At 40.6% G+C, this 122,453-nt stretch overlaps 5 protein-coding genes and 1 long non-coding RNA gene across 10 annotated transcripts; 3 read left to right on the top strand and 3 right to left on the bottom strand.

The window, feature by feature from the left end:
• Positions 1-3,220: 3,220 nt before the first annotated feature.
• Positions 3,221-10,144, bottom strand: KCTD18 (potassium channel tetramerization domain containing 18). 2 transcript variants are annotated; one of them, XM_072341985.1, is made up of 7 exons: positions 10,034-10,144; positions 9,374-9,571; positions 7,925-8,136; positions 7,538-7,731; positions 6,289-6,383; positions 5,764-5,866; positions 3,221-3,951 (listed from the first exon to the last, which is right to left on the bottom strand). In XM_072341985.1, exons 2-7 carry the CDS (start codon positions 9,528-9,530, stop codon positions 3,420-3,422), a joined length of 1,293 nt encoding a protein of 430 aa, XP_072198086.1. In that variant the 5' UTR covers positions 9,531-9,571; positions 10,034-10,144; the 3' UTR covers positions 3,221-3,419. The 2 variants fall into 2 exon arrangements, with proteins under 2 accessions (XP_072198086.1, XP_072198087.1); XM_072341986.1 differs by having other exon boundaries at positions 9,982-10,065.
• Positions 10,145-25,360: 15,216 nt separating this feature from the next.
• LOC140254583 (aldehyde oxidase-like) lies at positions 25,361-60,592 on the top strand. 4 transcript variants are annotated; one of them, XM_072341223.1, is made up of 35 exons: positions 25,361-25,488; positions 26,502-26,559; positions 28,115-28,211; positions 29,211-29,319; positions 29,833-29,959; positions 30,770-30,831; positions 31,556-31,636; positions 32,436-32,516; positions 33,930-34,074; positions 34,229-34,321; positions 36,039-36,190; positions 36,418-36,511; positions 38,418-38,527; positions 39,348-39,532; positions 40,062-40,224; positions 40,942-41,034; positions 42,859-43,028; positions 44,646-44,772; positions 45,779-45,901; positions 46,718-46,814; positions 47,741-47,865; positions 48,825-48,958; positions 49,621-49,708; positions 50,366-50,452; positions 52,090-52,281; positions 52,569-52,796; positions 53,743-53,838; positions 54,521-54,649; positions 54,996-55,070; positions 56,406-56,458; positions 57,040-57,154; positions 57,793-57,858; positions 58,391-58,579; positions 59,225-59,403; positions 60,410-60,592. In XM_072341223.1, the coding sequence occupies exons 1-35, from the start codon at positions 25,429-25,431 to the stop codon at positions 60,411-60,413; spliced, it is 3,987 nt and encodes a 1,328-aa protein (XP_072197324.1). In that variant the 5' UTR covers positions 25,361-25,428; the 3' UTR covers positions 60,414-60,592. The 4 variants fall into 4 exon arrangements, with proteins under 4 accessions (XP_072197324.1, XP_072197323.1, XP_072197322.1 ...); XM_072341222.1 differs by having other exon boundaries at positions 59,225-59,392; positions 60,410-60,589; XM_072341221.1 differs by lacking the exon at positions 60,410-60,592 and having other exon boundaries at positions 59,225-59,434.
• Positions 60,593-71,509: 10,917 nt separating this feature from the next.
• LOC140254863 (aldehyde oxidase 1-like) lies at positions 71,510-75,133 on the top strand. The gene is made up of 5 exons (XM_072341949.1): positions 71,510-71,625; positions 72,073-72,186; positions 72,739-72,858; positions 74,307-74,474; positions 75,067-75,133. Exons 3-5 carry the CDS (start codon positions 72,787-72,789, stop codon positions 75,118-75,120), a joined length of 294 nt encoding a protein of 97 aa, XP_072198050.1. The 5' UTR covers positions 71,510-71,625; positions 72,073-72,186; positions 72,739-72,786; the 3' UTR covers positions 75,121-75,133.
• A 5,794-nt stretch (positions 75,134-80,927) lies between these two features.
• On the top strand, positions 80,928-91,471 carry BZW1 (basic leucine zipper and W2 domains 1). The gene is made up of 12 exons (XM_072342098.1): positions 80,928-81,065; positions 81,344-81,414; positions 84,002-84,178; positions 86,362-86,456; positions 86,709-86,774; positions 87,000-87,135; positions 87,697-87,806; positions 87,924-88,094; positions 88,394-88,540; positions 88,901-89,039; positions 89,880-90,002; positions 90,227-91,471. Exons 2-12 carry the CDS (start codon positions 81,354-81,356, stop codon positions 90,256-90,258), a joined length of 1,257 nt encoding a protein of 418 aa, XP_072198199.1. The 5' UTR covers positions 80,928-81,065; positions 81,344-81,353; the 3' UTR covers positions 90,259-91,471.
• A 176-nt stretch (positions 91,472-91,647) lies between these two features.
• On the bottom strand, positions 91,648-99,609 carry CLK1 (CDC like kinase 1). Its single transcript, XM_072342097.1, has 13 exons — positions 99,498-99,609; positions 99,022-99,161; positions 96,741-96,978; positions 95,585-95,675; positions 95,094-95,160; positions 94,565-94,681; positions 93,635-93,801; positions 93,457-93,551; positions 93,241-93,370; positions 92,864-92,946; positions 92,363-92,442; positions 92,052-92,142; positions 91,648-91,970 (listed from the first exon to the last, which is right to left on the bottom strand). The coding sequence occupies exons 2-13, from the start codon at positions 99,159-99,161 to the stop codon at positions 91,755-91,757; spliced, it is 1,515 nt and encodes a 504-aa protein (XP_072198198.1). The 5' UTR covers positions 99,498-99,609; the 3' UTR covers positions 91,648-91,754.
• A 14,188-nt stretch (positions 99,610-113,797) lies between these two features.
• Positions 113,798-116,627, bottom strand: LOC140254931 (uncharacterized). The gene is made up of 4 exons (XR_011904339.1): positions 116,371-116,627; positions 115,450-115,570; positions 114,668-114,767; positions 113,798-114,342 (listed from the first exon to the last, which is right to left on the bottom strand). It is a non-coding gene; the product is annotated as an uncharacterized lncRNA (long non-coding RNA).
• Positions 116,628-122,453: the final 5,826 nt, after the last annotated feature.

The raw sequence follows: 122,453 nt of genomic DNA, 5'->3' as shown, positions 1-122,453 counted from the left end.
ACTTTAAAAGACTTGAAGATGTTTGAAAAAAAGGTGTTTGGTTTTTTTGTTTTTTTTTTTTCCTTTTTGAATTATCTAAAGTCATGGGAAATGTTGCTGTAGAACTGAAGCTAATAATACTGGAAAGGATAAGTTTGTACTCTGGATTATATATACCACTTTCCTGGATCCTGCTGTTGTAGGAGAGCAACCTGATCTGAGCTTGGATGGATGGCATTTCTTATGGTGAGTCTTTTTCCCCGTGCAGTGACTGGGATGTATCAAGAATTTATAAATCAGCCTTACCTTTAGCTTTCATGTACTTATTGCTATAGTGGAGATATGGTGAGCTCCAAAGGCCAGATGCTCCAGAAGCACTGCCAGTTACCTACCTGAGCATATAACAGAAATTTGCCAGAAACTTGAGATTATGCAGCTATTTTAGTATATCGAACAACTAAACAAACTGTACTAATATGTTCATGGATGTTGTACCAGAAACTAGAATGAGCTCAGAGATGCATATGGGAAAGGGACAGCTTTGAAAATGGTCAAATTCTTGATGTGTGTGGCCTGGTGAATTTGCAAAGTGTTACTCAGCTAAGTGATAAATGCTGGTATAAGCAGGCACATTTTGATTTGATTTGATTTGACTTTTCCTGCAAAATAAATTTCTGCAGGAAGTACTGAGAAACTCAGAAAAGAGCAAAGGTCTGTGACAGCAGCTGTGCCTGTTCTTGCTGCTTGACATTCTGATACAATCTGTTGCCCAAAATGAATCTAGATATCTAGGGAGCTTTGCCTCCACTTATTTACAGAGCTTTACCTCTAGCCATACTTTCACTATAAGTGCAGCTATGGAATAGACAGCTTCACTCAAGTTTTTGATGGTACAACTGGCCTCCCATTGTTGACAGGTGAGAATTTGTCCTTCGTGGATTGAGAGTTAAACAGACAAAATCTTACCTCCTGGATCATGCATTTCCTTTTGGTCATAGTAAGATTTGTACTACGTAATGTTTCTTATCTAAAAAATTTAAGTGGGTTTAAAGGAGTGAATTAGCAGCTTGAAGGAAAGAGGTAGCTTCGTTAGGAGTAGTCAGTGTATGAACAGGCAGCACAGTCTTGAGAGAATCATCAGTTGTTTTACTTGCAAGTAACTTGAACTGTATTTCATTGAATCAGTGCCTAGTCCACAGAAGCTCATCTGGTTGCATTGTATTTCCATGGCTCTTTAGCTGAAAACAAGCCTGATGAAAAGTCTCCCTGAGGAATCAGTGTTAACATGTGCCCCTAGCAGATGAAATAATGTCTGCTTAGTTATAGCAAGTATGAGTTCTCCATACTCTGAAGCATACAGATAGAATTACATCTATTTGAAACACATCCTGGTGATAACAGGCACACATAATCACAGAGAAGTAATTTTCTAGGAATTAATTTGGAATGGTACTTTTCTACATTATGCCATGTCATGGATGGTTTGGAAATAGTGTGAAAGTGAGGACTAACCAACTGGAAAATTGACTGTGTTTGTGAGGGGAAAGAGAAAAGCATCAAAGTTCACTGGTGTGATGCATGTTACTCTTTAGAGCAGGGCTATTAAATGACAAGGGCAAAGAAACCTTCTCACTGTGGTCTTTTATAATGAGTGACAATTGTACAGAGATGCAAAATAAGCCAGAATCACTTGAATTGACTGTACTGGCTGGTAACTCTGAGTTGGGTGAGTGTAAAATCAAAAACACTGTGAAGAAACTTGGGATCGTACAGACATGAGGAAAGTTTCACCTGCAGGAATCTCTCAGACGTGCAGAATTTCTGCTCTTTGTTCCAGGCCTCATAAGAACAGCCTGTTAGCCAGGTTAAGAGCAGACAAGTCCAACGGGATCAGTCTTACTCTTTACAAGTCTGTGAGAATCCACACATGTGAGCTTTTGTACGATGTCAAAAGAAGCCTACAAGTTCATCCAAAGTTGAAGAGGAATCATTGTAAAAGGACCTAAATGTATGCAGTAAGGGACTCGGCTATTCAGTAAGTACTGAAATAAAAGTCATACAGATGATAGTTATTTAAAAACAGCTTCTCAATCAGACTGTTTGGTATACATAGTGTCGATGAATTGCGTGCTGAAAGAACAAGTTTCGTTGTTAGTATCTCCCTTAATTTTTGCCTTTTCTGGTCTTAAGTGAATCTCTTCTGTGGGATATGGAGAGCCTTGGCAGTGTGGCTTTTTAGACTTATTGCAGTAGTTTAAAGATTTTTAAAGATAGGCTGGTCTTCAATACACATGTGAATAGCAGAAAATTACAGAACTGCTCACCTTTACGTAACTATCATTCATGGCAAAGTGTCTCTCTAAAGAGTACGTTAGTACATGAAGTTTTGCTGTTTCTCTGTTTTACCTTGCAAATGAAATTTCAGATCCTTGCAGTTATGATGAAAAGCCTAAAAATGGGATTTCTTCTAAATAACCCAGAAAATTAAAGACTTAAGCAAATTCTAAGAACGTTTCATTTGGGCAATGTGATAGGACTCCTCTACATGTAAGGCCAGCACTATTTACTATGTTGCAAAAGCATGAGCAACAACAAACCAGTACCCAACCATATGCAAACAATTGCACAAAATGAAGTCAAATCAGGGAAACTTAAACAGCATTGGTTTAAATAACCCGAAGGGCTTTTTAAAAGGTGAGTCTTCTTTGCTGTTAGAAACGTACAGGAGGACAAGAAATCCCACAGCAGTGTAACACCGAATACAAAAGCTGTACCACTGCCTTCACTTTAGTGGCACACAGCACCCCAGTAGGGTGTTTCCCCACTAGGAAACTAGTGTACATATGTCCCAGGTCTAAGGAAAAACTGCCTTATTACTCCCTAGCCATGCTTGTCCTTCCTGTTTATTAATTTTCTGTGTAAATATGGTCCCTTTAATTGCTACAAATAATAAAATGGCAGCTTCTCCTCACTGAAAGTACCAGTATTTGTGCATGCAATTTAAAATAAAATCTTCACAGTACTCAGTATATTGCACGCTTGTGACAAACTCGAATCTAATAACTGGTACTCATTGTTACTATTTTTCCCCTACTTGAAATACAAGGGAATTAATTTAAGGGAATTAAGTGTAATTAAATTTGATAAGCATGTTGTCTCTTACACTGTGCATGTATTCCTTTTAAAAGGTCAGTAGTACAGCCTGCCGCAAATATGAATGAGACACCATAGGGGTTTTTTTAGTCATATTTCTTTCTCACAACTTCTAAAAAATACTTAGAAATAAAATCAGAAAATACCCTTAATTTCTCCCTCTGCTCTTCACTGACTTTCTCACCATGATTTTCTACCAAATCCTTGAATAACTGACGATATGAGTTGATGAGCTGTTCTTAGGCCAGATGTTCCCAACTGCACAGCCTATCAGGCTGAGTCCAGTGTTATCCATCCACTTTATTACTCTTAAGCTTAATACTCTCTGCTAACATGGCTGCTTCTTTCTTGTTCAGTACCATCGAAGTAGTAGGAATTTCTGCAGCAGCTCTGTCCTGTTCACTTGTTTTACTGGACACAGGTGATGACTGAGATGGTGTCACAAGAAAAAGTGGAGTTCGCTTCAGCTTTACTGCAGGGCTGCTTACGGGCTTTCTAGACAATGAGATGTTGAAAGTCATTTGACATGATCCTTCATCATCAGCACTGTGCTTTCCATGAGGCACCTGGGAATTGCTGGGCTCTGGCATGCATGCTGTGGACACAGTTTTAGAAGCTGCTTTGTGCAGTATCAAACTTTCATTATTCGGTCGTTTAAGAGTTACTGCAGAATGTGAAGTGTTGCACGCAGCTACCTTTAATGAAGCTGAATTCTTGACTTTGATATGTGTACTCGTTGAGGGACCTGTGAACCTAATTGGCTTGGGACCCACTTTGCATGGTATGTAGTCTTCCTCTTCAGAGAAATCAATTAAGCGTCTGTAAAACAAAGGATCTTAATTGAAGAAACAGAGTATGTGTTTTAGTTATTTTTCTTATAATTACAAAATCAACAATGCACAAATCTGACGTTCTATTAATTTTTGCTGGTTATGGTATCACGTATTGTTCTCAGCTGTTGATCACAGCAGTAAGACTTGCCTCTGCATCAGTAGTACCACCAGTATCTCCTACCTCCATAAGTCATGTTACATGCTAAAATTGGTAAGAAATGGTGCACAAACTGCTATGTGAAAATGAATAAGGGAAAAGGTAGAAGGAGTTACAAAAAGAAAATATTAAAGTACTACAGATTTCATCAGATACAAAATCAATAAAAATTAATATAAGTTATCTACTATATCTCAAACACCCAGCTGCACAGAAGCAAAAGATATATAATTCTACATTATGTAATTTGAGAGAAGAATATCCCTTCCTCCCTTCCCGCTCCTGCCCCACTTCCAATATAAACAAAGATAACCCGTTTTTCCAACAGAAATGATTAAAAAATCTATATAAGAAAGCCTGTGGAATCTCATGGCATCTCTGACAAAAGTAGAGAGTAATTTTTAAGTAACTTAGAGAAACATTATAAAGAACAGAGTAAAGTACACTACTGCTACTATAGCACTGACATTCTTCATTCTTCATGCTTGTATATTGGATTTCAAATATCTGTGACATCCTGCAGGAATCCATACCAAGAGAGCAAAAAATGTAGAAGTGTAATATTTCTGATTACTCTTACAAAAGTGGTATATAGTGGCACTTCAAGCAGAAAGCCTGCAAATAACCAAGTGTTTGTAAGTGAGGAAGGCTTTCCTCAGAGCTCTAAGGTAAGCATGTATTCTTGAAATCTGTACATCCTCGACCAAAAGAACCACCAAAATGAAAAGCATTCAAAGACTTGGTGTTTTAACAGCTGCAGTGTAGCACAGGTAAAATAGAGTCAGTAACTAGATTAACTTACAATATTATTTCAAGATGGTATATGTTCTCACCAGGATTACTGCAGGTAATTAATACAACTGGGTACAGGGTACAGAAAAAATAGAGAAGACAAAGCAGAGAAATGGGAGATAAAAAGGCAAAGGTTGTAGTGGAGCATTCACGAATGTATGTGGCAGTTGGTCCAGTGGTCACACTTCTTCCTTTATGAGATATGAAAAGCAAAGAATACAGTATCCCAAAGTCATGGGGAGATGGAGATTTTCAATGGGATTGTTGTGCTGACATGGCTCTGTGGCTGCTGCTGAAATGACAGCATGGCCAGAGAGTTAAGGTAAGCAGGGTCCTCTTCCCTAGGTAGCAGTAAGATGGCAGTGGAGTGCCTCAGATACCTGTGTAGATGCATCTGTGAATGCTGCTTTTAGATAATGTATTGAGAATGGAAGTGTTGTCAGCAGTACGACCATAGAACTGGAAAGAAAATATTCTAATGTAAAAGTAGAGCATTTTAGAAACATGAAAATCACTTAACCTTTTAAAATCCTCAGGTTTCTTTAATCAGTCCATTTAGCTAATGCTGTTCTCTGCTTTTTGAAATGACTCCTTTCTGCTCTTAAATGATGCTTTAAAGGCTGTAGAATAGAATTTCAGCAGCCTAGAAAAGATAACTTATAGCAAGGTCAATTCTGCATGTGAGCTCTCAGTGAATATAAGACAGTACATGAAAATGTTAATAGGAACAACAGTGAAAATATAACAATTCAAAGCACCTGAAATTACACGCACACACACACCAAAAATAAAATAAATCCTTGTGCTGTTTTCCATTTCATCCTAAGCCACCTGTGCAGGTCAACATACCTTTTATGAACTGGAGGCATATGATGCAAACTGCCTTTCAGAGAGCGCTCCTCAAGGGTCCAGCATTCAATGAGCTCCTGGGGCACTCTCCAGTAGCTGACACCTGCATTTCAAAGGACATCCTATTACTGAGCTGAAAGAACACAGGATTGCGTTTACCTTCACCAGACTAAATGAATACCTGTATTTTATTATGTAGGATTTCAGCTTTGAAACTATGCTGACAAGTCCCTGTGCTTACAACCAGCATGCCTTTGGGGTTTCTATCAGAGAGTTCTGGTCCCTATCACCTCTTGCAAGCAGTGGCTCTCACTACATCTATTCATGTGTGTTCATTCACATCAGCTCATTAGAACATCAATCATGACTTTTTTGTTTTCCCTTCAAATAATTGGAGCCTTTATGTGTCACATACTGAGTTAGTGCAAACATCCACAGATGTTATTATTGTATAATTATTTGGCAATTTATTTTTTCTTTTCTGTAGAAAAATACTAAAATAGATGCAAAGAATTAATGCTGTACCTCTTCCTTCCCAGGTGCCGAAAGCATCCATCATCTTTTTCAGTTCAGCTTCAGAGTAGTAGCTCCAGATGTATTGGACATTATTTCCAGCTTCTCTAGAAATATTGTTTGTAAGGTAACAGTTATATGGTAAATCTATCTAGGTCCCCAGAAATGTAACACTAATGAAATAGAGTTACAGCTATGATAGCTATTATTCTTTCACCAAATTCCAACTATGAAAGGACTTAGTAGTAAATGTTTTGTAAAGTAGATAAGAAAACGTTACTTAGATTTCACTGTCATTTCTATAAGAGTTCCAAATTGCCACTCTCCTATTATTATCTGTGAGCCTGTGAATGCCTATTGTTGGAAAAGGTATTCAGGAAAGAATGGATGCCCAAGAAATAATTTCAAACCTAATTGTGTAAAATGTATTCTTCTAAAGATGAATCGTATCTTCAAAACGAAAACACGGTTTGAGGATAAATACCTGAATTACTGTGTATCCAAACATCTCAGAGTAGACAATCATTTTCCCAGCCTAAATTTAGGAGAATATGCATCTTAATTATAGACGTGATGCAGTATCAAAAGCTCTATCTTATTCATTTTTTTAGAAGGTATACAGTAAATTGCACTTCTGACCCTGTACTGCAGGACCAAGGGAAAGACAAATAGCTTCCAGACACTTGGAAGTACAGGTCTACTAACATCTTAAAATTACTACTGTAAACATGCATTAATATTTGTTGAAGTGTACACATCCTTTATGGAATTACAATAACTTCATCTTCAGAAAATCTGTGTTACATATTTTTAACTGCTGTCATAGCAGGCTGCAAAGTAGAAGCCCATTAATCACTACCAGCTTTGTGAATATTTGGGGGCACTTATTCAGGATTCAGTGATAATTCTTGGCGTAAATATCACAGGTAACACTTGATGTAATTGTCATCCTAAATTACAATGTAATTTTAAATGGTTGGGACATTTTAAAAATAGCAACTGAGATCTCAGAGCAACTGCTTGCTGCTGGCCTTCTGTAGACTCTTGAATTCTTTTCCTTTACACTTAGTCTTTATTTTGTTAAACAAGAATATTATATCAGCTGCGTGTTCTCAAAGCAAGAAATAATCTCATTCCTGTCAGTGATTTATAGTGTAATAATGCTATATTAGCCACATAAAGTAATACTTAGTTATTATTATGATATGTAAATGTTCACAGCCTCTCCACAGTGCTTTTGTGAGTTTGAAAGTCAGCTTACCTTCTGTAGATGCTTTTACTATGAATTTTTGTTCCTAGCTCCTTATTAATTGCATCGGTCCCATCAGCTCTTGTGGCATACACACCAATAATTTTACTCTCGCAGCTTGCCCCAGAAGTGCTGAGATAGTGCAGGACCCAAACTGTAGGCTTGGTGCAGACTAAATCATAAGAATCACAGAAATCTAACAAAGCCTGGGAAAAAATAATTAGAAAGCAAAAATGTTGATAATCCCTAAGTTCAGTTTTACAAGCTTTCATCCTGAAATTTTCTTAACTGTAATGGTGACCTCTTCTAAGTATATCAAGGATGTAGTTTAGCATCTAACAAATGGTGTGATGTATTCTTTTAAAGATATATCTTTAAAAATATAAGAAATATACAGACCTTTTTAAGCTCTACATTTGACCTTAAAGAATATGTCTCCATTTCATTGGCCAAATGGTCAGACAGACTGTATGGATAAGGGATGCCAAAATAATCTGCTTCCTCCTGCAATGCAATTCGAATCTGTTTATCTTCAGGAATCCGAACTTCTCCATGAAGATAATCCAAAAGGTATTTAAACAAGCTTCCATCTCGATCAATCAGACAGGCTCCTGAAAACATACACACGATGAACTGAAGATACTGCTTCCAACAAGTGAATATACAGATTTCTCACATTATGCCAAATCACCAAGTAGAGCTTTTATATAAAACCTTTTCTGTTTTACTTACTTCGGAGAAGTAGCTAAGTATATTTTCTCTGTTATTTTCAACCTGCTGCTTTGTTTCCCTGCAGTAATAGTTATTTGAAGATAAAATTCACAGTGAAGAATGTTTTGCTTGTTTGGAATGTCAGTGATAGCACTAACATGCACAGGACCATGTCAGCCTAAAACATCAGCTGTACTGCACTTAAGTGCTTTACATGCTAAAATCTTATCCTAGGAGCACCTCTAGATTTTTTATTAATTATTATTTATTTGTTGCTATTAGAGAGGTGGTTTTTTTTTTTCCAGTTTTGGATCCAGGAGTTAAAGGTGTACAAAGTAGCACCAGCTGTTGTAGGTATCCAGTCTCAACTTCTCTGGATCTTGCTCAGGTTTTGTTTCTTTCTTTCTCTTTTGATGCTGGGATCAATGACCACACAAAATCACCACTCAGTCTGTACGCTGCTATATATAATATGCTGCTCACTGCAGCTGAAGGATGACAGCAAAACCTCACTTGTACAAAGTTTCAAACATTTTGGAGATTTTAAACTGCCAGAAGTGAGCAACAAGAAGCCACTGCTGTCCATCCACCATAGTTTTAGAACTGGGCATACTTTGGCAGAACTTCCAAGTCACAAACGTGATGAAATCTGACTCATGAATAGTTTTATTCAAGCTTTCATATCAAACCACGCTGGTCAAAAATGCAGTACTTCACTGGGTACTGAGGCATTCTGAAACAAAGATAAAACTCCAGTCTCCTTACATAATGAACAGAGTCGGATGCCTTGGGAGAATATAGGAAGGCATAAACAGGACCCAAGTTAACACTCGTATGCAGTAGTGTATTCAACAATTAAATAATAAAGAGAAGCTATATATTTATTGCTATATAAATGCAGTAAAGAGGAGCTAAGTGCCATACAAACATGTATGTCTGCAAACAGGACCAGTCCTGTGGAATTACAGCGAATTACTCATAAGACACACATGTAATTGTTTAACATCCTGCTATACAGGAACCAACTGATGCTCAGCAAATTGGAAGAAGAGGGACACAATGAAATGGATATGCAAAAGCATGTATTTACTGAGCTCCCAAGGCAGAATGCTTTAGGTGCAGCTTTAATATATTTACCAGACTCATCCACTTTTAGAGGAAAGCGTCCACTAAACATAGAAGCTAGCATGGAATCCTTGAAGCGGCACAGGGACTGGCGCCTGGCGGTGTACAGGCATCCTCGCACGTTCAGCCGTAGGATACCCTGCTCCTCTGCAGCCTTGTCCTCTCCCATTGCATTTGCAAATGAGAATGTTAATTACGAGCTATTCCACACTGAAACAAAGAAAGGATCAATCAATCTAACGCTAAGAACGAAATATTACACAGGGATCTAAGTGCTAGCTGTAGCTAAGTGCTCAGCTATTAAGTGTATGTTGCACAGGACTGTAAATCAGATGTTACAATGTATCAATGCAAACCGCAAAATTCGAAGTGCTGCGTACACCTTTCCTGCAAACAACGACGGCGTTTATTTTGCTGGGAAACACAAAGTTTCTCTTTCGAGGCACACGGAGAGGCAGATTTGTGGTTAGCTCGTGCGAAAGGCACGCTGGAAGGACAGCAACAAAACGCATCCTAGGAACACTCGGAGAGCCCCCCCGCGCAGGCCCGAGCTCTCCCTCCTGCGCCGCAGCCGCTCCGCGGTACAGGCGCAGCCCACCCAGCCCTCCTCGGGCGCGCACCCGCCGGCACGGCGCTTCCCGGCCGCGCGCGGGGCGGCCGCCATCGCGTTACCTCCGCGGCCGGAGCGGGCCGGGTGCCTCCGGGCCTCCTCGGCTCCGCAAAATGGCGGCAGGAAGGGCCGGGCCGGGGGCGTGCGAGCGGAGATACCGCGGCATCTCCCGGCTTGGGCATCGCCGGCAGCCCCGAGACGAGCCCAGCCAGGGACGGCGTCGGTGCCTTCGTCCTCCGAAGGGAGGCAGGCATGCATAAAGCCGGCTGCTCAATAAAGCAGAAGCTTCTTTTCTTTTTCCTTTTTTAAATCTTAGAGCACGTTATTAATGCTTTACTGTATTTAAAATATACTGGGCAAGTGCAGGCTGCTGGGTGCTTCCCGTGCATTCACATGTGTAACGACCTACAGAGAGTGTCCTGCTAAAAGCAGCTCATGGCTGTGCTGACCGTAATGCACAGTGTCAGGTTCTCGTGATGAGAGCCTGATACTTGCAAATGGCAGATGATGACTATAGTAATAGTGCCTGAGAAATTCTTCTAAATCTCATTGGAAACTAGGGGGAAAAAAAAACAAAACCATGGTATATTATTGTTATTCTTATTACTGATTCAACTTTCCCCATCTCTGTAAACCTTCAAATAAATTAAAACAGTAACCTTTTTGATTTTTTTTTTTCCCCTTTATGTTTTCACAGTGCTATGTATGCACTAATCCTTAGGGCAGCTGCAGCAATCAGTGTGTCTGCCTGAACTGATGGCAGAACCAGGCACAGGTGTGGAAACAATACACCTGAATGGAGTGTCAGAGCACATGGGCTGTGCTTTTGGGATCATGCTTTGGAGGAAAGCGTTTTGCTGGGCTGAAGTGCTTCTTTGCATCTGCCAAAGCAAACAGTACCTGAAATGGCTGAGATCAGCCTTGCTCCACTTCTAACACAAGAGCCTCCCGTGCACGCGGGCAGTGTGCACACTCACTGTCATCTTTTGTTTGCAAAGTTAGCAATGCCATTTTGATACCTGCCTCGTTGGCTCGCTCTGTGCATACATGCTTCGATATCATATCTAAAAGCCGTGACGGGTAGGAATGGGAGCTCCGTTTGTCCTGTTCATGCGCTCCGTCCGTGCAGAATCAGACGGCGGTGGCTGTTTGCTTTCCCGAGCTGGCTGCCTCAGCCCGCGGCCGCTCTGGTTACCCGCCGACGGCCGTTGGGCTCGCGCAGCCGTTGGCGGCCTCTGAGGTGAGGCGGGAGCGCTGCCCCCTGGCGGCGAGGACGAGAGCGGCGGGACAACGCCTCGGGGCATCGTTCGCCGCTTGCAGCCTGGTCTTTGTTGCAGTGTACTTCAGCGTTTAACCTCCGTAACGCGGTTTGTCTTAAAAACTTGCTTTTAATTGACCTGTCGAAGCTGATTCGGCTGTATTGCCAAGTGACGTCAACTTCTGCCTTCCACCCCCCACCCGCTCCCCCCCCTTCACTTTTAAGGGTAGACCTGAGGAACTAACTTAGTGGAGTGTATAAAAGTACAATCTGTCATCCTTTTAGTCTTCATATTTGTTAGTAAAATGTGATAACGTGACCTAAATGTTGGATAATCTCCTCATAAAGAGATAATATGACCTAGGCTCAAAATTTATGAGTGAAATCGCATATCATTTGCAGATTCCTCTTGCTGGTGTGCATTCCCCCTGACAGGGTTCATTTTGATGATGGATAAACAAGCAGCTGCTAAACTATCCACTGCTTTTACTTCGGATGCTGTCAGGGGATGCAGGAAGAGGGACAGAGCGTTACAAACTGCAAAACTGAATGCTTCCCTGGCATCTAAAATCAAATCTAAATTAATAAGTAAGTCTCGTTAAAGTAAAACTGAAGCCATTTACTGTACTTAGAATGTGTGACTTCAAAGAAGGAGCTGTTGTATTCTGTGTGATTTGCTGAATGGCTGCTGTTAAAGAAAATAAATCAGGTGTATTCAGTACTTTTGGAGAGTCATAAGGTTAAAACTCGTGGTTCTAATTTGATTATTTATCCAGTTCTCTACATAGTTCCAGTGCTTTCTCTTTGGTGTGCTGGTGTTTTTAAAAAACATGCTCAAAACCATTTCTAACATCCATGCTCTATTCTGAGCATCCAAAACCTGAGGTACCAAAAGGAGCTAAATGCAGTTTACGACATAGTTGTCATAGTATGAAGTGTTCAATTCCCATTTATAAAATGGCATTTGTAACAAATCTTCATTGAGACACTTAGTATCTGTGGTATTCTTTGATTCTCTAACTGGCTCATTTAAGCATTTCTCAGAACATACTTTGCTTTCCCGGTCAGCCAGGGCTAAGTTAAAACACTCTTTCTTTTTCATGCTAAATGTTTAAGTCCCCAACACTATGGATATCTCAAATCCGCTCCTGCAGAAGATAAAGTGTAGATATAGCAAAACACCACTATTTCAGAGCTATTTTAGAGATCTCTGGTTCATGCAGCACAACTAACTAAGTGTTGATCTCTGCTTTTCTTCCTGTGCATGATGCAGTAAGAATTTCAATGTGATTTATGCCAAGACTATTAATTTCAGTGAAAAATAAACAGCATAGATGCATAATATTCATCTCCATTAGAGATCTCCAAGTTGCAGAAATGCAGATAGCTCACAGAGCCAAGTGGTAGTTTCAAAGCATCATGTTTGGATCCACAAGGTGTCGCTGTTGTTGCATATTTGCCTAAGCAAAGAAATGAAGCCTTGCTGATTTTTGGGCGACAGGTCACAGAAGCTTGGGTCAATGAATAAATGTAGCAATAGCACTTCACACTAACATTGCTCCTTCTGGCATAGCAGAGGAGTATGGCCAGGCTCTTCTGAGTTCAAGGCTAGCTCTGTGCATACTATGAATGCGAGGTAAAATGTTTATTTGGTAATACTCTGTGTCACTGGGGAAAAAGAGGAATAGTAGTTTTAAAATGTTCAGTAGCAGGCAGTGAGCAGGCAAGTTTTCACTACGACAGTCAGAGGTGTATTTCTAAGCTTCTTTCATTTGCTGAAATGTACATTCTTGCACAAAGTGTTTAAACTTTCTATTTGCAAAATGCATTTTATTTGTACTTGGTTAGAAGGCAGGGACGATCGCTATGCCTACAAAGCCATACAGTTTAAAATGATACACTTAAAATTCTTAAAATGTCTTTGTTTAATAAATGAACAAACAAAAAAAGCCAGTTAAAATCCAGACAAGAGCAGACTCCTTGCACGAGACTCCAAGCTAACTTCAGAATGGCATACAACAAAGAACAGTTTTATGTCAGACTATACAACTGCTCTACCAAAAAGTATAAAGATATTATTATGTAGTGAGAGTACATATAGAGATGGCCTGGAAGTGGAGCTGTTGAAAATCAAATGGTATGATTTTTGTCTCCTATAGATAATTCATCAATGTTGAAAGTATCTTTAAAACAAAATAATAAAGCGTTAGCTCTGGCTTTGAGCGTGGAGAAAGAAAGTTCTCGGAAGCTGAAGAATGAGAAGATTTTTCTTCAGAAAGAAGTAGAAAAGCTGCAGCTTCATAATATCCTGCTTCGTCAAAAGCTGAGCTGTTTGGTATCCTGCCAGTAATGTTTAATCCTAGATCAGATAAATAGAGCTTTTGTCTTTTGTTGAAAAATTACATTGCTTCTCAAAGTGGTGATTTCAGACACTTGCATCTAAGATTTTTGGAGCTGTCATCTCATAGAGAATCATTGTTTGTTTGTTTGTTTTTTATTTTCCTTTCTTAGGAGTTTTTACACTAACCAGTTTGTTCATCTTGTATGTGTATAACCATGGTTATTTCAGTGGCAGCTTCATTTCTGTGTTAAAATGTACTGAAAATTTAGTTTGTCCTCAGCTGAGTGAAAAATTACAACATATATTCACCATTTTATCTTGTCTTTCTTAGGAAAAAAAAAAAGTAATTTAAAAGACATACATATATGTATATAATTATTATCATTAATCTTTTACCTTTGTATGCAGAATAAAACTCTTAGAGAAATAGGAGCATTTTTGAGTGATAACCTCTTAACTGCAATAGAACTAAGCGGTCATTCTGAGGTAAGATGGTGTTGTTGTTTTTTAACTATTGCCATATTGAAAACTATGCAATAGCTGCAGGGTAATATTTTCAAAATATCTAAATGACTAAAATGTTGAAATCAAATATCACTTAAAAACATCTATCCCTGTTGTTTAAGTAGAGGTGAATCCTTAGTCCAGTGAAGTCAGTGGCATTTCACCGCTACAGGCAGTAAAGATATGGGTTTAAATCTTGTTTACAAAAACTCTGAAAGTTATGTATCAGACAAATTAAGTTAAATTACTTTAAAAAAAATAATAATTATTTCCCACTGTTCTTCTTTTGAAAGAATCTTCAGAGCTCTTTTCCTCTGTCAGACAGCCCAAGTAGCTGTACTGATGACCAACTGAGGAGTACATGTCAGTCAGCAAGGTAAGATATATTATATCTGGAGGCTTCTACGTGTGTGTAGATTTTTTTTTTTTTTTTTTTTTTTTTTTTTTTTTACAATTCATCTTTTTATGATCTAGATATTTTTGAAGTAACTAGAAACAGTTTCCTATCTAATTCAGAAACTATCTGCAAATTGTAATGATTAGGGAGATAATGGGAGGAAATGTGTGTTTTAATAAGTTGCTTCTTTCTACATAAGATCTCACCAGCACAGAGTGGATGTAGTGTCATAAATATCATTGCCCCTAGGACAGAAGTAGAAGTAAAGTGCATTTCATACCAGAGTTCCTGATTTCTGCTTTTGTATATTACTAAGGAAATGTTTTAGACAGATGATTATTATGGTATAAAACAAAAAATCTTCACAGTGAACTTTTCTCTTTTCAGACCTGTAGAATTGCCATTGAAGCTTGCTCTACTTGAAGCATCTGCTGGAAAACAGCAAGGTAGCCCTTCTGTGTGTGAAATAGCAAATTAGTTTAGAAGTACCACTACTTTGTCAAAGGAAACATGTTCAGATCAAGTCAAGTTTGCATCATCATTGCCTTCTGACAAAAGTACTCATAAATTAAATGAAATAGATCTGGTGGAAGCAACCATTGATAGAATTTTATTTTTAGGATGCAAGGTGTGTTTTCTGTACGGATTACCTGTTTTTCAGAGCTAGATGAGAGATGGTATGAAATAGTTCATTATTTGATGTGTAATACAGAAAATATAGTAAGACTCCTAAACTGCAATGCAGTCTGGAGTGATCACTCATAAGCAGAGGTGTCTCAGCTATAACTTGTGGACTAGTGTTCATTCAAATAACACACATGAAAGTGTAACAAAGTTAATGCAAACAGTATAGCACTGTGGTAGCTAAATAATAGCTGCAGAGGTCATAGAAAACAAATAGATTTTTATTCCATAGAATCCTTAGAGTTGGAAGGGACCTCTGAAGGCCATCTAGTCCAACTCCCTTGCAATGCACAGGGACATGCACAGCTAGATCAGTTTGCCCTGGGCCCAATCCAGCCTTGCCTTGAAAGTCTCCAGGGACAGGGCATCAACCACTTCACTAGGCAACCTGTTCTCACCACCCTCACAGTAAAAGAATGCAGTTTGCCATTTTCCAAGCTTCTCATCCAACTTTCAGGAAGTCATCTTATTCTGACAAGCTGCTGAAATTTGTCCTTTTTTTTTTTATTCCAGAAGATCAGTTGTGCACAGAATTAAGCAGTAATAGTGTGTTCCCAAGTCGTGTCGATAAAGTACAACCTGAAAAACAGTCTGAGGAGTTTACAAGACAAGATGATGTTTCGTTGCCATTCTGTGGAAATGTGACTGAAAGGAAGAAATATGCAACACATTACAGGTCAAAACCACAGCTTAATATAAAGGATTTTGATAATAAATGTAGCTCAAATCTGCCTCATCATGGTAGCAGCAGCAGTGAGGTGAAGGAAAGTCCAAGTGACTTGTCTCACGTTGTTCCTTCTCAACTTGATTTTAGCAGTGAATGTAAGGAGATGCTTCCTATTGACACAATTAAATCTGAAGAAACTGTTTATGATGCTGATATGGAGTTGACTGCCAGCGATGCAGGTGAACTGCTCACAGTTGCATCAAAAGACAAATTACGTAAAAGTAACAATGCCAGTTCTGATAAAGTACTTGCAAATTTCAGAAAAGTGAGATATTCTAGAAGTGAGAAAGAGAAAAACAAAAACAAGACTGAAGTCAGTTCAAATTGTTATGCAGAAGAAAAGCACGCTAGGACTGACAATAACAACATTTCAAAAACTACTGACCCACAAACTCAGCTATTCCAAAGTCAGACACAACAGCTACTTACACAGAATTCTACAGAGAAACAGAATTTACCAAATACCAGTGACTGTAATCAAGACCAAAACTGTCTAAGTAAGGATACTAGAAGAACATATTTAGTTAGCCTAGCGCATCAAAAACAAGAACACGAAGCAAACGAAGAAAATTCCTCAGAAACACTGGAAGATGGGGAAAACAAAATAATAAAAGCATACTCATGCTTATCTGGTAGTGAGATCCCACCTCAAGTTTGTTGTGCTGAAAGCTTGGTGTTCCAGGATAACACCTCTTCTGTACCACCTCTACAGCAGGACTTTCTACATGAAAACGAGAATGGTTTCAGGCTGCTAAGAAATGGGAGAACCCTTCAAAACCCTTCAAAAATGAACACAGATAAATACAGTGAAGTTGATAATGGGAAGTATGAAGAATATGGTTCACAAAAATCTCAAACAGATGGATCCCAGTGTGATAGCAAGAGAAAACAAGACCAGAAGAATATTATAAAGGGTAAATGCAACAAAAAAGGTAGTTACAGACAAAGAGAAGCTGAAATTGACAGTGTTAATAAAAGTATTCAAAAAGTAGATCAAAAGAGTGGTAATTTTTCACCAGGCAGATTAAAACGTACGTTGGCAAAGGCTGCCCGTAAAACATATGTAATACCAACTACAGACCTTCCTAAGTTCTCACTTGGCAAAAGTGAGGAATTAAAAAATAAGGATGCATTGCGCACACTGTCTGTTTGTGGAAATAAAGAAACTGAAACTCAGCAAACTCAAGGAGCTTTAGTTGCCCAGAATGATATGGCTATGAACATACCTCAGGCTAAATCCTCCACACAAAATGTTGGCAGCAATGCTGATACATTAAAGAGAGTAGGTTCCTCACCAGCAGCATATGAAGAATCTAGCATTAGTAATTCTTGTGACAATCAGGTAAAAGAAAAAGGGAGCCTTAGTTCTGGTATTATGGAGAGTAGAAAAAAGAATTATTTCAGACATATTGATCAGAGACGGCTGCATTTTTTGGATGACCAGGAAGTCTCTCATGAGATGGATCCCTTCATGAATAAGTCAAAACCCACGATGCAAAAATTAGAGATTTTAGAATCCTTACCTGTTGATTGTTCTAAGAATAAGACACTGAGTTCAGGCAGCTTTTTCCAGAGAGGTTTTTCTGAAAAGGAGCCCACAGCTCTTGATAACCTTGATGCTCCCATGAACTCTATTCTGAAACATACAGAAATTCCTGGGAAAACTGATCAAGACAAAGCACTGGATTCTGGAAAAGCAAAGCAAAAATCAGATCATATTTCTAAAGAGATTTGTGAAAAGACTTTGACACATCGTCATGGTAAGTGTGTAACTTTGGGATAAAAACATTTTAAATTAGTTTCTGCATGGAGTAATAATAATAAAAATATCTTTTCTCAATACTATTCCACTAATTCCTTGCTTACAGTGGATGAAATAGAAGTGAAAAAGGTAAGGATGAAAATCACTAAAATGATTCATGTATCAGTCTCAAGATATTTAAAAAAACTGTGATAACTTATATATCTGCTAGTTTGTAACGTGTCCCAAAAAGACATTTTGCCATGCAGGTTAAGCAGTCCCTGTTCTTGAGGAGAAGTTATAATTGGAACCTCTATTCATTCTGCACAAGAATGTTGTAGGATTCAGAAAAAGATAAAGTAACTTGAAGTTTTATACAGGAGAAATGAGAGTGTACACTGTTCCCTTTATAGACGGGGAACAGAAACAAGGGTAGTTGTCATAAAGCAGGCTTACAAATTCCATATTCAGTGTTACAATGTAGCAGTCTCAAAACAGGTGCAAGAGAAAAACCATCATTTATCTGGCACATGTTTGAGCTTCCTCCTGTGATCAATAGCAAGTACTTTCTGCCTCAGACAACTTAAGATGGAAAAAGATTTCATTCTCAAAATGTGAAAATAGTGGTGTTTTAATTTCTGTTCTACTGAAAAACTGCATCCCGTATGTCCTCATTTGGATGCAGTAAATCTAAGACTTGACCTGAATCAGCAGGGAATGTACACTCCTGGAAGAAACTGTCAGGAATACAGATTAAGACTGTTTATTTTATCGTGGATTGGTGCCTGAATTAAATCTCTGTGCTTTCCAGTGAATTTTTTCCCCACTGAATACCTTAGAATTTTTTTGGAACTTGGGGCAATGTAATAATTTCATTATTTCTCACACATTATCGCAATATTTGTCTCCAAACTAAGTACTGAAGTTTAGTCTGACATTCTGCTCTTGATCTTAAAACATTGTGCAGTGTTGATAGGGTTTCTTCTGAGGCTGGTTGCTTCTTAGTAGGGTATTTAACTTTCATATTTTCAGCAACTGAAAATACAAGGCATCTCAAATAGCTCTGTACTATGTAGTTTTGAAGATAAGGAGGTTCACTTAACCACCTTGTGCACTGTTTATTCATGCATGCTCACAGACCATGTGTAAAGTTGAAAGATGTTATTAGTTGTAGACAGTTCTTGTACAGTTTGATCCCTCCACATTACACATGTGTGCCATTCTCCTCCATTTAAGGCCACGATCCGTCTGCAGTTTTGGGTTTTTTTTACTGTATGTAACATTATATCTGCTAGCTGCAGATTAGGGCACATCTGGTGTTTGATTGTGTCCCAAGAGCATGGTAGACCTCAAATAGTTTCAAACTAGGTTAGGTTAACAGCTGTTGTAATAACCTTCCCTTTGATCGCATTCTATTAATTGCGGAGCACCTAGAGCATTGAAATAACATCCAGAGTACCTGAATTATGAGAAATACAAGGCCTGCTATGAAAGTAGTATTTTATTATTTCAGCACATGACATCAGAGGCAGATGCTGGTTGTATGTTCTGACAAAATGGCATCAGACATAGGTGTGCACGTGTAAAGCAAAGGTATGTCACTGAATTCGTCCGTGCAGAAAAAATGGCACCCACTGACCTTCATTAACACTTGCTGAATTCTTATAGAGACCAAATAGTGGACTTGAGCACAGTGAGGTGATAGGTGGTAGGTTTCAGAAGTGGTGACCGTGGATGTGAAAGACAAGCCACATTCCAGATGGCCACGCACAGCGGTTGCGTCACAAAATGAAGACTGTCTCAATCAACTCATCTGTGCAAATCAGCTAATAGTGACAACTAGTTTGAAAAACAGCATTTTGTTGCTGAGAATTTGCTCTATCAAATAGTGTTATTGTGCTCTTTGTATCTGTTGTAGTTTCCATGGAAATAAATAGGAAGCATTACTTTTGGAGTGACATATATACTAATGACGGATAATTATGAACTGAAATTTTACTTAGCAGTTCAGAAAACATTTAAAAAGAATCATGTAAAATATTTTTTTTCCACAGGGAGCACAGCTTTGCAAGATGTGACAAATACTAGTGAGTCTTCTCACACTTCCTTACCTAAATCCCCCCAGATTTTGGAAGGAAACTCAGCAGAACCAGTTAGACGAGGAAGAGCTGCTGTATGCTACAAAGAACCCCCTCTAAACCGGTGGGTGTCACATGGGGAGGGGTGGTTTTGTCTGTCCTACATAATAAATATTTGCTATTAAATCCCCCGAATTCCTAAAATATTGAACTATCTATTTTGAAAACTGGAGTGGAATGATACATCTGTGCTCGTGTCAAATGTTTTCTGTTAGTGTGGCAGGATTTCCAGATGCCAGAGTAGGACACATTTAGCTTACAGTTAAACTTTTTATACCAATAGAAAATAAAGATGAGTTTTTAATATTTATCATGACATAAACTCCTTTGGAGGTGTATAATTGTAAACATTATACTTAAATGTTGTACTTTTGGCATAAAAATACCCTTGCAATATTGCTAAGTGACAAGACAATTCCTGTATTGATATTACAGAATTCTGTGATCTTCCTTTAGCTAGATATATCTAACATAAGAAATCATTTAAGATATGTTAATTTAGTAATTAGTTATCCAGCTCAGTGCTGCATTTCTCAATTAAGTAGCAGAAGATTTCCAAGATTTGTTAAAGATATGGCATAGATTGTCATAGCTATTAAAAATCAAAAGAGGATTTTAAACATCCATTAATAAAATTAGTGTATTTGTACAAACTGTGCTCCTGTAGGCCTAAATCTCAGTGGACTGTCAAGTTGAAAATAACTCCTGAACATATTCAGACAGCTTTAGCCACCACTTTTTGATTGTTGTTTTATTTAAATGCTAATTTAAGCAAAAAATATCTTCCATTATGTGTGTATCGATAGGCTGCATACTCATGAGCTAAAGATAGTACTGAGATTTTCCCATTATACTCTGGAAAATTAAAGGGTGAAAATAAGGGGAAAAGAAAATAAAGCCACAAAGTGAAAATTTCAGATGGTGTTTCCATACACCCGCAAAATATTTTTGTTTGCTTCTGTAAGCAAGCAAATAATTAAAGCAAGCAAGGCACTGAGACTGAGGACAAATAGAAGCTGAAAGCAAAGTAAGAACTGTATAATTTTACCACTGTTTGTTTTTCAGAAGTATTTATGAAGTGGTGTGTGTAAAATTAAAATAAATAAATAAAGGGATACAATTGCATTTTTGTTTTACTAACTTTAATGGGTTGCTAAATTGCTGCTGTGATCTTAAGCCATTGACACATTCTCCTACTGGATGATAAGGTTTTGTAGTTCTGGAGAGAGACATTAAAGCAAAAATAGAAAAAAAAACAATTGGAATTCACTTGAGAATTTAGATTACGTGACTGTGTTTTTCAGCATTGTTTTCAAAAACAGTATTATCTATGCCTTGCTATTTCAAACATGTTTGTTTTCCATAAAATTAATTTCTTTGGTGTATCTAATTTTCAGTAGGATTATTTACCATTTGCAATTGTTATCATGATTGCGTAGACATACAGTGACACTCATGTGATATTTTTCTATTTCTTTTGTTCACAGAAAATTAAGACGTGGGGATCAGTTTACAGATACACAGTTTCTGAATTCCCCAGTCTATAAAGTGAAAAAGAAAAGAAGCTTTAAAAGTAAATCAAAGTTTATTTGAAGACAAGAGAATTGCCTTCATGAACAGTACTTCTGAAATGGTACCTTTTTTTTTTCTTATAGTTTAGTAGTAATGGATGCTTATTGTTCTGCAATAGATAAATGGAAAACAAAGATTTCAAAGTGGAATTTATTGAAAAAGACCCACAACATAAACATAAAGAACCAGAATTCTTCACCAAAGAAGGCAAATTTAGGTTAGGATCCAGTCTTGTGTTCTGAATTTTTGATCAGTAATTTATAATTTGTTCAAAGTATTTACAGCACTTCTTAATTTGTAAGAAAAGTGTAAGTTTCAATGAGAATAATAATAAAAAAAATCACGTTTGGGAATTTTACTGTCATTTCTTTGTATATACTATGAGCAGAAAAAATTATCAGTACCAGCTGGAACAGATATAAGCATCCCAAATATTGGTGCAGTGAGCCTTGTGTTTCTTTCATTGTTTGTTTGTTTGTTTGTTTTGGTTTTGTTTTTTGCTATTTGTTGTTGTTGTTATTTGACAGAATCATACTGAAATCTGAATGAGGAGATCTCATTTTTAGGAACTGTAGACAAAAACCCAGTGTCCTGCGTATGTGTCATAGACAACCAGAAATAAAATAGCACTGTGTTAGACACTCAGCATTAAATAGGATCCAGACAAAGCAATGCTTTGAGTTTCCAGTTGAGACTGTACTGGTATGACAAATACTACAACCATACCATATCGCTCAGCTATTTTGGTAATGGTTTTTAGACCATTTCCCCCCTGGACCCTCATCAGTCACTTCTGCATTCTGTGCTATGCCTTGGCATGAGACAAGCAACTTTTGGGAGATATCTAAGTTATAAATGCTGGCAGCTGTAGGCTGTAGCTCACAACCTCCACAACTTCTGTGGACTATTTTGGATAAGGTTCATACTCACTTTGGAACCAAGATCACTGGATCTCATTTCTATTGAGATACAAATACATTACTTGGTTACAGAAGGTGGTTCTTCACATGGTATTTATCAGGCAAATCAATGAAAGAAAAATCTGTGAGGAATTCCTGGAAATGCTGTTTAATACTTTATTTAAGGTTATTCACTCTTGAAACCTCCACAGACTGAGCAGTTCTTCAGTAAGCTAGACCTTTGATCTAATCTGGTAACCTTTTATATGTAACTGTTACATTTGTAAAGTTTACAAAACAAACAAACAAAAATCATTACTCTTTGTACTTCATTGTAGCTTTTGTAGCATTGTAACCTGGGTAAGTGAGAAAATCCTGGTTTCTGTCTGCTTGAAAGACGAGGTGTTTGAGAATATTTAGCATGGGTTTATGAAGGGAAGATCATACCTGACTGGCCTGATAATATTCTGCAATGATTAGCTTGATGAGTGAGGGGACAGCAGTGGATGTTTTTTACCTCAACTTCAGTAAGGCTCTTGCCAGGATTCTCAGCAGTCTTTTTCTTTCTGAAATGTACTGCGCATGTTGCTACATTGGCAAAATCATTATGAAGAGGTGCGGCAATGGATGGAAACATAGATTCTATCCTTATCCAATATTAGTAAAGAAATAATTGTATACACTGCTATACACTTCTCTGTGTATCAGCGTCTCTAGTTGCATCATTAGAAATCCAAAAGAAGCGTCTGTTACAACTTGTACTTCCTGTGCTGGCACTGCAGCAACAAAACACAGTGATTCCGTTTGCTTATTTGTTCTAATTGGTTATTTTTCTCCATTGCCTATGGTTTGAAAGCTAGAAACAGAACTCCAGGTGTCTCTTGGAGGTAGTCTCAGTTATTTTTTTAGTGAAGGTCCTGCTGTTCAACACTTCTTTCTTTTCTACAGGTTAGGCTGCTGTTGTGTTTCATGCAATTTTAAATCAAACCATAAGACCTGGGCTTTATTCCTTACCTTCTTCAACCTGTGTTAGTACAGATATCTTTCAGAGGAAGAAAGGATAAAGAAAGTGACCTGAAAGAGAGCGGAAGTTACTTTATGTACCTCTGAAATCCCACCACTGTTATTACAGAACTTTTCATTGTTTTCCATCCTTAGTTTTGTTGCTCCAGCTGCTCAAGTTGATGCTACACACAGAGATAACATTTACTCCGTATGATGTAGTTATTTTATTTATTCTACAATATGGCCACTCTAGGCGCTGCATAAGTAATGCTGGATTACCTGATGAATCTTCACTAAATGTGATTTGTTTTGTTCGTTTTTTTTACCAGATCCAATGGTAGATTAGAAGCTCTTGCAAGGAAAAACTTATGTAAAAAAGAGCTCAGAATATTCCAGATAAAACTGCATCTGTGGCTGTCACTGGGATTTTTAAATTTAATTTAATCTAATTTTTATTTATTTATTCATGTTTTGCTGAGGATAAGGTACTTTGGACTTCTTTTTGTAGCATCAAACTTGGGTTTTCTTCTTCATATTTATGCAATTACTTTTAAACATATATTTAATATTTTAGTTTACCACTGAAAGATTTTGTCTGTTTTAAATATTTTAAGAAAATTACTTCAATATACTTAAAGAGGAAGAGGGAACAGTGATTCTATAACCCATAGCTGTGCAAGTGGCCCTTACAAATGCTTAGAATACCTTGAAGTTAATGAAGAATATTTTGTGAGTACAAATTTATGCAAAGTTTCCACAGGGCTTACAATCACTGATTGCTGGGTTTAATCACAATTTAAAATTACTTTGGAGACTAAACTGTTTCACAGGCGGCTTCAAAAGTAATAACTCCTGTTTATTTCCTTGGGAACTCTAACAAAGAGCACAATAATCCTATTTGATGGAGAAAATCCCCAGCTGCAAAACACTATTTTCCAGCAAGAGCCTGCACACTGTGCTTGTGAAAGCTTGCATCAGCAGGGGTTACCCACTGTTGCCACCACTGAAATACACCTTCCACTGCCTCACTGTGCTCACATCCACTGCTTGGTCTCCATAAACTTTCAGCAAGCATCGGTGAATTTGGGTGGGTGCCATTTTCTCCACATGGAGGATCCCATTGACACACCCTGGCTTCATCCACACTTCCATGTCAGACACCATTCTGTCAGACTGCCCCTCTGATGCCATCTGTCACACACAACAGCTTGTAATGGGATACTGGTGGGGAGGTTCGACCTCTACTGCCATACCACCAATATTCACCTCTGACACTGTGGGCCATCATAAGAAAATAGGAGGCATTTTTCAGAGCAGCCCTCATAGAAAGTACTAGCAGTTCACTTAGTTCATTTTGCTCTATGGCAGCATGTCCTTTGAGAAAGTGGGAGGTGTGCCTTAATATTTTAAGCTACCTTAACATAATGAAGCGAAAAAATTATATGCAGCTCACATAGTAAGAAAAAAAGTGTCTTGTTACTTTCAGGGCCACATAAACAACACTAATGAAGTAAAGCTACATAGCTCTTCTGTCACTCATAGATGAATATGTCGACTCAGAGCAATCAGTAAGCTCTCCTACCCTGAAAAGAGTTGTACTTCTCATATCAGACTGAAATATTTGAATTTTCCAGCGATATTTTGTTCTATTAAACAACAAAGCTTTGTACTTCAACAAAAGGTACAACAGGTACAATAACTGCAACAGCCATCTCTTATCTGACCAATATATAAATAATGTGTCCTGAACCCAGACTGCCGTGGGTGCATATATTGCAACTCAGAAGGACCCTGAACATGTCAGGGAAGAAGAATCTGGCTGCAGTTGCAGCCTTAGAATGTGTAGCCTTAGAACCTTTTCTGTGTCCTATATGTGAGTGTGTTTTTTGTTGTTGTTTTGTTTTTTAATATATAAATAACACAACACATTGAAATTAATCAGGATAAAGTATTCCGGAGCTTGCGTTTGAGTTGCATTGCTGCAGGGCATTTAAAACAAACCTCACACTAACGCGCTGGGCACCCGCCCGGTTCTGTTTGAGTTCGGCAGAGCACACCTCCCCAGGGCGCCTCCCACGCCGCCCGCTGCGGCCCGGCCCGGCCCGGCCCCGCCCTCTACGCCCAGGGGTTTTCCGGCTGCTGCTGCGTCTGCCTTGGATTTGCTGCCTTAAAGGGTCCGGGCTGGGACGCGATGTCTTTGCAAGGGGCGGTGGGGGCTGCGGAGTTGATTTTCTATGTGAATGGGAGAAAGGTAAGTGCCGCTGGGAGGGAGTCTGGAGAAATGGCAACTGCTGTTTCTAAAGTAACCCCGAAAGGCGTGGGTATAGATGGGATCCAGTTTTCTCGGATTTCATCCTCAGGAGAGCATAACTGAATCCTTCCAAAGCCTTTGGAAAGCGAATCAGTCAGCTAGCGTTACTATGGTTAGCTAGTTCTCTTGCATCTAACAAGTGCTCTAAGAAGGGGAGAAACGCCAGAGGGAGGGCAGCTGTTGCTTAAAACATTCAGTTTTAGTTAGTTCTGCTGAGCTGGGGGGAAGGGGAATTGGACTTTCAGTTGACTGTCAAATCTGGCAGATGAACGAACCAGGCCTGGCTTCTGATTTTTGATGGTTATTGGAGAAGAAATTTACACAGGTGCAAAAGCTAGTCAGCAAGGCTCTAGTGCCAAAATCTGGACTGCTGGCCATTAGCAAGAGCAGATCAAGAGCTTGTTATTGATTAAATGCAACTGCAAGGAACTAGCTGATTCAAAGCAGTGGAATAAGAAATATTGCCTCTAATGGAGGCAAGAATGCAGGTATTTTTATTACTCCCAGTTGTTAGCCTAGTAAAATAAGTGAAAGTTGATATAAACAAAGCTAGAAAAAATTATTCCTGCTGACAGCCTCAGAGGTTTCCTCTGGTGTTCATCCTAGTAGGTTAAAGTGCCAGAGAGACTCTAAAATCTGCAAATGATTAATTCTTTATGCTATGCTACCTCTGTTGTGGCAAAGTCCTGTTGCATTTTTATTTCTAGTGTGATTGAAGGTTAGTTCCCTCAGTATGACCTTTCAGTGAGCAGCATTTATTTTTAGTAGATCCTGGAAACATATCTGTCTGTGAAGGAATTTTCACAAGTCCAAACTCTCTTTGGCAATACAAATAGTCCTATGAGAGTGAACTCGAGGATGTTTTTGTTCTGGCTTTGTAGGAATGTAGCCCGCGTACTGAATTTTAAAAAGCTCTACTTTATTACAGTTTATTTTTGCTTTTCTTATTGCAGATAATAGAGAAAAATGCCGATCCTGAACAGATGCTGCTGTTCTATCTGCGAAAGAGACGTATCCTTTTCTTGATTATTTTTCCTTGCTGTCACTCAGCTGAAAGCCTCCTTCAGGTAGAATTCTCATAAGTGATAATTGAAAGGCCATTTTCCAGTTTAAAGAAGCTGTGAATTTCTTAAGATAAAATAGCTGTATTAAACAGTATGATGTACTTAAGTCAAATGCTCTTCAATGAGCTGCTGTTTTAAGCCTAGTTTCCTAAACACACAAGTTATCTCATCAGGCACTATTTGCATGTGTGAATTTATCTGTCTGTTCCTGAGAACTTTTTGGCCAGTATGAATAAAACTTAACAGCATAGTTGTCTCCAAGTTTTGTAAAAAGTCTCTCTCTGGAAAGAAGAAAGACCTTGTGATGATGGCCTAAATCTGTTGGAATTTTGTAATGTTGTTTTCTTCTAAGTGTTCCAAACAGTTTTCTTAACTCAAAACAAACAAACAAAAAACACATAGGTTTTAATAGTAAGTAAATGTGCACGAGTATGTTTTTAAAACTGAAAAAATGTAATAATTAACAAAATAGAATTTGAAAGGACTAGAACTCACACTTGCCAGTTTTCTTTTTGCAGAGAGTTTCATCTTCTGTCCTGGTTTTAGTCCACAGGCTTTCTGTATTAGAAATTCTGCAGTTCTTGTTCTAATCTTTCCCTCTCTTTCTATTCACCTTTTCAGAGGTTTGACTGTGTGTCTGCTCTCAGCTGCTAGTAATTTTCTGGAATCTAGTGCACCAAGAACCCAGTGTTCATACAGCTGTTGTGCAATACTGTTGAGTAACGTGTTATGCTTGGGGACCCTGAGCCAGGATCAGGGAGCAGATGTGAAGAGCAGAATCTCCCCTGTTTGACAGCTTCATAGGCTGTCTTATCAAACATATCCCTGAAGGACTAAGTGACAGGTACCATACACTAGAGAATTCACACAACAGAGAGTTTTTATAAACGCCTCAAAAGAAAAACTTGAATTGGAACATTTTGTTACTGGTTAGTCATGAGGAAGAGGCTGAAGAAGAGTAACTTTCTGTAATTTGAGTACTTAGGAAAATACTCTTTGGTAGTCTGAACAAGTTCAGACTCCATTTGATCATACTACCTTTACCGGAGGAGTTGTACTTGATTGGTTAAAGCTCATTGGTGAGTGGTCCCATTCATAATATTGCGCTGTCTTGATCTAGTACCTCGAAGAACCATTTAAATTTGCTATATCTTTGTCTCTAAAATGGGGATAAGATTAGTTTGCTTTCAGGAGCCAGCTGATGGTTTTACTTTGCATTCTTGCATTTTGTTGCTTTTGTCTGTGTGATAGTGTACCATCCTGTGTGCCTGCACATTTTCATCCAAAACCACTCAGCCAGACTGAGGTACTGATTCTTTTCATAACAGATTTCAATACACAGGTGAGATAAAATAGCTAGGAGGATGGCTAATTATGACTATAAATGGGCCTTACTTTTCCAGTGGCACTTCTGGGAAAAAACTGAAAAAAGGTGGCCCTCAATCTTTATAACAATAAACACAGAAATATATATATATTTTTCCCTAATAGTGGAATTTCAGTCCGTCTTACAGGGACTAAGTATGGCTGTGGAGGAGGCGGCTGTGGTGCCTGCACGGTGATGATATCAACTTATGAGCCAGCTTCAAAGAAGATACGGTATCCTTAACATGAAATCTGAAAAGCTCTATGTTGTATTTTGTGACTGTGGATACAGTTTCCAGGTATGAATGTATGAAGCTGTAAAAATACAGTTGTAATGTCTGCACTAATTAGTGAAATACTTCAAAGGAAGAGTTGATTTAATCTGAAGAAGGATACCATTAAAAATTCTGTTAATTCAAGGGTACTATGGATTTGCTGCTTTGTGATGCTGAAATGCTTTAATTGCTAATATATACTGACAGCTGCAGTGGGGAGTTCTCTCTTTAGGAGACATTAATTTAACATCCTTTGTACTGACCACTGGAACATTGCTTCCCTCAGCAGTTTTGTCTCATGACTGGTGTGAGGATAGGGCAGCCAAAATTATGAGGTGAATTAATCCAGCCTTCTAATACTGAACTCTCTCAAATGAAATGTTTAATGTTAAGAGTTGACATTAAAAGAATCAGAATGACTCTGCCAAAATTAAACTTTTAAACTCTGGCAAAATGAAACATTTTGTTATTGATGATGAGAAGCTTTCCAGAATGTTCATTTTGGTACATTGTTCCAAATTGGAATGATACTGATATATATATATATATATATATATAATAATTAATTTTTTCATTAGAATTTCCTTTGGATCAGAAATCTGAATTTCAGAGTATCAGCAGAGGACTTGGTTCCTGCAGAGAACTACACCAACTTTCCCCACTTTCCTCCTCCAAAGCACATTTGAAAGATGCTTGTGGGCAAGGTTGATGAGAGAACAGTTGGAAAAGAATGAAGTATTAAGGAAGATATAAATTCTCCACAACTGTCAATATTATGCCCTTGTTTATAGTCTGGGGACAAGTGACATAGCTATTAAGTAAACTCTTCTATAAGGCCTTAGTCTCCTCTCTTTCCAAATGATGGCAGTGACTGTTTTATAAGTATAAAATGTCTTGATTTACCTCAAAATAATATTCACCTGTGTTTAAGTTCTGTTTTCACCTTAATGTTCCAAAGACACTACTCAGCAAATGCATGCTTGCTTCCCATTTGTTCCTTGTATGGTATGGCAGTCACCACAGTGGAAGGCGTTGGAAGTACAAGAACCAGAATTCATCCAGTTCAGGTGAGCATACAGCATCACTATATAGGAAGAGTACTGATTTCTTCCTTTGTATGCACTATCTGAAGCAACAGTGTTTTTAGGGCATGGCACTTTCGTATTTTGTTTATTCTTCCTGCTAAATGATAACAGAAGGCAAAGCAAGTTTCTAATTGTTGGTTGGTTCAACCAACATCAATGGTGTGTGGCTTGTGATAGCCCTTGTTGTAATACTGACATCTGATCAAATAGTTAGTACTTAAGATTTGTGCCATTTGGGCTAGTAGCACATCTTGGACTATGTCCTTTCTGTGATGTAAAAGAGATGAAAGACTGCTGAAGGTTAGTTAATTTCCTTGGTAATATGTGCTAGGGCATCACACCCAAAATAATTATTTGACAATGTTTACATTGGTTTTCCTTAGTAGTTCAGAATTTCTTTCAAGACAGCTTTTAGTATGGCTTTCTTATTTATGAAAGCTTATTAGAAAGGCAAAGTACACTGAAAAAAGTGCTGTTCATAGCATTTCATTTCAGGAGAGGCTTGCCAAGTGCCATGGCTCCCAGTGTGGTTTCTGTACACCTGGAATGGTGATGTCCATATACAGTTTGTTAAGAAACCATCCAGAACCCACTTCAGAGCAGATGATGGCAGCTCTGGCTGGTAAGTGTTCTCTCTTTTAATTTGCAGTTACTTAATCAGACCATTTTCTCCTGATGCTTTGTGTATGTGAGTGCAAGTCTGTGTAAGCACACATGCATGTATGTACTCTAAATTAAGTTTACCCTGTCATTCTTTTCTCTTGAAAAATTGACTATGGATCTGTGGATTGTTCAGGAGAAGGTGTTAAAAATGTCCTCGTTTGCATCTTTTGAAGTGTTTTAAATCCAGTTTGCCAAAAATAACAGTAGGTTGGATGTGTAGCTGTACCTGGAAGTTTCTGAGATCCTGTTGCATCTGGAGTTGAGAGTGTCATAAGCCTTACAGGAGGAAGGCCCCCTTGTGGTAGGAATTAAACAATCAAGTGAGGTGAAGACACGCGAAGGTAAAAATATCCTCTGTTATCTGTTATGCCATAGAGGCATTGTGGAGACAAAGGTCTTTCTGGTTAAGATGAGATGAACTAGGTGAAGGCGCAATGCTCAGATCCTCACTATTACTTACAGATTGAAGGGTTGGAAAAAACCTTCTAAAATCTTTTATCTCCTGAATACTCAGCTGTAGTTAGCATTTCCTCTAGTGAAGCTCTGAAATATTTCATATTCCGCTTTGAAACAAAAGCCTTTTTTTTTTTTTTTTTTTTTTCTCAGAAGCTGCAAGATCATGTCTAGTGATATTGCGATGTTTTTATGTCTTTCAGAGGGTTGATGCTTTCTCTTGAGCTTCAAAAACATAAGTCTCACATAAAAGCATTTTAAATCAATGTACTTTAGGAAAAAAGAAAAATGTTTCTTAATTATTTTCTTTTTCCAGGGAACTTGTGCCGCTGTACTGGATACAGGCCCATCCTAGATGCCTGTAAAACCTTTTGTAAGGTAAAAAACTAGTGATTACAGGAGCACTTACATCACTGTGTTGCCTTTACAGTATTAATAGATTATGCCTGTGTTGTAGTTCTATCACTGTGTTTTGGAACTAATGTTTTTCCTGTTGAGATAAGTGTATGAGGAGCATGAATTACTCTGAAATACAGTACCATGCATATACAAGTCATGAAGATTTGTATTAATATCATATCTACCTTCTCTTAAGTGTTTTAAGTCTGAGTAAGGTGTCTAGTCAATTAACCTGTTTAAAAATAAAGGGTTTTTTGGGATTGCCTCAAATGAAGTTGGTGTCTAGCCTAGATTATGAAGGGTAATCCAGAGTAACTACCTGATGTTTTGTTTTGTTTTACCATTAGTCAGTACTGGCAAAAATAACACATCAAAGCAAAAAAAAGTAGGAGTCTGAACTGACTATGGATAAAGAAAATAACACAGAATGTGTGCTCTCAAATTCCACCAAATTTGATATAGTATAAAATATTTTCTGCTAATGACTTCGATACCATTGGATTTTAAGATATTGTTGGGTATTGTTTCTTTAACACTTATATACTTCCAATTTAGTTCATTATTAAATGTCACCCAGAACTTCATTGAAATATTAGGAGATATTCTTAAAAGAAATGTAATATAAAGAGAGAATGGCTTAAAATAGGCTTTAAATCATTGCCATTAAAGGAAGTATTTTAGTGATGGAAATTTCCTACTTTAGGATTCTGTTTGTTGTCGAAGTAAAGTAAATGGAAGGTGTTGCTTGGATCAAGAAGAGGATTTATTTGACAGAGAAGAGAAGGTAATGTTTTAAGAACTGTAACTGTCCTGTTGATTGAATGTGAAACTTAGAGAAAGTATTTTGTTCTTACTGTTAAAGTATTCAAGACATATATATCCTCTATCATTTTTATCTACCTCATTCCTTCCTGTGAAATCAGATATTTTGTTATTCTTCACAATTAATTTGGAAACACTTGTAAACATTAAGAGTTCTTTGTGTATTTTTATGTAGAGGAGATGATGTAGCAGATATTCTCAGCTTTACTTACATTGTAATCATTACATTGTATGAAATATCAGGGCATGTGTGGAACTGCCTAAAAGCAATGCCAAGTAATGAATTGAATATAACTGAATGTAGTGATCTGAATGTAACTTAAGAATCTATTTACTTGAGTGCAAAGAACTGTTACATTCAAAACAATAATAATTATTATTATGGTATTATAGGAGATAGGAGAGAGTATCAGGAAAAAAAAAAAGGTAAAACCTGTGGATTGTGATAAAGACAGTTTAATAGAATAGAAAAAGGGTTAGTACTAATGATGATGATAAAAGAATATTCAAAACAAGTGATACACAACACAATTGTTCACCACTTGCTCACTGATGCCCAACCATACCACATAGCAAACAGTGTCCGGTCTCTCCCTCTGCAGCCTTCTCCCCACTTTTTAGGCAATTTAGCATTAAATCCATGAGGTAATAGAGCTACTGATTTTATACTGACCTCAGTGGAACCCTTTCAGTTTCTTTTTGGTTTTGTGTGGAGCTAATAATAAGAAAAAGTCTTGGTCTTGTTTTCTTTGTCTTTTAAGGAATCTGTCGGACTATTTTCACCAGATGAATTCCAGCCCTTAGATCCCACCCAAGAGTTTATATTTCCTCCAGAACTGATGGTAATTTTTGTGGCTTATAGTCTACTCTTAAGCTCTGTCTTTTCTCTTATAGTAAGTAGTCCATAGTTCAAGACTCATTTTGAATCCCTAATTAGCAATGATTCATCGGGAGAAAAGTCGTATCATCTTAAATATCATTCTGGATTGATCTTATTGTGTTCCAGTGATCTCCTTGGTTAATTTTTTAAAAAATAAAACATTTTAAAAAATCATAGTGGGTGAAACTGAAAATGCAGAATTAATCATTGGGTGAAAATACTAAGAAGTAACCTAAAGCAGGTGTTCAGAGCAGCACATGAATGTACAAATGTTCCCAGCAATCTGAATGACAAATTAATGCCTTTTTCCCATTTTGTCATTTAATAGATATTTTTTTCTGGTCTTTTCTGTCAAAGTGTCAGCCTCAGCTGGCCACTGTGACTGATGAATGTTTAGCCCCAGTGGCTAAAGTGTGACAAAGACACAAGTGTCTGAAATAAGGGCACTAGGATAGGAACTGCTAATAATGTTTTATTATTGACAGCAGAATTTGGCCTAGAAAATTCAAATTCATCAACTCACTGCTTTGCATTATTGTTATGGATCGATAGCCAAATTCTATATAACTAGTTGTCTGCTTACAGAGAGAAGTTGTGAACGGCGAGGTAGGTGTTTCTGACTATGTATTTGTACCAACACTAATTCACAAACTATACTGAAGTGATCAGTGCCAGTCCAGGCATCCATATTTATGTATAAAGGAGCTGCTGGTATCATTGGTAGTCTCCAAACAAAGTGTGCAAGCACCTCCCTAAATATTTTAAATCACTTTCCTATTGATTTCAACAACTGCAGACCCTATTTGTACATTTATTTATTTATTTATTTGGGGGCTATTTCACATATTTCTTATTAATCTGGTCTATTAGCACATTGAATGAACCGTCTTCAGTTCATTCCATGAATTCTAAAAATTCACCACTGTTCAGAGAATCAGCCTGGCAGTTCAATTTTTGTGCAGTTTGGAATGATTAAGTAGAACTGACATATTTTAAGACCTTTTTTACTTCTGGTCACACAGCTGTCTGTTAGACCCTGCCAACTGAATCATAGAATGGTTCGGATTGGAATGGAGCTTTAAGATCATCTGGATCCAACCCCCTGCTACAGGCAGAGACACCTCCCTCTAGATCAAGTTGCTCATAGCCCATTCACTACCTCTCTGGGCAACCTGTTCCAGCATCTCCCCACCCTCACAGTAAAGAATTCCTAATAACTAGTCTAAATCTATTCTCTTCCAGTTAAAATCCATTTCCCCTCATCCTGTTACTACCTGCCCTTATAAAAATTATCTCCCCAGCTTTCCTGGAGGGTCCCCTTCAGGTACTGGAAAGCCATGTTTAAATGTGTAAATCTGCTGTGTTTCCACATCAGAGAATGGCTGAAAATCAACTGCAAAGGACTCTGGTTTTTCGTGGGGAGCGGATGATGTGGATTTCTCCTGTAAGCTTAGATGAATTACAGAATCTGAAAGCTGCCCACCCTGAAGCACCTCTTGTTGTTGGAAACACTGGTGTGGGTATGTGCAGTCAGAATATCTTCTATTACCATGTTGTCAGTGTGCATGCATGCAGTGAGGCTACCTTTCTAGTTCATTTTGAGTTTTTGTCACTGTGTTGGAATTGCGATTATGGAATGTGTCTTATTATCTAAAGTGTTTTTTTGTTTGACAGGACCTGATATGAAATTTAGAGGTGTGTTCCATCCAATTGTCATTGCTCCTGCCAGGATCCCAGATCTGAATGTGGTGAAATGCACAAGTGATGGTCAGTAGACTTTTCTTCATTCAGACTTGAGAGATTTCTCTGCAGCAAGGGATATTACTGTTTTCCATGGCATTGAAGGTGTAAAATTGCTGTACAACAATCCTGGTTTTACAGCTATGCCAAGGCATGCTTGGTTATTTCCTCTATCAAGGTGGCTGTGGCTACTGTTCGTGATACAGATGTCTGTCTTCATAACATAGCAGAGTACTGATCAGAAATATTTTATATAATAATGCAGGGTTATGTTGGTAATACCAGTTCTGGGTGCTAATTCATGCAGCATTTGATTTTTGATCTCTGTACTGCAGTACGTTGTGTAGCACAGATAACCATGGAGAGTTGAATCAAAATTGTGCAGCTACACATAGATTTTTTTCATATGCTAGAAAAAAAAATGTTTCCTATGTGATTCAACAGGGATGACAATATGCATTAACTAGTCCTGATGTCAAACATAGGAACGTTAAATATCGCTAATTGTGATAATCTTGTACCTCAATGTATGTATTTAAGATCAGCACAGAGATTTATTTTTTTTAATTGAAGTAAACTAGGTTTTAGTTTCAAAATAAGCTCTTTTGAAATTTGAAATAGCAACTAGAAATAGATTTAAAAGTGATATAATAACATAATTAAATTTAAATTATGTTGTGCATGTTTCAAGGAAAATTAGACTCTATAGATAGATATAGGCCCCTATGTCTAATGTCAGTCACTTCCTAAATGCCCAAAGCAGCTTTCTTTGAAGTAGTAAAGTATATCTGACATTTCCAGCACTGCATCTAGAATGAGTATCTTTTTCAGTTCATTTTAGTCAGCTGGCTCAAGTTGATGATTGATTTGTTCTTAGCTGGGAATTGGGAAAACATAGAGAGAATGTATGCTGTATCTTTTACTCAGGAAAAAGAAAAAGATCTAGTTATGAGAGAGTGAGACTTAATGGTTCTAACATCATAGAGGTGCAGTTTAGTTTGGAGACAAGAAGCATCGTTTTCTCTTTTTAATTAGATTTCAATGCAAAGGCTATTTTGATTAATTTTATGTTGTTTTAAATACACAATATAGTTTTACTTAATTAATAAAAAGTAATTTTGAAAAGATATGTCCTTTGACCTATATTTTTGATTGAATTCTAGAGCCTATTCAGAGAGTTCTGACTTTTCATAACTGAAACCTGTTAGTAATTGTGAATTTCAAAGCAATTTCTACCATTTTATAGTATTGAAAAAATTAAGAAGTATAATCTTGATATTTTGATTCACTACTTTAATTAATGTATTTAGCTATAGGTTATCTTTCTAGTGCGAAAAAGAGTAATGCCATATTCAGTGTTAGCATTACTTATTTTATTGCAAATGATACCTTAGGACAGGTACTATAATATAGATATAGAAAGTGTTTGCAAAGAGAAAAAGCCTGTTGAAGTTGCCTCACCTTTGGGTGAAACCTCGCCCAGGCACTTATGTAGTCAAAGATGGTGCAAAAAAAGCAGGTGGAAGGAGAGAACAGTATTTTCTTTTAGTATGAGAGTTGAATAATTAGCTCAGTTTCATCATTTCATGAAACTCTATCCTCAGTTTCCTAAACTGAATCCGTCTAACAGGCAAAAACTTAGCCTTAAGTCTATGTGTACTGCATGTGAGCAGTTTGAACGTAGCTTAAAATGCTGATAGTAAAGCAATTATTACATCATGCTTTCATAATATTTTGGTTACAGGATTAACTATAGGAGCTGCCTGCAGCCTCTCTCTAATGAAAGACATCTTGACAAATGCAATTTCGGAGTTACCTGAAGAGAAGACAAAGATTTTCTATGCAGTCTTGCAGCAGTTAAGAACACTGGGTGGAGAACAGATAAGAAATGTTGCTGTACGTTGTGTATTACTTCCAGTAACAGCTGCATTTGTGGAACAGTAACTATGTGAAATTACTTCTGACCACATGTAAAACTTGCATTTTAAGTTTTTTAGCTGTTATTTTTCTCTCAGCGCTTCTTTTAGAGTGGCACCTAAATTTATGGGTGATCTTTTTGCTGTATTGTTGGTATAAATGTGAAGATGATGGAGAGAAATAACTTTGATTTTATTTTTCTCAAGTCAATAGGTGGAAACATTATTAGTCGAAAATCAACCTCAGACTTGAATCCTATTCTGGCAGCTGGCAATTGTATGCTTAATCTGGCTTCACAAGGTAAGGGATATTCTTTCTCTGTACTAGTGTCAGAAGCACAGGATGATATTGAACAGAGTGCAAGGTTGGGTAGTAAATGGCTGTTGAGTGTTTGTTAAGGAGCCCTTTTCAGATCCCTTAGAGGAGAAATTTACAAACTAAGAATGTCAGAGATTTTCATGTCAAGGTGTTTTAACCAACTGGATCTTATGTCATTTTGTGGGCAATGAATTGCCAAAAGCATTTCTTAAACCTCACTATTTGAGAAGCCCACTGTACTGGTAGTTTTCCCTGTAGCTGGTACTTTGTGCTAGCCTTAAAATTATCCCCTGGCCCTGACAGGAACCTCCAGCTTTTTGTTCCTTACATGAACTTTCAGTACAGGAGCTTCTAATCCAGCACTTTCCTTTCATGTCCTTTTCATCATTTTCCTTCCATCACTGTATACTTCCCTCTGTTAGCTCATGTCCCTGTGTACTCCTTAACATTAAAAGAGTGATGAAATTATTGGTTAGCATTACCTGTCTTGTGGTTTGAAACTGTATGCACTCCTCCTTTCCAGATGTCTTATGTCTGGTGTTTTTTTTGTTTGTTTGTTTTTATTCTGTGATTTTAAGACCTGTTTTTGCCTATTTCAGATCATGTAATACATCATTCAGCACCATGAAATAAATATCTTTAATGGTTTTGCTTCTGTGCCAGGGTTTGTTGGAACAGGTGCACAAAAAAATTATGCTCTATGATTTCCATGACTTCTTCCTGCATAGTTTACCATTGGAAGTTAAAGCACAAATATTTGCATCCCCTTGTTCAAGAACTCTAATGATATGCCTATTTATTTGAGTGACAAACAGGATCACTGACACGCACCTCTGTTAGCCTGGCAGAAAGTTACTGCTGGGAAAAGTTTTGAGGCATTTTTGTGGATTTTTAACATATTTTTTCACCAAGTGGTAGTCAGCGAAACCTAGGAAAATTGGATTGCTCAGGAAAATGAGGTTACAGAAGCACTCTTTATTCTTATTACTCACCTTAGTTTGCAGTGCAACACAAAATGTCTTCCCACATCCTGGCAGGCTTGAAGAGGAATTGGACAATATGTCTATACATATTCAAAGTCTGTTCTGTATGAAATTGCAAAGGCAAAACGCTAAAAACTTCAGTGCCGCTATTTTGACAGTGTTGCTTTCAGATTCGAAACTCAGAAAAATAACCTTTCTTTACTAAAACTTTAACTGTAAAGTTAAGTTTACTTTACTAGTTACTGTTACTAAAGTTTTGACTTGTTACTAAACTTTACTAGTTATGTTTTAGGAATGCAGATTGAATGCTAAATGATATTCTACAGTGAATAGGCTACTGTGTTGCCATTACATGTAGGATAGAAAAACGTGAGGAAAGTAGTCTTGCTGAAAAGCAACCAGTGTTGCAGTGTCAGGCTCATTGAATATTAGAGGGGATACATGAAACTCTTAAAAATGACAAAGAACATTATCTGGGTCTAGAAAGTTTTGAGATGGCTCAAATAGATAATAAAAAAAAAAAAGTCAGCTCTACATTTTTATAGCAGTTCTCTCTCATTCACAGTAGCCTTGCTCCTGTTTAGCAGAAAAGGTAGTGACAGCAGCCGCTACAGAGATTTGGTGGAACACATTGACAGGAGCAGGAGAAGAGAAGCAGCAGCATTGGTAGAGAAGATTACAGAACAGGGATAGTTTTCTGTTTTTCAGAACTCCGGTATCATGAGACTCTGGAATATGAAGCACTCATACATTTACAGAACATACCACTAGTAAGATGTTAAGTAAACTCTAAAGTTGTTATTTACATAGAAAAATTTGCATGTATATGCCAACCAAAACTGTTTAATGTGTGTTTTTAGCACAATTGTACAAAAGCTTATGTTACTTGTTTGTTTGCTTTTTAGGAGGAAAGAGATCGTTTCCTTTGAGTGATATTTTTGCGGATGGAGTTGGTAACAATACTATTATGCCAGAAGAGATTTTAGTCTCTGTCCATATTCCTCATTCTAGGAAGGTGAGTCACTAATGTGTTTAGATTTGCTTCATGAAGATTTAGAGACTTACATAAACAGCAGGAGTGGGGCACAATACCTGTGTTTAAGGTAATACTGTTACTGCCTACTTTCTGGATTTTTTTATGTTTGATCCTATTAGCGTCATACATACTCTCAGTCCCAGCCAAAAGCAACTCAGCAAGTATTTGGTGTTATACCGAGTGTGATATTTAGGCAAACATGATGAGGGCAATAACAACTGGTATTTAACTACAGGAGTGGGTTCTTGGAGAAGCTCTCATAGTCTTCATTAACACAGCCTACTCAGCTGTGAAATGGTAAGCACTAGGCAAAAAAGAGTTGTCACCTCTTGATAATTTTTCCTAAAATTATTTGAGATTGGATGTGTGCGTGGTGCTTCTTTAAATGTTTCTGAACTGAATGGTATTTAAATGATGTTGTTTGCAGTGGTGGATATGACATCTTTGAAGAGAATTAGGGGTGATTTTACCTGAGTTAGCCAGTACCTTGAACCTTTAAGCTTTTGGTCCCATTCTCCTCCTCCTTCCCTCTGCATGATCCCTATTTTTCGACTATCATGAGAAAGTTTAGTCATCTGAACTATGTGGGCAACAGACGATCGAGAGAGAGCTGCTAGAAGATCAGAGAAGCATAAAGCAAGTGAAAGGTCAACAGAAGGAAGCATGTGATAGTGAATGCTCAGGGGGTTGAATTTGTGCTTTGTGTTTCTATTCACTTGCTCTTGTAGTGCCAAACTATGTTCTGCTTTCCGATCCTTACATGTCTGGCAGTTATTCACTTTTGTCTGATCTTGTTCAGGGAGAGTATATCTCTGCATTCAGACAAGCACCAAGAAGAGAAAATGCTCTTCCAATAATTAGTGCTGGAATGAGAGTCCTTTTTGAAGAAGGTACAGACAAAATTAAGGATTTGAGCATTTTCTATGGAGGTGCTGCGTCAACAACAATCTCTGCAAAGCAAACTTGTCAGGCACTTATTGGAAGGTAAAATTGCTCAGTGTTTTCTACATCTGAGAATGAAGGGATTTTGATAACCTTTTTGGACTCTTTATGTGCTTAAATTTATTGTAATATATTTATACCCTGATATCAAGCATTGTGTAACTATGTGGCATTCTGTTTGGGATATTTCAAAGAAAGCCTTATCAGAAAATGTGGAGCAACAATCGAACGCTAACCAGATCCCTTAAAAGCATCTCCAGTTTGCAACACTATTGTTGTTTTCTTTCCTCGAAATATGGGACAGTATCTTCAGATTAATTATAATCCATAAGTGTTAAATCCACTCACTTCTGACAGAGGGCTCATTGACTTTCATTGACTTAAGATACCTTACTTCTGTGAACAATATTGGCAAACACTATTTTAAAAATTGAAGGCCATCATTAAAATCAATATCTTGGTTTTGCTGTAGGCAAAATGGTATATAGATATTACTGAAATACATACGTATTTAATTACTTATTCATCTTGAGCCCTAGTCTGATAATATCTGTGTGATTCCTTCTGACAGATACTGGAATGAACAGATGTTGGATGAAGCTTCCAGGTTAATCCTCAATGAAATAGTTCTCCCGGACTCAGCCTGGGATGGGAAAGTAGAATATAAAAAGACTTTGATAGTTAGTTTCTTCTACAGTTTTTTCCTGGAAGTATTGCAGTCATTGAAGACAATGGTAAATTGATTCTCCATGTTTCCTTTTGTCAAGTCAAATGAAAGGTTTTTTTCCTGTATGTTGATGTTTGTGGTTTGTACAGTGTGCAAAATATTTTCTTACAGAGTTTAGATCTGAAGAGAAGAATAAGCACTTAAATCCCAAAGAGACGTATGGAGAGGTGCCTGCTTAACTTTTAGATGCCCAAATATCTTTGTCTTTGACATTGGGCTATTAAAAAAAACAAAAACAAAACAAACAAACAAACAAAACCAACAAAATAGCAAGGATAATGCGAAAGTATATCAGTATTAAGATCTTCTTATTCCATCTGTCTGCAGTTAAAAAAAATCAAACAAAAAACAAACAAACAAAAAAAAACACAAACACACACACACACACACAAAAACAAACACCAAACAACAACAAAATTAATGTAAAGAATTTGGAAAGCAACTGTGCGTGTGAAACCAATGCTCCTTGTTCTGTAAGTTGTTGAGTGGGAGAGGTCGACTCTAAAATTTCACTGGCCTAAAACATTTTAGCTGTGATTTATCTATTTTTGTCTGATCTGTTCTGAGGAAAATTGAAATCTTAAAGCTCTGAATTCTTTTCACGTTGTCATTTTAGAGCCTAAACTGTGGGAATCTTGAAAGAATTTTGTGTAGAGAGAGCTTGAAATGACTCATTTCTGTTGTTTAAAATGTGAGCTTTAATAGTAATTTGTTTCCTTTTCAGGACCCTTGTCGCTATCCTGGCATCCCTATGGAATATGGGAGTGTTCTAGAACACTTCCAAACCAAAATGCCCCAGAGCATCCAACAATACCAGGCAAGTGATTTTGTTCTAAGATTATTCTGTGCTTTGTGAGCCTTGGTTAAAAATTAAGGTTCAAGCAAGGACTGAGAGCAACAGGCACTGAGTGCTTGGTTTTAAGTGTATCTAAGTTATAGAAACCTTGCCTTCTGGATATACTGAATTATGAACAGTTCACCAAAGATAAATATTTCAGGTAAACCCTGTTGTCAGCCCACTTAAAGCTGGTACATGGCTGTGCTCAACCTAATTTGAAAAGTCTTAGACAGAAATAAAAGGCATTGACAAGTCCAAGGATATAGTAATATTCTTGTCTCAAGTTGCACTTTTCCTAGGCTTTAAGAGGGTTCTTAGTTTTTAATATCGATTTAGGACTCGAGATGAGGTTTGTGATCTGCTCAGTGTGTTAAAGGAGAAGTCAGCAGTAGATGGCAGCAGAGAACAGATCTTAGATTTCCTGAGCTCTTTGAGTCCTAGTATCTAGATCTGGGTGGGAAATGCAGCAGGGAAAGGGGTTTGATCTTTTCGTGTCGTTAATAAGAATACTGTTTTTTGTTTTATGTTTTTTTTTCTTAAAAAAAAAATAAATCAAGTTGTTAGAAACCTAAAGAAAATTCAGATGAAGTCTTGGAAAACGTTTTTGTTTAAATTTTAGATATTCCTTAGAACAACTTGTTAGCTTTAAATGCTTCAAATTTAAGTCATTGTCTACACCTTCTGCAGACTAACCTTAAAAGTAATGGCAGTACAAAATTAACAAAAGATCCAGGATTAAGGAAATCAGTTTTCTGTGGCTTCCTACATTTTTTTTCCTGAGCTGCCAGAGAGTAACTTAACAAGAGAAATGGACACCATTTATTTTTCTGATCAGCCAGCACTGATAAACACAGAAGATACAGAAACCCAGAATGTCTGTTTGTCACTTTAAATTTCTGACTTTTGCAAATTCTCCTACCTGGAATTTTTTATATGAACCTGTTATTTTTTATTTTTAAATTAGGGTAAAAAAAGAATATATATCTTTCAAGATAAATATGAGGTAAGGTTTAGGTGGACTTGCTGAGTAACTTTAGTCAATCAAGTGAAAATTGCCTTTGGTCTAATAGCAAAGAATGTACCAGAAAGTGCAAGAGAGAGAAATGCATAGCGAGAACAGTTGTGTGCTGGAGGCCGTAGGAGAAAAAACACTTTAAGACCTGAGCAAATCAGTAGCTCTAAAGGCAGAAAGTGAGAAAGTGTGATCACTGACCCAGAAACTAGAAAACCGGTTTGGAAATTGACATCAACTAGTTGTTTTGGCAGAATTATCTAGCAACGCTAAATTGACTTCGAGGAAAACCTAGAAAAATAAGGTCTGTAAAGCATTACATTCATACACTGTTGTAAGGGAATAAAATTGAGAAGGAAATATTTAAACATTTTATGTTTGATTTACACTGATTGCAGTCTTTCACTGAGGGAGATAAACCATTGCAAATTGTTGAAAACAGAACACCACAGAGTGGCAGAATACAGAACAGCAAAATGTGAGAATAATTCAGAAAACGATCAGATCCTCATGACACCAATCAGTACGGGAGAAATGTGGCCTTCTAAAAAATAGCTGCTCTTTTTATGACTTTGATGTAAGTGATTATGAAAAACATACATTTAGGTGAACCTGTACAAGTCTCCTTGGGAGAAGTGATGGGAAGAAATCTCAGAAGCAGCAGTCTAGTTCTGCATCTGTTTTCATTATAGAATCAGAAGATTATAATAGGGACAGTTAATCTTTATCTGATTTTTCTAATTAATGTAACATAGCATTTTTTTAAATGTTTTTATTTTTTAATGATACAGGATGTAGAGCTGAGTCAGTCTCCCCAGGATCCTGTGGGACGGCCTATTATGCACCAGTCTGGAATTAAGCATGCCACTGGTGAAGCAGTTTACATCGATGATATTCCTTCTGTGGATGGGGAGCTCTCCCTGGCTGTTGTCACTAGTTCCAGAGCTCATGCTAAGATTGTGTAAGTGTTCCAAGTGTATCTGAAGAAAGCGTTACTATGAAGTCTGATGAACAGACTAATGAAGTTGAATTGTGTGTATACACAATAACACAGCTAATACCCACAATGGCTCAGCTGTTGGAAGCAATATTATCATAAAATCACTGAGTGTTTTGAGTTGGCAGGGACCTTTAAGATCATCTGGATCCAAGCCCTGCTATAGGCAGGAGCACCTCTCACTAAACCAGATTGCTTAAAGCTTGGTCTTGAATGTTTCCACAGAGGAGGTGTTCACAACTTCTCTGGGCAACCTGTTCCAGTGTCTCCCCACCCTCACAGTAAAGAGTTTGCTTCTAATATCTAGTCTAACTCTACCCTCTTCCAGTTTAAAGCCATTTCCTCTCATCCTGTTGTTACCTACCCTTATAAAAGTCTCTCCCCAGCTTTCCAGTAGGACCTCTATTGTCTCCCTAGTAAAAGGCTCTGATTGGATTTACGTATATCACTTCCTATCTCTGTCCTATGGAGGATGAACTATTTCTGTTCAGTGAGCCTGTGTACTTAAATCTAACCTAGGTACCTACACACAGTGCTGAACTGTGCACTGCAGAGAGGCAGCTAAACGTTTCTGAACATAGTTTTGAAATCTCAACTCTATTATGAAAAGAGAGACCTGTTCCAAATGTAGGAAATAACATTGCCGCATTGCAGCAATGTAGCAAAGCTCATATGAGGCCTTGTAAGAGAGGAAGATGGGAAGGTGATCTTATTTTGAAAGGAAACTATTTTCTCTTTTGCTTTAGTGCTGATATATGAATAGTTTTCCTATCATAAATATATAGAAATACACATACACAAGTTGTATGCCCAATGTTCAAGCATCAAGACATACATTCACATGCTCTGGTGAAGATTACTTGTGAAGACAGAGAGAACTGGTGTTGCTAGCTATAGAGTCTTTGTCATACATCCTGGCTTAATCTTAAGTTGGCAATAGTATGCTGAGTTTGGATATGTTTTTTTTTTTTGTTACCTGACATCCCCTCTATCCCCTAAATTTGCAGGAGTCAGTAGGATTTATTCACTCTTCTTTGTGTTTTGATTTCAGTATTCAGGAAAGTTGCTTGTAGGTATGCTGGAATCTTGATGACCTGCTAAAATAGATGCTGTGAACATGCCATTCTTACAGACCTTCCACAATTTGTTCTAGTCTTTCCACACACATATTCTCATTCAGTCTCTGTTTATGCCTGTCTTTCCAATTCTGTCATAATTCTTTATGTGAACTCTTCATTTGTAGGATGCTTATTTGTGTATTTGATATCTGTGTAAGCTGTAAAGTCTGTAAAGTTGCAGTTATATAGATTTTTATGAAATCAATGCAGTTTAGGCAGCCTAATGAGCAGATAATTTCCCTGTCATATTTAGAGCATTTTCTAAAATCACGGCAAGTTACTAGAATTTAATTCCCTTTGATCATTTCTTTGCATACCAGAGATAGAAGAAAGAGGCTTGTCAGTTTCTGGCAGTATGTGCAGATTCTTACTGTACAAGAAATATACCTCTGATTGTGTTCACTTCCTATGTGCAGCTATAGAACTAATGAATTACATTTCTATTTTTCCACGTACCAATTAGATCTGTAGATACCTCAGAGGCTCTGCAGGAACCAGGTGTGTTTGATGTCATAACAGCTAATGATGTACCAGCTACAAATGAGTTTCACTACTCTGATGATCCAGAGATTATATTTGCAAGAAACAAGGTTTGAAAACAATCTTTTTTGAAATTTTTTAAATTATTTCTTTAATTTCTTCTATTTTTTCTTGAAGTCTTTATAATGAAATTTTGCCTGCTAACTCTTGGATTTCTGTATCGTGAATCATGTTAGGCATATGACACAGATTCAAAGAGTGTCTAGAGTTGGAAGGTAGCCAATAAGCCCATAGCTCTGCATAAGATTACCTAAAAATTAAATCATGAAGGTGTTCTCCAAATGTTTGTTGATCTCAAGCAGTCTTGGTGCTGTGACTACAGCCCTGGGGAGCCTGTTCCAGAACCCAGATGCCCACTTGGTGCAGAACGTTTTCTTAAGACCCTGCCTAAACCTTCCCTCTTGCAGTTCCATGCTATTCCCATGTGTCCTGCTGCTGCCTCCAGAGAGAAGTGCCTGCCTCTCTGCTACCCCTCATGAAGAAGCTGTAGGTCATGACAAGGTCTCCCCTTGTTCTCATCTTCTCTAAGATGAAGAAACCAAGTGACCTCAGTTGTTTTCACATCTAAACCTTTCACCATTTTATTTGCCCTCCTTTGGATGCAGTCTAATAGTTTTGTTCTTTAAGTTGTGTCACACAAAGTTGTATGCTGTATTGAGGTGAGAGTGCAATCACAGTGGGTAGAGAAGAGTGGGACCAGTATGACAAATTCTTATATTTCCTCACTCCTTGTTTGACTCTTAAAACAGCTGATGTGTGTTATAATCTACCAAGAGAAATACATATACATCAGAGGAAGACATAATCATCTGAGTTGGGAGGGTGTATTCCTTTTAGACTACCAAATCACTTGCAGATTTCTGAAAACCATCTTTTTTGGTTGCCCAGCAATACAAGTCTTCCTTATAATTTATTAGCTTCACGAGCGATCTAAAAAGTGAAAACCAAATTCAAAAAAAGTAAACATTAGTAACTGCTGTGTGAAAGAGGAATTCTAGAAGCACATACAGGAATACTTTTGATCCACTCTCCTATTATATGATACGTATTTTACAGGTAATCTGTGTGGGTCAGATTGTATGTGCTGTAGCTGCAGATTCATATGCTCATGCCAAACAAGCTGCTGCAAAAGTGAAGATAGAGTATGAAGCATTGGAGCCTGTGATTTTGACAATTGAGGTACTAATCTCTTCTCATGCTTTTTCACTGTTTTACCTATTTAGATAATGGGAACAGCAGTCTATGCTTCTCACTTGCTTTTTTTTAATATGTTTTTCTAAGCATAGAAGGTGAAGCTGGACATCCAATTAACTAGTTTGTCAGTAACTCTATAAGTAACTTTTGATTAATTTTGGCCACTTGTAATATATAGATGATAGTATCAAAAGTATTAATATCTCGCAAGTTGTCTTGTAATAATAAACATAAGAGTAGGAGCAAATCTTTTTTCTTATTGTTCCTAGGGAGTAAAAAGTAATGAACACTGTGGTTATTTCTAATTTTTTTGATAGCTATCAACTTGACAACCAGCATATGTGTATAGGCTGAACAGTCAATTTCTTCTTATTTGTAACACTTTCTATCCATTGACTAGTTAGAAAGCTGTCAAAGTTAGGCTGGACGTATAGGAACTGTTAGAGGAATGAGTGGGAAAATATATTAGGGATAAGGAACATGTTGAAAATGTGATGTGAAACTCACAGGGGTAGGTGGAAATAAGGAGCAAAAGACAGGTTCACAGGGAGCTGGAATTAGTTCTGTCAATCACTTTATGATTTGTTTACATAATGTGTATGGAGTATAACAGAATACTCATTCTGATATAAAAATAGAAGTAATTTCCTTTTAAAGGCTGGTAAAGTATTGTGTCTCTGAAGAGAATGGTATTCTTCCTGAGAGTAAAATTTCATGACAAATGGTGAACCTTCAAATTACTTTAAAAAATGAACAAACAAAAAAAACCCACACAGCTGTTTCTGTTTTTCTTTACTGCAGGATGCTGTAAAGCACAACTCATTCTTTGAGCCAAAAAGAAAATTAGAGCATGGAAATGTTGATAAGGCATTTGGAACTGTTGATCATATACTTGAAGGTACATTGCAGAATATGTTTGATAAGAAGTTGTCAGTATTTGGTCTTCCCTGTTTGTTCGTCAAGTATCAATTTGGCCTTTTTTTCAGTGATGTCGTGTGGCCATAAAGCCTGAGAAACCTCTTGGCTGTCTGGAATAAAAGTGTGATCAAATCTAGTAGTTTTGAGGTCCTGCTTCATTCAAGTTTTCTGAGTCCTCTGCCCTTGAGATAGAATCACAGGATAATTTAGGTTGAATGGGAGTTGTCTAGTCCATCCTCACCCTCAAACAGTTCTAGTTGGAGCAGTGTATCCAGGGCTATGTCCAACCAAATTTTAAAAATCTAGGATGAAAATTCTACAGTTTCTACATGTTTCAGTGTTTGACCATCTTCATTGTGATTTATTTTTTTTTTTCTCCTTTATATGTCAAATTGTGGTTTCCTGTGTACACCGACTTTCATTCTTTCACTTCACACCTCTGAGAACAGTCTGGGTCTGTCTCTCCCCCTTCTCATTAGGTAGTTGTAGACAGACAGTAAAATTTAACCTTAGCTGCCTTCTTCTTATGCCTGAGTAAATTGTTTTCTCAGTCTCTTGTTATACATTCTGTTCTCCAACGCCCTCACCTTCTTGATGGCCTCCAGCATGTCTGTGCATTGCTTAATTAATCTGTGTTTTACTTAATGTTGCCAACATTTGTAGGTAATATCAGTGTGTTATTGACCAAGTTCTGTTGATGTCACTGGAACAGGACCAGTTCAAATCTGTGAAAAGTTTGGATTATGTTTTTATTTTAAATGTTGCTCCATTTGTACAAGGTACATCAGAAGATGTGACGTTGACTACCATGATGATGAGCAGTATTTTTTTCCTGGTTCACTTTTTCCTGTCCTTCTCCTTCAGTAATTGTTGCTTTTTTTTTTTTTTTTTTTTCCTTTGGAACAGGGGAGATTCACATTGGAGGACAGGAGCACTTTTATATGGAGACTCAGAGTGTGCTTGCTATTCCAAAAGGAGAGGATAAAGAAATGGATGTGTTTGTTTCAACACAACATCCAGCATTTATCCAGGTAGTACAGAGCATTCTCAAAGAATGTGGTTGAATTTGTAACAATAGGGCTCTTTAAGTGTGGTTTACAAATCCATCTTAGCAATTTAGAAACAGTGTGAATATGAATTTTCACATCTAGATTACCCAGTGGTATCTGCTTTGTAGTCTCTTATTCTACTTGTTTCAAAGTACGTTCTGCCCCACTAATGTGTTTGAGAGAAACTCTGTGTGGGGTTTCTCCATTAGCTTCTGTTGAGGTGAAGAGCAATCATCACTCTGTGATCATTGTGCTGAGGTACAGAGCACCTCTTACTAGCTGTAGGGGAGGCTGCTGCTCCATATCATAATGGTAAAGCAAACTCTGATGCAACGTATGGTCTGCATAGCAATGGCTATGGTACGTGAGACTGATACTGTTTCACAACAAATGCTGGCATTTTGTGTTCAGTGCCCAGTTCAGCTGGGCTTTTCAGTTTCCTTTACCTTATTGGCAAGAGCTAATAAACGTGAGAAACTTTGAGAAAATGATGAATATTACAGATTTGAAGCAAGCATATACTTGATATTAACAAGAATTTAGATTATTAAAAAACAAATTTTTCATTAAAAGTTAAAATAATACAGGTGCCCTAAGTAATAAAAAAAAATATACTGTATTCTAATATTTTGTTGTTGTTGTTATAAATGAAGCTTCTCAGTTTTTCATCCATAAATTATTTACTTTTTGGTGTATATATTCTTCTGTCTGTGACCCTTCGTCAGGCTCCATGACAGACGTATTGAATGAAAACACTGCTGAGTTTTTCTTGTTCTCTTTTGCTTGCTCTTTAAGTTGAGGCAAAGGAAAATAATCTTGTCAGCCAATTTAAAAACAAACAGAACATCTTTGTAGCTGTTTTCTACAAAAGATTCTTAATTCAAATGCTAACTTTAGAGCTAAAAGCAGGCCCTGATACTGGTATAAAACTATTTCTGCAGGAGATGGTAGCTGCAAGTCTGGGTGTTCCAGCAAACAGGATCATGTGCCATGTTAAACGAGTTGGTGGAGCTTTTGGTGGGAAACTGCTGAAAGCTGGCTTACTGGCATCAGTTGCTTCAGTGGCAGCAAACAAGTAAGTGTGATGTGTGTAAACTGGAATATGAAGAAAAAATTGATTGAAAAAGTTTTATATCTTGCCTAAAATGTCATTCCTGAAGGTTGCTAGCCAAAATGATGTAAAATCCTGACTTTTTTTTACAGACTTTTCAGTGAGTTTCTTTGTTCACTTTGTTAAACTGCTTAAATTGCATTAAGCAGCTTCACCTCACCTGAATTGAAGGGATTTGTAGAAATTGTGAGTAGTATAAGTTCAAAGTAGTCTTGAAATGATTGGCCATTCCAGAAAGACCAGTCCCTAAACACTGATGCTTTGTATATGCATTCAAACCATGATGTTAGCTGTCCAGAAGTGAACTGGATCCTGTTGTAACAGTGGATGAGCACATGAGTGGAACTGCTCTTAGCACACTTAACACAGTTCAGTCTTAAAATTGAGATTTTAATTTCACCTCCTGAAAGTTAATGAAAAATTGTGACATAATTATAGCTGCAAAAGAAAATGAACTCTGGATATAGCTTTATGCACGTATTTAAGCCTATTAACGTTCAGCTTATAACAAAACTCAATACATACTTTTATACATTGCTAGATCTGTATTCCTAATTAATAGAACACACTAATACTGTTAATAATATCTCTTAGTTTATCTGAAATTCTTACTTCTGTTGATTTAGAACCAACAGAGCAGTCCGTCTCATTCTGAGCCGGGGAGATGATATGTTAATCACTGGTGGCAGACATCCTTTCACTGGCAAATATAAAGTGAGTACCACAAGAATTTAATGAAAAAACGTCTGCTCATAGTCCTTGAATAAGGCGTTCAGCATCACTGGTTAATACATTTTCCATTAATTTCTGGAGGAAACTTCTAGCTTCCTTGTTCATGCGTTGTCATTACTCGTAACAGTTTATTAGGGAAAATTATGTCTACATTTCGATCTTGAATACATAGATAAAGCAGAAGGAATTGTCAAAGATGCATCCGTGAAGAAGAAAAACATTTGTAGCTCATGTTGAGAACTCAGCAACTGTCTCTAATGGCAACAGGTGAAAAGAGATGAAAGACATAACATTTCTTCATTAATACGAGCAAATGTCATGCTGCATCTGCCATCTGTTCTTAGAAAAGGAATTTGACTCTGCCTCCTGTAGGCATTCATAGATGACACTGAGGCTGTCTGTTGGGCAGCACATAAAAAGCCACCAGGCACCCTGTTTCTTTCTTTACCAATAGGCTTCTTGTTTCCTGTATCTATACTTCTTTTTTCTCTCTTGTCCTTTTTACAGTTTCAGTAATGCTGCTCAGCAATTAACAGTGCAGTGTGAGCCTTATGTGGCTTGCGTTCATTTGCAAAATATACAAACAGTGAAGAAATAAATGCATGTCAAAAATCTAAGGTAATTGGTGATTCGTTGTAGGTTGGCTTCATGAATGATGGTAGGATCAGAGCTGTGGATGCCAAATACTACATTAATGGAGGATGTACCCCTGATGAATCTGTCCTGGTAAGGATTTTGTAAGCTGACAAATCTTATAACATGGAGAAATCATTTGCTGGAAAATGATGAATGTCAAGTGAGTTTGTACAGGTATTGTATTAGTCATATGATCATGCAATGTAAGGACTGTGGTGTTACTGAAAAATCTGTACCTAGTAATTTACCTTTCCTTACTTAGGTCAACTTCTTGATGTTTTCCTTACACATTTGTTTCGTTTCTGGACTCTCGGGCTTGTTTTCCCATTACAAACATGTGAACAGTGTGTTCATTTAAAAATACATAGTATTTGTGCCTGCATAAAGCTTTGTGTCTGCAAAGCTGAGCAGATCTTCCCTAGCCTTCAGAATATAAACATAGTGATAATTGTTCTGGTACCAGCTCTGTGCGTTTCTGTCCCAGGTCTGCACTTACTGTGCTGTGTGAAACAGTTTCTTGCTTTATAGGTCTACCAAGTACAAAATATCATTAGTTCTTTGCATTTGCATGGGTTATTCTAACTGTAAGTGAAATATTTTTTGAGGTTACTGCCTATATGGCTTACTATCCTGTGTGAAGGTATTTTTTGTATACTGAAATCTGTCAGTGGAATTGTCTGTACTATTGCTACCCAACCTGTATCTGAAAATTGCCTTGGCTTTGAGATTAAAACAGACATTTCTAGGGATACACTTGAGCATAACTTAGCATTGTGGCATAACTATGTTGTATTCACTCTGATTTATCAATAACCCTCTTGAGACTGTTGAATTTCCAACACACATTTTCTCTGAAGTCCGTAAAAGTTGTGATTGTAATGAGAAAAATACGTCCCCTGTTTTCATCCTACAAATACCACTTCAACTTACATTTCCTAAGTGGAAGGTAGCATTATATGGCATTATCCGTATACAGCTATGACAGCAATACTCTGTGTATATACATAAATGTTTTTAAGTTTGTTGTTTAAAGCACAGTAGAAATTGTAGGAATTTAAGGTTAAAATTTATCATTCTGAGAAATCTACTTAACACTGAAGAGAGCCAATCACTTGACCATGAGACATCAAAAAAAATGTTTAGCTTATTTATTTTGATATTGAATCCCAAAGTCGAACTAGAGATACCTACTGTGGGATTTTCCTTTTCTTGTGTTTTTATGTCATGCAAAACCTCTAAGAAACAAACAAACCCAACAACAACAAAAATCACATAATAATCAGAAGACAGCAGTATATAGGTTTTCTACGGGAACCCAGTCTTAACTGTGAATTTTGATAGAATGTGATTATTCAGAATTCTTTCATCAGTTCCTTTCACAGCTTCTGTTGCTTTAAATCTGTTCTATCTGTTTTTCAGTTCTGTAGGGGTTTTGATATTGACACAGTATCTAAACCAAAATGAAAATGAACTATCAGTTACATCTTTATCTAATGACTAGCTACTGACACTCAGCTACTAGTTACATCATCTGTTCTTTGTGAATATCAGGTGAAAAGAACTGAAATCTAATATGTTCCTTGAGAAACGACTGAAAAGATTTGCATGTGTGCTTAATGATTGTCAGAAAACTGAAGGTCTTTCTATGAGATGAGGAAGATTTAAATGCGAATCTGAAAGAGTTGCTGTTCTGAAATTTAACTCTCCCTGTTTGTTCCCAACTTCAGGTAGCAGAAGTATCTTTATTAAAAATGGACAATGCGTATAAGATTCCCAACTTGAGATGTTGGGCTTATGCTTGCAAAACAAACTTGCCATCAAACACAGCATTTCGAGGATTTGGTTTTCCTCAGTCAGGATTGGTGACAGAAACTTGGATAACAGGAGTTGCAGAGAAAACTGGTTTATCTCCAGAAAAGGTGAGAATACAAAGTCATCTCTCTTGAAATGAAATCTATGAAGTTAAAATTATTTGGACTAGCTCAAATGTTTGAACAAATCTTGTTAAAGTCAAACATGATTTGTACTGTAGTTGTTTCTTTTAACAGTGTCTGATTATTGAAGAGTAGCATGCTGTTTAAAACTGAACCAAACCGGTGATTGTTCAAAACATATATAATAAACTAGACTAGTTGTCTACTAGTTCTCCCATGCAGTCAGTCTATCTTTAATGTGATTGTGGTGTCTGCTAATTTTGTTGATTCAGGTTAGGGAAATAAATATGTATAAGGAGGATGAGCAAACACACTTCAAACAAAAGCTTGATCCACAAAACTTAATACGTTGTTGGAATGAATGTTTGGAGAAATCTGCCTACTACAGTAGGAAAACAGCTATCAAGGAATTTAACAAACAAAATTACTGGAAGAAAAAAGGAATTGCCATTGTTCCAATGAAGTTTCCATTTGGGCTGGGCTCACGTTACCTTTCTCAGGTTAGTTTTTCTAAAGAATAAACCAGCTGAACTTTTCATTTGTAGAAGATTATAGTTACTCTAACCTATAATAAAAAGTTATCTTTCAGCTTCTGGAAAGTTATCATTCTTCTAACAGTTTTTCCTGGGAGATTATACTAGTTTCCAGCTATCTGCAAGTTGAGATCTCAGCTTAGACTCTGCCTATTTATAAGTCAACTTTGTCTCTTAAGATGTGATATACATGAGGTAGCGATTAAGAGTGCTTTAGGAGTAATTTCAAAGTATTATTGGATAAGTTGTTAATTTTAGAAATAGTTCTGGACTTACTCTTTGTGACCATGGGTTCATATGGGAGGCATTTCTTAGACTTAACTCTCTGAAGTCATCAAAGAATAAATTCAAGGAAGAAAAGGAGGACAGCAGTATTTTTGTTCAGTACGTTTGTTTTACATCGGGGTGTTCAGTAATTTGAAGATTGAATAACCTTTTATCAGTTGAAAATCAGTCATTTGACTTCACTGAATCAGATTGAAATGGCCTGTTTCTATACAGAGCCTTTGTAGTCTACAGCACCTACTTCCCACTGAGTCCATGAGGAAAATCTCATTCGGAGCCTTCTTACTGTGTCTAGTGCTGACAGCCTGTCAAAACTCCTGTGTCCGAAGGCACTCAGATATCAGTTGGAACCACTAATGATGGAGGTTCTTAGCTTTTTTTGGAAATGATTGAGTTTTTGTTGCTAAATCTGGCTACATTTCAGGATCCAGCGACAGCAAAGAGCAGACCTCCAAGGATTTGTATCATTTTCTTTTGAAGCTTGTTAAGGGACTAGCATTCAAAATGTCACCTTCTGTTCAAAAACATTAAGCAGAAAATTCCCTTTTTTTTTTTTTTTTTTTTGATCCATCACCATATATAACAATTTTTCACTTGAGTAATCTTTATTTATTTATTTTTCTTTTAGGCTGCTGCGCTGGTTCATATTTATACAGATGGGTCTGTGCTTTTGACACATGGTGGTATTGAACTGGGACAGGGTATTCATACAAAAATGATCCAGGTAACAAATGATTTAAATATTAACTTATGCTTTGCCTACTATACAGATAAACAACGGGAAAATTGTATTCTTGCTTATTTAGTGTACCAGATTAACAGTTTCTTCATTATCATTGTTCCTGCTGCTTTGCATTGATAGAGTTGGAAAGCAAAGGTGATAGGGGCAGCATAAAGAGAGAAAATAAAGAAAATATGTTTGTTTTTCCAGTGGTATGTGAGGAGGCTCATTAGAAATGAGATCTTTTGATCTTTAGGAGATAGTTCCATAATCCCTATTCTATTACAAAAAAAAGTCAGAATCACTTCAGTGTACTGCCCAAAGAGATGATATTACCATCATCTTCTTTGTTTACTGGGTAATTGGAATAATTGAGACATAATTTCTGAAGTTAATTAGTGTGCTGATGAAAGCTTGGGATCTGGGCATACATAGTTTATTCTCCATCAGTATCAACAAAATCAGGATTTGAATGTTGGACTCCAGAGTTTCTGTGCAGCTAAAACATTATTCTTCTGTGCTATCTCTTTGTACTGACAAACTCAGAAGAATGACTGGAGGTTAGAAAAGGACTTGCTAAAACAGCATCTTTCCTAGTAATACTGACTTCTAGCAAGTACTGGGGAACAGCTGAAATGTTTGGAATGTTTCTGAAATGAAGAATATGTTCTGCTTCATGAAACAGGTTGCTAGTCGGGAATTAAACATCCCAATGTCATATATTCACTTCTGTGAAACAAGCACAACAACTGTTCCTAATGCATGTGCTTCAGTAGGATCTGCAGGGACAGATGTCAGCGGCATGGCTGTGAAGGTAAAGTTTTTTAGCTTAACAAAACATTGTTCCTTGTGGTATTTGATGCCTGCCAAACCTCAGGTACTGTGTCTCCATGGAAATTATTTGAGATTATTAGCAATACCATTGAAGATTGCCAAGAAAAAAATACTAATTGTTGATAGTATCTCAGTAATGGTGCTTATGAAATTTTAGAATATGATCTCAGCTTTCCTGAAGAAGGCTTACATTTGACCAAACCCTTGCCTCTTCAGACAGAAGCAAATTAAGCCCTAACTAGAATGTATCTTGAGTAGTACTTTAATTGCCAAACTTCTGTTTGTTAATTTTGCATTGCTTTTTTCTGATTTCTCACCATAACCAGGATGCCTGCCAAACTCTTCTGAAACGCCTCCAGCCTATCATTAACAAGAACCCAAAAGGCAACTGGAATGATTGGGTAAGAGATGTGAAGCATCCTAAATGTGTTTGTGTGCTTGCAGAACCTGTGACACATATATTGTCATCGGTTTGTCTTCTAAGCCTGATAATCTTAAAGCTAGAAGCTTTAAAACGTGGTGATAAACAGAATATTTGGCATGTAGATGCTTTGTTTAGATGCATGCAAAATAATCTCTAGGTCACATCTAGGTTAAATGTAACGAAAGCTATCTGTGGAGTTGCTTTTGGAGATTCTGGTGTTTTTAATGCAGATAAAATGTTGGCTTGTGCAATAGTTTGACTGTCCTCAACTTACACTTAAACTGGCTGTTGCAAGAAGATTTTCAAGGTTATTTGTACAATGCCTGTTTTCCTACAAGGTGTTCCTTTGTTTTTCATTAATCAGAAATTCACGAATAAATGGAAGCCTTCTCAACCTCATACCTCTATCTGCTACGTGCAGTGTATTACAGAACTGCAAAAAAGTTAGCAGGAATGCTTGCTTCCATTGTTCTGATATGTAATTAGTTATAATACTAGTTACATTTGCTGTAAGGTAGTACAGAATTAGTGCTATGGCTATTCAAATTATTGGCCTGTATCTGGAGTCTACTTGAAGTGGTAACAGAATTTTAGGCAAGACATTGTCTTAACTTAATTTCTTCTTCTACATCAGCTATTTCTATGAAGATATGTCTGTGAACCTAGTTGTATTATTATGTTAAAGGAAAGGAGCATGTTCACTATTTCTGATGACCCAAGATTACTTGTTATCTACAGCCTAATGAAAATGACAGTCACTACACTGAGGCATTTACAGATCAGAACACAAGGGGTTTTCTTCTCATGGGATTAAATACTGTCATAACTGCAAATTAATAAAAATATGTTCTTGTCAGTATTAATTCCTGGCAACAGCAATTAATGTTGGGATATATGTGGTAAGTTGATAAATGACAGCTATCTATGCAAAAAATAACATATAGTGCCAAATCTAGGTGCCAAATCAGTGTGTTAATGAGATAATTCAGACACACCTAAGGCAGTAGCAGCAGTAACTAACCTAATAAATAATGTTAAACCACACAGAGAAACAATTGTATGACTTGCAAAGTAAGTAAATTTAATATATTAAGAAATCAAAAACTTCTGACTTGTGATGTACATAAGTCTCCAGGTCCATTCCCTATTGTATTACCAAAAGAGTTCAGGTTGTTCCTTCAAATGTAGTGAAGTACTAAGGCACCATGTGCAGCTAAGCATGCTTATGGTTTCTTTTTAAGCAAATGGATGCATGCTGTGTTCCTTCCTTACTCATTTCTTGCTTTACAACAAAACTTGCTGTATTTTACAGATTAAAGAAGCCTTTGAACAAAGTGTGAGTCTTTCAGCTACTGGCTACTTCAGGTGAAGTATTTTTGTTCCTTTAAAATGCATGGTCTTAAACAGCACGACTGATTTCTGACACTGCCAGTTCAGAGGGTGTGAAACCCCGTCCAATTGTTCTTAATGGCTCAGTTCATATTTTATGTAAGTTTTTGACATGTAAGGAGGTTGGAATATAATGTTCAAGTGCTAGGTTGTGGCTGGCTCTGTGAAGTCTCTCTGCAACACATCAAGATAATATTTCAACTCATATTTGCTCCATGATGCTTCCATTAGAAAATCAGGAAACACTGAGAAAGTGACTCCTGCTCATAACAGCAAATATGCAAAGCAGGATATAGTTTATTTTCTGGAAGCTATATTACCATATGCTACAAGCTGTGCTATATTTTCTTCACATATTTCCCCTCAAACATGATTACTCTGCATTTGACAAAAGGAAAAAAAAAACATATGGCAGCTATAGAGCACGCTTCTGGAATTGGTGACCAAGTGCACTTGTTATTTTAGATTTCACTTCAAGTATTTTCAAACTTTTTTGTGCTTATGTGCTTTGTCATTATACATTCAGCGTTCATTGTGGCCTTTGCTTCTTCCATCAGAGGTTACGATGCAGATATGGACTGGGAGAAAGGGGAAGGACAGCCGTTCACATACTTTCTTTATGGAACTGCTTGTTCAGAGGTTGAAGTTAACTGTTTAACAGGAGATCACAAGGTAATAACTGAATATCATGTTAGCTTTGTAAATAATGTGGATGACTTTCCATTAGATTTTTTTGTGTCATTCAACATTCCAACAGCTTTTCCAATTTTGCATAAAATAGTGACCTGTTTTCAAATGATACTAAGCATATTCATAGAGTGAATGCAAATTGGAGGAGAACAGAATGACATCTGTGCAGTCTTGACTGGCTTCTGGCACATCTGTATCAATGTCATATCAATTCACTTTTGGATTATGGCAGACATATGACATATTCTTTGCCTGTCCTCTCCCTGTTAGTCAGCAAACAAATTACAGTAAAATTAAATATTCTATTTCCAGTTCCTTACCTTTTGGACAGGTAGGTGTCATAGTCTACTGATCATACACCTGCTATGTGTACTTATTTCCTTGTGTAAATGGAAAAGATTTGTGACTGCTAGCTCTGGTTAAAATTCCATCAAAGCTGAGACAAGCTCATTTTGCTTGTAGTGAGGTGTGGGAAATTGCTTTTAAATTGTGTCTGTGTGGAAGAACGTGCGTTTTAGCATATATTATTCCACTGAATACCAACTCTAACCCATATTGTGTTCTTATGCCTCTACCCTATCCATCCCTGTTGGTGAAATGACACTGAATTTTATTAACAGAACCTCAGAACAGACATAGTTATGGACATTGGATGCAGCATAAATCCAGCTGTGGATATAGGACAGGTATGTTCCAAGAATATCCTGCTGTCTGATTTCTATTAAACTGATAGTCTTATCTGAGCTGAATATTTCTCTACTAATTCAGAAAACAGGAATATGTCATACGTGATATTAGTAAGTTCTTTACTTGCAGCCTTTCCTTGTTTGTGTCAGAGAGGCTTGAATTTTACCCATGATCTCTGATGTCAACCTGTAGTACTTCCTTCACATACATGAAGCTCACTATCTGCTGGACTTATATCTTGTTTGCGATCTGCATTCTCTGATTTCTCACGTTGTTTAATATGCCTTCCTGCCTGTTAGCAGGGAAACGCCTTTCTTCATTGCGGGCTTGTCCACAGACTTCATCATTCACTATGAATGCACTTGAAAGCTTTTCCCATCATGGTAGCCACAAAATGTTGAAAAATCCCCCTACACAAAAAGGAAATGAATTGATCTTCTAAGAGCCCGTGATACAAATCAGTTCTTGCCACAGTTTTACCCATCTTAACAAACATGAGTACGTAAATGTTATGTCTTTTCTTATTTAAAGATTGAAGGTGCTTTTGTTCAAGGCATTGGACTTTACACAATGGAAGAATTAAAGTACACTCCAGAAGGAGTCCTACGTACTCGAGGTCCAGATCAGTATAAGATCCCTGCTGTTTGTGATATTCCAGAACAGTTTAATGTTTCCCTGCTGTCATCTTCGCAGAATCCATATGCCATCTATTCATCCAAGGTAAGCAAAACCATCACAGGACTTGAGTCTTAGATCCCAGGACAATCAGAGAAATTAATATATAACGAGTGTATCTTCTTAAGCATTGAAAATAAGTCTCCATGCACTCCATGTTTTACTTTTTTGACATCAAGGACACTAGGAAGCTAGGATGGAAAAGGCATAATGCAAGATCTGAAGCTGGATAGACATGTATTCCAGGATCCTAGGAGAGCTGGCTTGTGTGATTGCTGAGCCTTTCTCCGTCATACCTGAAAAGTCATGGCTATTAGATAAATTCCCCAGTGACTAGAAGACAGGAAACAATCACTCCCATTTATAAGAAAGGGAGGAAAGAGAACTCAGGGAATGACAGGCTGGTGATTCTCACCTCTGTGCCTGGGAAGATCATGCAACAGATCCTCCTGGAAGACACGTTGAAGCCAGTATCTGAAGCCTATCTTTTTACGTTTCTGGAAGCATTCAGCAGCAGCAGACGGTGTCGCCTAAGCCTGCTTCTGCTAAGTTGAAGAAAAGCATACTGAGGAATGAAATGCTTTTGAAATGCTTTGAGTCACTATCATCTGAGCTTTTCAGTTGGTACTGCTACGGCATCATATTTCTCTCATTTGCGCAACCTCTTTTTTCTTTTTCTTTTTTTTTCAGGGGTTGGGCGAGGCGGGACTTTTCTTGGGATGCTCTGTGTTCTTCGCATTGAGGGATGCAATAACTTGTGTGAGGAATGAAAGAGGGCTAAAAAAGACCATTACACTGAACAGCCCTCTGACTGCTGAACAAATACGAGCAGCCTGCACAGATGACTTTACTAAGATGGTAATAGGAAGGTGGGGGAATGGTGTGTTTAATTATCTCTAGGTAAATAGTACAAAATAAGCTTTTGGTACCCTTGAATGGTGAAGTACCTAATGATGTTTCCAGCTGGGAATGCTTTATATAAAGCAGTATCATGCAGCCCCTTCCACTGAAGGCTCCTTGAGATATCTGGTAGCAGGTCTCACTCAAATTATTCCAACAAATTCCTTGCATGTGGTGTTCTGGAATTATCTGATTTTGCATAATATTTTTTTCCCTTTAAAACACTTTTTTTCAACCCCTCCTTTTCCTGAAGCTTTTTCTTTTCTTCTGCATGGCAAATTCCATAGAGATTTAAATAACTAGTATTACCAATGTGTGCTAGATACTAGATCACTCTCCGAGCTTCAGCCTCCCTCAGTGTTAATCTCTCCCACCAGCTTCCACTCTGGCACTGTCACCTCTTTGTGGTACTTGTTGCTATGTTCAGAGCTCTTTGGGAGAAAAGCAGAGCTAACAAAAGAATACAGAAGAAAAACAACTGAACTTTCAATAATTCTAACCCTTCAGATTCTTTGTTTTCTGCACCTGTTCACTGTTGTCTTATTTCCACTGTTATGGCTATTCTTTTGCTACTTAAGTTTAGATTTAGTCTATAAAGTCTGTGAAGCAAAGTTCTGGACAGTCTATGTGTCCAGACTGTGCCTCTTTGTGGCTTTGGCATGGAAACTTCTGAGCTCTCACTTAAAAAATACTTTCTTAGTATTTATTTGGTTGTGGTAGATGTCAGTGACCCTCAGATCAGTAGATACACAGAGTTGCTTTCACTACAAGAATTTGCAGGAGGTGAGGCGCACAAATGCAGAAACTATGCTTTTCTTTTCCTGTTTCACCCTGAGCCATGTTTTACCTTCCTTCCAGACATGATCTGTGCTCCCACTGGGAAACTTAGAAGCACCTGTTAAGGACAGTATTTGGAGTTTGTCAGTCAAATAATATTAACATGTAATTCTTTTCGTATCTTGTTTGTTTTATTAGATGACAAATGATGAATCCACTTCCTCCACTCCTTGAGCCAGAGTGCGTGAGACCTGAACGGAATTCCAACTACTGATTTCCTGCCCCAAAACACACTAATCAACTCACATAAAATAAAGTATTTTCTCATTTTCAGAATAGAAACACATATATGTATATATATGTATGTATGTATATATATATATATATATATATATATATATAAAGCACAATACTCTTCTATCAGTCTTCATTCTCTGTCTGATATACTTACTACACCACTTGAGTTATAACATTTAATTATTATAAATACATATCCAAACATACATATTCCACTAGAAGAGTCCGCTGAATTGCTCTGTTGCAGAGCAGCCCCAGAAAGATCAGATATATGCTGCAGGAGAAGAAAGTTAGGACGTATTATAAAGGTATGTTAGATTCCTTCCTACCGTTTATTACATTTAGGTACTTCATGACGTGACTTTTGAGAAACTTCAGTAAATATTCCTAAGAGTTAAGTCATGCAGTGTGGGGTTTTTGCAGACATCTTTGTTGAAAAATTGTTTATTAAGTTAGATCTTTTTTTGATAGCAAGTGATGCTCTGATTTGTAGCAAAGTCAGTTTAGATTTGTCTTGGTACAGACATCTTTGTGTTAACACTAGTTTCCTGTATGTCCTAATGATTTTCTTTTGCTATGCCAGGCAATTTGGTATGGCTGACCTGTACAGATAGGAGATGAATTTCTGAAAGAATTGCTTAGATGTAGTTTCCCATTAAGGCTTTCCATTTGTCATGGAGAGGTTCAAAAGCCTCTGAACTTAGTGGGAAAGTTCACGTGGAGTTCAGCTTTTAAATAGAGGCCTGGATGAATCTGTCTCTGGAAAGGATTCTTAAAAAGTGTTTAATCCTGTTCTCTGCACTCTACTGAGTTGTGAGAGTACAGTTAAGAGCTTTTCTTTCACAATTGAGCGTTACTGTGATAAAAAAGATAAGAACAAAATAACAACAACAACAGAAAACAATTTAAAAACAGCAAAAGATATCTGCAAATATTGATCATCTGGTGCTGCCTAGGCAGCAGACAAGTATTAGCAGCTGGAGACAGGAAAATATAAAGCAGCACTGTTTAGAATGGTAACAGAAATTCTGTTGTTATTAAATCTGAAGAATGTATTTATTTGTAATGTAAGACAAGAATGAGAAATTACACATTATATATCAAAATTAATATATTATGGCAGTTCCAGTCTCAGTTTTCTGATTTCAACATTAGAATCTGTAGAACTGAACTCATGGAAAACTTCAGCCTTTCGTCTTATCAAAGTGCAAACTTGAAAGTTCAGTTCTGAATGTGCTCACACATACCCACAAATATTCAGTAGTCTCTGGCCTTTGGATTTGGGGCTTTGATGTAAGATGCATCACAGAAAAATTGTTACTCTGTCAGTGTATGTCAGTGTATGTTACAAAAAGTAACACTTGGAAAAAAATAGTAGGTTCTTTCCTGAAGATGAGCAGTCGCACATTTAACATGTGATTTCAGTGAACATCTGCATCATCTATTCCTTGCTGCTGTTTGTAATGAAGATCAGTGGCTCAAATTAGTTGACACATTGGTCTGCAGCCTCTCATTTCAATTCTTAGTTTACCACCGACTATTTTCTTCCCTTTCAAGCTTCTTATGAGCTGGTATTGTATTTGTGAGGGAAACCATGTTAGCTGGTTGGACTTATTTTGTTTTGGCTATTAAAATTCAAAATATTTATTGTTGCAATTTGTGATTCTGTAATCTCTGTGTGGGTGAAATTCATCTGCTTAATCTTAGGGATCAAGTGCCATTTTAGACGTGGTAAGACATCAGAGACATAGGAGATCCTACAACTGGAAGATATGACATTGTAACTGAAAGCTAAAAAGCTTATAGTAGGTCATCTGAAAGGACACTAAAAGTGTGTGTTATGTGGCTGAAGCCTTGTTGGTTTGAACTTCTTCATTTTTCATTGTACTTCTTTGGGTCTTACATATTTTAAGAAAAAGCAATAAAAATAAATAAATGTATGTGCTGCTGATATTATTAGTGTTTCTGATTAGAGTATGGGCTTGTTAGTGACAGTTTACAGCCCCATGTGTCAGTAATAGCTCCAAACTAAGGGTAGATCCTAGGATGTGCTGAAACAGGGAGCATGTGGGATTCATGAACTGGGGAAAGTCTGTGACTCTTGTACTACGTACCTATGTGTCATGCATGTTGGTAAATTCCAGGCATGTCAATTATTGTCCAAATTATGGCCCTACTCTTACAGGCAAAGTTGTCACCCCAGCTGCCATGCTGAGCTGTTTATACTCCTGGGATTCACTGTGTTCTAGACCTGTGCTTTGCTATCTGCAGCACAGATCACATCTGCTTATCAGTATTTCTCAACTATTAGCAATAGAAGCAATGCTATTTTCTGTTTGTTTCAGTGAAATTTAACTATATACTAAACATGTTTTTGTAGGGTATTTTTTCTCAATGGAAAGATGTTAATCTCTTGGCTTTAAGATTTTGAAAGCCTGCATGGAAGCTGGAAATGTCAGCTATTAAACATCCCCATATATATCCACTATACCTATGAGGGAAATTGTGAAATGAATTTTCATGGAATAGAGAAGTGTTAAGGAGGTGGGTCTTTTTGTGTTTTTGTTGTTATGTTTTTAGTATTAGAGATTTGCAGGCTCAGGGAGCTACACAAGCAAACATTAGGTCTCCAAAGGCACGGTACATTGGATGGCTATTGACATGTTTACATTATGCAGAAATACCCAAACTGGAAATGGCAGATAGAATCTTTTTTCTTGTTTTTGGGATAAATAATTATTTCTATAAATATTTGCTTTCATCACTCCCAAACTATGTCTGGAGAATCTTAAACACCTAGAATATATGTACTAAATTCTGATTTGCAGTCTGTTGCTCTGAAAGGCAGATATTGGATGGCCAAAGTCCAGTATTAGATCTGTTTATTTCTCTTCTTGTCCTTTAATCCTACATATTGTGCATGCAATGCATGAGGAATACCTCGGTAGTGTTGCAGTTTTCATTACAGAAAATTCATTAGGGCTTTTGCCTGAAGTACCTTATGACTGCAGTTTTTCATTGTGATAATTCTCATTACATACTTGAGGGACTAAAACACTAAAGAATCAGCATGTAGATCTGTTAAGAATAACTTCCTTCTAATGGGAAAAAAGGCAGGGAACTGACTACTTCATCTTGCAATCCTAAGCTACTTCTAAATGATAGAGACATCTTTGCCATTTAACATAAAAAGGTGACTTATGCATTAGAAAATATTTTGAAAGTCATGCACATAAATTATTTAAAAAAAAAAAAAAAAAAAAAAAAAGGCCATAGTAAAGCATTTTGAGATTAACGACCTTGTTCACTAAACATGAATCTAGAGTAAATAGTTGAGATTCTCAGATTGAGATTTAGAGTATCTTTCTTTACAAACTTAATGGATGTGGTATATCATATAGAGCACGATCAACTCATCACAGCAACTGCAGCAGTCAGACTACTGAGCTGGAGTGACATAAAGTTAATCAGTAGGACGTTTTGACGTTTGTGAAGTAGTAATTCTGATTCTGTTGAAACCCAGTTACAGGAAAACTCTATCTATAACTCCCATCAGCAATAGACTAAATGAGAAGCACATGTTTTAGCTTTAGGCATTCTCACCTATTCAACTGTTCATATATTAAAGAGTGGCCAGGAGCTTCCTCCAACAGGTAGCTTATCGCTTAGGTTACAAAGTTAGAATGAGAAGGAATCCTATTCTTTTAAAAGTATTCCAGCTCACCCGAGTTAGAGTGAAGGGTGCAAGTAGAAAGTCTTGTGCACTAGCACCTTAAAATGCATTATGTGCTGTGAAAGTTCATAGTTTACACTGACTCCTCCCTATCTACTTGATTTGATGTTCAGTCTGAAACTAAGTTCTTTGTGTGCATCTGGAGCTATCTGGTTCAAAGATCCCTCCAATTTTGCTCATGTACATAAAACAAAGGAAACTCAGCAGAACATAAATAAAAGGTGACTTCTGCATCTTGTATTTTATTTCTTTAAAAGTTTCCTTTTGCAGTCCATCTCTCAGGAACTAAATATGGCTGTGGAGTAGGAGGCTGCGGTGCATGCACTGTGATGTTATCTACGTATGACCCAGAAGCCAAGAAGATACGGTATCCTCATACTGATATTTGAGAAAACTTGGGTTCACTTGGAAATACTTGGTTTCTTTTAATTTAGGCAGATCTTGGGGAATTCTGGTACATATTTAAAAGCCTTACGTATCGCCTTTTTCTATAAAAGGGATTCCAGAGTTGATCCCACTGTGATGTAGTAATAGACTGAGATCCCCTGTCTCAAATCTTTGCCAAAAAAAAAAAAAAAAGAGAAGAAATCCAACAACAACAACAAAAACAACCAACAACCACCTAATCAAGCACACAAACAGACAAAACCAAACCAAAACCCACCACCGACAATAAATAGCAGAACAAAACAAACAAGCAGAAACCTCTACCCCAACTTTCTGGAGAACTGATATTTTATAATTGCGTTCTTCATAATTTGAGGTTTCTGCAGCCTTCTCTTCATCTGCTTCTCCTGACTCCTTTGTGCATGTTTGAATCTGTGTCACCGTCAGTGAGTGTTACTAGACATTTCACATAGACATTGCTAAAATCTCTGTGGGCTTCAGCAATGAACACATTGCATTGTGATTGTACAGTTTTGTCTACAGCAAAGTTAGAAGTTCTAATTTCTGTCTCTCCCTGGCTTTTGAAACTTAGTTCATTTAGGAGTGTTGTGTCTGACTTTCTCACATCCTACTCTCCTCCTCATGTTTTCATGAAGCATGTGGTAATTTTATTTTTAACTTAACCTTTCTCTTCTTTAATTAAGAAAGCTTCTTGCTTTGTGTGTAGAAAGAAATCCCACCAGTAGGAACAATGTGTGTGCTCTCACAGACCAAGTGAAGGATTTTGTGTTCTTGTGTGTTTTTTCCACAGTGTCCTTTTATAGCCCAGTGGCTGAAGTATATACCCTTTATTTATTTCTCCATAACCCATATGACAAAGGTATTTCACACCGCAGCCTTCACACTGATCTGAAAAGACTGTATGAGAAGGAGTAAGTACAGCGGGGTCAGATGAAGTGAACCAAGGAAAAACAATGAATGTGACATTCAAGATACTACATTAACAGAAGTGAGAAGACCTTGCAGCTACTTAGTTACAATGCTTTTAAACCTTGCAGTCTCTGTATCAAAGGATATGCTTAACTTTTTAAACAGGTCTCTAACTATTGTACTTTCCCTTACAGGACTCAACAAAGATGACTGTGATGGCTATCTTCCAATCATTCTCCATCCTTTGAGGATTCCAGAAATGCAAGTTGCAAGTAGCACAGATGATGCTAAGCCTCCAAGTTATCTCTGCTAATGGTACAAATGGTGATGACTGAATTGAGTTTTTTATTTTGACACCAGGAGCACTGAGAATCATTCCCTCTTATTTCTGTTTGTTTGGCTTTTGTGGTTTTGGTTTGGCTTGGTTGTTGGTTTTTTGTTTGTTTGTTTGTTTGTTTTTGATGTTGTTGTTGTTTGTTTGGTTTGGTTTTTTGTTTTGTTTTGCTTTGCTTTTGTTTCCTCCTTTGTAACAGTCATGAACTAGTGTTCATGCATGTCTTTGGGGATACACTGCATAAAAACTTGATGTACATTTGTATGTGGAAATACAGGATGAAATATTTTTCAGATATATATATATACATATAGCGGTAAAAATTTCTGAATAAGCAAACAGTATTTGAAGCTCTTGTTGCCTATGATACGAAATTTATCTTACTCTTATTTCTCTGTCTTTTTGCTGAACAAAGCTGCCTACGATAGTATGTCTTTAGAGGCCTTATCAGCTATATAGGTATTGCATTTAGTGTGAAATTATGATTTCACAGTCTAAACTCATTTGGTTTCAGGGATAGTAATAGGAGCTGCCTGTTGCCTCACCCAGCTCAGACATATTCTCATGGAGACCATCCCAAAACTCCCAGAGGAGAAAACAAAAATCTACCAAGCTCTCTTGCAGCAGCTGAGAACTCTAGCTGGAGAATAGATCAGGAGCATGGCGGTATGTATCCAGCTGTGATGGAAAATAAGTCAGCGAGACAGACTTGTCTGTATGATCATCACTTACAAATATATAGAGAAAAACTGGATGAATCTATGGTAAGCTTCATAAAGCTAAATATTTAATACCATCACAAATGTTGTATGAAGTTCTATGAAATAAATGGGAAGTAAGTTGTCAGGAGGGTCAAATTTCTTGAGAGCTGTAAACACTCTTGTTTGCCCTGTCTGAGCAGAAAACAGGAAGAGACTGAGCAAAGAAGAAAAGTGAAATTCTTTGGGAAGATACTATACATCTGGCAGCCAGTCATACTTTAGTTTGTGTATGCACCCATGTCTATATGGGAGGCATCTCTGGTATTTTCCCCTAAGAAGGGAATTCCCTTATCTTAGTACCTTGCATTTATGCCTCTAATTAAGAAAATTGGCCATCACTTATTTTATTGGGTACAAAAGTAAACCTGGTCTTTCTCAACAGAGATGATGGTGAGACAGAACTTTCAAAGGGAACAATAAATTAAATCACCTTGAAAATTACTAATATAGAAGTTCAGTTAAGATGAAACAAATCAAATATAAGATATTCCAGCAGGCCTGTTAAGTGAATTAAATGGGGTTATGATGCAGATCCCCGTTACACACAGAAAGGACAAGCCTAAAAATAACCTAATTGTTTGTTGAAGTCTTTAGGGGAGGACATGTTGTAAACAGGGGATCAGCCTGGGACTTGAACCCAACTTTATCTGCTGGCAAATCTGTTCTCAACTTGGCATCAGATGGTAAGCTTTGAACTTTGTGCCAGTTATATTTGCCAGAAGGACAGAACAATGCGGCACTGCAAATGTCAGCACTTCTTTGAGCATCTTCATTTAGTTTTCACAGCTGCATGTTTGCATTATTATTTTTACTACAAATGAAAATAATTGAACCTATATAGATGATCTGGACATCTGTTTGCTTTTGTTCAGATTAAGTAAAATTTGGATGTTTTCTTGTTACTCCAGATTTGATACATTTTTCTGTGACAGGTGGCAAGCGACAGATTTTTTTAAATGACCGGTTTCTTGCTGGCCATAAACATGCAGACACAGAGCCCAAGGAGGTCGTTATTTCTGTTCTTATCCCATATTCTACAAAGGTAAGATTGTTGATGCTTTCTCTGAATTGCTCTGTTTTGTGATATCTCTTTTGTCTTATGGATAAATACAGCCAGAGGAAAGACCAAAATCATTGTACATTTCAGTCCAAATCACGGATAATAGAAGCATTCAGTGCAGCCATTGGTTAAAGCAAGATTTTAATAATGGAACCCAAACTGCTGTGAGCAATGGTGTCAGCATATGGCTTTAGGTGGTGGTGGAGGAAACAATGTCATTGTTACTGTATTCTTAGATATCCCTCTAGTGGATGTGAGGAGAAGTATGAGACAAGCAGGAGACACAACTGCAAGCTTGTTCTGTGTTTGAAGTTAACAACAAAGTAACCATAGGAGTAGCTGCCAACCCTGACATCAGAAGTCTGTCCCCAAATTAGCTGCCCATTGCAACATCACATAGTAAACATATGTGGCCTCATGTGTGCTCCAGCCTTTTAGAGGCTGCCAGCCGTGGCAGTTTTCCCAAGGAAAACAAAAAAAAATCCACAAGCAGAAAAGTGCAATAGGATAATCTGTGCTGGTATCAGCAACAGTGTTTGTACTGCACAGAAACTTTGAGTCTCATTGGTAATTAGAGATACAAACAGGCTGGAAGAGAAAATGGAAGAAGATAGGCTTAGTTACCTCCACAGAGTAAATGAAGAGAGAAATCCTGTCTGCATCATCACATGAGAAATAAAGCAGCTGTGGAGTGTATTCCAGACAGCAGCACTACTGGTGTACTCCAAAAGCCACTTCAAAGAGAAGGAAAACTATTTGTCAGCAGTCACATGAACAACATGAGATATCCAGCAGCTTCAGCACACAAAATTAACCCCATTTCCAGGGGCTGACTGCTTCTGACATTTCTATTAATGTTGAAATATCTCTTCCATTGATCCTCCTGAGATAACAAAAATGTATAAATGGCAACTTTGTTGCAACGACTGTCATCAGAAAGTGAGGGAACAAAGGCTGAAGGGATCTGTCTGACAGTTCTCACTCTTGCTCCTGGCAGTTTCTAGTTTTGATTTTGATATGAATGTTGCTGAAGTGAATACATTTAAATCCTGATATTTTTCCATCTCTGATAAAAGTCGGTATTAATCATACAATCCTGAGTTTTACAATTACACACAATGAGAGAAACTAACCTGCTAACCTCTAGCAGGCTCAGTGGCTTTGAATTTGAAGGTTTTTTCTAGAGAAAAAGGACACTTTGTTTTCTTTACAAGGAGACCAGTTATGTGCCTGATAGTGCAGAAGATGCTATATGTGTTTTTTAAAAATGCGTTTATTTGTCTCCAGAACTAAAGGAGATTTCTGACAACAGAAAGTGCTGTTGCTTTGAGTGCCTCCCTCTGTAAATGTCATTGTGGTAGATAGAATAAAACAGAATCTCTGAGTGTAAAATCTTCGCGAGATCGGGTTCTTTAGCACAGTGGGATCTCCATGTTCTGGAAAAACAAACAAACAAACAAACAAACACTGCAAGCTGAAATTTGATTTAGAGAACACACCATCCATGCATGAAGTGGTTTATACCAGGACTGCTTTTCCTGTACTCTGAAGTCATTAAACTACTGAAAAAACCCATTGTATTATTTCTTCCTTGCAGACGATGTCAAATAATGTGCCCTCTGCCTATGATTACCTTAGTACTTCAAGAAAAAATTAAAAATAAACTGAAGCAGTTTATCCTGGAATTATCCTGGAATTATCCAGCAACCGTTTGTTAAAAATGATAATCAAAGTACAAGGAGTCTTAGATTTGCTTTATTGTAACAATAACTATTTCTACCATTTATGGCATTTCTATTGTCTGTTTTCCATTAGGATGAGTTTATTTCAGCCTTCAGACAAGCTGAATGTCAGAAAAATGCGTTTTCCATAGTGAATTGAGGATTGCAAGTCCTGTTCAGTGTTTTTCTCAGATCTCTCTGAGATTGTAGATCTGAGTATTTTATACGGAGGCATTGGCTCAACCACACTTAGTGCAAGAAGGTCTTGTGAGAAGCTCATTGGAAGGTAGTGGTTGTCCTAATGTATTTAAGCAAGAAGCAGGAAGTGTGGTGTGATGCGTGGGGCCTGCTGGATTCTGTTACCATCAGCTTCTCACAGTCTCTTTTAGTAGCCCTCTGTAGTAGGCTATTGTTTGATATATAACCTATGCTGTTTACTTAATGCTTCCCACATACTTTGCAATAGTTTCAGCTGTCTTAATAAAGTGTATGTCTACGTTAACCTATTCTTCTGCCAGACAGTGGAACGATCAGATGCTGAGCGAAGCTTGCAAACTGGTACTAGAGGAAATTACTCTTCCTACATCAGCTTCAGGTGGAAAAGTAGAGTATAGAAGAACTCTGTTTGTCAGCTTCTTATTCAGATTTTACCTGGAAGTGTTACATGGCTTACATCAGATGGTAAGGACTGGACAAGAACTGCATGTCTTCATTAGCTCACAGGATGCAAGAAATTTCTGGTTTTCTAAATATTTGGGGATAGGAGAGGGGAGCATAAAGGTGCTATGATCTATTTCAAAATATATTAGGGGAAAACCTTCCTTTTCCTTTTTCTTTTCCCTTTTCCTTTTCTTTTTCAATACAGGTCTGCCAGTACTACTCTGATATCATCTTCCTTTCAGTATCCCTTCAGGTATGCTGGACTCTCACAGGATGAGTGCTTTGGGAATGCTGCAAAGTGGTGTTCCCCAGGCTGTCCAACTCTATCAGGTGAGGTTTGTTTGCAGCTGGGACTGCCACAGGCTCTATCTTTTAATAAATAATAATTCTTCTCTGTTTTCATTCTTAAGTCTCTGTTAACCGTACTTTGAAGCTGCTGGCACCACTGACTCTGTGGGAAACTTTTTGTTTTATAGATTCTGTAGTCTATTAGGGCACAGATAAAATCCTGGTTCTCAAGCTGTTGTGCAGCATGAGAATATCCTGATAGCTGGAACAGCAGCAAAGCATTCAGCTATGTGTGAGCGTGGCAGAGAACTCATTGGATTTCAATAAAAATAAATAGAATTACCTGCTGCAGTATCTCTCTGATTGTTCAAGCCTAAGAAGTTTATTTGCAAAGCTACAGTATCAGGGGAAGAGGCGGACAGAGGATTAAAAACTTAGTTCAGCAGAAAAATTTAATTTAATTGGAAAACAACAAAACAAAATACAATTTTCACCCATATCTGTTTTGTTGCAAAACTGAGAAATCTTAAAAGTCAAGCTTTGGCTGCCACAACAATTTGCCACAGAAGGCCTTAACTTCAGACATGTTCTTTTGTTTTTGTTCTTCAAAGCAAACAATATGAAACACCGTCTGAAGTCTGCAAGGATCCTATCAGAAAGAGTATGGACCCAGCAAAGGATCCTATCAGAAAGAGTATGGACCCAGCAAACAGGCTAGCTGAGGTCTGGAAAGTTTTGGATCTTTTCTGCCATAGATCCTCAGTATGAAGAAGTCATTATGTCCCCTTTAAGATTTGGCTTTTTGCTTGTTTAATTGCTCCAGTCTTTCTGCAGAAGTCTGATGTTTACTGGAGGTGTGAATGGTTTCTAATGAAGTATGTTTCTGCAACCTCGGTCCGGGCATCATGGTGGCAATAGAGCACAAAGTAGCCCTTAATAGTACTTCCCAAGAATATTTTTATAAAGTCTAAATCATGTCTACATGGATTTTATAATCTGAAAATTATCTCAGATAAAATGTGTGAGTAAGGCTTTCTATAATTACTGTTCTGGAGACACATTCCTTTTTGCAGGATGTTGACCAAGGACAGTCTCCACAAGACCCTGTGGGACGTCCCGTCATGTACCAGTCTGGTATGAAGCACGCCACTGGTAAAGCGGTTTACGTCGATGACGTTCATCCAGTGGATGGAGAACTTTGGTTGGCTGTGGTCACTAGCAGTAAAGCCCATGCAAAGATTATGTAAGTAAGAAGGAAGGTATATACACATGAGCAGGTTAAGCACATTCTCCCTTCCCATTATCTGATCTGTCTATATAATGAGGTATGCAATTAGGCATAAGTAAGGATGTATGTACTTACTATGTACTTAAAGCAGTGTCAGATAAGGACAAAAGAGTTCATGTTAATGCACTCATCCCTTTTAGTTCTTAGATTTTGAATGTACTGGGACTAGAATTTAAAGAGGTGTTTTTGTAGGGCATACTCAGCTGCTCATGCTTTTGTTTTATTTTTTTTCTCAATATGTTAATCAACACTTCCAGTTTCTTGTCTGTCTAAAGATATTCTGATATGTAAGAATATGAGACCTGTGGAATAGGTTTCTGTCCTGAAGTTCATGGAATTAATCACACTAAAAATATTTGTACGATGTACTGTACTCATTTATGTGCATGTTCTACTTTTCAGATAACTGACATTTCAGAAGCCATTCAGGTGCCAGGAGTGATTAATGTGGTAACAGCAAAAGATGTTCCAGGGAAAAATGGCAATGATGAAGAGGAAGCATTTGCAAAAGACAAGGTATTTCATGCTCTTGGAGGAGTGCCTGGACATTTTGCTTCAGTCTTTTAAAAAATAAAAAATAAGGGTAGTTTATCATACACTGAAATATACGGAATCCACACAGCCAAAGTGATTACATAGAATGTCCAAGGCCCCAAGCTGTCTCCATCACAAATGGTGCTGCAGGCTGGCATCTGCAGTGGGACAGGTGTAATTCCTCGTGTGTTGCTCCCCTCTTTCCTTTTATCTGAGTTTCCTTCCTCTTTGAGAAGGATAGCAGTCTGCACCATGTGGGGTTTTATGTGATGCAATATCTGTCCGCTTCAGGATGGCCATAGGGAAAATGCCCATGTTCACTGATAGCAGTGACAGAGGTGTTACTGCAGATGAAAGGTGCCAATAGCATTTCTCATCTAAAGAAGTTAAGACTGCAGTGGAATAGCACTATTAGAGGAACAGAACCCAGATAGTGGCACTGGTGTGTAACCTCCTTCCACAGAATACTCTTTGTACAGAGGTGTAACTGTTCCTGTGTTTTGTCATCAGGCAGTGTATGTTGATGTGTTGCAGGTCATTTGTGTTGGACAGATAATCTGTGCTGTGGTTGCAGAGACACAGATGCAGGCAAAGCGTGGAGCTAAAAAGGTGAAGATAGCGTATGAAGATCTGCAGCCAGTCCTCACCATCAAGGTAATAACTCATCTCCTCTTCCTTGTCTGACAGAATGCTTAAGTCGCCTTGTTCACTGTTCACCTCCTTGTACAGGTCTTTGTCAGGCTATGGACTTTTTCAAAATAGTTTTTAAAATATTCAGAAGGTGTTAAGGGAGAGTTTCCTTGCTTGTGGGAGCCAAATTCCTGACAGGAGTAGGCCAGTATAGAAGTAAGTTAGAGAGCTTGCTTTGCAGAAATTCTGTAATCACACATCCTACGTCCGTGTTCTGAAAATCTTCAAGTCTGGCTCATCTTCAGTAGCAAGGAATGTGACTTTGAAATATTTTCAATGATTCTGAGTGCCATTAACAGTTATTAGGTATTTCTAATCTAGGGGAAGGACAGATTGACGTGAGTTATGGAAAATAAAAACAGAAGCTCTCTAATGGAGAAAGGGGAACAATTGTCCTGCTCTTTCTTAGATGCTCTTTACTTAGATGCTACCATCTGTCCATCTGAATAAAGGATCATATTGATAATTGAAGATTGTACCATATAAAAATAATCTGAGTGAAGTATAATTAACACGTTCTTTTTTTCTTACTGCAGGATGCAGTAAGACACAATTCATACATTACTAAAGAAAGGAGACTAGAAAAAGGAGATATTGAGAAAGGATTTAAGTCTGCTGATAAAATCATAGAAGGTAGTTTATGCATCCGGTGAATCAGGAAGGGGGGGGACGGGGTGGGAATTGTGCTGTTCAGAATCTATCACCAGCTGGTGGCTGGATTCAGATTTTTGCTACACTCTCAAGAAAATTTAACAACAACACTGTTGTTGATTTTTTCCCCCTCCAATGAAAATCAAGATGAAATGAAGATTAACTGACCTCTGTTAGCAATTTTTCCCTGTGCATTACCATTCCTTTGAGCAGTAAGACAGAAGAATAATCTTTCTAGTCTCCTTACTTTCTCTCACAGAGTGATTTAGAAGAGAATGTATTAGAATTCTATTGTAGCAGACCGGATGCTTATATTCTTACCTGGTATATACAGGTAAACAAACTCTTCCACGTGAAAACAGATAGAGACAAAGAACACAATATCAGGCTTAGATGGCACGGATTTTATCTGTGCAGGAGGGGCTAAAGGGGACTTTATTCCTCAGTATGACCACTTGGATATAGAACTAGTAGTTTATGTGGGCAGTCATAAGTTATTTTGTGGCATTACAATCTTTTTTGATAGTGTAGCTATACTGTAAGTTTTTAAATGGCCCTCAATAGCCAAATCCTGGACCTCAGTGTTTTCTTAAAGTGAAAGCTTCCAGAGATCAGAGTAAGGCTTCTGAATGTTTATATGCTGGACTTGACTAAGCTAGTGAGAGTCAGTGCAGTTTGGATAACTGCAGCGAATATATGACGATTCAACTCTGCTGTTAGTTTTTAAGCCAATCTCTCCAGCTGTCTCTCTCCTCTACCAGGGCATGGGCGAGGTTGGATTCTTCCTGGGCAGTTTTGTGTTTTTTGCAATACGTGATGCAGTGTCTGCTTCATGGAAAGAAAGAGGACTACCCCTCGACATCATGCTGAACAGCCCCCTGACTGTTGAGCAGATTCTTATGGCCGGTGATGACATCTTTACTAAGACGGTAACAGTATTTTCATTCCTTTCGTGAGCTAGCTACCTCCTCACTACTCCTCTTTAACCTGAACAGACATAGTGCACAGTATGATCAGTGCTAGAGCCACCTCTCTATTCTTCAGCATGCCACTATTAGCAGAGTTATGCATTTTATTTCATCAGTGGCACTTTTCTCAGCTGTAGCATGAATGGATGGCCAGAGTTAGCAATGCTCCAAGACTCTGAGGTATCTGTCCCTTTTCCTCAGAAGTGATAACTCCAATGTAATTAATCTAAGGGCCCTTTAAAATACTTTTGAGATTATGGTCTGAGTTTGTCTTTAGTGCCACTTAATTTGCATCTCTGTGAGGAAATATGACTATGTCTAGACATAGAGTAGGTGTGCTTCACCACTTGTTCAGAGCTCTCAATCTATGCTAGTTCCACTCTGAGCCTTGTATCTCAGTGTGTTGGTTGATTTCACAAATCTTTATGACATGAAAAAGCATGGATTTGTTCGTGCAATGACATTGAAATGCTTGAAAAGGAACACACATTTGTGAACTATATAAAGTTTTCTTTCCACTTAGCAAAATTATGTTTTATTTACCTTCTTTCAGATTCCAAAAGATAAGCCTGGAACCTATAAGCCATGGGCCATTGATATATCCTAAGTATGGAATAACCAGGTGATACTTTCAGCAACTTACTGACTGACAGAAGGCATTTCTGCAAGACAGTAGGATAACTGTAATACACGTATACACACAAACATAGTTGTAGAACAAGGTATAAGTACCTGCCCTGATGTACTGCCAACTAAGACACCTCTCATTCTGAAAAATATATTTCTTAATAAACTGAGTTATTCTCCATGCTATACAGGAATAATTCTGGAGTTACTTCACGAACTTTAAAGACTCTGATTGCAATTTTGAAAGTATCTCTAATAAATTGAAGTTAGATACTGTGCAAGTTAGTGATTGACATGCATCAATGTTGTAGTAGAACCAAGGTTCTGAGAGTACATGCTGCCAAATATTATCTAGACAATGATATTTACCGTGGTAACTACAGTAATAGTACAGTGCAGTTTTTTACTTCCTGGCAGCCCAGCTCAGTTCTACTCCATGGCCATTCGATCTCTCTGAACCACTGCTGACACTGACCTCTCAGAGCTGGAATAAAACCACTGCAGTTTGCCACATTTTCAATTCATTATTCCACCTCTCCCTTGCCTTAGACAGTTTTGCTTCCTCTTTCCAGTGAAAAGGTGAAGTAGATCACAGCCGATGCATTCATCTGTAAGTGAACAGAGGGCGTGAGGTACAGGAGATGTTCTGTTTCAGACAAAAGAGCTGAAATCTTACTAATTCTGAAATGTTTGGTTTTGAAATGGGGTCGCTCCTTGCACTGAATAGTAGATATTTAGTAGACGTGCAGCAGGTGACTGAGCTGAAAAAGATAAAGAGGGAACAAAGGCAACAGAGCAGTTTGGCATTAAAACCAGGTCATTAAAAACAGGCTCACTGTTTAACACAGCTGTGCCAAACATGAACACTGACAAACATGCGAGAAAGGAAGTTTTTAAGTGATGTAGTGACAGCTTTATGAATGTTGACACAGTACATCTTCAGGAGGAGAGGAAACTGAAATGCAATTTCACAGGTGCTTCAGAGAAAACAAAGAAAGTGTCTGGGCTTAATTGAGCCAGTACAGATATCCATGCAAATGAATATTCAGCTTTCACCTTTGATAGTTCAAATAATGAAAGTAGCAGTAGGAACACATTTAACAATGTCACTGTTTACCAAAACACTTGCAAAAACTCAATAGGTTTTCTTTAATATCCTGCTCTCAGTTACATAAACACATCTAAGCTTATTTCATTTATTTTATTGGTGAGTCTGCAGGTTTAAATCAACAACATAGAAGAGAGAGCGATCTGCAGAGAGCATCAAATAGATCGTTTTATCTGCATCTGTAGCAGCACAAGAAGATTCTAAGCCTTTACAAATAAATATTCCAGGTAATGAGGAACTTGATAGTTTATTTTGGTAAAGTTTTCATTTTAATTTTTATTCCTTCCTCTGGATAAATTGTGAGGCACCACAGCTAATGAGTAAAGCTCAGCTGGCAGTAATGCTTTGCAGTTTCATAGTCTGAGACTTTTAGTAATTCCTGCAGTCAATTCCATAATATGTCTGTGTTCTTTTCCTTAAAATGAGATTTTCATAGTCTGTGATGTATCTTTTATCTCTCATTTTAGAATGAATATCAGAGCCTTTTGTTTAATATGAATGAAAAGTACTTGAAAACTGTACATCTGAATGTGATCTCACTTGGGGTCTTTTGGGATGATGTATTTTCTAGATTTCTTTGGGCTGTCTTACAATTCAAAGTCAGCAATTTGGTGAGCCTTGTGTTTTCCCATCGTTGTGGTTTAACCCGGCAGCAGCTCAGCACCATACAGTCACTCCTTCCGCACCCCCAGTGGAATGGGGAAGAGAACCGGGGGAAAAAAAATGACAATGTAGAACGTGTGGACTGAGATGAAAACTATTTTCTAAAGCAGAAAAGGAAGAGAATGGAAAAGAACGATAGTAATGGGAATAATATGTATTTACGAAATAAATGATGCACAGTGCAATTGCTCGCCACTCACCGGCGTATGCCCAGCCAGTCCCTGAGCAGCAGCTGCTCCCCTGGTCAATCTGAAGTTTTTTCCCATGATGTGATATGGTATGGAATATTCTTTTGTGCAGCTTAGATCAGCTTTGCCCTCCCAAGCTCCCTGTGCCCTTCAGCCCCCTCACTAGCAGAATGATATGCAAAGTTGAAACATCCTTAGCAGTGTGCAGCTACTGCTCAGCTACAACTAAAACCTTGGTGTGTTATCAAATTTGTTTTCCTCCCAAAGCAGAAACAAAGCATCACAGCAGACACTGGGAAGTGAAAAAATAACTCTGTCCCAGCTGAAATCAGGACACTCATTAATCTGCTGTGGTAATGAATTTCACTGTAATAGATGAACTTGGAGGATTTGGTAGTTCTCTAGTCATAAATCTGCATAGTTGTCTCAATTCCAAAGTACAAGACACAAGTATTTGCTCAGGCTGTGTGACAGAAGTCTTGTCTCCATGACCACCAAGGAGCCCAGAGGCACAAGGAAGGCAGGAGAACCCAAATAACTCAGCTAGAGAAAGCAGCCCCTCAGCCCTTACCCTGACTCTTGCTGGGGCTGTCACAGGCTGACACCTCCGTGGGCCCTGGGGACACAGCAGAGGAGGGTGTTCAGCGCACTGTCCAGACTGGGGAGGTGGTGTGGCATTTATAGGATGGAAGGAAAACCAACTGCGGTCTAGTACTACAATTCCAGTAGAGTGATTAGGTGAAGAACCAAAGGCAGGAAAAGGGACAACTCATGCTTTCTTAGGAACAAGCATAGCAAGAGTGATAAGTAGGTAACCCAGGCCGATCATTAGCACACTTGTCTGGTTGTACCCTTTGTCTGATCAGCGTGTTCTGTCCTACCTAATTAAACTCCATGTCTGACCATTTTTTTGGGTGTAGAACTCTGTTCTGCATACCTGTGCATATATAAGTGCCAGAAACCAGGCTTGATCAACAGGAGAACACACACCAAAAACTGGAGCAAGAGAGGGTACGTATATCAATGCGACCTCTAGCAAATACCAAGCTGTGCTGACCACTGACTGGCTGACTGAGTGTGACTCACAGTGTGTGGGTGAATGGGTTGGTGCGTGTGGGGAGGGCTGGGTGCCAGCAGCTGGTGTGGGGTTGCAGGCTTTGGGCTCGTACCTGCACGTGCCACCGCAGGGGTAGATCTGGAATGGACAGACTGTCTAGAGCCAGCTACCAGAGGGGTCTGTGCTGTATACCTTCAGTACGTTCACCCTGTAGAACGAACAAAGTATTGAGCTTGTTTCTGCCAAGTTTTACCCTACCTTTTACTCATGTGGGAAAGTAAATAAGTGAATGCCAGGTTGGATGACAGTGCAGTGCCTGTAGCACAGTCAAATACAGACAGTGGAGCAAAAGCATCCTCCGGTCTGACTTCAAGCCAATCAGCTGTATAAAGCAGCAGGGTCAAGCACAAATTAACCAGCTGTGTTTGGTGAAATAATATCACAGATAAAAGTTATTGTTTTTCAGGCTTTAAGTGTACCCTCTTGTAAAATACATCATTCTTAAGCTATTCGCTTACAATTTCAGATTTGCTTTCTTAAATATGTATTCCAGAATTAGGTTTTCAGAGGACCAGCCTCCGCTGAAAAATACCATATTTGGTGTGCTCCTCAGATAGAGAGCAGCAGATGCAGCTCACTTTGCTGTCCTTTGGTGCTGTCACACAGGAATCTCCTGGCATTTTTCTGAATATTTATGGTTCCTTACTAGAGCAGAAATGCCAAAAATTCATGGCCAAGGAAACGTTTGTTGGGGTTAGTAAAAAATAAATGAGGCTGGGGGCAACCTTAAAGCCATGGTTGTGCAGGTGGTCCCGTATTCTCTTCATAAAGCATAGTGACTTGCTTTGTTTGCACACCCGGTAACCTAACAGCTCCAGTTTTAGCCAAAGGGACACTATGCTTTACACCTGGTGTGAGCTCTGGCTTAATCAGTAGTTTGTCCCTTTGGGGAGCAAGGAACTCAGCAGCAATTACCTTTGCTGTCCTCTACCAGCATGTTGTGTGTTGTCAGCTAGTCTTGCAGATATGTCCATCTAAGCATTGCTGTGTATGATCTTTGTAGATTTCTGTGACAGTACTGGTTTTGTTTATGCTCTCTTCTAAAGGATGTTCTGTTCTACAGCCTTCAGACAGGATGAGTGCTGTTGTTATGAGTACTGTTGTTACGACTGCTGGTAAAAAAAGCTGTGTGTTGCCTGAAGGAAGAGAACTCCTGGAACACGGGCATGTGATTCTACGCCAGATGTAAGTAGTGTTAACCTATAACTTTGTCTGTCTGTACCAGAATACGTTCAGTCTTTACAAGGCAATACTATAACTAAGGTCAGAGGAAAAGAAGTTACAACTCTGACACAATTTTAGGAACTAATAATTTTACAGCCCTTAATAGTCAGAGGGTTGTGGGCAGCTGTGCAGAGCTGGTTGGAGACCTGCAACTAGCAGGGGTCCCCAGAGGTTGGTGCTTGTTCTGGTTTTGTTCAACATCCTCATTGATGACCTAGATGAAGGGGTAGAGGACTCAGTACTTGGCAATTTTGCTGATGATACAAAGCTGAGAGCCTGGCCAGCAGATAAAGGGAGGTAATCTCTGCTATCTACTCTGCCCTGGTGAGTCCACATGTGGAATACTTTGTCCAGTTCTGGGCTACCTGGTTCAAAAGACAGGGATCTCCTAGAAAGAGTCTAGCAGAGGGCCACAAAGGTGTATAAGGGCCTGGAGCATCTCCCATATGAGGGAAGGCTGAGTGCTGTGGGTGACCTGTGACCGCCCAGTCTGGAGAAGGCCGAGAGGGGATCTCATAACTGATTATAAACACATAAAGTGTGGGACTTTTGGTGGTGTACCGCAGTAGAACAAGGGCTAATGGGCAGAAACTGGAACGTGGTCAGTTCCATGCTAACTTAAGGAGGTACTCCTTAACTGTCAGCATGACGGAGCACTGGAATAGGCTGCCCAGAGAGATTGTGGGGTTTCCTTCTCTGGAGATGTTCAGGACCTGTATGGACACACCTGTCTGTGTTTAGCAGCGGGGTCGGATCTCTGGAGGTCTCTTCCAACCCCTGCAATTCTGTGGCCGGGGAAGAGAAGTGCTGTGTGCAGACTGACTTTCCCTTTCCAAAGCCGTGCTTCTGCAGACTAGCGCAGTCCTAGCGAACGTGTCGGCGACCCCAGCTGTGGGCCCGGTGCTCCCGAGTCAATCTTCCTGAACTGCCACGCTGTTACGGCTTCACGACCCAACCCATCTGCTGGCGCTTGTTTAACTGCACCAAAGCAAATGACATTTTTCTAGCGGCCTCGTGAACGGGCTGGACGCCGCTGCCCCTACATTTGTGCAGCGCAGCTTCCGCCACGCTGCGGACCGCCGACCGCGGCAGGCGTTAGGGGCCGGACGGGGCCGCGGCCGCTCGCACAGCTGCCGCCCGGCCGCGTTTCGCGACGCCGCTGCACGGGCCGCTGCAGCGCAGTGTGTGCGGCCATGCCCGGCGCTCATACCGCGCCGCCAGGGGGCGCTGCCGCCCGCGGACCGTTCCACGGGCAGCGCCGCGCTGGGGGGGGGCGGCAGGGGATGCCGAGTGTCACGCCGTCACGGGGGCGCGCGGGCGCGTTCGCCTGCAGGGGGTCCTCGGGCGGGCGGCTCCGCGGAGTGGCGGGGGTCGCCGCCGGATGCCGGGGATCCGCGGCACTGGGGCGGCGGCGGACGGGCGGCCGGACCCGGGAAGCTCGGCCTCCTCCCCGGCCTCGCGCCCCCCGCGGCGCAACGCGATGGTCCGTCCCGGGCGGGGCGCGCCGTCCCCGTTCTCTCGCGTTAGTTCCGCCCGCAGATTCCGCCGCTGCCGCCGATCTTTTTCGCCGCTCGCGTTGGTCTCCGCTCCGGGCCCTCGGCCGATTTCTCTCTACTTTAAAGTCGGTAAGCAGCCGCGGGAGCCGGGCTGGGGCGGCAGCGGCCGCGCCGATCGCGGCGGGGTGGGCCGTGGGATCGCTCCGTGCCCCCGCACGGGCAGCGGCGAAGCGCCGCAGGGTCGCGCCGCGGGACGGGGCCGATTTGCGGCCGGAGGCGGAGGGGAGCGCGGTGCGGAACATGGAGGGCGGCGGGAGGAGGAACGGCGGCGGGGGGAGCCCGGGCGGCGCTGAGAGTGCTGTGGTGTGAGTGCCGTGCTGTGAGTGCTGTGCTGTGCTCCCGCGTAGGGCGTCTTTTATGAATCAAAAGCAGCAGAAGCCGACGCTATCGGGGCAGCGCTTCAAGACCAGGAAGAGAGGTAAGCAAGGGGCCGCGGCCTGCCGCTGCGCTGCCCGTGGCCTCCTGCGCGAGAGCACCGCGAGCCTGGCGCCGGGGGGCTGCTAAGGGCGCCGCGTGGGGGGGCGCGAGGCAGCGGGAGCGGGCCGTGGCGGTTGCCGTGACCTTGTCTGCAGGAACGGGTCCCGTAGGCCGCACGGTGTGCTCTTGGCGTGGAGCGGCCGTGCGGGGCTCCTCGGACGCGCGCAGCTCCGGCGCGGCCTGCCGCGGGTCGCGCGTAGGGAGCGGCGTCGGCGTGGGGCCGCTGGGAGCCGCACTGCCCTGCAGTGCCGTGCGGGTATCCGGGTCAAAGCAAAACGGAGAACCAGCCGAGGGGCCTGTGTCTCGTCCGGGAACCCTGCGGGCAGAGCTAACGGCTGGCGAAACGTGAGGAGCGATGTGGGGTGTGTTCATGGGATGTTGAAGAGCTGGCGGGGGGCAGCGCCGGTGATTGCCTGGACCACTGATTGAGCACCTCGAGAAGGGGTGTAGCCAGCCCTGGGTCCGCCCCTCCCTAACCTCACTGAAGGGCTGGCAGCCGCAAGGATGGATCTCTTCTTGGAGATGACCTGCCTTAGAATGTTCAGGGAGCCCAGATCGGAAAGGGATCAGCGATTCCTTCTTTACTACCACGTTGTGATAACTGTCTTTCTTGGGTGATCTGAAATTGGTTTAAAGTAGCCATATTTGCTGTCTCTTATCCATACACCATCTAACACCATTTACTGGTGTCCTCCTGGCTTTCTGGGTCACACCGATGACAGTGGGGGTGCGATAGTCACTGAAGTAGTAATGGGGGGGCACAGAAGTACCTGGCTGCACGTGGAACTGACTTTGCATCCTTTAATCATCGTTTGGCTTCCAAGCAGTCCTGTGGTAATGATGAGTTTCATAGATCTGCCACGGAAAAGACCTGCTTCACCATTTTCTAATCTCCACCCTGCTGTTAGGGATGTGTTGTAACTTGCACTGAATGTAAGGACACTGACATGCCTCATAGGAAATCATTTATTCATGTGTTAACAACGCTACTTCAGCTGTGAGATAGTGCTTTAGTAAAAGCATACAGCAGAGTTCTTGTTCTATTTGAAGGCTTTTCATCCCATGGCTCGCATAACCTAAGGACAAACTGAGTGAATAGAGGTGAAGACCTCTTCGTGTAAGGGTGCCTGTTAGTCATGTGAGTGCTGTGCATTGTGCAGCTTGCTCCAAAAGTAATGTTCCCTATGTATTTCTACAAAAGCTACAATTGATACAAAGAGCACAATAGCACTGTGTGAGAGGGAACATTCTTAGCTACGAAACACTGTTTTCCAACACAGTCACCACCATTAGTAATGCTTTTTTGCCAGCGATGGACAAGAGCCCGCACGTTGCACTCATAAAAGCCTGCACCAGTGGAGGTGACTACTGTCACTGCTGCTGAAATGCAGCACGCACCACCGCTCTGTCCTCACATCCTCTGTTTGGGCTCCATAAATGTTCAGCAAGTGTCAATGAGTGTCAGCGGGTGCCATTGTTTCCACATGGAGGAATCCAGTGACACACTTTGGCTTCATCTACGCTCCCATGTCAGACGCCATTTTGTCAGCCTGCCCCTCTGCTGCCATCTGTCGCACGGTGACAAGGTTTATGGGATACTGGTGGGGAGGTTCAGCATCTGCTGTCACACCGCCAACGTCCACCTTTGGTGTTGTGAGACAGCACAAAAAGATAGGAGGCATTACTTCGGAGCAGCCCTTATAAGTATGCGAAAAGACCACGATCAAATGATTTATCTCAAGTGTAACAATGTGTTCTGCTGTAAAACACTGAAGAAGAGAGATCATTATTTAATGTTTATTTAAGATAAAGAGGTTAGCTCAGATTTCTGCATTTCCCCAATAGCTTTTGTTTGCCTCCAGCTGAAGAGGAGGGGGTGATCTTTGTGGCCAGAAAGCACAGGCTGTCAGTTGGCCTGTACATACTAACAGGATGCAGTGATGCAGCGTCTCAGTCTGACTATTACATCTGAAACAGTGAGAGGCCTAAAGCACTGAAACGGAACTTGAGTAATGGGGTCAAACATACAAAGTCGTAGGGCACATGTTAGAAATTACCTTCTGGCATTTGGCTAAGCCTTGGTTTTGAGGGAAGAGGTTGTGATCGTGTGTAAGTAGGGGTGTAAGAATCAAATTCAGAAATCAGATAGGTTTTGTTAGGTTTGGATCATCTCAAATGATTGCTCTGCTTAGTGAAAGGACTGCAGAATTCATTGAAAGGTATATAAGGTCTGTTTTAGCGTTTGATAACTCTGTGTCCCCTTGTTTGAGTGTACAGGTGAAAGCATCAACATTTGTTATTATTGGCCACCAAAATTTGTTCCAGGCTACACCGTTATGTCACTGTTGGTGCTGGTAACCCCGGCTGTCTCGGGAGGCTGGAATGTTCACAGTTCTGTTTTGCTTCGGAACTGACAGCGTGCAGATTTCTTTTTGTTTTTCTGAGACAAAAAGAAAAAACCTTTTTATGTCTGGAGACCAATTCAATGCGTGTGATGACTTTAGTTCAACAAACGCTTGTCTTTGCAGATGAAAAAGAGAGGTTTGACCCCACCCAGTTCCAGGACTGCATTATTCAAGGTTTAACTGAAACTGGCACCGACTTGGAGGCGGTAGCAAAGTTTCTCGATGCTTCTGGTGCAAAACTTGACTATCGCCGCTATGCAGAAACACTTTTTGACATCCTGGTGGCTGGCGGAATGCTGGGTGAGTACCCTTCAGATTTCAGTGACTTTTGACAAGCTTGCTTCTGCCGCTATCAAACTCTCTCAGGGAGCCTGCTGGATATGTAGAACGGCGTTTGTTATCTCTAGCAAACTGAGTATCGCAGGCCTAACTCGGCAGTCAGATTACTGCAGAAATACTCTGTACCACACCGTGCTTTTGCTTGAGATAGTCTGCCTTCCTGGAAGTGCAAGTTATACAAATTCAGATTAAAGAGAGGCACGTTGAATTTAAAAAATAAAAATAAAAATTAAGCCAACAGTAAAACTTTGTGTAATGAAGTGCATTTCTGCTAATGGGAAACAAATGCTTGGTTCATATTCCTCATCTGTGGTCACGGAGCCAGTGGAGTTCCCCGGTGGATTCTGACTTGATCCTTTGTCTTGCACACCCTTCCCTGTTGTTCTGCAAAGTAACACTGTTTGCAGAAGAAACTGCTGTAGCTTGGAAGTGCTATTTTAAGTTGTTTGTAGCTAGCAGCAGTGAGGGCACGGTGAGCTCTTAGTATTTGTGCGGGAGTGAGAAATGAGGTGGTGGCCAAGTCAGCAGAAAACTTGTGAACCGAGCAAGTTGTACTTGTGTGTAAAGTGCAAAGAACGGAAGGGATGGTGACCAACCAGGCGAGATGTAGATGAAGATAAATGAGGTTGAAAAGTATTAAGAAAGATGCAGTCGTAGATTTTTAGACTTGCACATTTGACTGATGTTCAGAGAAAGGATTCAAGTGGCAGGGGAGTGTTTAAAATACAGCGTGTGAAGAGGGCTTGCTCTGTCGTCTGCCTGGACAGAAACAGTCCATTTCAGATGGTAGTATTTGTTGTCCTGTATATCGGGGTGGGGAAAAGGACTTCAGTGAGAAACTTGGCAGTTGTAGAAGACTTTCTGTAACGTAACAGAATTCAAATAGCCTAAATGCAGCGTGGCACTCCTGCAGCAGGGCGGCTGTTTTGGGAGGGCACCTCTGCTGCATGTGTGGAGGTCTGCCGCCGATACTGGAGAACTGTCAGGTGACTTGCTCAGAGAAATGCCAAAAACAAGGCTTCCAGAATTGAGCAGTGTAACAACGTGTGCCTGTTTATCTGAAGACTGTGTGCTGGAACAGCGTTACGTAGGCTGGAGTTACTGTGCAATGTTTGTTTTGGCAAGAGCATTTCTTGCTGATGTTACAAGAGCTGGTCACACAAGAAAGTAGGTTTGTCTGCCACACGGAGCATCACTGCTTGGCAGTCTTAATGTACAAATCGGGGGAGGCTGGATTCCAAGTATTAAAACCACTGCATGCTATGTTTGGAAATGTTTTATCTCAGAATGAGAGTGAGGGGGAAAAAATGCATTACTGCATTAGTGGTGGTAGAGGGGACCGGCGTTCAGTTTGCTCTGTTTAACAAGCAAAACCAGCTGAGTAGATGAGTTTTGGTCTTTAATCAGACACGGACAAAATAAGAACATGCCACCTCTTACAATTCTTAACACCGGTGCTTATTTCCATCTTGAAGTCTTGTCTCCGTATACTGCAAAACAAAAGGATCTCCCTTCTATGTGGGATGGAATAGAATTTGATCACTGGTTGTTCTGACAATGAAGCTGGTGACTGGATTTCACTGTCTGTGAAATGTGTGGGTGTGCTTCCAAGTCAAATGTCTGTGTTTAATTGAAGAAGTATGTTGGACAAGCATCTTCTGATTTCTCAGCCTAAAGAGCTGAAACCACCTTTCCAGGCTCAGGTTTCCAGCTCATCTCAAAGGCATTGGATTGTGAATATATTTTTATAGGTGTTTAATCTCGTGTGGTGACTTGTTTGGTTATTTAAGACTGACATAGAAAGTAGCAGCATTGCAAAAGATAGTAAATAGTTGCTGGGATTAAGCAGCTTCACTGTTTTTCTTTAAGGGAAGAAGAGCATGTATAGTCACATCAACTTGCTTGGACATGAACAAGATGTGTTGTCAGCCAATTTAGCTGTAGGGGTTTGGAATATTTAGGTGTTCCTATCTAAGCTACCAATCTGATGTTTAGTGCATCTCCAGCAGCAGAGCAGATGGAAATGCAGCGGTGTCTCTCTAGCGATGCGGCTCTTTACCATGGAAAGACAACATATTTTTCATGTTACGCGTATTTGATTTTTACTGAGGACTAGCAGCGCTAATACTGAAACCCTTCCTTAGCCCCAGGTGGTACTCTGGCAGATGACATGACACGCACAGACGTCTGTGTCTTTGCGGCACAGGAAGACCTAGAAACCATGCAAGCATTTGCTCAGGTGAGTTCTGCAATGAGTATAATTTTACTTAAACGTGTCATTTTTGACTACAGAGAGGTCTGTGTAGTTGAAAGTTCAGGTAAACAATAAAAAATAAAAAATAAAAAAAGCAGTGTATGGCTTTAAGAAGCCTCGTAGGAACCTTTTGGCTTTGGGCACAGTAGAATGGTACCAGACTGACTGTATCGAAGTTTTTCCTAATTCAAATTAAATGATAATCCAGAGCATTTCAGACACACCGTCTCTTTTCAGGTTTTTAACAAGCTCATCAGGCGTTACAAGTACCTGGAGAAAGGCTTTGAGGATGAAGTCAAAAAGGTATGGAGTAGATTTGTTTTGGCAAAGAGGTAGGCTTTCATATCCCGCTAATTAGTCACTATGCGGAAGAGATAGATTATTAAAATTGAACAGGATCTTGTTAATGGAAGAACAGCAAGCTTCTATGACCATTGGAGTAGATTGGCAGTGTGCTAGCAGTGCTGCTGGTGGAGTAGCAAACGTAAGTGTCTAGCACGCGCGTCACAACCCTTCTTCCTCTTGCAGTTGCTGCTGTTCCTGAAAGGGTTCTCAGAGTCTGAGAGGAACAAACTGGCCATGTTGACGGGTATTCTGCTTGCCAATGGAACACTTAATGCATCAATTCTCAACAGTCTTTATAATGAGAACTTGGTAAAAGAAGGTAAGTGTCGCTGGCTCTCCTGTAAGTGGAACGATGGTGTGAACAGAATATAAAGCTTTACTGTAAGTAGCTGGAGACCACGATGACAGTATGCCCCTGCAGCTCATCGGCTTCACCGGGTGATAGCTTTACATTAGTAGAGTTAGCAAAGGTAAATGTGTTGGATCACAACCTTGAAGGTCTTTAGAAACTCCTCGTTTGGGCAACTTGTGCATAGGGCTTCTCTGCGCAGTGCTGGCAGCTGCAGTCACTACAGTTGTCCCACTAGTGACTTCTGTGTTCTGGAAAAAGACTTCTCAGTGCAGAAGGTGTGCTGTATCCTCAGGCTCCTTCTTAAATTGCAGCAGTGAGAGTTGAGTACAGAGAAGCCCTCGCTACGCTGAGCTGTGAGACGAGTCCAGCGCGTCGGTATCTGTGTCCTCAGAAAAAAGTACTGCAGGCTGTCAAGACCACCCCAGGCATAGCTGTCGCTCGGGGCAGGGGTGTGACGACCCACGTGCCTTGTAATCATTGGGTTCCCTTTGCTTTGAGTTTCAGTAATACACTGTTCCTGTTTCACAGGTGTTTCTGCAGCATTTGCAGTCAAGCTCTTCAAGTCATGGATAAATGAGAAAGACATTAATGCAGTTGCTGTCAGTCTTCGTAAAGTCAACATGGATAACAGGCTAATGGTGAGCATCACTGCCGCTACCGATTCGCTTCTGAAGGCAGCTTGGTAAATAGCTTTTACCAGCAAAGTACTTGTCACGTTACTCTTGTGAAAGAGCTGTTGTATGCTTTGTTTTCAGGAACTCTTCCCAGCCAACAAGCAAAGCGTAGAACACTTCTCTAAGTACTTCACTGAAGCAGGACTGAAAGAACTTTCCGAGTATGTTCGGAACCAGCAAACTATAGGAGCTCGAAAGGAACTGCAGAAAGAACTTCAGGAGCAGATGTCACGGGGAGATCCATTTAAGGATGTAAGTACTTGTCTGCGGACAAGGTCTTTTTCCTCTGTAGGAATGTAGCTCAAATTATCTGAAATGCAATAGTATTTAGTGCTAATCTGAAGAGGATGCGTGTTCAGTTACTGAGCTCAGGCTCCTGGTTCCCACTAGCGACTGCAATAAGTACCAGCTTTACCGGTTTTAGCTTTGTGGTCTTTCCTTAATGCCCTGAGTCACGGCTGTACCGAAGGCTTCCAAGCTGACTTTAGAAGTTTCAATTTAGGTTTTTGCCTCATGTGACCTACGTGACGATTTCTTTTATTCTCTGGCAGATAATCTTGTATGTGAAGGAGGAGATGAAGAAAAACAACATCTCAGAACAGACTGTGATAGCCATAATCTGGTCAAGTGTGATGAGCACTGTGGAGTGGAACAAAAAGGAGGAGCTGGTAGCAGAGCAAGCCATTAAGCACTTGAAGGTATTGTAACCGAGTTGAGGCTTTTACATCTCTTGAGGTAGGGCTTGGGCTTCCTTTCATCTCCAGCTGTCTTTTCAAGTGAATTGAAACTTAGGAGTACCATAATGCAGAGACAGCGTTAGATGGGGAGCCGTTTCCCTTGCAATTGTAATATTGATTGTTGTTCCTGTTGCTGAGGTAAAAGCCAGTAGGATTTTGGCAGAAATGCTGCTGGAGATGTGTGGAAATTGCTTCCCTGATACGTGGATTGTAAATGTCTAAGCAGTGGCTGACAAAAACTGCACGAAGCCAGTGTAGATGGGCGATAAATGTTAAGAAGTGTTATGCGTGTGCGTGCCAACTTGTTCTTTCTTATTACAGCAATACAGCCCTCTACTCGCTGCCTTTACCACCCAAGGTCAGTCAGAGCTGACTCTTCTGTTGAAGATTCAGGAGTATTGTTATGACAACATTCACTTCATGAAGGCCTTCCAGAAAATAGTGGTGCTCTTCTACAAAGGTAAATCTCTGCGGGGTTGATTTCATTTTCTGTTTAAGCCTGGATTGCGGAACGGTTTGGTTGTGGTAAAGCCTTCAAGGGAGCTCAGCGCTATGGCAGTGCTTTTCCATAGCTCAGGGATTTTGTACCCTCAGTTCGCAAACTTAGAACCCTAAAATGCAAGCGGAGGTACTGCAGTCTTTGGCACGTGGATAAGCACTCTAGACAAGGAAGGGTGCTTCTTGTCTCCTGAAGCAAAGCATTAAGACCTTGAAGCGCTTAACTACAGTCTTTTCCTAAGTTTTAAGTATAATTCCTAGTTCTTGGTCTGAACAGGCAGAGATTGAAACCACCAAGGTGTCAGCGTGCTCTAGGTCTCCTGCTAAATGGCTGTTTAAAAGGTATTACTCAAAGGCAAGCTTGTGGGCCTGTACAAACATCATAGGAAACAAGGAAAATAGTTGTTGTGAAAGATTATGTTGTGTTTGTAAATGGTAAGCAATTGAAAACAGACGGCGTGGTGTCCTTTGGACATCGGTTCTTAGCAGGTGACGGAAGCTTTTCTCAGAGCCTGTGAACTCAGATAGCTGTGAAATACTCAAAGCTGTGTTGCTGCTAGGAGGGAAAGCGCAGCTTCTGGAGGCAGCGCTCAGAAAACCCACAGCAACCCATCTGAAATGTGTTGTTTTCAGAACTTCAGGAGTTATTCATAGCGCAGGTATGGCCAGCCATTCCCGAGGAACAACTGACAAATATGTGTCGATATGTCTAGGGGAGGAAGCAAAGGCTGCTAGGCAGGCTTCCTTGCGGACTGCTATTTGGTGTTCTGCCCTATTGACATCACTCTTGTACACCCTACAGCTGAAGTTCTGAGTGAAGAACCCATCCTAAAATGGTATAAAGATGCACATCTTGCTAAAGGAAAGAGTGTCTTCCTGGAGCAAATGAAGAAGTTTGTCGAATGGCTCAAGAATGCTGAAGAAGGTAAACAAAAGCTTAACTCACCTGTTTCTCTTCATTTTGAGACGTCCGGTGCTTTGTTTTGTCAGGTGGGGGGGCACTGGTGGATTTCCTGAGACTGGGAGCTCCCCCAGTCCCAGCTGGAAAAGCAGTCCCTGTGCTTTGGGACTGCTGGGCAGGGGGCTGAAGGCTGGGGCTGCAGGAGGGCGGGCCTCGTGGCAGCAGCTGATCACTGTTCTCTCTTGCAGAGTCGGAGTCTGAAGCGGAGGAGGGTGACTGACCTCTGGAACGGTCCTCAGTAAAGCAAACAGGAGCTGTAGATAAGTGTCATGTCTCATGTGTCCTTCTGATTCTTACATCCTACCTCCCTGTATCAAGCATGATATAAGGGCTCTCATGGCAAATTTATTTTAACTGTTTTCTATAGTTATTGAAATACTGGGTTTAGTTTTTAAAACCATGTTTTAAGTAGGTAGTTTACAGGAGCTATAGATTTGACTCTAACCTGCATTTGTCCTTTCAGTTATATTCTACCTCCTGTATTTTCTACTGTAATAATGTAATTTAAGAAGGCCTTCCACAATTAAATTCATTTTACCTCTTTGGGTTTTCTATCTGCATTTGAGTAGACATGATTTGGTAAATGAGATTTATGGCAGTTCTGTTTGCAAATTAAACTGTAAAAAGCCTCTGATGTGACGAGGCCGTGGCTTGTGTGGTAACTTGGTGTGACACTTTAATCCGTACTACTCGCTCCAGGTAAACTTGTGGAATGTCCATCTTTGTAAAATCTGTCATCTCTTCCCGTACTTCCAGCATAAAGTAATCCTAGGATCCAGCTGTTGCACGAGGCACCCGCCCCACTGCCGGGAGCTCCTGTGGTGGTGGTAGTGACCTCCGTAGCTAAGGTGGGGTATGAAGAGTGGCCTCTCTGAGCCTGCTGTCACAGCTGGTGGCCCGAGTTCCTAAGGGACTGCACCGCTTACTGCTCAGGCTGATATACAGCCAAGGATCAGTTTGCAGCTTCTCTCCTAAGCGAACAGCGCTGTTCTGCATGCGGCTGCCCAGCAGCTTTCTAGAGCCCTGACTGAAGCTGATGCTTGGGCAGGGCTGTGCCTTGCCTGTGCCGTTTGTTACGTACAGGACTGCTGGAAGGTAAGCTGAGCAAAACCCTGCCCCTTACATGGGATTATTTTATGCTGGCAGTTGCTATATGGAACCAGATTATCTGTTCACCAAAACTCTGAATTCTTGCGGGCAACTCTCAGGACAGCGGGTACTTTAGGAAAGAGCCAGTAAAGACACGATCTGCTGTTGTAAGCTAACAAACGGTGAGCACTAGCTGCAATACTCTTAACCTGAGTAAACCCACTAATGTGTAAAAAGAAAATGGTGATCACAGTGCTATCATCTGTTGAATACTACCGTGATCTTCCTTACTTTGTAACTTTTTTTTTTCCAAGCAAATAAAGGCCATTCTTACGTGTAATGCAGAGTGCTGTCTGTAAGCATCATCGGTCCCCAAGTGTTTCACTATTTATGCGACAGAATAAGCGTTTAATCTTTTTCCCTTTTAGGAGACACCTAGAGTGCATAAGGCTGCTTTTTATATATAATATATATTTTAAGAAGTGTACAGAGCTGATTATACGCAAATCATTCTGTTAGTATCTTTTTTTTCTTAAATAACTTTTATTTCTGCAGCTGCATTAAGTATCCAAAGAGTCATAATACAAAATAGGACATTTACAAAAAACAGCTCTACGTAATAAATACTTAAAATGTTCTATATTTCTTTGGCGGACTGCTACCATCTGGACGGGACTGCTCCGGGTCAGGAGACAGCTTCCTTTTCTCTTGTTTCAAAGGGAAGAAGAAAGGATGTTTCAGTGCTTCTTCAAGCGTAATACGTTTAGCCGGGTCATACTCCAACATTTTTTGAATGAGGTCAAACAGATTCTCGTGGTCAGCATCCCTGCACGTCATGAATTCCTACAACACCACAAACAGTGTTTTATTTGTACCCTAATTCCGGCTCCCTTTCCCCAAGCCCTTTCCCTTCTATCGTTTTACCTTTAGTGGCTTACAGCGCCTTGCGACGTATCTGCCCGCAGAACTGTGCTCATCCCAGTCCAGCTGGTCCCGATGGAAATACTTCCGTTTCCTTCAACAAACAGCACAACTTGTTATTTAAACCAAACATCTTTACCAGCATGTTTCCTCCCACTGAGGAACCATCTGATAATATTCCACTAAAGTGAAAGCAGTTTGTTAAACGAAGCAAAAAGACTTTTTTTTTTTTGCTTCCTGTTTAAACCAAACCTGAAAATACTGCATTTAAAAATGAAGCTGTCAAGGTAGAGAAAAATGACAAGGTTAATTACCTGGTTTTCTGTATCATGTGATTAGGTAAAGGACCCAGTATCCGTTCCATCATTGCCAGGTGCTCTTTGCTGTCGTGAGTCTGGAGGAAAATGAAGGTTTCTCTCATCATTAAAGTAAGTTACCATGATGAACGCACTAACCTGATTTCTGGATTGTACACTGCAAAGCAGTAATCAGTCTCACAGGAAGAAAAGAGCCTTGATAGTCATCTTCTTCCAAAAGTAACTTACAGAAGATGTTTTTTTCCCTTCACAATCCTGCCCTGCCTTCTCTGTGGTCATAAATTCTACCTTTCAGTGCTGCTATCAAAGCAACAAACAAAACATTCACGTACTTGAGTAATATGTTGCCAGTGAGAGATGAAGCCACCTCTGTTATCCTTTCAGTGCGGCAAGGCGGAGAAGTGTATTGCTTTTTTGCAACCCCACCTCCCTCGAGGTTTTTTTTTTTACCAAGTTGCAGTGCCCCACACACTGCGTCTCCGAGGCTCCGTCACCTACCGGAAATACCGTGAACCCGAGGTAGTATTCTATGAGAATACATCCGATGCTCCAAACGTCACATGGCTGTGCCCATCCCAGTGCTGTGACAAAAAAACAACCAGAAACATCAGGTTAGACCTGGCTACAAACAACTGAACAGCTCAAGCAAAGTACGTGTATTTCTGAAGCACAGCTGAACAGCATACAGAAATCCTCCAGGTGAGAGAGATCGGCGTGACAGACTTCACAGTGCTCACTGCCACGATGAAAACATGACGTGTTCTGCCCAGCCAGGCACAGTTCTGAGCAAGACCTTTTTCCAGTTTGCCATACGTGGTCACTGCTTCTAATTATCAGCACGCTCTCACTCTTGGACCAAGAAGAATAATACTGACCTAAAATAACTTCAGGAGCCCTGTAATGTCTTGTAGACACCAGAGTGCTGTGATGCTCATCATCGTACGTCGCACTCCCAAAATCCACCACTTTGATGTCTGGATTCTTCAGTGTGCGCTCATCACGTTTCTGAAAGTGAAACACACCGTGAGATGAAAGCGATGAAATAAACCCAGACGGCTGCGGGGAAGGAGGGGAAGATGACAGCAACTTACCAGTCTGGGGTTATACTCTTCCACGTAATCAGACTGGACAAACAAAATGTTTTCTGGTTTCAGGTCTGTATGTGTCAGTTTGTTCAAATGTAAAACTGCAAGGTAACAAATACAGAGATAGGAAGTCCCATAAAGAAAATTAAACAGAAATAAAAGCAACATACATAGGTATACTTACAGTTCACAGATTTGCAAATCTGATACGCCATCTGCCTAATGTGGTCCAACCTAAATGGCAAAAAGCCATTCTCTTTAATAAAGTCATAGGTACTGAGTCCCAGCAGCTCAAAAACAATGCAGACGTGGCCGTGATGCTCAAACCATTCCAACATTTGGACACAGCGGCTGCAGAAAGCGGGAAAACAGAAATTTCAACAGTAAGTTATATAGCGCTGAGATGTATATCACATGATGGGGACAACTATGGGAAGTAATCCTTCAGAGGGCTTATTCCCCAGCATGCATGTAGCTCATCTGTTTCAGGCAGCAGAGCTTCAAAACAGAAACCCTAAGGAATGGTGCTTCCAGGTCAGAAGCTGCGGTCAGCTCAGGAAATAACAACCAGGCTGTTAACAGAAAGCAAAGCCAAGCCAAAATCTGCAAGAAGCCTGCTGGAAGCACTAAGAAAACCTCCCTGTGAGTACAAGAAACATTCCTTAAGCTTTTCTAAGACTTGCCCTGAGCATTATAGGGAAGGTGGTACTTCCACGTTGCTAGTGTGCCCACACTTGAATACAATTTTTGCTACGGTAGGCTCTCAGGTCAGCTTCACTGGCCCGAGGAAGAAATTCGATCCAGAACTGACAGCCAGACCCTGCCCAGGCCTAGGCAGCCCTGCACTGCAGGACAGCTTGTGCCCCTCCAGGGGCTGAGGTACAGCTTTGCGTGGAGAAGAGTGCAAATAGTTCTCTTATAAGAAACAGCACAGGCCCTCCAGCACTCGGTAACCTAAGATGACCTAGAGGGAAAAATACTCAGAAGCTATTATGTAGTCATTGTGAGTTTGCAGTACTCGGTCTGGTGTGTTCTGGTTGTGTTTTTCAAGAACGCTGGTGTTGTTACAGAAAGTGACATCAAAGCAATCTTAAAGACAAAGTAAGGTACTTACTAAGTATTGCTGGGGTCTGATGCATTCAAGTGTTCCAGTACTTGTACTTCTGAACGCGCTGCCTCAGAATACCTATCCACATTTTTTACGATTTTCACAGCTACGTGTCTACCTCCCCTGCAATAAACAGGTAAAACAGTTATGAAAAGGAATAGTTAAAATTATTCCTTAATTATCACCATATATTTTCTAGAAAAACACATGAAACCTGTGAACCTTACCACGTAAAGCATTTTCAGAGAACGGCTTTGGCTGGCAGTAACCTTAAAGTTCACCCAGTTCTAACCTCCGGCCACACGCAGGCTGCCACCCACCAGATCAGGATGCCCAGTGCCCCAGCACTGACTTTTATTGATAACAAATGTCCGTACAGACACAAGCACAAGTAAAATTTAAAGCATACTCAATACCTGGAGTATCAGTAGTATTCTTATGGATAGTCACTCGTTTACCTCCTAATGCTGCCTCCAACAGCTCTGCAGAACTAATACATAAAGGTGCAGAACTACTACATTTAGCAAAGACTTACGCTTTGTGATCGATGCATTCCACCACTTTTCCAAAAGCTCCTTCACCCAAAGTAGCAACAATCTCATCTATAAAGAAAAGAACTGTCAGCTCTAGAAGTGAAGTTAGTCGGCCATTAAAAGAAAAAAGCAAATATAACTAAAAGGAACAAAAAGGACTATACGCTATCACTGAAGGTTATTCTAGACTGTGCTTCTTTAAAAACGTCAATAACAAGGTTGAGAGAAATTATCGGACAGCTCTCATCAACACATTTACAGGTATCTCATTGTAACACGTTAATTTCATTTACTATATTGGGATTTAAAACAAAAAAGGGAAAAAGAAAAACGAAATACATTTAAGTTTGCCAGAAGAAGATTAACCATCCCCCCTCCCCCCGAATAAAACGTAAAAAGAAAGAAAGGAAAGACTGGCAAAGCCCCCTCACATCTTATGCTAAAAGAAATTACTATATCTGAACGTTAATAAGTTTTGAAAAATATTCTATACATCTTGCACTTAGTACGTCTCCACTCTGACAGATCAGGTGACCCTCCTCATCATCCTCTACACTCCTGGATCTTTTCCTTCGATGACTCCTCTGGAACGGCACCGAGATGGTCAGGCCAATCAATAAACCCGAGTCAATTCAGGTCAGAATACGAAATTCATTCAGCGGGGAGATATTCGGGCATTCAGATACACGCCAGGCCACAAACGGTTGGCAGGAGCAATTTCAAATTCAGTCCCCGGAAATTCACAGGGCACATAGTTTATGTTACAGGAGAAAAACATGGCAAGGAACAGATTTTCAGATGAGATACTCAAAGTGGCAAGGCAATAAAAAAATACAACATTGTTTTTTCTTTAAGAAGATCGGTTCACTGAATTTTCATTTAGGTTTTCAGTGCCCTCATTTCTTATAGCAAAAGGATTTAATAATTACAATATATAAAACAGCCTCACGGCTAAACGAAAATACCCCTCTTAAGTAATTGAATTTAAAATCACTGCTTTGAATGTTCAGTAACAGCTTTTCTCTTAATCACAGAAATACCACATATATTTACTTTAGGCTCTCTCAGCTGAAGATACTAAACAATAAACCCTATCTTCAGCTTTTTTAACAGTTGAATATACAATAATGATCAGAAAAACCACCCTGCTAGCGGACAGTCACCGCACTTATCTGATTCTACAGATTTCATCGAGACCTAAAGCATTTCATTTAAGCATTAACAACAAACGTGTCAAAACCTAACATCGTCTCCCTGCTATTTCAGCAATACGTACTCAAAAGCAAGTCTCAGAGTTTGCATTTGGACTTTTGAGTAGGGCAGAAATAAATATCTGACATCATAATATATTTTTAAGGCACTCGAGTGATGCCTGCACGAATATTCCATCCGATGGTTTTTTCTCACTAACTGGCTCAAATTACATCCCGTGAACAAAAGGCGAGACTATATGCCACGGTGTTATTAGCATAACTACACAGTATACATTCTCAGTAAAGATTAAAAAAACCAAAAACAACACAACCTAACAAAAAGGGCTAATGTGCTAACATCGTTCACAGGCTTCCTCAAACCCCCTCAATTACTGCTGCCCAGCTGGAACTTACATCTCCCTAAGACACAACCCCCTCAGTTATAACTGGACAAACCTGTGAGTGCTGGTGGTGGTGGCAGGCGCTGTGCTGCGACCTGTACCGCCGCTTGTAGCTGCCCTTCCTGCTGTGGCCCGAGGACCTGCTGCTGTGGTGGTGGCGGGCGCTCTTGTCGTGCTCGCGGTGCTGCTGCCCGCTGTCACTGCCCTGCGTGTGCTCATTCCTGTACTCTTCCACATAGCGCCTCCGCTTGTGGTGCTCCCGGTCATTTATGGATTTGGACTGTGAACATTTACTAGAAGCAAAAGAATACATAAATCTAATTAAAGTAACTCCCGCATCCCCACAGAGACATCGAGTTGTTGGAGTTGGAAGGGTCCCTTAAAGATCACCTAGGCCAACATCCCCACAACAAACAGAGACGCCTACAGCTCCACTATTGCTCATTCAGCCTAACCTCAACTGTCACCAAGGACAAAGCATCCACCAGCTCCCTGGGTGACTCATTCCAGCACCTCACCAATCCTATCGTAAAAGTCTTTTTCCTTTGTCATGGTTTTGTCATTTTTCTATCGGTAATCGACATTATAACATCATGTGGAGCACAGAGAAGAAGAACTACACGTCCCAGAGGACCTCACGGCTGGAGAGGAAAACATGTCATGGAAGTGACGCTGGCTCTGTCTCTCACTGCCTGGCAGCGGGTGTGGGTCCAAGCCCTCGAGTCACGAAGGGACAGAATCAATCCATATTTCTGGAGTGACTGCAGGCTGTCAAGAATTGACCGTGTTGGAGGCCGAAATAAGCCTCACTGGTAAAGACTGGCAAAAACATCCTATTGTGACTGGGCCAGGGGCTCCATGCATACTTGGTATCGATTACCTCAAAAGGGGGCATTTCATGTGTCCTAAGGGGTACAGACGGGCCTTTGGAACGGCTGCTATAGATATGGACAACATTAAGCAGCCGTCTGTTTTGCCTGGCCTGTCAGAGGACCCATCTGTTGTGGGGCTGCTAGGAGTAAAAGAGAAACAAGTCCTGTGGTGACATGGCTCCCCAGAAAGAAATGAGCCTGATAATGGGACACAAGTCAAAAATTATTTTATAAATAGTTAGGCCAAAGATCATGGCATTGAGTGGATTTATCATATCTCCTACCATGCACCAGCTTCTGGTAAAACCGAACAATACAATGGGTTGCTGAAAACTATGTTGAAAGCAATGGGTGGCAGAACATCTAAGCAGTGGTGGAAACATTTGGCAGAAGCCACTCGGTTGGTCAATACTAGAGGATCTGTCATTTGTGATGGTCCTAACCAATCCAGCCCCTACCCACTATAGAGGGAGATAAGGTCCCTGCTGTACATGTAAAGAACATGTTGGGAAAAGCTGTTTGGGTCCTTCCAGCCTCTGGAAAGGGCAGACCTCTCCGTGGAACCATTTTTGCCCAGGGACCCAGGTGCACTTGGTGGGTGTTGCAGAAAGATGGGGATGTTCCATGTGTACCACAAGGGAATTTGATGTTGGGGGAGTGCAGTCAGTAATTCTATGTATATAGACCCACGCGTTTATTGCATTTTAATTTTTATTTGTATAGATATATGTATTTTAAGAATGATGTAGTGATGCAGAATAAAGGGTGGGATGTCACAGTTTCATTATTTTTCTATTGGTACAGAAAAAGAAGTACATGTCCCTGAGGACCTCACGGTCAGAGAGGGAAACACGTGACAGAAGGGACGCTGGCGCTCTCTCTCACTGCCTGGCAGCAGGTGTGGTTGTGCTTCCAAGCCACGGCATCTTCCATTTCAAAGTAAGTTTCTTGGTCTTCAGAAACCTCTCTCTGTCTCTTATTTTACTTGATTTATTAGAGTCAATTTCAATTAGATTGTCATTAGTAAAATAAGGTTTCCTCCTTAGATCGTTGCTGCTTCTCTGTTTGTTTCCTTGAGCCCAGTTCCCATCTCCCTACCCTAAATCTCACGTTTAGTTTGAAACCATTTCCCTTTATCCTATCACCACAAACCCTGCTAAAGAGTGTTCCCCCTGCCTTCTTTGAGCCCCCCTTTGGGTACCAACAGGCCCATATCTCAGGTCTCCCCGGAGCCTCCTCCAGGCAGAAGAGCTCCAGCTGTCAGCATGTCCCGTTAGGATAGGCGTTCCATATCCTGGGCCATTTTCGTGGTCCTAATCAAACCGTTCCTTTGTACTTTAGACTGTATAACACAAATCCTCAAAGACTTCCACCACAAGCAGCCGCTACGTTCTCCAGCAGCCGTGCGAGTGCAGGCCAATCGCACGCACAGGCCCGCAGGTACCGGAGCGCCGCGACCCTCACCTGCGAGGCCGCTTGGCCATCTCGTGCCTGTAGTGCCTGCCCTCCTGGGCACCGCTGGGCGATCTCCGCTTCCCTTGGCGCTCGCTGCCGCCGCGCCGCCGATCCCACCCGTGCTGCTCGCTGCGCTCGTAATTTCCCATCTGAAACACACGTAAGGTTTTGTTCTTCAAACCGCACGCCCAGACGGGGCGTCCCCACGGAGCGCAGCGCACAGCCCACACGTGCAGCACGCCCGCCCTCCCCCCCAAACGGTCGCAACCCCAGCTCCCCACGGCCCGGCCCGGCCCCACGCCGAGCCCCGCTCCCCCACTGCGACGGCCGGAGCCATTTCCTCTGCCGCGGGGCGGACGCGCAACATGGCGGCGGGGAGAGGCGCGGGCCGAGGAGCACCCGACCGGGGCCGCGCCGACAGGCAGCAGGCGGCCCCCAATCTCGCACCGCGGTTCTCAGCCGCACCGCCCGGCAGCGCGACCCACCTCCCGTATCTCAGCAGCCCGGGTTGCCGCCGCTGTTCTCTCTGCTATCACCGCACACCAGCTGCTCCCAGCTCTCGGCCGCGATTAAATGGCGGCGACGCGGAATCTGGCGTGGGCGGCGCGTCACAGCGGGGCGGGACGGAGCCATCAGATGGAAGCTGTCTGGCTTTTTAGCAGGGTTTGTGGTGACAGAATAAGGGGAAATGGTTTCAGAGTAAAAGAGGGGAGATTTAGAGCGGATACAAGGAAAAAACTTTTTACAATAAAGGCAGTGAGGCAGCGGCACAGGTTCCCCGGAGAGATGGTGGACGCTCCATCCTTGGAGGCACTCGGTGGCAGGTTCAGTGCGGCTCCCAGCACCCTGATCTAGAACAGGTGTCCCTGTTTATTGCAGGGGCATTGGACTAAATGACCTCTAAGGGTCCTTTCCAATGCAAAGATTTCATCGTTTTAAGATCTTTCACCAAAAGAGAAACTGCTGTAAAACCACACATATTTTTTCATGCTGTATTTTTAAGAAACTGCAGTTTGTCTGTAATGCTTCTGTTTCCTTGGTTTCCTAAAGAATTAAGTTAAGATGGGTTGAAGAATCATTATTCGGTGAAACCCACTGGGCGATGCAATAGAGCAGTCAGACTGAATTATGGTTAAGTTCTCAGTCTGGTCAAATGGGTAGTGGGCTTTGCTATAAGCAAGCAATAGGCAATGCTTAGGAAGGCATTTGTTGTGGTTCATACATGTATTGCCTTTGTAATACGGATTATTAATATTGAAAATCTTTATTGTATTCAGAAGTTATTTTCCTCCTTGTTCTTTAACGCATTCAGGTGCGCACTGTCAGCTATCATCTAGGAGCCATTATATGGTGTTTTTGAACAGTGTTTTTGAACAGCACATTTAAGGTGGTTCGATATCAAACAAGCCCATTTGCAAGTAATAAACATAACTTCTTGTGACCTCTTGAGCAATTGACTGTTTTGACTTCGCTGCACTTGCTGTGGTTCCAGATGTTTCTTTTTAAAACACGTTGGCTTGCAAAAATAGAAGAGCCTGTCCCTGTTTCTGAAGCTCTGCATCTGCTGTCCCACTCCCAGGACCAGGTTCAGCAGCGTTCATACTGCACGCCCATTTCACTCAAAGCGTGCCTCAAGCTCCCAAACCATTCATCTCCGAAACACCGAGAGCATTTGTGAGCCATGCTCAAAGTGGCGCAGCATGAAGATGGGCTTTGCAAGTGCAGGCTCGGGACCACAGATGGACTCTGCTTATTTATAGGAGGGCTGGCTAAACAAAAACAGTTATCCCAAAGGCAAGGCATGCTATATATACTCACACACAAGTGACTTGTTCATTTGAAGCTGGCAGTGCAGAGAGCTGAGATGTCTGTCCCACGGCAGGTCTGGGAGCCAAGATCACTCAGACGAGGCCGTAAACAAAGCCACATTTCTGTGGGCCTTAATTCTGGGCTGTGTGCCCAACACCAGCTTAAATCAGGCCATAACCTCACTCATGTCCAGCTAGCCAGAGCTCGTAATAGACAGCATCGGCCTCGCTACATGTATGGAGACTTGTTGAGTCACAGCCTGATTGAGGCAGCACAGAGCACAGATAAAGGCAGTTCATCTCCTAGACCCCATTAAAGGGCCGACTGCCACTAAAGAAGAATCTCTTTCTGGAGGTCCCTCTTTTATATAGCTTTTCATTGTGAGCCTAAAATTTCAGCTACAGGTGAGCATTCTTTCTTTGTCCCTTTGCTATCTCACTACGATATTCTTTCCAACTGTACTTTGTTAACTGTACACCAGGACATCAAAATGACGGGTAATGCACGCCATTGCAGAGGCAGCCCATCAGAGTCTATCAGAATCTATTTATGATGTGGTAATACAAGAGGGATTTTACAGAGCAGCAGCTATGGAGCAAGAGAAAGACTTCACAGAGCAGCAGCTGCGGAGCAGGATAAACAGCATGAGAACCAAGGACACTTCTAGGAAAAATACTGAACTTATTTGTGAGTCCCACAACGAGGCGAGAAGAAGCGTGTAACAAACGGTAATGGAAAGTGCAGTTGAAGTCCCTAATTGAGATCTAGAGCCCACGTGTGTAGCTGTCAGGTTCCCCGGCCGGCCCTAACGAGCCCCACCGGCGCTAACGAGCCGACGGCTCCCAGATGCGGAGGGGCCGCGGCCGCCCGTGCACAGCTGAGGCTCGTGGGCGGCCGGGGGCGTGTTCGCCGCAAAGCCTCTTAAGCTGCCCCGGAGGCTGCTGGGAACTACGAGTGCGCTGCGGAGATTCATTGCTCGTGGGAGTCGGAGCGGGTTGTGTTCAGTTGTCCGGTCTTGGTGGGGTTGCTTTTAAAACGGGAGTTTCAGATTCTGCTTGACGTTCTTTGATTGTTGTGTCGTTTTGTTTCAGACTGCGGTGAGATGTTTCCGTGTGAAGATCAGCCCGAAGCGGTGCGACGTTCAGGTAAGCACGGCATCGCGGAGGCAGCCGCCGGACTCTCCTACCGCTGCATTCGGGGGCCGGCACGGGGCTGCTGTAGGGTTCCCCCGGCTTCTCGGAGCCGATATCGCGTTGCCATCCGGCCGCTGTTGCGTTTTTGGTGGCGGCTGTCGCTCGGTTCCCCGAGTCCTAGCGCGGTCCTGGGGTGCCGTCATCTCCTCTATGGTTTTCTAGCGGGGGTTTCAGTTTCTCTTGATCTTCTCGGTAGGAGCGAGAGGGAGGAAGCCGTGTTCTTCCAGGCTCGGCGCCGCTGGGAATAAGAAGCAGCGCAACGGACTGCCGAAACAGGTTCTCTCCTTTTTCAGGTTAGTTTTGTCCGCTCGGGACTCGCGTAGTGCCGTTGCTCGGCCGCTTCGGTTTCTCCTGGGTCAGCGGAACGCCGCCGCTGGGCGCCCCCGTTGAAATAAATCCCTGTGTCAACAGATCGCGGCTTGGGATTTATACACTGCCGTTAACCAGGTTACACGGTGATGTTCGATCTGTTTACAACTTAATGTTGGAACAGGCCTCGAGGTCCTGGTGGAACAAGTAGGGAAGGGTAACGTTCCCGGTCAGAAAGGGCAGGTTTATGTTTGTATTTTGCATCTTCTTTAAAAAGGAGGCGTACTGAAATGCGTTGGTATTAACTGCTCCCTTTACAGGGTGGTTGGAGCATTCCCTCGGAGCACTAAGGAGATGTGGGAGGTATCAAAAGCATCGTTGGGAGCAATAATTGCAAGATTTGGGGTTCCTGCCCTGATGATCTCCTCTGACCGGGGTCCTCATCTTGTTGCTGGGGTAGTGTAACAGGTAAGTAACCTGTTGGGAGTAGATTGGCATCCCTATGCTCCTTATCAGGCCCTGTATAGTGGCTGGGTAGGAAAGATGATTCATCTAATCAGGCTATAAATCATTAACTTAGGACAAGAGGTGATTATACTGTGGTCACAGGCCTTAGTTTGTGTAAGAATTAGAATGAAAAGTAGGGTAAAAGAAGCATTATGCCCCTTTGAAATTTGGTTTGGTAGACCATATTCTTTATAAAAGAGCATTTTGCTCTAAGCAGGAGGGGTGTTACCATGGTATGTCATGTTGTTAGCCTCTTGAGACAGTTAAGGGGGGGGATTGTGATGAAGGTCCTGAGAAGTGGAACTGGTGGCCTAGACAGCACTGTACACAACATTGTACCAGAAGGTTATGCGTATGTCTAAAGCTCTGTTTTCCTACTGTAGCCTGAGTGGAAAGGACGGCTCCTTTTACTGATGTTTTACTGACATCCCACACTGCAGTGAAGATGAACAAGACAAAGTGTTGTGGATCCACTACATGCGAGTTGAGATGCTTCCAGACAGGTGGACTATTAAGACTGGACCACTGAATCAAGGACTGAGAGGCAGTATGTGTAGAATGTGTTTCATAGCTTGCATGTATTATATGAAACTTGCTTTAGCCTGGCATAAAAGCACTAATTTAAATGTCTTTAAAGGAGTAGCAGCTAGGCCGAACCTCACCGATTGTTGGAACTGTACAGCCTTGCCAAGAGATGAAGGAATGGAACTCCTGCAGGATGGAGTCCCCTCCACCAGTTGGACGCTGTGGGGTGGAGCAGGAGGTAGGTATAGGTGTGTAGATAAAACTGGGATGGTGGGGGGGGGGGAAGTCCCTGCATTCCTTATGTGATTATGGACAGGCCTCAATGTCACAATACTCAATAGGACTTTCAGTAAGGGCACACTAGCAGTCATAGAATTTTTCTCTCTCCTTGAGATGGAGTCCAGTTCTGTGAATTCAAGGCCCCAAGAACCGGTGCAGGGATCCTAAGAACATCTTAGAAAAGGGTGAAGCAGGGAAATAACTCCCTCCTAAACAGGCCCTCTAGGTTCTTCAGTTTCATTAGAAGGCTTATTTCTGTGCTAGGAGTAAGTGAATGAGAACAAGCAATAATCAACATATTGGCTACATGCAAGAATATCAGTAATGCTCTGCTATGGATGCTCTACTGGGACTGCAGAAAGAGGTAACCTCTCTTAGTCCACTGGCATTACAGGATGGAATGGCTCTCGATCTCCCGATGGCTGGAGAAGGGGGTGTGTGTGCTATAATTAAAGCAGCTGTGTGTATGGTGACAAAACTCAAAGATTAGAAACAGATGTGCATAAACTAGGGGAGCAAATTAAGGTGATTCTCTGAGTTAATTGGGATGAAACTTAATTTGGATTTGCATAACTGTGGCACAAATTAAGCGGTTGGTTACAGAACTTTGCCTGGCTAAAGCGACCCTTCACAGATTGCATAATCTTACTCTTTCTTGGAATGTGTGTCTGCAGCATATTATGTTGCTTGTTAGGTATGTCTATGACTGGGTGGGAGTTATAAAATGTGGAAACAGTTTGAGATATGCTCTTCTTTCTGTCTTTTGGTGTACTGTAATAAATCTTTAGGAGAGAACAGTATAATGTAGTGACGTGAAGTTTGCTAGAGTATAGAAAAGGGGGGATTGAGGTGGAACTTATTACTTAAGTAAAATGTCTTTCTGAAACAATTATAGTTTATGATCTAGGCAAGGGGGCGTGGATCAAACAAAGGCAGAAGAGCTGCTACAGGGAGGGATGTCCTGGGTGGAAGGTTATCAGAAGAATGCAACCTTATTTCTCATGCTCTTACAGGAACTTGTGCTCACTTATTGACTTCAGCAAGGTATGAAACCTGCATGTCACGGTAACTCGGCAGTTGGGATGGAGAACATTACAGCGATCTCTTGGAACCGATGGTAATATCCCTTTCCATTCTAATAGTAATATCAGAGTAATGTATGCTTAGCTGATTTGAATAGGCTTGTTCCCTCCTATTATTGTGTATGTTTAACTTGTCTCTATAAATATCCTTGAACTGTCCCTTCATGGTGTGCAAGCTAGGAGGGGCTACTCCCTCTGTACCCACTGTGCAGAGCCGTAATTAAAAACACGGGAGACACCACAAAAAATATTATGTAAGACTTTGCTTGTGTCTAATGTTTTGCATTGTGATGATACAGATACAGCTCATGTGGGTTTTCATTTTGGGGCCTCCCCGATGCTCAAGGAACAGGCTATGGTTAATGTTTGGAATACGGCCACAGGACTTTGGGGAGGTCCCTTATCACTGATCATCTGGAAGCTGTGGTCATGCTTGTGTTTCCACAGGGCTCCTGCACGATATGTTCGGCCTTATCTCAAGGCAGAAAATAACATCCAGCCTTTATAGTAACTGGGGAAGTGTGCTTCTTACGTAGTGGCATTGCTTTGTAAATTGTTGGTATAGATAATATTAGTAATGGTATGACATGGAAAATCACCCACAATGTTACCAATGCAGTCTCAAGGGTTAGAATTTTAGGTGTTAACCAGGTTGTTGTGCGCTTCTTTTATTTTAGTAATAGATCAAATGTGTATTAAACAGGATTTGATGTAATAAATGTTAGAATGTACAGGAATAGCTCTTTTATTGTATTAGTACTGCTCGGTTATGATGTTGTTAGCCTATCAAATAGCCTGTTCTTAAATTGCAAAGACAAAACCTGGAAAGGAATCCCAGGCAAATGGATGAGCCTGTATCGTAGAATGATTACTTCTCTTGCATCCACCTAATCAGGATGTTTAAAATATTACTATGCACCACTTGAGCCAAAGGCGCACGCTAAGATAGCTTAACTTGACAGTTTATTTCATTTTCCAAGCAGTTGTTCCTCTCGGGCTGTGTATCACGCACTGGCCACACAGATATGGTATACAAATGGGATATTCTCTTCAGACCCTCAAAGCAGGAGAGAATCTGCGGGGAGAGAATAAAGGGGCACTTTGAATTGCATCCACTGCCAGCAGGGTTTGCTGTTTCTCAAGGGTCAGTAAGTAATAATGCCCCTAGTGATGCTCTAGCACATTTATCTAATACTGGTTCTATTTGACATGTAACTTCATATAGTTGCACGACCATCAATCATTTATTAGCCTAAAGGCATGGTTTAGAGCATCCTAAAAGCATTTGTAGCACAAATTTTAGTGGACATCCAAAATCAGTATATCAGAGTATACGAAGGTTGAAGACCTTGCTCCAACCAGTTACAGATAAACACACAATGGGACCCTCAGGGTTTTATTTCCAGGTTGCAGAGTGAATGTGTTTGTTCTTTATATTAGGTTTAAAAGTATTGTTGTTATGGTGTGTTTGACTTGTCTTTTTTGTTGTGTTTAGAGTATTGTCAATGGAGGCTTTGACTGAGTAATGATGATTGTTATTAATGTAAGTGGTGTTATTATTCTATAGGCAGTAGCCTGCTAATTAATAAAAAAAAGGGGAATGTTGGAAATACAGGAAGGATTTTATCGAGCAGCAGCTATGGAGCAAGAGAAGGACTTCAGAGAGCAGCGGCTGCAGAGCAGGACAAACAGCATGAGAACCAAAGGCACCTGCTGGAAAAGAATGGATGGCTCGTGGCTTTGAAGGGGGGTTTTAGGGTTGTTATTGCAGTAGCTTTTGTCCATTTAGTGTGTGTGACTTTTTGAACACCCTCATCTGTCTGCTATGAAAGTATGGCCTTTTGGGCAATAAAGTGGACTCCAGTATATCTAACCATAGTGGTGTGTGGCTGTTTATCCCTGTACGCTGACCTTTTGCCCTCAAGTTCACAGACATGCTGATATACTGAAACACTTCCAAAACTTCCTGCAGTGGGATTTGTGCATGTGCCACACTGACAATTGTGAATCTCTTTTAAAATCAGTTTCTGTCTGTCATACCTATGTAGTTACTAAATAACAAAGGGATAATAAAGCTCAGTTGTGTCAGTAGGAATCTCAAACTGCAAATATACATCTTAGCACTGAATAAATATACAGCTTAGCACTGAATGCTTTTGCAATAAAGTGTGATGATGTAGCACTCTGTGAAAAGAACTGACAACCACTTCTTTGTAACACCTTTCTTCCACACCATTTCTATTGTTTGGAATTAAGACGTGTCAAAGTTGACAGGCTATAATTTGATTTTCTCTTGCCAAATAATATTTGTACGTGCAGAATATTTTCCATGCAGAAAAGAAAAAGAAAAGAAAAATCCCAGCAGTTAGGCTCTTAAAAACAAGGGCAACTTCTTTGGCTTAATCTGGGTCAGACAGTGAGTCAGCTGGCTGTCTACCCTCTTTTCCTACAAAATGCACATCTCTGCTCACATGCTACACCATCCCTCACCTTATAATATACACTTTAAGTTGGTATCAGGCTGAAAATCGCTCTTCTTAGTCATTTGCTAATGGGTTAGATGATTTCACTAGGTCAGCTTGTTGCCTTTAGCTTTCCACTATGCTGTGGAGAGCGCTCTACCAAAGCTTTATATAGAACTTCTGTGTTTTCTTCTGTTGTGCATCATTTTATGTGGGATTAACAATAGCAGCTGGTTTAATTTACTGGATTGTTCTCTCATCTGAATGTGGGGTTGTTTCTAAATGGGGTTGTTTCCTAAGAGTAAGATTTTTTGTGACCTGGAATTACTCTGTAAGGTACCTGTGAAAAAGCTGTATTGCTCGCCTTATTCTTGCGCTCACGGTGCAATCAAGTAGAAATCCAGAGAGAACTCGTCTGAACATATACGCCTAGAGTAGGCCATCAGTTAATCGTTGCACTTTATGTAGACATATTTTTCTGTGAACCAAATATTAACATTTGGATCCATGTGTCCTAAGTTTCCAGTCAATCTTAAGCACATTTCATTCAGAAACACAGGAGTATTTCAGAAGAAAGAACCGTAAGGGACAGAATAGGGGCATCTTCTCAGATTCGTCTCCTTTTCCCCCGATACTTCTGGCAACTTCAACAGGGTAAGAAATGGTGATTAGGAGTTCCTGGATACATTATGCACCAAATCATTTCCAGCTAGTCCTGAAGTTAACACAACTTGGCAGTCCAGTACGTTTTGGGTAAAGAACTGGTAACATTCATCTTTTCCTCTTCCTTGCATTCATCTTTCCCCAAAGTATTGTACATAATCAGATTCTGGCAAACACTAACAACAACGAAACAGTATTGCAGGTAGGAAATGGCATGTGCAGTCCTTCTCCTGTTTACACTCAGCTTGCTTGGCCGCTATTTTTACATCTAGATCAGGTTAATGTTTTGCTTCAGCAACAGCGGCGTAGTAGCAGCGTGGGAGGAATTGTCAGTATTTTTACTGAAGACTTACCATTCACCGTTAATCAAGCTAATTGAGTTACTCAGAGGCCTTGCATGGGGTATGAACGCTTCTGTCCTGGAGGAAATGCGGCAGTCATTTGACAGCGCTCAGCAAGGTCTGAGAACGACTTAGGGCAGGAAGGGAGAGAAGAAGAACACTGTATCCAATTAAAATAGCACACAGCAAAACATAAGGGGGAAAAAAAGCCATAACAGCCATCAAAATCAGAAAGAAAAGAGGCCTGCCTTTCAGTCTGTCTTCCAAAGGATGACACCTCACGCAGCAAAGTGTCCGTTAGCATCACCCAGGCTACCGATTCATTACAACCCAAGAAGGAAGAAGGCCACCTACGGAAGAATATGCATAATTCAAGCTAAAGAACGAACTGCTTTCATTGTGAAATACAGAGTTCTCGCAGCATCGTTTCCCCACAAATACAACGTGCTCAAAATAATAGTTTGCACTTCACCTCCAAAGTATTTCGCGTGGGTTGGCCTCTCGAGTCGAATGAACGCACTGTTTAGTGACGTTACCATTTTTTTGTTGTATATTTCATAGTGTTTGTTTTCACAACCATTTCTGTTGATACTAAAAGGAAGTGTTGTGAAATGCCATTTTAATGCTGTAAATAGAAAAAAGTATGGCTGCCAAAGACGAAATGCCTGGATCTCCTTGAATGTTACCAACTCGTAATGTCCGTGGGCTCCTTATTAAGAGTCGCATGTTGCCATCTAGTTCACGTTCAAAAATGCAGTTGCTATGCATCCGAATCTGTTATATTTATTTCTAAGCAGGACAATTTGGCTTCCCTGAGTGTATGCTAAATGATCTGTAATATCCATATTGCAGAGTAGAGATTTAATGAGATCCTTTTTCAAATACATGCCATTAAGTGCAAGCAAAAGTACCTCATTCTGGTGAGACTTTGTGGGCAGCAGCTCTGAGCACTCTCACGTGTCATTTGCACTGCGGGGCCTGTGTGTCCACCAGTACGTTTTCACGGGTATCTGCAGCAAGACAGCACATTGCAGAGGAATAGATCACATAGCAGCGTTGCTGTGCAGATCTTGTACATATTTGCTCCACAGTTAAGGCTGAGACTGACTTTCCATCATGAACCCAATAAACACAGACATTTGTTTCTAAGGGCACGAGCAGCATCTCCCAGGCTGGGCTATTAAGCCTCGCCTCGGGAAAGGAGAGTCAGCGTTTCTGACTGTCCCGGGCCTTGCTTTACGTGCAGAGATTTACAGTGAGTCCAAAGAAATTAAGAACATAACGAATACAGCCAGCGCGTACCTTCGATGGCTTGAATCCAAAGCAGGTCGTGGGTTGTCTGTAGGTTTGCATGGGCCCTGAGTAAGCGGACACTGTTGAGAACTCCTTTTTGCATAGACAGAGCAATATTTGTAACGTATCACGGGTGAGAGGTTTCTCTCTCTGCAGGACCACGGTTCCTGAACTCGCAGTAACTCTTGTTTAGATCAGTGCCGGGTACCTTGCAGAGTCCGTAGCTCTCGTACTTCCATGAAAAGTCGTCCGGTGGGAACCCGTCCCGGACCTCCGCGCTACTCCTCCGTGCGGTGCGATCCGCGCAAGCCGAAGGAGGACGCCGTCAGATCCCGTCTCCGGCCTCTGTCATCCCGCATTAGCACACGCAGGCCCGCAGGTCCCCTCGCGTACCTTCACGATAGTTCGCCCGTTCCGTTTTATTCACCGCGGCTTTCGGCGGCTTTAAATCAGCCGGCGATCGGTAGGCGCGAGGAGGCTCGAGAGGAACCCGCCGGCAACTGCTTCGGGCCGTCTGTCTTTATTCTATGGAATGACAGACCTTTTCATGGCAAAGTTTAGACTACACGTGGCTTTGGGCGGTAGCTCTGACAAGCGGAGCAGAGCAGAGACGGCACGCAGCCGGCGTCGCGTGAGACGCAAAGCGATCCGTTTGACTTAGGCACAATCATTGAACTTGTTTGTGAACCCCACAAAGAGGCGAGAAGTTTTTTCTATTCCAAAGTGTAATGGCAAGTGCAGTTGAAGTCCCTAATTGAGATCTAGAGCCCACGTGTGTAGCTGTCAGGTTCCCCGGCCGGCCCTAACGAGCCCCACCGGCGCTAACGAGCCGACGGCTCCCAGATGCGGCGGGGCCGCGGCCGCCCGGGCACAGCTGAGGCTCGTGGGCGGCCGGGGGCGTGTTCTCCGCAAAGCCTCTTAAGCTCCCCCGGAGGCAGCCGGCGGCCATCAGACCGCTCCTGGAATTCATTGCTGCCGGGAGTCGGAGCGGGACGCGTCGCTTCGTCCGGTCTTCACGCCGCTGGAGCCGAAAAGGGTGGAGAGCTGCTGCTTTTGGGGGGGTGCTTTTCAAACTACGAGCTGGGCTTTTGTGTGACTTTCTTTGTCGTTTTGTTTCAGGCTGCGCCGAGATGTTTCCTTCTGAAGACCAGCGAGATCCGGTGCGGCGTTCAGGTTAAGCACGGGACCGAGGAAGCGGTCGCCGGGCTCTCCCGGCGCCGCGTTCGAGGGCCGGCACGGGGCTCCCGTCGGGTTCCTTCGGCTTCCCGGAGCCGGCATCGCGCCGTCGCCTTTTCGGCGGCGGCTGCCACTCGGTTCCCCGAGTCGTAGCGCAGTGTCGGCTAGCACGGTCTCGGGGGGCCGTCATCTTCTCCATGGCTTTTTAGCCGGGATTTGAGTTCCTCCCGATTTCCTCGCTAGGAGCGAGAAGGATGAAGCCGTATTTGCGTAGCCTCGGCGCCGCTGGGAATAAGAAGCGGCGTAAAGGGCTGCCGAAACACGTTCTCTTCTTTTTCAGGCCGAGCAAAAGCTTCGACGGAGCCTCTCGTCATCCCGAAGCGGTGAGACGGCGGAGGCGGCGAGCCAGCGGGACTCGCGAGGAGTTTTTTCTCGTCGGGGCTGTTGTTGGGCCGCCGCTCCGGACTCAGCGGGGCTCGTCGGGACAAGCAGGCAAGGGAAACGTTCCCGTTCAGCAACGGCAGCTCCCTCGAAAAGGGGGGGTACCGAAATATGTGGGTGTGAACCGCTTTCTTTTTCAGGGCGGCCGGAGGCATTGCCTTGCAGCGCTGAGGGGGCACGGGAGGTAACGAAAGAATCGACGGGAGCAATCATCCCGAGATTCGGGCTTCCCGCCCCGATCTCCTCGGACCGGGATCCTCATGTTGTGGCTGGGTTAGTATAGCAGGTGAGTAACGTGTTGGGGGTAGACCGGCAGCGGTACGCCGGTCACCCAGCGTGCGTGTGCAGCGCTGTAAATAAAAATGTTGCTGCTTGACAATGACTGTGTGCTAATGGAGGTTTTTGTATTTATTTTTTCAGGTCAGCGGGAGTAAGAAGCAACGCAAAGAGCTGCTGAAACGCCTTTTGCAGGTTCCTCAAAGGCCGCCCCGGAGCCCGTCATTATGTGGAACCAGTGAGATGGCGGAGGCAGTGAGCGTTTGAGAGGCACAAAGCAAGTTCTCTCTTCTTGGGGCTCACGTAGCTGTGCCGCTGAGCCGCCCGAGAAGGGCGTCCCGCTCTCTCCAGCGGTGGCAGAGAGCGGGATGGGATGGGTTTGTTTCCCTTGGTTTTTTTTCCTCCACACCCCTTTTTTCTGTTTTGATTTCAGGAGCGTGATCTTCAATCGTGGAGATGTGGCAGAACAGCTGCCGAGACCGGAGCGGTGTTGGGGTTTGAGGGTCAGCGTGTGGATGCCGGTGCCGAGAGACGTGAGGTACGAGGCGCACTTTGATCCTTGACGCTTATCTGCTGCTCCCGGGCCGGAGTTTGGCCGGAGCGGCGAACAGACCCGATATTTGTCCTTGTGCTTTTCAGGTGTCGAGTAGCGCGGCTGGTGTGCTCGTGGAGGAACGGCAGGCTGCGGAGGAGAGGTGAGAGGTGCGTGTTCAGTGTTGGTGGTGTCTTTGTTGTGTACTGGTAATGTGGTTTCCCTTTTTCTGTCTTAGCTTTTTTTTCTTTATCTCTTCTTGTCTTAGCTTTTCTCTTTTTTTCTGTCTTTGCATTTTTTTCTCTTTGCTTCTCTTAGCTTTTTTTCCCTTATTCTCTTTATTTTTTCCTCTTAGGTTTTTCACCTTTTTCCCTTTTCTTTATTTTCAGTCATAGCTTTTCCCCCCCTTTTTCTCCTTTTTCACTTTTTTTACCCTTTTCTTTTTTCTATTTTTTCCTCTTATTTTTTTTCTTTCCTTTTCTTTTCTATTTTTTCCACTTAGCTTTTTTCTTCCTTTTCTTTCTATTTTTTTCCTCTTAGCTTTTTTCTTTCCTTTTCTTTCTGTTTTTTTCCTCTTAGCTTTTTTCTTTCCTTTTCTTTTCTTTCTATTTTTTTTCCACTTAGCTTTTTTTCTTCCTTTTCTTTCTATTTTTTCCACTTAGCTTTTCTTCCTTTTCTTTCTATTTTTTCCACTTAGCTTTTTTCTCTTTCCTTTTCTTTCTATTTTTTCCTCTTAGCTTTTTTCTCTTTTCTTTTCTTTCTGTTTTTTTCCTCTTAGCTTTTTTCTTTCCTTTTCTTTTCTTTCTATTTTTTTCCACTTAGCTTTTTTCTCTTTTCTTTTCTTTCTATTTTTTTCCACTTAGCTTTTCTTTTCTTTCTATTTTTTTCACTTAGCTTTTTTCTTTCCTTTTCTTTCTATTTTTTCCTCTTAGCTTTTTTCTTTCCTTTTCTTTCTGTTTTTTTCCTCTTAGCTTTTTTCTTTCCTTTTCTTTTCTTTCTATTTTTTTCTTCTTAGCTTTTTTCTCTTTTCTTTCTATTTTTTCCACTTAGCTTTTTTCTTTCCTTTTCTTTCTATTTTTTTCCACTTAGCTTTTCTTTTCTTTCTATTTTTTCCTCTTAGCTTTTTTCTTTCCTTTTCTTTCTGTTTTTTTCCTCTTAGCTTTTTCTTTCCTTTTCTTTTCTTTCTATTTTTTCCACTTAGCTTTTTTCTTCCCTTTTCTTTTCTTTCTATTTTTTCCACTTAGCTTTTTTCTTTTCTTTTCTTTCTTTTTTTCCTCTTAGCTTTTTTCTCTTTTCTTTCTATTTTTTCCACTTAGCTTTTTTCTTTCCTTTTCTTTCTATTTTTTTCCACTTAGCTTTTTTCTTTCCTTTTCTTTCTGTTTTTTTCCACTTAGCTTTTTTCTTTCCTTTTCTTTTCTTTCTATTTTTTCCACTTAGCTTTTTTCTTTCCTTTTCTTTCTATTTTTTCCTCTTAGCTTTTTTCTCTTTCCTTTTCTTTATGTTTTTTTCCTCTTAGCTTTTTTCTTTCCTTTTCTTTTCTTTCTATTTTTTTCCACTTAGCTTTTTTCTCTTTTCTTTTCTTTCTATTTTTTTCCACTTAGCTTTTCTTTTCTTTCTATTTTTTCCACTTAGCTTTTTTCTTCCCTTTTCTTTTCTTTCTATTTTTTCCACTTAGCTTTTTTCTCTTTTCTTTCTATTTTTTCCACTTAGCTTTTTTCTTTCCTTTTCTTTCTGTTTTTTTCCTCTTAGCTTTTTTCTTTCCTTTTCTTTCTGTTTTTTCCTCTTAGCTTTTTTCTCTTTTCTTTCTATTTTTTCCACTTAGCTTTTTTCTTTCCTTTTCTTTCTGTTTTTTTCCTCTTAGCTTTTTTCTTTTCTTTTCTTTCTATTTTTTCCACTTAGCTTTTCTCTCTCAGTTTTGTTCCTGTTTTGTGTGGAGTTTCTGATGTTTGGGGGAAAGGCTCAGCTCACACTTAGTGTGGGCTGGGCCTTTCCCCCTTGTATTGGTGCTGGACCCCGATTTTTGCACTATCTCTAAAGAGATAATAGAATTTTTTTTGGGGGGGAGGCTGGCTGGGTGACAGCACCCCTGCCTCTCTGCCAGGGCCTGGGCAGCCCTGGCTGGGGGGGCCCCTCCTGGCCATTGGGGCCCCCTGAGTGGGGGTGTGGGGGGGCCCCTCCTGTTTATTGGGGCCCCCCTGAGTGGGGGTCTGGGGGGGCCCCTCCTTTTTATTGGGGCCCCCCTGAGTGGGGGTATGGGGGGAGCCCCTCCTGTTTATCGGGGCTCCCCTGAGTGGGGGTGTGGGGGGAAGAGTCCCCTGGTGAAGGGGTCTCTTCCCTTGAAGGGGTCTCTTTCCTAGGTCCTCGAGTGGCTCCTGTGTAGCGAAGGCTGTTTGGTGCTGGCCTCTGGTCCTGAAGGTAGCAGACAGTGAGTCCTGTGTCCTGCTGAAGAAGAAAACAGTTAACTTCAAACCTCAGGTAAAACTTGTTCTGTGTAGTGACTTGTATACTTGTTCTGTATAATATATTTCTGGAAAAAGACAAGTTACTGCTCTACTGACTTGTTTCTGCATCTCTTCTCAGGAGTGTTTAATCAGTCTAATGGGAAAAGAAGACATTGAAGCGCTTGCAAATGATCCTTCTGCAACGTGGGAAGTTAGTGACTATGTCTCCTTGAAGAAGAATCATTGGCTCCCGAAGGCTCTTTGGACAGACTATGAAGTAGATACCTGCCTTTGGCTGACTTGAAACAATGTAAATCTGTACTTACCACTGTATGCTGCCTGTTTCTGTGCTCGGGCCTTGTTCTCTTGCTGCTGATGTTATTTATCTTGGTGTATGCAGAAATAAACTGTCTGTCATTGCATTCACTGCAGAAGAAAAAGATGTAAATCAATAAAGAATATTTTACAACTTTAACAGAAGTACTTTGTGCTATGAGTTCAGCTTTTTAACAAATAAAGCTGGGGTTCTGCCTCTGTTACATGGTTGTGTCTGGTTTGTTTTACTTCTATTGAAAGTCTCAACTTAATTAACAGAAAGTAAATCTATTAGCAGATCTAGTTCTGCTGCCATAAAGGATGCAATAAATAATTAAGTTAAATTGTAGCTTTAATATAGTATGTTGTAATAGCTATATAATGACTTATTCAATGTAGATATTAAGTCAAACTACTATAATAATTTAAATAAACTCTTATGCTCTATATATACTTGAAGCATTTAAAGTTTGATCTGTGAACAATTCAAGATAGGAAATGGAGTTTGAGTGTGCTGCAGCTCCTGATTTATTGCAATCACTAAACATACCAAATATACATTTCACTCTTGTTTTAATTGGTTATATAAATAATAAAGAGAGCTGCCTTTGACAAGAAGCATCTGGACTCTGACTCCTGTCTGTCTCCTGGCCTCTCCTCATCTCATAAGTTCTAACATTCTTTGATATGGGGTTGAGTCACTGCTTAGCTGTTAGGTTTTTCCATTTTTCTAATAGCTACAATTAGGGAGGGGTGCTTTCTTATATTAAATGTAGTCTCCAGGTCACCTTACCTTCTTGAAGAGACAACACATGCTTGGAACTAAACTGCAAGTCAATACATCTCCCTTGGGTAATGCTGCTGTTCCCTCTAGTGGTGGGATGGATCTGAGAAGCGATAAACTTGCAGGAATCCTTAAAAAACAGAAGATACAGCACTTATTGAATAAGGATCTAATACACAGTTGACATTAATGGATGTGTCTCTCTAATAGAGGAATTAAATAAAGAAAATCTGCCTTAAAACAGCAATACATCCATAGCTATGAGTGAAGATTTTCTCTCAGCCTAAGTTGGATGTTTCTAACAGCTACAATCCAAGTCAATGATACCGTGAATATCCAGAATGGCTGCACAAGAAGCAAAGAAGCAGCTATAAAGCCTAACGCTGCAAAACAAATTCCCTCTAATGCTTTGACATGTATTTCCTGGGCTCCTGTGTTCAGAATAGAGCTTTCAACACACACCAATGGTCCACTAGATCTTTCATTACAAATGCCAGTATAAACTCCCATCACCCTTACTTTAGCCAGAGGCCTGGCTGTATCAGTAAGTGCATTCCTCCATTAGTGAAGACAAGAAAGGTTTTGCTTTGTATTTTAAACTTCTTATGACAGCTCAGAAACAAAAGCCCTGATCCAAACTTCATCTAAACTCGTCATCAACAAACAGCGATCAACAGTGAGCAATATCAGCCATCTGACCTATGTCCTGTCATTGTTTATACACAGCACAAATCCCTTTCTATGCACACACATGGGAACAACAACCACAGTCGTCTCCTTTCTGCATCAACTCAGGTCAACAAGATTAAAAAATACATTCCTCCCCTCAAACCTACTCCGTGAATGTCAAACCAAGGAGATTTTTCTTATTAGAAAAGAAATAAAACTACACAGCACAAGAACAACAGGAGATCTTAAAAACTGACTTACCCACTCGAGCCTTTCTCAGCGATTCACAGGTTTGCAAGTAAGTCCTTGACAAAAAGCAGTGGTACAAGGAAAAAAAGTAAGGACAGAGCGAGGTTTCATATCTCATCTTCATAACTGCACCCGGATCAGCACAATACGATGATGACGCAAAAACAAGAACGCTCACTTGTCTCTGAGGATCTAAGCTTGCAGAAAAACAACACTAAGGAGAGAACACCCAGAAGAGATCCTTCCTCTGCAACAGTCAGCCCGTAAATGAGGGTTAACAGGGAAGGGAGGAGAGGAGGAGCCTGGCTTCATTCCTTCCCTTCCCACAGCTGAACTGAATGCCTTCACAAAAAAAAAAAAAAAAAAAAAAAAAAAAAGAGAGAGAGAGAAAAAAAAAAAGAAAAAAGAAAAAAATAAAAATAAATACAAAAGAAAAAAAAAGAAAAGAAAAAAAAAAACAAAGAAAAAAACCCACAATGATGTGGCCCAGTATTTCACAACACAGCAGGTTCTGTACTCAAAAAACTCTTAATTAATCACACCCAAGATTCACACCGTTATGCACACCCACCTGCACTAACAAACATTCCATACAAAATATGTGTGTGTGTATATATATGCATGTATTTCATATATTTTATATGCATGTAAGTATTAAATATATTATTTTAATAAATATACTATATATAATATATAATATATAAAAACCTATACAAAATTAAATATATAATAATAAATATATTTGTAAATAATACAATACATTTTACCTATATCTATTATATATATACACACACATATATATTACATACACATATTTCTCATTTCCTCACAAGCTGAATTATCACAGAGCATAACAGAAACGCCTTACAGATGCCCATCTGAGAGCATCTGAGTTCTCCAGCCCCCAGCAGCAGAAACCACGCTCAGAAAATAGGAAGGCAGGCGACAGGGCAGTGATCTGCCAGGGAACAAACGGGAGAGAAGGAGGAGAAAGTAAGAGCAGGGAAACAGGGATGCGTCCCCTGGGAACAATGCAGAGACGCTTTCCGGGCACGCAGAGACACAACAGCTGACACAGAGATCAACCTGAAATCACTAGATATAAAACACAACAAGGATCTCTCAAAAGACAAAGGCCGAGGAAAACACGCTCCCGCTGATAAGCAAAAAGGGAGAACGGGCAACAACAGAAAGGAAACACAGGGAAGGCTGAGGCGCTTGACAAGTCTATTTGACACACACAGTCAGCCATCCGGCTTGCCTTATACCTTGCGTCCCTAAACTTCTGGGCGGGGGCCGTGGGAGCAAAATCCCTCCCGGGGCAGAGAGAAGAGCGAGTCTGAGACTGCCCGATGACACTGAACGCGCTCAGGTCCACGGGGCTCGATACCGCGCCACCCAGAGTAACAAAGAGACCGCCTGATGTGCGGCCACACTGCTCTGCACCACAATTGATATGTAAATTGTGGTTTGGGGGCAACTCTCTAGGGACTGGGAGAACACCGAGCACCCGTTTGTAAGGAGTCCCAGCAGGACTCCTGTGCCCGCACCCCTTAGTGCAGGACATAACGTGGACCTGCTAGAGTGGGACCAGAGGAAGGCCACAAAGATAAGGCAGGGGTGCAGCAGTGCCGCTCTCAAAAAGAGTGGAGGGAATTGGGTTTGTTTATCTGGGAGATGAAAAGGCCTCACTGTGGGCTTTAGCACTTGAACAGAGGGTATAAACAGGAGGAAGACCAGCTTCCTGCGTGGTTTGTGTAACACTATAACACAACTGAAAGTACAGCAACAAAGCTGGGTGGCAAAGACTGCAGCAAACAAGGACAAGCCCAAACACCAGAGCTGCCACGCATGCATAAAGGCAGGAAGGTAAACAAAGCTGCTTACCCTCACAAAGACTCTGGAAGGCCAGGACTCACAGCAACATGCTCTCGCCTCCGCTGCCAGCCCTTAAATGAGGGCTGGGGAGGGATAGATCCCGGCTTGACTCCTCCCAAGCACTCAGCTACGTTGCCTGCACCTGAGCTCCCCTGGCTTGGCCCTGCCTCCCCAACAGGTGCTCCATCACCGGTCCCAGCCCTGACTTTGCATTTTAGCTACAGCCTGATGGTGACAGGACAAACTGGAATACCTTTAAACCACAAGAGGGGAGATTTAGGTTAGATATTAGCAGGCAGGATTGTTTTACTCAGGGTGGTGAGGCACTGGCACATAATGGCCCCATCTCCAGAAGCGTTCGAGGCTGGGATGGATGGAGCCCCGGGCAGCCCAATCAAGTGGCCGGTTTTGTATTGGGTTTGCTTGGAGATTCTCACGTGGCTTAAAGAGCATCTATGGGATCACTGCCATATGCCACGCTACACCTGCAGAGACACAACAGCTGGCAGATACCTGGACACAAGAACACATGACACACCCCCACAGGAAGAAGGGGAAGGATGCTCCCCTCTCTGACAGTACCAAGCAGCAGCCGAGAGGCATGGTGGTTTTGGTGGCAGATGTTCACTCACATCCATCTGCAGCAAATGACTTTGGGCTGCATCCCTGTCCATTTATTGTGCAGCAGTTTCTTTCCAGGGCATCTGGTAGCCAGCCTGGCAGCACGCAGCGCTGCTGTCCCGCTTCCAGGCAAAAACCAGAGTCACACACAAAGCATTGGGTAGGACGCAGGCACTGAATCCAACACACCCTGCATCTTCCCATACTCATTAATGGCTGGCTTTCCACAACCAGGTACAGGAACCTTCCAAGCTTATGACAGGGATGCTTGCTTTGCAGGTGTCTCACATCCGAGGCTCACCTGGGAGGTGCCACTTCTAACCACCAGGAATAAAGTCCAGCTCTCTGAATGCCCACTGCAAAGGATGCAGGGCGCACACTAAGAGCACACTGAGATGATGCTTCCAAGTCTGCCTCTCCTGTGGCCATTCTGAAACAGAAATTATTCCTCATTATTTGGCCTCCCCTGACAAGAGATTTTCCCACTAAAAACATAAGGAAGGTAATTCATTTTGAGAGATCGATATGGAATTACCCTTGGTTTGTTTGCCAGGCTCAAGTTTAACACCTGTGGAGATCAAGCACCCAGATTAAGTGTAATGGAATATCATTAAAGCTCTGACACAACAGCATCTATCTCTGCTCCCTTGTTCCACAATAAGCTTTTCAATGTTCATGTTTTGGTGGCATCCAGAGACCAACCAAGATCACATCTCATCTGTATGAAGGCAAGGGGATCAAATCCACCATTAAACAAGCACGAGAATCCTCAGGTGATTAATCCTGCCAACAGTTCAGTTGTCTTTCACAGCACTCATACTAAAAAAACCAACAATCATACAGCTTGTGTCCTAGCTGTGCATTCTCTGAAGAAACTGAAATATATTCCAACCTAGAAGTGAATGTTTTTCTTCTTTTCTGTTCTGATTAAGAAAAGTGCTTGGACTTTTGTTGGAAATCACATCAAAATGAATCCATACTGCGTTCCCTTGGACACATTTGTTTAGCTCTTACTAAGGAGATCCTTCACCAATACATTATCTATCTGAATAAGACTTTATTTTCCATATGAAGCTTTCAATAGCAGATGATACACCACCATCATCATGGCTTTTACAAGAAAAAAAAAAATTCATTTGGTAGTTAATCCTTAAGAGACCCTGAGCTGCTTCTTTCAGAAAGGCATCAGTTCCTTTGTTGCCCTATTCTCGCCTCACCCTGCCATCCCATTCCTACTCATGCAAAGTTTTAACATCTTGTACAATAATCCTGCACTGGAACACAGATGATCTTTAAGGCCTTCTAACCCACGCCATTCTATGGTTCTATAGTAAACAAACACTTCACTTTGGTATCAAGCCTTAGCATGTAACCCGGTAGAGTAAATCATAGCATCTAAACTACACTATGGACACCCCTTAACAAGCAGACTGCTTTCTGTTATGGCCTATACCACATAAAGATGGAGCTCATTAAAATAAGCAGTGTGGCAAACACACAATAGCAGATGGCTGCAGCCATCTGCATATTACTCTAAATGCAGCATGTAGCGCAGCCCTTCCTTATTTGTTCACCTTGGAGAGGGGAAGTGTCTGTGGGAAACACTTTAATCCTTCCTTTCAACAGCGAAAAGGGTAACAAGAGCACATCAGATTCAAGATGATGCAGGTAATTTGTCTATGTGACTTGAAAATTCCAAGGAGAAACTGGAGATATCAGTGCTGACCAGTCCTGTAATGAAGCCTCGAATGCAGCCTCTTCTCTCGTCCACATCCCCAGAACACAATGCAACACATTCAGTGGGAGAAGGAGGGGGGAAAAATGTGACAGTTCACTATAATTTTATAAACTGATTTCCACTTCCCTTCCACAGATCACAAGAAGCCATGTCAAAAGATGTGGGATCTTAAAGCCCCTTCCTTTTGTCGAGCACACAAAGTCTTTGCTTTCAGGAAGGGAAAAGCTGCTTTTGACTCAGTGCCATACAACAGTTCAGTGCTGAAAAGCCAAACACCTCACAAAAAGCAGCTTTGTATTAAGCACTTGACATGCTACAAAGAAACAGTTCTACAGGGATGAGAAGAGTTTATCTGAAGGCTGATTCTGACACTCCAGAAATACAAGAATATTTCCATATGCACACATGGCCTGTTTACTAGGAAGAAAATAGACCATACAGTGATTAATTTTAAGGCACTATGTATGCAGACAATATTACTATCAATAAAACACTACCTGAAAGCCGCCACTCTCTCGGTGATGTTTTGTTCTTAACTATGGTTTGGCTAGAGCCTATCATTCCTCACAGCGCAGCAACTTAATCTTCACTTCTCCAACATGTAATTTCCCTTATTTATATGTGAAGAGAGTATGTATAAGGCTATTAATGCTAACTATAAGAGTCAGTGAGGTCTTAAGTATTAATTACCTGTAAAAATCAAAGCTGTGAGCAATTTTTTTTTTTTTTTTTTTTTTTTTTTTTTCCTTTAAAAAGAAAAAAATAGTCCATTTCACAGTCTATCATAGTGAATTGCTCAGGGCAGTGCAGTTACTTCACCCAGCACAGTGAGCAGCTGAAATGGACATCAGTGAGTGTCTCTGCAGGCAATCTTTGGCACTCAAATCTTTATTTGCCCTACAGTTTCACCAAATCCTGAAAGTCACCTGGAGTCAAAGAACAGACTTTCACTTGATCAAAGGTCAGAAAGAATGACTTCTCTGGGGCAATGAGGATAGCTGGCTTTTTAGCTATACAGCCCATCTTTCCAAGTTGCACCGCATCTCTGTCAAGTGCAGCAGATGTAACATCTGAGTGCCTGCAAGCAGCAGGGCTCTACAGAGAGATGCTGCAGTGTGAAGAGCAGATGCTGCTCTGTTTTATGAAGAGATGCAAGGAGACTCAAAGCTGCAAAGGAGGGAGGCCACAGATTGCCAACTGGTAGCACAGGGGCTGTGCCACATCTAGCTTTTATACTCAGACTGACTGCATCAACCAGGCTTGACAAAGGCACCTCACTCCAAACTTGCAAAACTATCATCCGAGATAATGTTGGTATTGTACCTGTAATACAGAGAGATGGCTTCAAAGAATCCAGAACAAGCCCTGACCCAGGTCTGAAGCAATAAGTATGGGTCCCCCTCTTTCAGATCCACGAGGTATCTTCAGCTCTCAACTCTCATCTTCAATGTCTTTTTTTATGTCTTTTTTTTTTTTTTTTTTTTTTTTTTTTTTTGGTGGGGGGGGGATGGCTCCAGCTTCAGACAGCTACTGATTGCAACATCATCTTATGAAACACAGTACAGTTCAGTGTTCCTATGTGGGAAGAGCCCCTATAACTACAGTGTAAAGCTTCAGTCTACTTCTCAGTTATTCAGTCCTCCCTTTTTTTTTAACCAACTAACTTCCAATCACAGCTCACTCAGAGATGGAGGCCACTTGTTGTCAGCAACTGAGTTTCAACTCTGCCCCTCCACTTGCACACACTTCCCACATCTACATGTATTGCATTGCATTGAGAACAGGAGGAGCAGATCAGTCTGACAGTTCTGCTTCTATGCTTTACCGGGACTTTTTTTTCTTGTTTACAGCTCTTTTT

Source organism: Excalfactoria chinensis, chromosome 7 (assembly GCF_039878825.1).
Source record: "Excalfactoria chinensis isolate bCotChi1 chromosome 7, bCotChi1.hap2, whole genome shotgun sequence".
NCBI lineage: Eukaryota > Metazoa > Chordata > Aves > Galliformes > Phasianidae > Excalfactoria > Excalfactoria chinensis.
Note: the sequence above shows the minus strand (reverse complement) of the source record. Positions and strands in the feature narration are given on the sequence as shown.

Excerpts from the sequence above, each read along its gene's own strand:
- KCTD18 (XM_072341985.1), bottom strand. The coding sequence starts at position 9,530 with ATGGGAGAGGACAAGGCTGCAGAGGAGCAGGGTATCCTACGGCTGAAC. Across the intron at positions 5,867-6,288 it reads CGGCACCTGGGAAGGAAGAG|GTGTCAGCTACTGGAGAGTG; the intron begins GTACAGCATTAA and ends TTTGAAATGCAG. Across the intron at positions 3,952-5,763 it reads ATGCCTCCAGTTCATAAAAG|ACGCTTAATTGATTTCTCTG; the intron begins GTATGTTGACCT and ends TTTGTTTTACAG.
- BZW1 (XM_072342098.1), top strand. The coding sequence starts at position 81,354 with ATGAATCAAAAGCAGCAGAAGCCGACGCTATCGGGGCAGCGCTTCAAG. Across the intron at positions 87,136-87,696 it reads TGAGAACTTGGTAAAAGAAG|GTGTTTCTGCAGCATTTGCA; the intron begins GTAAGTGTCGCT and ends CCTGTTTCACAG. Across the intron at positions 88,541-88,900 it reads AAGCCATTAAGCACTTGAAG|CAATACAGCCCTCTACTCGC; the intron begins GTATTGTAACCG and ends TTCTTATTACAG.
- LOC140254863 (XM_072341949.1), top strand. The coding sequence starts at position 72,787 with ATGCAGGCAAAGCGTGGAGCTAAAAAGGTGAAGATAGCGTATGAAGAT. Across the intron at positions 72,859-74,306 it reads AGCCAGTCCTCACCATCAAG|GGCATGGGCGAGGTTGGATT; the intron begins GTAATAACTCAT and ends CTCCTCTACCAG. Across the intron at positions 74,475-75,066 it reads ATGACATCTTTACTAAGACG|ATTCCAAAAGATAAGCCTGG; the intron begins GTAACAGTATTT and ends ACCTTCTTTCAG.
- CLK1 (XM_072342097.1), bottom strand. The coding sequence starts at position 99,161 with ATGGGAAATTACGAGCGCAGCGAGCAGCACGGGTGGGATCGGCGGCGC. Across the intron at positions 96,979-99,021 it reads ATGGCCAAGCGGCCTCGCAG|TAAATGTTCACAGTCCAAAT; the intron begins GTGAGGGTCGCG and ends TTTTGCTTCTAG. Across the intron at positions 91,971-92,051 it reads GGCGCTGTAAGCCACTAAAG|GAATTCATGACGTGCAGGGA; the intron begins GTAAAACGATAG and ends GTGGTGTTGTAG.
- LOC140254583 (XM_072341221.1), top strand. The coding sequence starts at position 25,429 with ATGTCTTTGCAAGGGGCGGTGGGGGCTGCGGAGTTGATTTTCTATGTG. Across the intron at positions 28,212-29,210 it reads CCAGCTTCAAAGAAGATACG|ACACTACTCAGCAAATGCAT; the intron begins GTATCCTTAACA and ends AATGTTCCAAAG. Across the intron at positions 54,650-54,995 it reads TCAGCGGCATGGCTGTGAAG|GATGCCTGCCAAACTCTTCT; the intron begins GTAAAGTTTTTT and ends CACCATAACCAG.